This window comes from Hesperophylax consimilis, chromosome 19 (assembly GCF_061612785.1).
Source record: "Hesperophylax consimilis isolate HC1 chromosome 19, BYU_Hcon_1.0, whole genome shotgun sequence".
NCBI lineage: Eukaryota > Metazoa > Arthropoda > Insecta > Trichoptera > Limnephilidae > Hesperophylax > Hesperophylax consimilis.
The window spans coordinates 30,922,118-31,066,296 of record NC_142854.1 but is presented as its reverse complement, the minus strand read 5'-3'; the positions used below and the strand labels follow the sequence as shown (position 1 = coordinate 31,066,296).

The 144,179-nt window shown below is 34.4% G+C and overlaps 1 protein-coding gene and 1 long non-coding RNA gene across 2 annotated transcripts; both read left to right on the top strand.

Moving 5' to 3' along the window:
- The first annotated feature begins 61,568 nt into the window (after window positions 1-61,568).
- On the top strand, window positions 61,569-64,704 carry LOC149415135 (uncharacterized). The gene is made up of 3 exons (XR_016303911.1): window positions 61,569-61,734; window positions 63,389-63,514; window positions 63,642-64,704. It is a non-coding gene; the product is annotated as an uncharacterized LOC149415135 (long non-coding RNA).
- Window positions 64,705-77,231: 12,527 nt separating this feature from the next.
- Window positions 77,232-121,496, top strand: LOC149415134 (uncharacterized). Its single transcript, XM_089643281.1, has 5 exons — window positions 77,232-77,284; window positions 77,449-77,591; window positions 112,144-112,319; window positions 120,231-120,374; window positions 120,470-121,496. Exons 2-5 carry the CDS (start codon window positions 77,566-77,568, stop codon window positions 121,099-121,101), a joined length of 978 nt encoding a protein of 325 aa, XP_089499407.1. The 5' UTR covers window positions 77,232-77,284; window positions 77,449-77,565; the 3' UTR covers window positions 121,102-121,496.
- Window positions 121,497-144,179: the final 22,683 nt, after the last annotated feature.

The window sequence follows — 144,179 nt, the reverse complement described above, 5'->3', positions numbered from 1 at the left end:
AATCTTCCGAAGAAAAATCAGGTGATTTGTAATCTTTGCCTGAAATAATGGCTTCCCTGCCAAAATTTAAAAAGAAAGGGGTGTAACCCGTTACCTCATGTACAGCAGTGTTAATAGCAAGCTCTATTTCAGGTAAATGATTTGCCCAAGTTCGATGATCCGTTCCCACGTACGAACTTAAGGCTGTAACTAAAACTCTGTTAATTCTCTCTACAGGATTATTCTGTGGATGATATCTACAGTTAAAAAACATGTGACGTACATGATATCTGTCAACTAAATGTTTCAATTCTTTCGAAATTTATTGGGGACCATGTCTGCGATGATGCAATCAGGAACGCCAAATTTTAGGAAAATTTCATCCTCTATAATAGCAGAGACATTTTTCCCATTCGCACTTCTTAGCGGAAATTTTTTTGTAAATTTAGTGAAGAAATCAGCGACAACTAATAAATATTTATAACCTTTCTTGTAGGAGCTGGGAAGAGGTCCCAATAAATCTGTCGAGATAACCTGCCAAGGACGCTGGACCAACTTAGGATCTCCCATAAGACCGGGAGCAGCCTGATTTGAACTTTTCTGTCCTAAACAAGTGTGACATCTAGATACAAATTTCCTTACGTCTGAGGACATTCTAGGCCAGTAAAATTTCAAACAAATCCTATTCAGAGTTTTCATAATCCCAAAATGGGCAGATGTAGGAGGTACGTGATGTAACGCAATCAACTCTTGTCTTTGATCCTTAGGAACAACTTCCTTCCAATCATTAGGCTTATGCAGGGCTTCCATACTCTGCACATGCTTATATAAAACTCCCTCTACAAGTTTCCACTTAGAAAATAACTCAGGTTTAGCTAAAACGTCACGACACATTTTATTGTACCACCGATCAGTACTAATAATGGGAGATTGAACAATAGATGAAATAACTAAAGGATCGCGAGATAAAGCATCTGGCACAACATTTTCCTTCCCTTTCCTGTGTTCAATAATAAAGTTAAATAGCTGCAATCTGACAGCTCACCGAGCTAATCTTCCAGAAGGTGATTTTAAGTTTACTAGCCACTTCAGACTATAATGATCTGTAATTACCTTTACAGGAATGGGTGACCCTTCAATGTAACCCCTGAATTTCTCCAAAGCAAAAATTAACGCAAGTTCTTTCTCAGTAGTAGAGTGGTTCCTTTCCTGAGCCGATAACGATCTACTAATGAAGGAAATAGGATGTTCCCTGTTTTGTTCATCTAATTGAGAGAGTACTGCGCCTAAACCTTCGTTTGATGCATCACAAAAAATTGTAAACGGTTTATTAAAATCTGGGCATGCTAAAACCGGAGCCGCGACTAGAGTTTCCTTTAATTTAGAGAACGCCGCCTGCGTTTGATTATTCCAAGAAAATTTTTTACAAATGAACTCTTTTTTGGTTAAGTTGTGTAACGGAGCAGCGATAATAGAAAAATTCAAAATAAAACGCTTGTACCATGATATAATACCAATGAAACGTCTCAGACTCTTTTGTGAGGTAGGTGTAGGAAAATCAACCACAGCCTTAACTTTGTCTGGGTCAGTTCTCAGACCATTACTATCTATGACATAACCGAGATATTTAAGCGATTCTCTACAGAATACTGACTTTTCAATGTTAATTGTGAGACCCGCCTCGAACAGTTTACGTTTTACAAGTTTAAGTAATGCTAAATGCTCTTCAAAAGTACTGGAAATTACAATAATATCGTCTAAATAAAAGAAAACTTTACCATCAAATTCTGGGCCAAAGATTTTACTCATGAGCCGCATCATTCTCGAACTGGCTCCTTGAAGACCGAAAGGCATAGAAGTAAATTGAAAAAGACCCCTTTTAGGAATAGTAAAAGCCGTTTTTTCCCTTGAACTACGTTCTAGTGGAATTTGATAAAACGCATCTTTTAGATCAATAGTGGATAGAAAACGAGCTCCCCCCAAGCTGTCTAAAATATTTGAAATGTATGGTAATGGAAATGCGTCTCTCTTAGAGATCGAATTAATTCTTCTGGAATCTAAGCAAAGGCGGTAAGTGCCATTTTTCTTTGGTACTAGTAAGAAAGGACTGTTCCAAGCACTACTGCTCGGTTCAACGACACCCATCTCCAACATTCTATCAAGTTCCTTGTGCACAACCGGGAGCAGGTGAGGTGAAATCGGATAGTAACGCTGTTTTACAGGTATACTATTACCAGTGTCTATGACGTGTTCCTCCAAATGCGTACGACCAAGTTTGTCACCAGAAATTGAAATATAATCTTTAACTACATTATCAAGTAAATTTTGTTGATATTTGGATAAGTGATGTTTGTCCACAATACCTCTGACTTCAGAAGTAACCCGAGGAGCAGATTTTACTACCTTCGTATTCATAAAATTAGAAATGTCCGGACAAATGTTAAAAGATTTCCAAAAATCAATACCGAGAATTACATCCGTCTTTATATCTGGCATGACAACAAAAATAAACTCTTTTACAACATTATTACATGTTATAGGAAGCGAGATTTTCAAGTTACAGCAAACGGAATGACCCGTCGCAGAAGTTAAAGAAAATGAATTATTGAGCTTAGCCAACTTGGCACCAAGTTTTAAAAGTTTTAAATGAAAATTATTACCGAGAATGGAAACATGTGAGCCTGAGTCCAACAGGCCAGAAAAAACAGTTCCGAGTGTAGAAAAGGATACGAAAGGACGGCCGTCCCTGTCAGCCTTCCCTCCGTAACCTGATGCTCCTAAATTTCTGTAGAAATTCCTGACTACCGAAAGCCATTCTTGCCACGCCGGATCGAGAGCAGTGATACTGGTGGAGACGTCTTCCGCCAGCGGCACAGCTAACGTCCGGCTCTCGCGTTTTTTGACCTAACGCATGTGCAGTCAGGAGTCTTGACGCCTGGACGTCCACAGCGGAAGCAATGAATGTTCTCCCTGGAATTTACGTTATAACGTTTGAAAGACATGTTTTTATGAGAAGAATCCGCATGCCTGAAAGAATTAGGTTTAGAAGGTGTATTTGTATTTAGTGGCGCCTTTTCGCTAGCAGTTGAAGGGATTTGAGGGGACTTTGAACCTTTCCTCTGATCAGAACGACTGTCTGCCAATTCAATTAATTTACCCAATCTTTTGAGGGTAGCGATGTCCGGAATGGAGTTTAAGGCAAGTTTTTGAATATATCTGGGAAGCATATTGCACTGGAGAATTTCCAAAATTTCTACATCAGGCAATTTCTTGTTTAATCTTTTATTTAAGATGAGAACATTAGTGATAAAGGTACCAAGTGAATCATTAGGTGCTTGCATAGTTGACCTCAACTGTGCAATGAGTCTACGGTCATAATCGAGAATTTCATATTCCTCCTTGAGGCCTACCACAAGGTCATCCCATGATTCAAAAAGAGAGCGATTGACCCTCAGCCAATCAAGAGCAATACCATCAAAAAGTTCAAACGCGCCTAAAAAAAGATTGAGCTTACTTACAGAGCGAGACAGGGCGAGTTCTTCAACACGTTCGAGAAACTTCCTAATGCAAGTAGTGCCATCGTACTTGATATTCCATAAATGCAGTGGAACCAACGGAGATGAGGGAACAATAATGTCTGAGTCCTTGACGGAAGACATGGCGGATTCTTTTACTTGACTCCTTGTATCAGGCATTGTGACTAGATGTACCTAAAGATAAATTGGAAAAAAGAAAACAGCAAGGCAACATTAATCACGTCCGAAGACGGCAATAATAAAAAGTAAAATTCCCAAAAGAGGAAAAATGGGTGTAAAATTATTTGTACCTACACATCTAATGGACAAAAGTTCAGAAATGGACATACACCAATACTATAATTTCAGATGTGGGAATCTGGAACAACTTAAAATTGTCTTCAATTTCTAAAAGAAACTCAGCTAGGGGACGACGCAATCCAGGAAGACACACTCCAAACGACATTAAAAACACGAAAAACAGGCCAAATACTATGTCACACATGAAAAAAAAAAAACCATCCAAAATGCTAACCTAATTAAAATGTTAAAAATATCCGAGAAAAAACCACGTTGGTGCGCCATTATAACCGGATTTCAAGGTTAAGGGCACGTTGCGCGCCATTATGTCGGGATTTAATCCCACAATAGGGAACATGATGATAAAAATGTAGTAATAAAAAGAGTTATGAATTACAACATATTATTTATTTCTACAGCGTACAAAACCAGAGCAATCTAGAGATCTCTATAATTTCCATAATTGAATTTAATCTCAGGGCATGTGCGTCAGACCGAAGGTCTTGCGCATCGGACTTTTTAATAATAGGTAGCAATGTTAAATGGTGTGACTAGAAAAGTGAATAAGAATAAGTAACATAAGGAAACGTGTGTGTGACAAAGTATTCTAACCTGTTATAAATAGTAGAGGGCGCCAAACATCATTTTACATGATGTTAAATTTAGTAGAGAAAAGCAACGACCAGCAAAACGATTATAACATGTTGCGTCATTCTTCCCCAAAAGATCGATGTCTCGAGATGTTCGTCCAATGTCGTTTGTAGCGTTCGCTGTGTCTTCCGGGATAGCGACTCCAGCCGGCGGAAGCCGTATTGGAAATGAACCGTATTGGTACTGGCCCATAAATGAACCACTCACTACTGGCCGCTCGGGCCCGCTCGAGTTGCCGTCTCCTCTCTTCTTGCCGGAGTTCAGTGTTTACATACTCCGAATAATCTTGAAATGTAGCGGGTAGTAAAGAACTGCTACACCCTTACCTAAATAAAGGTACACCATATTGCCCCTGGTATGATGTACGTTTTCTTTATTAGATATTTTGATTTTTATGGAAATTCGTTCCCGCTAACCAATCGCATGCAGCTTATCAGCAGGAATTTTGTTAAAGAATGAAATAAATTCAACATTAAATCTAAGTAATGAGCATTTAATAGCACCGACCCACGACGAGTTTTTAATGTAAATTTAGCATGTCTTTACACGCATTATCAATGTATTGACGTTGTACCAGGTAGCATTAATGTGGAGACTGCACCCATCAAGGCAGAACCAGGACCCCGAGATGACGATAGAGGGGAAATTCCTTATACAGTGATAGACATAGATCTGCAGGACATTAAAAAGGAATCCTTGGAACGCTCTGAAAGAGCATCAGGTACGATCGATTTTTGTTTGTCCGAATTTGTTATAATAATTTTCTGATTTAATTATAGATATCTAAGTATTGAACTTCTTTTGACATTTTTTCAGAGATGATAACGGACCTAAAGACGCAACCTAAAGGAAAATCGCATTCATGTTCACATTGTAACTACTCTTGCTCAAGCAAGTCATACTTAACAGTGCACTTACGCAGCCACACAAAAGAAAAACCTTATTCATGTTCCCATTGTAACTTCTCCTGTTCACAAAAACAAAATTTAGCAAGGCACTTACGCACCCATAATGAACTAAAACCTTATTCATGTTCCTACTGTAGCTACTCTTGCTCAAGTAAGTCATACTTAACAAAGCACTTACGCACCCATACTGGTCTGAAACCTTATTCATGTTCCCATTGTAACTTCTCCTGTTCATTCAAATCAAGTTTAGCAAGGCACTTACGCACCCATACTGGACTAAAACCTTATTCATGTTCCTACTGTAGCTACTCTTGCTCAAGTAAGTCATACTTAACAAAGCACTTACGCACCCATACTGGTCTGAAACCTAATTCATGTTCCCATTGTAACTTCTCCTGTTCATTCAAATCAAGTTTAGCAAGGCACTTACGCACACGTACTGGTCAAAAACCTTATTCATGTTCTCGTTGTAACTACTCATGTCCAGACAAATCACGTTTAACAAGGCACTTACGCAGCCACACTAAAGAAAAATTTTATTCATGTTCCCATTGTAACTTCTCATCTTCCGCAAAACAAATTTCACAAGGCACTTACGCACCCATTCTGGACTAAAACCTTATTCATGTTCCTACTGCAGCTATTCATGTTCTCTAAGGGGACATTTAAAAACTTACATTCTTACCCATACTGGAGAAAAACCTCATTCATGTTCTCACTGTTACTACTCTTGTTCAGATAAATCAAATTTAACAGTGCACTTACGCATCCACACCAGAGAAAAACCTTATTTATGTTCATACTGTAGCTACTCTTGCTCAAACAAGTCACACTTAACAGTGCACTTACGCACCCATACTGGTATAAAACCTTATTGATGTTCCCATTGTAACTTCTCCTTTTCACAAAAAACACATTTAACAAGGCACTTACGCACTCATACTGAACTAAAATCTTAATCTTGTTTCTACTGTAGCTACTCTTGCTCAATCAAGTCAAGCTTAATAGTGCACCCATACTGGTCTAAAACTGTTAATATTCTGGCCGAGATTCACAGATATATGTATAAAGTACACGGATTGATTCTTATAATGTTATATTGTAACAACGAGTATTTTACAGAGTTTAGTTTCTAACTAGAGCTGTTGACAGAGAGAGCCAAACTATCTACAACAGCGTGTTATATAGGTGATTATATGTCCCTCATCTTCTGTCTCTGCCATATATACTACGGAAGTCAAAGCAGACTCTAAAACCTTTCTCACATCCTTCCCTACTTAATTTAACTTCCTTTCCCTAGCTACAAATTTCATGTACAAACTTATAAGATAAAATTATACCTACAATAAAACACACAATAACTTTTTCTCGAATGTCCCTTTCTTTTTTCTTATCTTCTCCTCTCCTTTCCCTTCACCCCTTCCGGTTCTATGGAGAGCCTATCACCTCGGCCGCAGACGTCCTTGCCATGGGTTGGATCTGAAACATGGAGAGCAAGAATCATAGATACTCCTATTGCGTAACATCCCTGAAAGGTTATATATATATATATATATATATTTTAGTTTAATTTAATAATAGGTTCGCATCTGTGTATAGAGTCATGATATCATTTTCTAACTAAGTTAATGACCATCACGCCGTTTCCCCGCAGGGGTAGGCAGAGAGGACGGATCGCCAAACAACTCGTCCTTGACACACACTCCTTGCCTCATTCACATTAATACTTCGTCTCATTATATCATTTTCCGTTTCTATTATTTCGATTTTCACCATTATTGTGTTATGCCTTGGTTAGTTCTTTGATTATTTCCCATATATGTTTTGGATCATTATTTGATTCAACTTTTTTATAATAATTTTGTTTGGAGGTTCTGTTTAATTAGAGCATAATTTCCTGTATATTTGGTGATTGCTATGTATTGCTATGTTGGCAGTCCAAATGCGTCGCTTGGGAGATAGTAACAAATCTGTAAGAATTTCAATAAACGTCATAGGTCTGAGTCAACAGTCTATTATTCTTTAATAATTCCCGATATAACAATTGGCGACGAGGGTAATCGAAAAAGGTTTGTCAAAGTTAAATGAGTTTAATATAAAAATTAATGTGTCAAAAAGTGAATTGTTTGTATCTTCTTTAGAATTTTTAGGTTTTACTTTGTCAGGTCAAGGCAAAAGTACGTCCTTGTCGAAAGTTGAGAAAATTAAGTCTACTGGGTGTCCAGAAAATGTTACTCAACTAAAATCGTATTTGTCGATGCTGAATTTTTATAGTAATTTTATTCCTATGTGTCCTACTGTGCTAGAACCACTCCATAATTTATTAAGAAAGAATGTAGAATGGTGTTGGTCTGATGAATGCGAAAAAGCATTTATAAATAATCAGTCTCTCTTGTCAGATAAACTATGTTAGTTTTATTTGATCCGTCAAAACCATTGTGTCTTACAGTCGACTCCAGTGCATACGGTGTCGGATGTGTTTTATGTCATATCGTAAAGAATCAAGAATTTCCTATAGCTTTTGAGTCTGCAACATTAAATTCAGCTCAAAGAAATTATAGCCAATTGCACAAGGAAGCCCTTGCATTATTTTTGGAATCAAGAAATTTCATAAATATTTAATTGGTCGTCATTTTACTATATATACTGATCATGCTTCATTGTTATTTGCCGAAAACAAAAAGTCCCCGTTTCAGCTGCATCACGTCTCATAAGATGGTCTATAATATTGTCCGCGTACAATTATAAATTAGTTTTTAAAAAAGGACTGAAAATTCCTCAAGCTGATGTAATGTCACGTTTGCCAAGTGAACAACAATTTAATGTAGAGGAATGTAATTTTAATACATGTCAACACCCTTAATTCCATTTTCAGAAGTTGAAAGTCATTCTGAAAAAGATGAAATATTATGTAAAGAGGTGATTTCTCACGAAAACGGCGCTATATAAATTAGCCAAATATTATTAAGTATGTTTCAATCGGTTGGATTGAAAATTTGTCAAGTCCAGAAATTAAAAAATATTTCAAGTTCAGAAATTTACCGTCGGTCAAGGGAAAATGTATTTTATTTGGTGACAGAATTGTAATACCAGAATCACTTAAGTCAAATTTAATACATTATGGTCATCCTGGTATGGTCAGATCAAAAAATTTTTCTGGTTCTTATGTTTGGTGGTTTTGTATGAATCAAGATATTGAAGATATTATTTCTAGATGTGAAATGTGTCAGTCGGTACAAAAAGCTAACAAAAATGTGCGTCATAATTACCTATTGCTGAAAGTCCACGGGAAAGAGTCCATTTGGATTTTTTTAACTTAAAAGGTTCCAAATACTTATTAGTTTTGCGATTCATATTCAAAGTGGATAGACTGTTTTTACATGAAAAATACTAAATATTCGGATATGTTATTAAAGTTAAGTTAAGTTTTTTTATAGATTAGCGTTTCCGAAAACTATTGTTTGTGATAACGGTCCTCCATTTTCATGCAAAGAATTTTCTATTTTTTGTAAAGAAAAATCTATTTAATTATATTTTTCTCCACCGTATAATCCCGAGTCAAATGGATTAGCAGAACGATCTGTTCAAACATTCAAAAAGCTTTTAATTAAATTTATGTTTTCAAAAAATTATAAATTTTTGTCACCAGCTCAACGTCTAATAGATTGTTTGTATAATTATCGTTCCACTCCTACTTCTGTCACGGGTTTGTCTCCTATGGCTAAAATATTTTCGTATGAGCCACGTTCACCTCTTCATATTTTGTTAGAAGAAAATAATGTAAATAAAAGTAAGCAATCAAGATTCATTTCAAAATGCACTGAAAGAGTATAAGGAAAATGATAATGTATTGGTATGCTTAAGGCATCTGAAAGGTCCAATGAAATGGGTTCAGGGAACTATTAAGTTAAAATTAAGTTCATGGGTGTATTTAATTCATTTAATCGGAGGAGAGGAAAAAAGGTCCATGTTAACCAAATAAAGAAAAGTTGTATAAAGTTAAAATCAAATTATGAAAATCGCGATAAATGGTATGACTTGGGAAGTCAAGAAAATAAAAAAGTTACCCAGCACTAGTGGGAAAAATGATGTAATAACTAGGGCTGGCAGATTGGTGAAGCCCCCTGTCAGATGAAGTCATAGTGATTATGTTTGGTGCTTAGATATTTGTATAGATTTATAGATAGATTAAATGGATTGTTTTTTAGTTGTTGGAAAAGAAATTTTCCCTTTCTTATGCATTTAAGTAGTCTAGGTGTGATCCAAGGTTTTAGGATATTGTTTTGTATGTGCGATGTTTTTACCGTTGTGCTAGTTTTTATCTTATTTTGTAAATGCTCAACAAAGAGTTTCCAACCATCTTCCAAGTTTTGAGTATCGTGTATAGTTTTCCAAGTCTCATTATTCAACGAGGTTCTCAATTTATCATACTCAATGTTTGTTTTAGTTTGAAATGTATTTTCTGCACTTGGAAACTTAATTTGTGATTGTACATTTAGAATCAGGGTGTAGTGGTCAGTTATAGTTGATTGGTGGGTAGTCTTTATAAGTTTCAATCATGATGTGGTCTATGCAAGTTTAAGTGGGGGGTAATTTTCAAGTATTGCATTCTCTTCTTGTAGAAGAAGCAAATAACCATGTGACTGCGGGCGCTGCTTCCCAGTGTCAAGGATGTTTATGTCTCCAATTATATACATGTTACTGATATCTCGTACTTGGGTAAGTAGGAGTCTAGTGATTCCGGAAAATGTGATATGTTGGAGGTCGCAGGAGATCTGTAGATTGCAAAAATGCAAGAATGATGATGTAATTTTATTTTGATACAATTTGCACCGTTCAATCTCTTGGACATCTCCTTCCAAATTATTTTGGGATTTGTGAATTTTAGTGTTTAATACTTTGTTTGTAGTTGTTCAATTTTTTAAAACGTAGATTTTTATATTTGTCTAACTTTCTTTGAGAATTATAATGTCGACATCAAAAGAAGGTTCAAATCGTAAATTCATCAAAAAATTTATTTTTAACAAAAAATTTAAAACTTCGGATATGTTGATGTATAATATTTAAATTGTTTTTTGTCCACATACTAGGCTGTTCAAGTCTATGATATTTTTTGTGATTTTTACTTCAGGATTGACGTTTTCTAAGATGTGTAAACTATGGTGGTAGAAACCATAGTAGATCGTAGGGTTCTGTGATATTTTGTCTGAATACATATATGTGGACGAAAGGCTTAAATCATTTGTGCGAGTCGTCGTGGAATCTAATGTAAATAATTTTATCATTTGCAGATTTTCTGGACATTATTTTGCCTTCCTTGTACCATGTATACACATAGCCCATTTTTTTTGCCGTCTCCATTGTCTTCCACAATAGTTCCTTGTAGTACAACCCTATAATTTCTCCAATCAAAATTGGTTGTTTCACTCAATCACTTATTTTAAGATAGTTTAGATTATTTTAGTTTTTAATCGAAAAGTTTCATTTTGAAGAATCTCTTATTTACCATTAATTTTAAATTTGAATGTGCGTTTAGTGTCTCGTCTGGATTTCTCCTTGCCTCTAACTATATACTAGTATATTCCTGCAGCATCAGCTACTCTTACTAATAAAACTGCTGGTTTATTGCGTTCTTCAACAGGAATTCTAGTTATTTCTTAGAGTTTGCCATCTTTCTCGAGGCTATGTGGGAACTGACACGGTCATCGAATGTCATGAAATATTATCAGCTTGTGTCTAAAATATTGGTTGTTAACCCCTCCGACTTTTCGCGAACTTGAAGCTAAGATGTCTTTATCGAAATGTCAATTTCACGAAAACGTTGTGTTATTACCGCCTCACAATCAAAGCTCTATAAATGAAACATTACTGAACGGAGCCGAATAGTAAAAACTGTTTTAGAAAGGTTACAAAATAGGCTTTCAAATTGTTGTATCATAAATAAATATTAACATTTGTAAATATTTAAATTTAGAATGGAAACATGAAAAAATTGTAAAAATGACTCACCTGTAATGTTTTATGTAAAAACGATACTAAAATCACGGATAATGTAAAAAAAAACACTTATTTCATCGTACAAATGTACAATAAACAATTCTGTCACTTCACTTTTTGACCATTTCATACAAAATATATTTTTAAAAAAACAATTAAACTTGCGAGGCGGGTCGGCACGTCAAACGGCTTTCTTGGCGTCGTTTTACGATTTGGCGGGTAAAATTTGCTTCCACTGAGTAGGTCTTTTTACGGGTTTCTATGGATAACTTTGAATAGAGATGTGAAGCTTCACTCAATACGAATATTCTACTTTTTTTTTTAGGGATGTCACTAGAAGAATAACGGAGTTATGACGATTTTTGTGGAAACACACGCGTTGACGTGTAAACACGCTTATTGTACTTGACTGCTATCGTTATTTTATCGTGTATATCTGCTAACGTTGCTGACCGGAAGCTCTTTGTGATAAAAATATAAAGCCAGTATAGCGTTAGTTAGAAACCTATATTCAACCTGCGCTAAATGTTCAAAAAAAGTTAAGATTAAAGTAAATTGACAGATTTTATTTGACCATTAAATTAGTAATGTAATAATAGTAATCAGTTTGTGTTATTTCGTAATCAGAAACGATGATGACTCGTTAAAAAGTGCTTCTCACCAAGCCCTTCTTGGCATATATTATGTCTACCTCCACAACGTATAAATGTTATGTATAACATCAACCAACTTATTCATATTATTGATGAATGACTTTCCTGTTTATCTTATTGTTTTGGTGAAGTCAAAAAAAAATTAAACACATTTTTTTATTTTTTTTTATTTAATTTAAAAAAAAACATTTTTTTACATAGATAAATACAGGATATTAACGAGATATAAAACAATAGAAATTATAGCCTTTCCTCACCATAAAGAGACAATGCTCTTGTTTTTGGTGATGAAATTCTAGTTCAATTATGTACATGTTAGTATTAAGGTAAATAAATTATTTAGAAACAACACAAGATTTAAACAATATTACTTCTAGGTGTAAGTAGTGAACGTATTTTGGACTTATAATAGTTTAAGGTAATTTTTTAATTTAAGTTGAAATTCCTGAATGTTTTCGATATTTTTTATATTTAATGGAAGGTTATTAAAATAAATTATTCCTAGATAAAGATAGGTATTTTGAATGAGCTTAGTGTTAAATGTTACATGTTACCATAAGTTTTTTTTCTATTCAAGATAAGCAGAAAAATGTCAGAATTCATCTGTTGTAGATAAGCATAATCATGTCTTTCAAATTTTCTTCGGTGTTCTTTGTTTTTCATTTATTCAAATTTCATGTTCCTTTTATGAAGAATTCAAGTTTCAAGTCGTTCTGGTATATTTTGTCTCAGATTAACAAGTTTCCATTGAAAAGGTTTCCTCTTGCTCACTCAAGAAACAATTCGATATTTTCTTGCTTCAAGGACAAGGACAAGGAGAATTGGCAGATGTCAATACATTTAGTATCCAATATTAGTGAGATGTTTTTGTGGCTCCCATTTCTCGATCTGAAGCAAAAAGCGAATGGATTAAAGAGTAATTACGTCTTGCCATCGTTCAGCCTTCCCGACATCGGTAAATATCCGGATTTCCAACATCGGAACCGTAATTGTAACGAAAATACAGTTGAGAATCTCCTTTGGTTTATTTGCACATTGTTTGTCTTCAGTATTCGGATCGCCGTCTTGTTACACATTGAAAGTCTTGTGCTAATAAATTTATTTGGGTTTCCTGTTTCTGTTATCTTGGTAAAATAAAAAAAATAATAATTGTATATGATCGCGCCATATTTATTTATGTAACGCCCAGAGGGCTTTTACATGGTTGGTAGTATAATTTTAATTTGACAAATACTTTGAAACATAAAAAATAAGAATAAAATTACATTTGATAAAAGCTAACCGAAACATCAAAAGAATCGAATGATCCATTCGAATGAATCGCTCGGAGTGCTGGAGCAATAGCTCCGTCGGGGGGGGGGGGGTAGGATTCGAAAATAGAAACTCGAATATCAAGACTATTCCTATCTTAAAAAAAATTGTTTGCATATTCCGGTTGTCATTTATTTTCATTAGTATGGCAATATTTTTGGTAAGCAGGTACTAGCGAAATTTCAATTACTAATTTTCATTCCTGGCAATGATTCCCTTGTTGTCTGCTAGCAACATTAGTATTATTCCTGTTAGCCACGAATTTCAAATATGTATACATATGCAAGTAACATTTTTATAAATAATTAATAAGATTCGAATATCTACATACGTACAATAAAAATAAATTATTATAGAAGTTTTTTAAGTACAAAGAACTACTTAGTGTAGCCAGTAGGTACAAATTCCCATTAATAATATTTATAATGTACCTCTTAATAATAAGATAATAATTATATGCCGTTTTGTTAAAAAATAACCTCTAAATCTCATGTACGTTGTAGGCGCCTACTAGAACCCAAAACAAACCATTCATTCATTTGTAATTTGTATGCAATTCACAAATTATTATTAAGTAAATAAAGTTATTTTACTACAGAAAGCGTTTCATTTTAATTACTAACTAAGAGACACCGATGTTAATTTCATTCATGTTAATTTCAAATAAATTAAATATATTTGTTCGTAGCATAGGTAGCAGATATATCATGTTTATATGAACGAACACATGTCACTTGATATATTATGTTTATATGAACGAACACATGTCAATGAAAAAATGTATTAAGTGGTCGGGATGATAAATATGATGTTTAGATTTATGGATTTATACCAAAGCCATCCCTGTTTCTGGGATCAGAGGCAAAAAGTTTAAAAAAAATAGGAATGCCGGTGACACTGCAATTAGTAATATTATTTTTGAAATGTTACTGTAACTTTTTAGTTATTATTATTAAACGTTCTGAATGTTTAAAAAAATAACATAGGTAGGTATTAAACCTTCAATTGTGAAAAACTATCACCATGAAAGTCTTTTACACATAAACTATACCTACTGGAAACGTAAATCGTCACGTATTAATTCATAATTTACAATTCACACACGAGGTTGATTATAACATCAACATGCTTCAGTAGGCAGCCAACAATGTACTTATAAAATATTTCATTTGTCAAGCAATCTGAGATATTTTGACATCTCGAAATATAACCTCTCAAATGTGAGAATCGATTTGCGTTTTCGAACGAATTCTGACAGTTTGAAAACGATTGTCTCGGACTGAACATTCGAATGATTCTAACATTTCAGAGCGATTGTCTCGATTCCACTTTCGATGACATTTGAAAACTATTATTTCGGACCGTGCATTCGAATTAATTCTGACCAATCACAACGCTTGGCTGGCATCGATTATTTCTGACCAATCACAGCGACGACTTTCGATGACGTTTCAAAACGATTGTCTGGGAGTTGCATTTGAATTAATTCTGACCAATCACAACGCTTGGCTGGCATCGATTATTTCTGACCAATCACAGCGATGACTTTCGATGACGTTTCAAAACGATTGTCTCGGAATTGCATTCGAATTAATTCTGACAATGAATCGAGATATTTCGAATGGTAAAAAAGATCGAGTAAACCATCGATGATTCATCTATTCCGCCCATCGCTAGTTTACATGATGTGTTTAGGAGTATTGTTGAAATTAATGTTTTAAATGATCCACAAAACTTGCCAAAATGGTATTGAATATGTCAACATCATATTGTTTTAATTCTTTCATCTGGACTTTAGAAATTACGTTGTCGAGGCTATATCTAAAATCTGTCTCAATATTTGCAGATCTATGGTTAAATAGTTACAACCTTTTTTCTCACAAAAAGCTCGGAGTTATCAATCTAGTGAGTGATTTTCTTTAAAACAGTACACGTCAGGGGGGTATAAAATTTAAAAAAATGTAATCAAATTCTGGTCTGACGGACGCCATTATCAGTTTATGTTATAACATTGTGTGAACATTCAATATTTTCAAATATCTGGTTGAATGAAACTAAAAATGCCTACCGATAAAGTTCTTAAAACGTGATAAGTAAAATGATGTACTGACAGAGAGTATATTCGATACGAGTTTCCAACCATAACCTCTGAGAATCGATTTCGGGAATGGTGTCGGAGATATTAGGAAAATTTGAATTCATTGATTTTCCAATCTTTGCTCACTATGCATCAGATTGAGGGTCTCATTTTAGTATATTAATAAAGTAATTAGACGCCAACACAGATAAAACAGTATGTTGAATCGTTGTTTGCATTATTGACATTAATTTTTCAATAGCGTTGAATGTTGAAAGAATATAACTATTATTTCCAACAGCTAGTTATATATTGTTACATTACTTCTTGGTTCGCCTTCTAAATGTGTTTTATGCTTATGTTATTGTATTTCGTGTTTATATTTAAAAAATAAATTTTTTGTATGCATGTAATTACGAGTTTGTTTTTCAGCTTCTGACAAAACGCTGTCCTGAAAAAATGAGCTGTAAAGAAAGACACTTTAAAGCTCATTTTCTTCCTTAGGACAACGCTATGTCTGATGGGACCTTGTGGTCTTGGGTGACATTTTACTTATGATTTAGGCTAATTGGGTTTTCAGTAGGTTCCGAATCAAAATTATAATGTCTATGGTTGCGCCTTTTTTTTAAATTTCGTCTATCTTTTGTCGATGGTGTGTTGTGACGTCATCGATGCGTGGTGTCTTAAAATTGGCCAGATCTAAGGTTAAAAGTTGACCAAACCAATGTATGGAAAGAGGGTAGAGTTATCAATCCATAGATAGTTGATTTATGTGTACACGCAAAGGAACCGGATTCTTGTAACTTCGACAGGAATATCGATCATCTCTTGTGCGTATGTCAAATTAATGTCACTCAATATTTGGCGCGATTTGGCGTCTTCGTCTCCTGTCGTTTATTGTCGCCGGTAATTATTGCCTCGTTTTACTAAAGTAATTTCGTGTAAACAAGACAATAACGGTGTCAAATTTATAGCACTTGAGATTATTTCAATAACCAACACATTTAAAGCAAAGTTTTTACTATTGGCGAGTTAAAAATTTTCTATTGACGTTTCTTCGACGCTTTGGAAGTGACCGCTGCACTTCACCTTTACGTAAGTAGGTTCTAGTTACATTGACGAAATATCCTCAACTCCTTAATTAGTACTTGTTTATTGAAGGAATATATCGCTTAAAATTTGATTGATCAGTTTTTACAGCATTCGTATTAAAACATATTGAGTTACCCAACACTAGCAGGTAAACACGTATCGACACGGAAGATAGTACATAAGCTTGTTTATTATTGACTTACATCCGCTGTCACACAGTAAAATCTAAACGATTAGTGATATTTAATTTTTATTCGCGTTATAAACAATCCTCACAGTCAAGTCTGAAATGATCGGTTAATTAATTCTTTCATCTCTTAATTTAAGGTTCCAATATACCCAGCTAAAGGTTTGTGGTTAATATACAGGTTATGATTTAAGATTTTCACGGCCAAAAGTATTTTTGTTATTTGTTTTTGGGGTGTTATGCCGTGTTGCGCTAACTCCTTCTTTAGCCAACGTTTCGGACAGCATTGCAGTGTCCATCATCAGGGCAGATGTGTTATTTGAGGTTGTGTTAAAATGTGAGTTTAAGTATGAGGTTGTGATACCGTGTTGCCAGCTCCAACCCTCTGAGCTAACATTAAAGTATCATTTTTTATTTAAAGTGGTTTTTCTTCGTTTAGCTCTGGTGTAGCCGTCAATTACCGGATACCAAGAACTATTGAGCTTAGCTCCATCGTCTCTATTAATGTTTACGGGATTTTTATGAATTTCAATGGCTTCCGTAATCAGCCGTGCTCTATAAGTTTTGGGTCTCCCCAGGATTTCAGGAACAAATCCAAAGTAATGCCCGGTGTCAATCAAATGCTCGGCAATTGCCGATTTGTCAGGGTGGCCGAGTTTACAAGCTCTGAAGTGTTCTGAAATCCTTTTGGATATAGTCCGCTCTGTCTGGCCTATATAGACTTTGTCACATCCGGAACAGCTGAGTTTATACACCCCATCTGTTTCCAGAGGAAACTTAGTCTTTGCAGACCTCAGTAAGTCCTGTATCTTTGTTGTTGTTCCGAAGACAGTCTTGATATTTTCCTTTCTCAATAGCCTGGCAATTCTGTCTGTCACATTGTGCACATAAGGCAGGAAGGCACAGCCTTTCGACTCTTGTTCAATTCTGTCTTCGTTTGGTGCAGATTTGGCTCTTATGATTTGCCTTGTCTGACTTGCTGGGTAACCGTTACGCTCCAGTGCATCGGTTGGCTAGTACTGGCGATAACGCCAATAGGCAAAATACAATGGGTCGCTTATGGACTCCATTAATGCATACCAGTTTTGCACAACACTATTACACGTACACTGGAGTGGTATGGTTTAATAAATTAACGACTGAGATGAGATTAGAACCGGACTTTAATAAATTTAAAAATAAAATTAATTTCACTACAATAAATAATTTAACGAATTAGAATGACGATGATATCTCACTATATTATTTTATAAATTATTGTATAAAAAAACTAAAATCTCTTCACTTTATATGTTGTTATGATTCTTTTTTTCTTCTATTTACATATGTATGTTAAGTTTTTATTATTTTCCCTTTACACACGAGTTTTAGACTCTTGTAAAGGTAAACATGTTAATTTTTATTGAAATATGTTCTTACTATGTAAATTTAAACATTATACTGTATTTTATAAAATAAATAAAAATATTAAAAAAAAAAAAAAAAACGGACTGCCCATCGCAACTCCCTCCAATTGCTCAAATAGTTCACCCTGAAACGCAAAGTATCCCGTTTTGAGGCAGTGTTCGTTATCGCCAGTACTAGCCAACTTTTTTATGGAGAAGTTTGAAGAAATGGCACTCGACACAGCTTTGGCTGTCCCTAAAGTATGGTGGCGCTACGTCGACGATGTCTTCGCTATTTGGCCTCATGGAACGGAGAAACTAAACGAATTCCTGGACCATCTTAATTCTCTCCACAGCAAAATTAAATTCACAATGGAACTGAAAAACGAAAATAAAATCCTGCCTTTTCTAGATGTGGAGGTGATGCGTAAACACGATGGTAGCCTAGGGCATACTGTATATAGGAAACCAACCCATACGAATCGGTACTTACACGCTGATTCGCACCACCACCCAGCGCAGAAGAGAGGACTTATCCATACATTGGTGACCCGAGCGACCAGAATATGTGAAGAACATAAAATCGGAGCGGAACTTACGAAGCTGACCGATGCACTGGAGCGTAACGGTTACCCAGCAAGTCAGACAAGGCAAATCATAAGAGCCAAATCTGCACCAAACGAAGACAGAATTGAACAAGAGTCGAAAGGCTGTGCCTTCCTGCCTTATGTGCACAATGTGACAGACAGAATTGCCAGGCTATTGAGAAAGGAAAATATCAAGACTGTCTTCGGAACAACAACAAAGATACAGGACTTACTGAGGTCTGCAAAGACTAAGTTTCCTCTGGAAACAGATGGGGTGTATAAACTCAGCTGTTCCGGATGTGACAAAGTCTATATAGGCCAGACAGAGCGGACTATATCCAAAAGGATTTCAGAACACTTCAGAGCTTGTAAACTCGGCCACCCTGACAAATCGGCAATTGCCGAGCATTTGATTGACACCGGGCATTACTTTGGATTTGTTCCTGAAATCCTGGGGAGACCCAAAACTTATAGAGCACGGCTGATTACGGAAGCCATTGAAATTCATAAAAATCCCGTAAACATTAATAGAGACGATGGAGCTAAGCTCAATAGTTCTTGGTATCCGGTAATTGACGGCTACACCAGAGCTAAACGAAGAAAAACCACTTTAAATAAAAAAATGATACTTTAATGTTAGCTCAGAGGGTTGGAGCTGGCAACACGGTATCACAACCTCATACTTAAACTCACATTTTAACACAACCTCAAATAACACATCTGCCCTGATGATGGACACTGCAATGCTGTCCGAAACGTTGGCTAAAGAAGGAGTTAGCGCAACACGGCATAACACCCCAAAAACAAATAACAAAAATATACAGGTTGTCTGGGAGTAAAGTTCAATAACTTCGCGGGTGATTCTACGTGATGGTACTAGTAAAAGAGATGTAAGACTTTTTTCGGAATTCCCACTTTTAATTCTTCTTTTCAGGCAAAAAAGGAAAATTGATCCGTATTGTGGGACTGGCATTATTATTTTGCGCTCTTGCTAAATCTACCGTCTTGGTCCCAATGGCTGTCGTTCTTTTTCACGGTCAAGCCGTCGTGCTTTGGGTCAATTACTTTTATTTTATTCGCAAATGATCTGATAATTTATTTAATCGGGCAGTGTTTAACTTTAAAAACTTGATTGTTTTAATCAAAACTTGTGTCTTTATCTAGTTTTCATTTTCATAAGACTTACTTAGAAAGAACATCTTTATTTAGTGCGTGTTTTTCCCAAGACTTCATAATTTTAATTAGTGTGAAAACACCTGGCTTTACCCACAAATAATGGGCAGACGTTCTTTAGGTTTACGGGTTACATGATGTAAATACACATCGAAAGTGGACATTTATAAAGTGATTAACAGTTAAATAATTTTACCGTTAAAAATTTTGGGTCGACTTACACTTTATTTTTATTTGAACATTATATAAAATGTAAGTGAAGAGATGTTTTTTTATAGGTCTTGTTTATTTTCAGCTGATAACAATTACCATCACAAAAGAGGACGTCCTCACAGCAGTGCCATGGATCTTCCCAACACAGAGAGTGTTTCCATCAAGACTGAACCATGGTCGCAGGAAGAAGGCTCATGTGAAATGGCGTATACAGATATACAAATAGACCTTCAAGATGTGAAGAACGAATGTTTGAAGAATGCCGAGAGTGTTCAGCCAACTAGTAAGTTGCATTACGTATATCACAAAGGTTTTTCAGATGGACGCAGTCAGGACAGCTGGCTAACAAACAGTTCAAAATTTAAATATGTTACATAATTTTACGGAATATTTAGAAATCATTTAACATGTACCATCATAATAAAGCTAGGCTTTTGTGTATGGTGTTATTTTAAGTTATATAAATGTTTATGTTAAGTCAAAGTATTCAGTTTATATTTTCAGTGGGTTTTTACAGATGAAGTAAAAAATATTGAATTGTTATTTATATTTATCATACAAATATAATGAATTAAACTATTTTACTACAAGTTTAAGTGCTCCATTGTTTTTTTTTTCATTTTCGAGTTTGGGGTATTGACGTTTCTACGAGTTTTCTATTATTTATAAATGGTTCTATTTTATCTTGATTATCTTTGAAAATTTGCTATGTTGCATGGTATAAGTATTATGCAATGACTTTTCTGACTTCACATTCTTTTTTGAGGAATTTTTCACACTATTTATATTTATAATATTAATGTAATTAATAATAATGAATTAAACTATTTTACTACAAGTTCAAGTGCTGCATTGTGATTTTCATTTTCGACTTTGAGGTATTGACATTTCTATGAGTTTTCTAATATTTATAAATGGTGCTAATTTATCTTGATTATCTTTGAAAATTTGATATATTGCATGGTAGAAATATAATGCATTTAGTTTTCTGACTTCACATCTTTTTTGAAGAATTGTACACACTATGCCTGGGTGGAACCCAAACGAGATATCAACTCAGCCACCGATCAATCATGTGTTTTTTTGTTAGTTTTAATAGTTAAAATTATTTTCAGATCTTTTTATCCACACACAAAAAGGTTCCTCTGGGTAATCAGTAATCAGTAATGAAGGAATTCCTTAGATTATACCTCTTTATAGAATTGTATTTAACTGATACTGAATAACCGTGTATTCCAGCAGTTTTAAATTTTTCACTTCCTTCTATATAAAAATACCTGATTTGTAATTTGGTCACCAATTATAAACCGAAGGTTTTCTTTCTTTTATTTTTTAACCGTTATTTTGTCTACGTTGGGAGGTGGGTCTAGCTGCCCCCTACCTAAATAAAGGTATATCATATCGCCCCTGGTATGATGTACCTTTTCTATATTAGATATTTTGATTTTTATGGAAATTTGTTCCCGCTTACCAATCGCAAGTAGCTTATCAGCAAGAATTTTGCTAAAGAATTCAATACTAAATCTAAATAATGATCATTTAACAGCACCGACCCACGACGAATTTTTAATGTAAATTTAGCATGTCTTTACTCGTATAATCGTTTTGTTATTTCAGGTAGCATTAATGTGGAGACTGCACCCATCAAGACAGAATCAGGACCCCGAGATGACGATGGAGGGGAAATTCCTTATACAGTGATAGACATAGATCTGCAGGACATTAAAAAGGAATCCTTGGAACGCTCTGAAAGAGCATCAGGTACGATCGATTTTGGTTTGTCCGAATTTGTTATAATAATTTTCTGATTTAATTATAGATATCTAAGTATTGAACTTCTTTTGACATTTTTTTCAGAGATGATAACGGACCTAAAGATGCAACCTGAAGGAAAATCGCATTCATGTTCACATTGTTACTACTCTTGCTCAAGCAAGTCATACTTAACAGTGCACTTACGCAGCCACACAAAAGAAAAACCTTATTCATGTTCCCATTGTAACTTCTCCTGTTCACAAAAACCAAATTTAGCAAGGCACTTACGCACCCATACTGGACTAAAACCTTATTCATGTTCCTACTGTAGCTTCTCTTGCTCAAGTAAATCATACTTAACAGAGCACGTACGCACTCATACTGGACTAAAACCTTATTCATGTTCCTACTGTAGCTACTCTTGCTCAAGTAAGTCATACTTAACAAAGCACTTACGCACCCATACTGATCTGAAACCTTATCCATGTTCCCATTGTAACTTCTCCTGTTCATTCAAATCGAGTTTAGCAAGGCACTTACGCACCCATACTGGTCTCAAACCTTATTTATGTTCCTACTGCAGCTATTCATCTTCTGAAAGGGGAAATTTAAAAATACACATTCTTACCCATACTGGCGAAAAACCTTATTCATGTTCTCATTGTAACTACTCATGTTCAGTCAAATCACGTTTAACAAGGCACTTACGCAGCCACACTAAAGAAAAACCTTATTCATGTTCCCATTGTAAATTCTCATCTTCACGCAAAACAAATTTAAAGGGGCACTTACGCACCCATTCTGGACTAAAACCTTATTTATGTTCCTACTGCAGCTATTCATGTTCTCTAAGGGGACATTTAAAAACTCACATTCTTACCCATACTGGAGAAAAACCTCATTCATGTTCTCACTGTTACTACTCTTGTTCATATAAATCAAATTTAACAAGGCACTTACGCATCCACACCGGAGAAAAACCTTATTCATGTTCCTACTGTAGCTACTCTTGCTCAAGCAAGTCACACTTAACAGTGCACTTACGAACCCATACTGGTCTAAAACCTTATCGATGTTCCCATTGTAACTTCTCCTTTTCACGAAAAACAAATTTAACAAGGCACTTACGCACTCATACTGAACTAAAATCTTAATCTTGTTTCTACTGTAGCTACTCTTGCTCAATCCAATCAAGCTTAACAGTGCACTTACGCACCCATACTGGTCTAAAACTGTTAATTTTCTGGCCGAGATTCACAGATATTTGTATTAAGCACACGGTTTGATTCTTATAATGTTATATTGTAACAACGAGTATATTACAGAGTTTAGTTTCTAACTAGAGCTGTTGACAGAGAGAGCAAAACTATCTACTACAGCGGGTTATATAGGTGATTATATCTCCCTCATCTTCTGTCTCTGCCATATATACTACGGAAGTCAAAGCAGACTCTAAAACCTTTCCCACAACCTTCCCTACTTAATTTAACTTCGTCTCCCTAGCTTCATATTTCATGTACAAACTTATAAGATATAATTATACAATAAAACACACAATAACTTTTTCTCGAATGTCTCTTTCTTTTTTCTTATCTTCTCCTCTCCTCTTCCTTCACCCCTTCCGGATCTATGGAGAGCCGATCACCTCGGCCGCAGACGTCCTTGCCATGGGTTGGATCTGAAACATGGAGAGCAAGAATCAGAGATACTCCTATTGCGTAACATCCCTGAAAGGTTATATAATATATTTTAGTTAAATTTAATAATAGGATCGCATCTGTGTATAGAGTCATGATATCATTTTCTAACTAAGTTTATGACCATCACGCCGTTTCCCCGCAGGGGTAGGCAGAGAGGACGGATCGCCAAACAACTCGGTCTTGACACACAATCCTTGCCTCATTCACATTAATACTTCGTCTCATTATATCATTTTCCGTTTCTATTATTCGACTTTTTACCATTATTGTGTTATGCCTTAGTTAGTTCTTTGATTATTTGCCATATTTGTTTTGGGTCATTATTTGATTCAACTTTTTTTTCTAATAATTTTGTTTGGAGGTTCTGTTGAATTAGAGCATAATTTCCTGTATGATTGGTGATATGGTGACGAGGATAATCGAAAAAGTTTTGTCAAAGTTAAATGAGTGTAATATTAAAATTAATGTATGTGTAAAATATATGTTTCAAAAAGTGAATTGTTTGTTTCTTCTTTTGAATTTTTAGATTTAACTTTGTCAGGTCAAGCCAAAAGTACGTCCTTGTCGAAAGTTGAGGAAATTAAGTCTACTGGGTGTCCAGAAAATGTTACTCAACTAAAACCGTATTTAATGAAAAAAACATACACTTAGTAAGACACCACTTTATTTTTGAATTAATAACAATAGCCAACCGGGTTTCGCTTGTCCCAAGCTTCATCAGGACTAAATATCAACTAAAGCAAATTAGATACAGGCACATATAAATATAGGTAAATGAAAACAATGAGTGAAAGAGATACAAAACAGATAGAAAGAGATGCAAATAGAAAATGTGGAGACAAATTATTAAGGATGATGAGGAGGGTGGGGGGGAAGGAAATAACAGTTTCAGCGGCGGAATAAATTTAATATGGGACTATCAGATAAATTAATTTGGTTATTTATTATATTTAAATTATTATTAACTGCTTTTTTTATTTCAAGGGCTTCTAAGTTGTTTAATCTAATTCCAGATCCATTTTTATGCAATATTTTAGTTCCCGAGATTTTATCGAATGAATGATTAGAGTCTATTAAATGATTCGCGAATTCTGAAAAGGCATTATTGTTTAAACATCGTAAATGTTCTTTTACTCTTAAGTTGACATTCCGGGCCGTTTTTCCGATATAAAAAGCAGAACAATCATTACAATTAAGTTTATATATGCCCGAGTGGCTTAGTTTGTCGTCTTTATCTTTAGTATTAATTAAGTATTTACTTAAATTATTATTAGTGTAAAAAGCGGGTTTTATTTCAGATGGGAATTTTTTAACGCTTAAAGAAGAAAAGTTATTTGTATACAGAACTCTACGCCATTGGAATGTTTGATTTATATTTATATTATTAGGGTTATAAGATTTGTTAAATAGGAATTTATTTGATGCTATTTGTTTCAATTTTTTATTAAGAATATTGTCTATTAGTTTTGTATCATACCCGTTGTTTAAAGCGATTTGTTTAATGATGGATAATTCGTTGCAAAAATTATTATTATTCAACGGAACGGTAACCAATCTATGAATCATGGAGTGAAATGCTGAATGTTTGTGGGATATAGGATGGTTGGATGAATTGTGAATTGTAATATCAGTATACGTGGGCTTACGATAGATATTAAATTCAAATTTATTGTTAATTATACTTAAAGTTAGGTCTAGAAAATTCAAGGTTAAGTTTGTACCTAATTCTACAGTGAATTGAATTTGTTTGTGAAAGGAGTTTAATATTTTAAGAAAAGAGTTTAATTGTCTTTCAGTGCCTGTCCAAATGCAAAAAACATCGTCAACATATCTTCTCCATAGTAAAATGTTCTTTAAGAGAGGTGAATTTGAAGCAAAAATATTGTTTTCTAAGTTATTCATAAAGATGTCAGCGATAAGGGGGCTTGTAGGAGCGCCAATTGCTAGTCCCTCTCTCTGCTGGTAAATAACATTATTGTATTGGAAGTAATTTTGATTCAAACAAATATTAAAAAGACGACGGGCATATATAAACTTAATTGTAATGATTGTTCTGCTTTTTATATCGGAAAAACGGCCCGGAATGTCAACTTAAGAGTAAAAGAACATTTACGATGTTTAAACAATAATGCCTTTTCAGAATTCGCGAATCATTTAATAGACTCTAATCATTCATTCGATAAAATCTCGGGAACTAAAATATTGCATAAAAATGGATCTGGAATTAGATTAAACAACTTAGAAGCCCTTGAAATAAAAAAGCAGTTAATAATAATTTAAATATAATAAATAACCAAATTAATTTATCTGATAGTCCCATATTAAATTTATTCCGCCGCTGAAACTGTTATTTCCTTCCCCCCCACCCTCCTCATCATCCTTAATAATTTGTCTCCACATTTTCTATTTGCATCTCTTTCTATCTGTTTTGTATCTATTTCACTCATTGTTTTCATTTACCTATATTTATATGTGCCTGTATCTAATTTGCTTTAGTTGATATTTAGTCCTGATGAAGCTTGGGACAAGCGAAACCCGGTTGGCTATTGTTATTAATTCAAAAATAAAGTGGTGTCTTACTAAGTGTATGTTTTTTTCATTCAATATGTCACACCCCAAAGTATTTGCTTCCTTCGAAAAAACCGTATTTGTCGATGTTGAATTTTTTTTTGTATTATGCAATTCACCCTAAAAAGAGTGCTATGTGCCGTTAAAGTTAAGGGAGATGATTTTAATTTTATGGGAAATCTATACGGGAATAGGAAATATCAAATATTGAAGTCATTCAAGTCTATGAACTTGTATAGAACTGAGAAAATGCGAGAATTGTTGAGAGAAAGTAAATAATGAATACTAAGGGGAGATTGGTGGGTGATTTTTATAAGTAAACGCCTTTGAAAGATGAATGATTTGTACAATTAAAGAAAACATGATCAAGAGTCTCATTTTCCATGCCGCACTGCCAGAGTGGACTATCTAGGACCCGGATTTTAAACAAATGGGATGCAATGGAGCAATGAACAATTCTCATTCTCGAGATACAGGATATAAATCTTTTGGATTTTTTCTTGCCATGGAACCAAGGTTTACTTGGAATATGATTTTGTATTCCAGCATAAAAAGCACAAATTCGGGTTTTCGTATTAGTCCAATTTTCTTCCCAGGAGCGAATCATGTTGGATTTAATAATTGGGATGACGTCAGAGATAGGAATTCTAAAATCTGAAGGATTAGAGCCAGAAATTATTCCAAGTTTAGCTAGAGAATCGGCTTTCTCGTTACCCCCAATTCCTAAATGGCCAGGGACCCAAACCAATATTGTCTCGAAATTTAATTATTTTAAAGATTTAAGGGTGTTTCTGATATTATAAATTATATATTCTCATTCTCAGATAGTGAATAAACAACTATGTACAAGTAGGCATGTGTATATGTGTGTATGCATGTATGCATACATATATATATATATATATATATGTGTATGTATGTATGTATACATATGTATTTGTATATATTTGTATATCTTTGTATGAATATGTATGCATCTATAAATATGAATAAGTGTGTGTGTGGATGTATGCGTGTACACGCGTATTTACGCGCTCATTCATGCATGCACACTTACACAACCAGAAAAGAGAGTTATGTATTTGATCTTTTCCTGCATAATAGCATGTCTTAGACTTCTAAAAAATTTTTGTTTTTCTTTTATTTTTATTTCTTCTTTATTCTTTTTATTTTTCTTTTTTTCTTTTTGTCTTCTGCTTTCTACTTTAACATTTTTATATTTTCTATTTCCATTATAATTCATTCTAATATAATCTTTCATACTTTAAACATGTATAAATATTTAGTTCATATGTTAACACTAGACCTCACATACTAACTATATACCATTGGTCGCCACGAGACAGGCAGTCGCCTAGTGTGGTGATTTACTGTATCACATGTAAGAAAATGTATTATTGTATTATCATGTATTCTATAAATAAAAAAATAAAATATAGTCTTCTGGTTTATGGATATTTGAGGAAATTTTCAACACTGCGCTTAGTGAGTCAGTGCACAGTAAGGCTCGTCGAATATTGAAAAGCTGGATTTGACTCAAAGCTTGTTCAATTGCGAAGCATTCTGCAGCAAATATAGAAATTTCTTTAGGCAATTTATAAGACAAAAAATCTAAATCAAATTCGGGAATGTATACCGCAGCTCCACAATCTTTGTTATCAGACATGTTCTGGTTATGGTTCTAAACCATCTGTGTAAATGAATGAAAATTCTGGAAACTTAGAAGATGTAATGTTTTTAAATTTTTCCTCAACATTTTGATTAGATGAGGTTAAAATATCAGTTCGGAAGACTGAAGTTATAACGTTGGGGATATAATTGATAGAATCAAATGGGATGGTGAAAACAGGAAGGATAGGATCTTTTGTAGATTTTGTAGGGAAGAAGACAGAGATTTGAATGAAAGAAAACTTTTTAGAAGGAGAGGAAGTCGATTTTTATTTGTCGATCTTTTTTCGTTGTTTAAGACGCGATGTCTTTTTTTATTTATTTATTTATTAAGTTAAAAGAAATACATATTTCGCTGTGTTAACTTAACTGTACATCGATTAAAACAGAATAATATATTTCACTTCTTCAAATTTTTCAAATTCACTTTGTGGCACCATTTTATTAATAAAATAATTAAAACATAGGGAAATAATAGGGAAAAAAATTCCTAATACAATACAGCCAGCTTTTTATACGAATAATAAATTGAAAAATTATATTCTAAATAACAAGGACAAAGACTTAAAAATGAAAAAATCCGGAGTTTACCAATTGAATTGCAATGATTGTAACCATTTTTACATAGGTAAAACTTGCAAAAATTTTGAAACAAGGATTAAGGAACATTTGAGATGTCTAAATAGCAATAATTATTCGGAATTTGCTAACCATCTAATTGAATTCAACCATTCATTTGACATAAATACTGGTTTTAAAATTTTACACACTAATGTTAGTGGTTTTCAGTTAGACCTTTTAGAAATATTAGAAATTAGGAAAAATGTCAACAGAAATTTAAATATTATTAATAATCAAACTAATTTTTTGAATAACCCTGTCTTAAACATATTTCCATTGTAATTTTTGTCTTTGATGTTCTAAGCACCTCCCCTTTCCACCTCTCATCCCTCCCCTAATCCCCCCCCCACACTATTTCCTTTTCTACCCACACCTGTCTCTATATACTTGACAATTTAGTTTTTAGTACATTACTTGTCCTGATGAAGAGAACATCGTTCTCGAAACATGTTGACTTTATATAAAAATTAAAGATTATCGTGGTCAAAACAAAGTGTTTTAATTATTTTATTAATAAAATGGTGCCACAAAGTGAATTTGAAAAATTTGAAGAAGTGATTGTAGCGAGTACGGCTAAAAAAGCAAAAGTGTATAAAAAACTAATGATCAAGTATAGACTTATTGGAATAAATTTATTTTTTCTACGGGAGTGCCAAAAACGTCAAGTTATTCCTAACTACATAAATTTGAAATTCAAAACAGTGTCTAACTCTACAAAAAAGGCTAAGATAGCCTGGTTAAAAGAAGATTTAAAAAGTGTTTTTAAAAAACGCAATAATATTAAACTCCAAATCAAAGTGTTACACATGGATCTCGCTAGTAACTTGCATCCGGTTGAATGGTGTTTATTCGATGATCACGTTACATTTATAGCTAGTATTAAAGCTTTCAAAAAGAAGGAAGAAATTATTAAAAAACTTGTTAAATTGTGTAATAATAATCGTGAAAAACGTAACAACATTCTGATTCCTACTAATAATAATTTAATAATAAACTCATCTGCTAATAATGATCAATACATTAATATAAGTGAACAAAATAAAAATAAATTCCATGACCGTGTCATCAACTTAACTCAACATAAGTTTAAAATAGAAGAACTAAATTTACTATCAAAAGGTTTAAACCATAATCTTCACATAAAAAATAATAGCAAACAACTAGAGTATTTGGCAGTAGACATTAACTGTGCATTATTTAACGAAGCAAAATCCTTTCAATACAAATGTGGTGAAGTGATAAAAAACATCGATCATAAATCTATCTGTAGAAAAATACAGTATACGTCAGAACAAATGCACGCAATAAATATATCTAAAGTTACAAGGGAAAAAAACCTCATCATTACAAAAGCGGACAAAGGAAACTCGGTGATTATTATCAACAAAAGTGATTACATTGATAAAACTATGGACTTTCTACAAGGTGATAACTTTGAAATAGTGAAAACAAACCCAATTAATAAATGTCAGGATTTGATAATGGACACTTTAAAAACTTGCAAAAGTGATAAAATCGTTAATTTATTTAGAAATAAAAGAATTACTGTAAAAAATCCTCAAGTTCCCAAATTATACAGTTTACTTAAGATTCACAAGAAGAATCAACCAATTAGACCTGTAGTTTCCAATTGCAATGCTCCTAGCTATAAATTAGCAACAACATTAAATAGTATTATAATTGAATCAAATATTTTTCAACCTAAGTATACAATTAAGAATTCCCTACAATTAGTAGACCATTTAAAATGTTTGGAAATCCCCGATAATGCATTATTAGTATCCTTTGATGTCGTCAACCTGTTCCCAAGTGTCCCAGTTGAAGAAAGCAAAACAATTCATCAGTATTGTCACATAGTTTGACCCGGAGTGACGTGCATTTTGTGCACGGCTGCTCAAGTTTTAACACATTATGGACGTGCTAAAATTAATCGAAAACATAAAAAGTGACCTAAAAAATATAACTACCGTAAAAGATTCGAAAGTGCGAAATAACCTCGAATTAACCATAAACCTATTAGAAGAAACCTGGAAACAAGAGAAGAACAATTTCCAGGAACAAATAATAGATCTTCAAAAAAAAGTTATCGCCAAACTCGAAAAAAATAATGAACCAAAATCGTACGCTATGGTACTAAAAGAACGAACGGTACAAATCGAAGAACCCAAATATGCCGTTATGATTGCTGCAGAAGGCAAAGAAACATCTGAGGACATAAAGAAAATTATTACTAAAACAATCAAAGCACCTAACCTAGGAATTGGTATAAATGGGATCAAAAAAGCATCAAACAATAAAATAATTATGACTTACTCGAAAAAAGAAGACGCAGACAAACTAAAAACGGAAATAAATAAAAATAAAAACGGAATATCTGCTACAGAATTAAAAAAAAAGAAGAGACCGTGCATGATGGGTGTGGGAGGGGAGTATAGTGAAGATAATTTTCTTAACGACCTACTGTTGCAAAACAATGAACTAAGTGATGCCCCAAATGATTCAATTAAAGTAACTAAAATATTAAAAAACAAGAAAAGTGACCAACTGCGCAATGTAATAATAGAAACAACAGGCCCAATCCGAAAGATATTACTTGATAAACAAAGGGTGAATATTGGCTTCGTCCGAGCGCACATAGAAGATTGCAATCCCTTAATGCAATGTTACCACTGCCTTGGTTTCGGACATACTTCCCTAAAATGTCTGAACAAAATGAACAAGCCCAGATGCATACACTGTGCAAAAGATCATTATTTTAGCGAATGCGAAAAAACCAAAGATATCGTAAAATGCTATAACTGTGAAAAAAACAATGCATCGTTTGGGACAAAAAATAATACTGAACATAGTGCAAATAGCGAAAAATGCCTTTACCGAAAAAGAATGTCGATCATAGTAGGTACAGCAGAGAATCGACTATGAATAAGTCATGGATGACTTTATAACAGAGGAAATTGACAAATTGACTGAAGTTTCACAGTATACTTTCGATGAATCAATACAATGTAATGCCTTATTAAATAAAGTCCCGACTGCATTCGTTGTTCTACATCAAAACATTCGAAGTTTACAAAAAAACCTGGAAGAGTTTCTACTAACTTTAAGCCTTCTTGAAATATTACCGGACATCATTGTGTTAACAGAGGCGCATTTAAATATATATAATGCTGACGCCCGATACGATATACCTAACTATACATATCACTCGTCTACAACTCATTTTAACAAATGCAGTGGTATTGCGGTGTTTATACTGAATAAACACAACAATGTTACAGTTACCGAAATGACTATGCAATTAGCGAACTGCTTAAAACTGAGTTTAAAAGTGAACAAAATCATTCACCATGTTATTGCTATCTATCGCACACATGGATCTGATCAACATAATTTTATAATAGAAATGGAACAATTATTACTTACTCTGAAGGATACTTGCAATATCGTCATTGGCGATATCAATATAAATATTGATGACAGTATATGTAGTAAAGTGAAAGAAGATTATATAAATGTAATGACATCACTAAATTACAAATCATATATAAATAATGCTACACGAAATGTGATCGGACAAACACCTTCCTGCATCGATCACATATGGTGCAACTCAAATAACATTGAAAAAACCATGTCAATATTATGGAAAACCAATATTACTGATCACTACACTTGTATATTTGTTTACAATATTGATAAAAGAAATATAAAATCTAATCAAATTGGTGAAAAAAAATATTTGAATTTGGAAATTTTAGGAGCAAATCTTAAAACGGAAAACTGGTCATCAGTATTTGAATCGGAAAATCCAGATACATGTTCAGAAAATTTCGAAACAATTTTTCAAGATCACATACAGTTATCTACAATAGTAACAGTTTATAAGCCAAAATCTAAACATAGATTAATAAAGCCATGGATAACAAAAAGATTAGTCATATCAATCAGAAAAAAAGAAAAATATTATCAGGACTCCAAAAAATTCCCAAATGACCAAAAGAAAGTTGATTTTTACAAGAAATATCGAAATAAACTTACGCTCCTAATTAGACTGACAAAAGAAAAGTACTTTGGTAACAAAATAAAAGACGCTGGTCAAGACAGCAAAAAATTCTGGAAGATCATCAGCACAATAACCAACAAAAACACAAATCGAAAAGTACCTAAGGAAATCTCTTATCAGGGAATCACCATTGACACCGAAAAAAACCCAAAACTATGTGGTAATGTTTTTAATAATTATTTTGCAAATGTTGGAACAAACCTTGCTCGTAATATTATCCTTGATAATACACAAACTAACCAACCAGAACAAAACACATTTTCTGGGGAAGGTTTCCAAACCTTTGTTTCAGTCACTGACAAAGATGTCGAAAATATTATAATAAGTTTAAGAGCATCAGCAAGTCCTGGATACGACGATATAACGGTTACAACATTGAAAGCCGTATATAAGGAAATCAGTAAACCAATTGCTCATATAATTAACACCAGTTTAAAAAACGGTGTATTCCCAAATAATTATAAGAAAACTATCGTTACCCCAATTTTTAAATCGGGTGACGAAGAAAATATTTCTAACTATCGTCCAATAGCTCTTACATCTAACATAGCAAAAATTTATGAAAAAATTGTTAAGAAACAACTTAACGACTACATAAAAGACAAAAAGATAATGAGTCCTCATCAATTTGGCTTTAGGGACAATCTCAGCACACAAGATGCAATTGCTAAACTAACATCGAAAATCATGCAAAAGTTAGATAATGGAGAAAAGTGCCTCGGTATCTTCATTGACCTCCGCAAGGCATTCGATAGCATATCACATTCCAAACTAATAGAAAAACTAAAGCAAATTGGAATAGATGGAATAGCGCTATCATGGTTTCAAAGTTATTTAAATGAGAGACTCCAATATGTTAAAATAAATAATACCTTAAGTGAACCCGAAACCACCTCTTTTGGCATTCCGCAAGGAACTGTCATCGGTCCAATCCTTTTTACTATTTATGTAAATAATATGTTCACACTCCCAATAGTTGGAGATATCATATCGTATGCAGACGACACTGTACTGATAACAAAGGGAAACACATGGGAGGAAACAACGAGGATAGCAAATTCTAACATAAACACTCTAAAAATATGGTTTGACCAAAATTGCCTGTCACTAAACACTGATAAAACATATTTTATCCCATTCTCATTGAAAGAAAAAAACGTCGAAAATAATGTTTGAATTAAAATCCACTCTGCCGAGTGTGAAAATAAAGAAGAATGTAATCATGTGAAATGTTCACCCATAACGGGAAAAAATAGCATTAAGTATCTGGGTGTTATAGTTGACAGTCAATTAAAATGGAGCGAGCAAATCAAAAATACTATAACTAGAGTAAGAAAACTAATATATATATTTATTAGATTAAGAACAATCCTATCATCCAGTATGATTAAAATAATATATTTTTCTCTTGCCCAATCCATATTACAATATGGTATAATCGGTTGGGGAGGGACTTTCAAAACTAACCTTTCACCTGTAGAAAAGGTTCAGAGGTTAATTTTGAAAGTCATCCTAAGAAAACCATCGATATTTCCAACCACGCAGCTGTTTGACTCGTTTAGGCATCTTAGCTTAAACAAAATTTAAAAAAAAAATGCACTGTTACAAATTCACAAAGACCATTTCAATTCAACAATTTCTACAAAAATAAGTAACCGATCTAGATCACGTGGTAACATAGAAATTCCTAAATGTAAAACTAGCGCTGGTCAACACCATTATACTTATCAAGGTATAAAATTGTTTAATGCCCTTCCGGATGAAATTAAAACTGAAAAAAATTACAAAAAATTCAAATCACAAATCAAACAACTTTTAGATAAACCCAACGGTAATCACAAGTTTTAATTTCATTGGATACATTTTTCAAATATTTTTTTATGTGAACTCATTTGTAATTTTTATTGATTAAATTTTCCTAAATTCACTTATGAATTTAGGAAAATTGATTAATGATTAATAAAAAAAATATAAAAACAAGATTTAATTTATAAAAAAAAAGCTACATATCCTCTAAAGTTATATTATGCGCTTCCTAATATGCGTTTATTGTTGTTGCATTTTATTAAGTACCCATTTCATACAAGATTGCCAGCTCGGTCTTTGAACAATTTACAACTAGTACTGTACCTACATTCTATTATTTCGTACCTAATAAGTACATTTTTATTTTTATATCTTATTTTTTCTAAGTTTAATAACTATTATATTATTTAAGTTATATTTTTTAGTTTGTAATTAAATTTCTTATTTTCTTAATTTTATTATGTTTATCAAATTTATCATCTAGTTTTATAACTATTTGTTAATTTTTAGCTACATCAACTAGTGAAATTTTACAACCTATAAACCACAATGAATCCCAACACTCCCCAACTCAAACACGAGAAATAATTTCTCAATTGAGTTGGGCATTTTTCGTTAAAAATTTCTAAATTTTTCGCAATCAGCCTCGAAATATCTACATTTGTAAATTATTGTAATGTGTTTGTATATTCAATAAATAAAAAAAAAATAAAAATTATAAATAACTTACTTAATTCCTCGAAATTGCCTAATGACTTAACCCAGGATTTACTTAAATGTCTTAATGTAGTCTTAAACCAAAACTTTTTTCAATTTGATAACAAAATTTTCAAACAAAAAGACGGCTTGGCAATGGGTTCAAGTACCAGTCCTTTAGTAGCTGATATATTTTTAAACCATGTAGAACATAAAATCTTTAATAGCTCTGCCTTATTACTAAAATATGTGTTCCTTTGGAAACGATACGTAGATGACATTTTTTGTATATGGACCGGTACCAAAAGACAACTTAAAATGTTCCTTAATTTTTTGAACAAACTTCATAAAAACATTAAATTTACATTAGAAATAGGAATTAATTGTAGCATAAATTTCTTGGATTTAAACCTAACTATAGTTAATAACAAGATTGAATTTAATATTTTCCGAAAAGAAACATATGCTGATATAATTATACATAACTCATCTAACCATCCATTTTCACAAAAACTCTTAGCTTTCCATCATTTGATCAATAGATTAATTAATATCCCGTTATCCCCAAATAATTTCAAAGCTGAACTTATCACCATTAAAATAATAGCATCTAATAATGGTTATAACTCCAAATTAATAGACGACATACTAAACAAAAAATATAAGAAAAAATTTCATTTGTCCTACATTTACCCATTGCTTAGGGATAATATTAAAAAGCAATGGAGAAAAATATTGTTTGTAAATCATTAAACCTCTAATTTAATAGGGAAAAAAATTCCTAATACAATACAGCCAGCTTTTTATACGAATAATAAATTGAAAAATTATATTCTAAATAACAAGGACAAAGACTTAAAAATGAAAAAATCCGGAGTTTACCAATTGAATTGCAATGATTGTAACCATTTTTACATAGGTAAAACTTGCAGAAATTTTGAAACAAGGATTAAGGAACATTTGAGATGTCTAAATAGCAATAATTATTCGGAATTTGCTAACCATCTAATTGAATTCAACCATTCATTTGACATAAATACTGGTTTTAAAATTTTACACACTAATGTTAGTGGTTTTCAGTTAGACCTTTTAGAAATATTAGAAATTAGGAAAAATGTCAACAGAAATTTAAATATTATTAATAATCAAACTAATTTTTTGAATAACCCTGTCTTAAACATATTTCCATTGTAATTTTTGTCTTTGATGTTCTAAGCACCTCCCCTTTCCACCTCTCATCCCTCCCCTAATCCCCCCCCCACACTATTTCCTTTTCTACCCACACCTGTCTCTATATACTTGACAATTTAGTTTTTAGTACATTACTTGTCCTGATGAAGAGAACATCGTTCTCGAAACATGTTGACTTTATATAAGAACTATATATATATATATATATATATATATTAGGGTGTCCCAGGACATAAGGAAGAATTTTTTTTTCATGAATTTAAATATGCATACCCTCTTATTTTGTTTCATTTGATCCCAATAACTCATATAATAAATATTATTTTGATTAAACACCGGCAACCCGTGCCGACTTGATGCCAATCATATGGTACAGAGTTAATATGGAAGGATTTTCAACTTTCATTTTTGTCGGATAAATAAAATTCAAAAATGTTCAATTATGTAGTATTTTATATTTAAAAATGGTTTATTGATTAAATTTTTTCTTCATAGTTTGTTTTTTACAGTCAGGATAAATTTTCCGGTGTTCCTGAACGCATCGAAACAAAAATTATTTTTGTTCCTCTTCGACCGTGAGATTAAGCCATGAAAAACTTGCATTAACTTAACAGCTCTTTCAGCTGTATCATTCACTACCCTCAGCGGCGACACTTTCTTTCTGACTTCTTGATAAGAAGCATTATTTGACCACATCGTTGGGAATTCGTAAAGAAAACTGGCATCTGTTTTCAGACGATCAAACAAATACTTGCTCTTGACGGAAATGAAGTCGTAAATATTTTTCTCCGAAACAAAAGTCACTAAATTATGATATAAACAAAAACCTCAACACAAAACATAATTTAAACTACTTAATAAACTTACCATACAATTTACCATCAAGATCTTCCTTCGATGGGATGTAATGTAAATAATGTAACGTTTGTCATGGGTTGATAAATTATTTTTTTTGATATTTCGAGCATTTTTATTTTAGTTGTGTGATCCACAGCATCGTCAAACAGCGATAAAATAGATCCTTCATCGGTCAAATACCATAACTGCTTACTGAACAGAAATAAAGCTGCCATTGAGATTTTTTCATCAATTTTTTCATAAGCCTTCATCGATTTCAAAAAGCACAAGTCCTGGTAAGGTGCTTTAACTGCTATAATACATTGTAACCATGGCTTGACATAGGATGTTACTATGAACAGGCAAACGTCTAAAAGTGCCGCCTTATCCTTACCGGTAATTTTAAATTGCGCACAAATTAATGATATTTTCAAGGAATAACGCGCCTTTGCCATCCATCGAGCAACTGGAGGCCGAATCTTAAATTTTCTCGCTGTATCTCCTCCTAAAACTATAACACAGAGCTCTAAAAACTCTCAATAGTCATCTCCAAGTATTTTTGTTGTCAATGCAGTACGGTAAAAGTTAAGCAAATCATAGATTTCAGAAGCGGTTAGGTGCAATGTGAGATTTTCCCTGTAGCATTGAATTTTATCGGGATCAACATTTTTACAGTGTTATCTCGAAACTTTTTGAAGAGTGGGATGTCAGGGCTTGTAGTCACTTGACTGATTTTTACTTCAAACACAGCTTTTAATACCAACTATGGCTATATTTGGTATATATTGACAGTCAAATTCACTTTCCGGATATTGTAGAACAAAACTTCAAAAACTTGTCCATTAGATGGCAGTTTAGAACCCGATATTTGGTGTTTTACGACTCCTATTAAAAATATACTCTTTTTAGAAGTGCGTAAATCTAACAAAATCTTGCCTGAACGAGTGATTTTCGTTTACTAACAAAATAGCAAGTTACTATAAGCTCATCAATACGTTTGCTCGCTGGCGTCTTAATGTACAAGTACTGACATCTTTCGATGCAAGTCGGCACGGGTTGCAGTTGTCCAAAATAAACAAAAAAAAAATTGTAAGTGTTTTGTCATTATTAAAACAAAATTAGAGGGTATGCGTTCAAAAATAACAACTTTAATTTTTTTGGGACACCCTAATATATATATATATTAATATATATTAATATATATATATTAATAATTATATCACATTTTTATTAAGTAAGAGCATTTTGGTTTTGCAAAATGTCGATGCGAGGGTGACGAGAAAAAGATTTAAAAATATATTTATCAGCCAGGAATGGTCTCCTCAAAATTAAGGGGGGATCAACACATTCTACCTGGAGAGAATTAATTGGAGAAGATTTCATAGCTCCAATAATTTATCTGAGCGCTTTGGACTGAATTCTTTCAAGTTTTTTGTCCAAATATTTAGGAAGAGGATCGAAAAGAAATGTTCCATAATCCAAATGGCTTCGCACTAGAGCACCATACATTAATTTAAGAGTAGTAGGATGAGATCCCCACCACACTCTGGAAACAGCACGCATAATATTTAGCCCATTTTCACACTTCGAAATGTTCTGAATATGCGGGAGCCAGGAAAGTTTATGATCCAAAAGTAGTCTAAGAAATTTAATTTGCTTAACGATTTGAAGAGGGGCATTATCAAAGCAGACAGAAAAGGGGGTATTTTTCTTTTGCGCGTAAAAGCCACTACTTTGGTTTTAGACGTAGCAAAATTCATCCCATTTGTCGACAACCAAATTTTAATATTATGTAAAGCCAAATTCAATTCCTTCGCAGCGCGCGATAGATTTTTGTGTGATAATATATAAGAAAATCATCAGCAAAATAAAGTCGCTTGATAGATGAAGGAATTACACTGTCTAAATCACTTATATATATTTTAAATAATAATGGACTGATTACGGACCTCTGAGGTAACCCCTTCCATAGTTTGCGATTTATCGTTTATGAGGAAAAGTGGATCTGTCTGTTAGTAAATCAATAATAAATTGAACTAGTTTTAAAGGAATTTTTATTTTTACTATTTTTTCTTTCAAAATGTTAATTAATACATCGTCGTAAGCGGACGAAAGATCAAGAAATGTGGCCAGAGTGCAAGAATTAAGGGACTGAGATATACGGATGTCTGTTGTTAACACACTTAAATTATCTATGGTTGATTTCTTTTTCCGGAAGCCATATTGATTAGGAAAGATAATTCTGTGATTTTCAACAAACCATTCCAATCTGTTCTTTATCAAGTGTTCTGCTACTTTCATTAAACATGACGAAAGAGCAATAGGACGATAGGATGAGATTTCAGATGGATTTTTGCCTGGTTTTAAAATCGGAAGGATTTTGGGAACTTTCCAGACTTCGGAATAAATTCTGTTTCGAACATGTAATTAATTAGGGATAAAAAATATTCAACCGACATGTCTGAGAATGCTTTAATGAAACTATATAAGATTCCATCAGGGCCAGGAGAAGAGTCTGGAAGGGAATTGATTACTAGATTTAATTCACTTACTGAGAAAGGAGAGTCCAGCCAGCTACAGTGAGATGGATAAGAAATAAAGGAAGGCATTTCCTCACATCTGGCAACTGACGTAGGAGCTATCTTATCAGCAAAACCTATAATAATTTCTTCTGGAATATGTTTGGAACGCTGCGGAGTATATGACGAACCGATTTTTTTTTTAATTGGACCATACGGATGACTGGGGAGATTCAGGAGACAAGCGTTCACAGAATTTTCGCCATCCAGACCGCTTTTTGTTTTTCAAAACGCGTTTCGGTTCTGCCTGGGCGCGTTTCACAGAAAGGTAATTTTCGAAAGACATACATTTACGGAAAATGGGAATTGCTTCTCTTCTGGATTTAACGACACTAGTGCATTCTTCATCCCACCATGCTGTGGAATGTTTTATAATGTTAACACGTAATGTTAACATTACGTTTTTTAAGTGTTTTTTCTGCAGCTTTTATTATGTTAGGAAATAATTGACATTTTAAACTAGTGTTGACAAGGGAAGACTTAGATGCTTGAACAGTGGAGTCTAATTCTGAAGAAAAATTTCTCCAATTCGCGTCTTTCGTTTTAAATTCAAAACTATTGTTTATCGAAAAGGAATGCGTGGAAGATAGATGATTGAAGGTAATTATTATAGGAAAATGGTCACTGGAAAGGGAATTATTTAAGAATGTTCCAAGAATATAATATATGGGAATCACCGAAGATGTGCAAAGAAATAAATCGACTGCACTTTTCCGATGTTGAGGGGCAGTGAAACGAGTTGGAGATCCGTCATTTAGAATACATAAATTATAGGTATCCATAAAATCTAATAGATTATGGCCAGAACGGTTTGTTAACTCACTGCCCCAAGAAGGAGAATGAGCATTGAAGTCCCCAAGTATCATATACGGGGGACGAATCTGGGATATAAATGTTGACAATTCGTACTCAACTAAAATTGTAGAGGGAGGGATATATATTGATAATAATGTAATATCAGATACAACAGCTGCTACTATCTGAAAATTATTGGAGAGAGTGTGGAAAATGATTTGTTTAAAAGGGATAGAATTATGTATAATAAGAGCAGTGCCACCTTTGCCATCCAGTCTATCATGTCTTAGACAATGATATCCAGGAATCTTGAATTGGTATAAGGGTTTTAACCACGTTTCGGAGATGGCAGCAACTGAAATATTATTTATTTATTTATTTATTTATTCATTTTTGGGAAATCAACAGTTTACATTTTTACAGATTGTACATAAGTAAAATAGCAAAAATAAAACCAATTACGGATTTCCTCCTTGTGACTTTACGTAAGACAGCATTAGAAGAAATAATTAAATTTATGAGAAATGTGAAGTTATAATTATATAAAATAAAAGAATTGTATAAAATAATAGAACAAAATAATACAACAAAAATAAAGGGGAAAAAAAACTAAAATTTATATAAAATAAAAGATTATCGATACATTGGTAACCATAAGAATACAAACAATATTGTACATATAAATCATATCATAACCATAAGAAGACAATGTTGTGCATATAAATCATACCATAACAGGATTATAGATATATAAATACTAGAAACATAAACATCAATTCAAGAAACATCAGTGAAATACTCTTTTAAGGTCATTTTATATTTAGTAAATTCGCTATTGAAGATGTCGATATTGAATAATATGATATTGTAATTATTACATATTCTGTTCAGGCAAGAATTTTGTCTACAGTTCGTTTTGCTTTGATCGATTTTAAACAGGATAGAAGACCGTGTTAAACGTGCAGGCACATTAAATTTAATATTATTTAGCAACTCTGGGCATTGAATATTATTATTAATTAATTTATATAGGAATAGAGCATCTACATGATGCCTTCGTACACTTAATGAATCAATTTTAAAGTACGAAGCTGCCTCTGCATAATTATTAAATCTTACAAATGACCTGTAACAGAGATATTTTAGTAATTTGTTTTGAATTGCTTCGATTTTGTTTATGTGGATTTTATAGAATGGAGACCAAACAATTGATGCAAACTCCAGATGACTTCGTACGTAGGCAAAGTAGAGTTGCTTAATGATATTGATGTTATTAAAAAGTTTTGTGTTTCTAATGATGAAACCTTACATTTTAGCAGCCTTATTTGTGATTTGTTGTATATGAAGGTTATATTGAAGTTTATTATCAAGAGTTATTCCAAGATCACGAATATTTGAGACTGTTGCAATGTTGATGTTATTTAAAGAATAATTAAATAATGTTTTATTTTTATTTCTGGAAAAGACAATGTGATGACATTTTGAAATATTTAGAAATAATTGATTTTGTTGGCAATAGGTAGCTACATTGTTTAAATCGTGTTGTAAATTAATACAATCGTTTAGACTTTTTATTGGCTTGTATAGCTTAGCATCATCAGCAAATAATTCTATTTCAGAGTTTTTTACAACATTGACCAAATCATTAATATATAAAATGAAAAATAATGGTCCGAGATGTGAACCCTGTTGGATCCCTGAGGAAATTTGATTGAAGTCTGATACAAAGCCCTTTATTGCTACTGCCTGTGATCTGTTAAGTATATAAGATGTAACCCAACGAAATAAATTACCACGTATACCTAATGCCCAAAGTTTTCTTAGTAGTAATTTTTGATTAATTTTATCAAATGCTTTGGCAAAGTCTGTATAAATGATATCTACTTGAGTGCGATTGTCCATGTGACCAACAATGAATTCGGTAAGAAGAACGAGATTACTTTCCACATTTCTGCCTTTTGTAAAACCATGTTGTTTTGTTGTTATGATGTGATTGAGTTGTGGACTTATTATGTTCATCAAGTAACTGTACAAGATCAATTTTGCTGGCGAATAGACTTCTACTATTCCATTGAAGTATTTTGCTCAGTTGCGGATACATCGGGAAGGCTAGAGAGTAAAGATTTCATATAATCGGCAGCGTTGGACGGTACTTTATTGTTATTTGAAAGGATCGAAATTAATAGGGTAATTAAAGTTTGAATAAAAGAAGAATTTTCAATCATGACTTTAGGGAAGGTATTGGAAGTGGAACAGTTTTTTAAGGCAGTCCCATTGGGAGCCTGGGATTTATTATTCCCATTCGGGTTAAGTAAAAGATCATTATGTAGTTTTTTATCGAAAGAAGGAATAAATTTTGGATTAGATTTTATCGGTTTGAAAATTGTTTCTTTGTGGGATGATAGAGGGGATTTAGGGGAAGAAAAATGAAAGAGAGAAGCGTTAAACGTTATCTCTGCAAAATATTTTTTTTGTAGGAGTGAATAATTTAGAGGCCTGAAAGTAGGAAATGTTGTCTGCAGCCATTGACTGTTTGATATTTCTCTGTCTAGATAACTCTGGACAGGCCACACTAACAGTAGTATGGTTGCCCTTACAATTAATACAAATAGGGTTATTCGTTGTATTTTGACACTGTTCAAAGGGATGATCCTCTCCGCAATGGAAGCAACGAGGAGGGGAACGACAAATAGGTTTTGAATGGCCAAAACGGCAACAGTTGAAACATTGGATAGTAGGGAATCTGTATACTTCAACGGGAAGAGCGTTTTAATAAATAAATACACGGGATGGTAATGTTTGACTTTCTAAAGTAATAACAACGTATTGGGAAGGTTTCCATATAGTGGTGCTGGTGGAAGTATCCTTGAAATTCAAACGACGTGCTTTTAAAACTTTTGGAGTTAATTGAGAGTCATTAAGACCGTCTACTATTTCTGTTTCTGATAGATCGGTTGGGATACCTCTTACTCTGCCCATTCTGGTTAAATTCTTCAGGGCCTCCTGTGTGGAGTTAATATAAAAAAAAATGAAAGTAGGTATGAAAGATTTAAATTATTATTTGAAAGAGAACCTATTTTTTTTTACAAAATCGTTAGCTAATGTGGCGGATTTAAATTCTATGGATAGTTTGTATCGACCTTCCGGTTTTATGATCCATTTATAATACCGAGGTTATTGAGTTTTGAGCTAAAAATAAATTTACCAAAATCCAGGGGATGAATTATTTTCCCCTGTTCAGTCCTTTGGACATTGTCAATAAATGGAGCTGAAGATGAAATAGAATAGTATATTATTGACAGTTAGGGCCGGGAGATTGGAATGACTTTTAAGGATTCCGATCCCTTCAAATATTGTTGGGGATAGGGTGACGTGACTATATTTTAATTTGTATAGGGGACGTAGATCATTTTGGATGATGTGAAGCTCTGAGAGAGACTTAAAATTTTTACAGATGTCAGGAAGAGGTTTAGTTGAAGCTCTGATTGTAGATGAATGGGTTGAGTCAATGAACAACGAGACGCTGGGGATAACCTGATGACATTTAGAATTTAAACATTTAAGAACAAATTTGTCAGCAAATAGTTGACGCCTTAAATAAAGAGGAGGATCAGAACATTCTACTTGAAGGGAATTGATGGGTGACGATTGCATCGCTCCAGTTATAATTCGCAAAGATTTAGATTGAATTTTGTCTAATTTATCAAGTACATTTTTGAGGCAGTACTAAAAAGTGGGCAGGCATAATCGAGATGGCTTCGAATAAGTGCGTTGTAAAGCAACTTAATGCAAGTAGAGTACCTATATTAACAGATCTAAAAATGTAATTTTTTAGGCAGGCATTATTGGATATTCAACATAGATAACCTCGAGTGGTTCGCTACGTTTGGTGACTTAGTAGGGGTGCCCAGGCTCATGGGGTGAGGTTGATCCAGATATTGGAGGCGGATGTATCTGCCCACCAACTGCGTGACAGGTGGGATCAGGTGAGGCCGGTTTGGGGAGACACATCCACAAAGATGACAGGGCCTGAAGAAAATTACATTTTTCAAGGCCTTTTTTTTACATTAACCCTGCACAGGAGGCATGCCTTCTTTGAGGATGCTGTGTGGAGGGTCTTTTTAAGAAAAGGAAATTCTGGGAAGTAAAAATATATGAGGGGTGGGTAAGAATCTAGGGATCATTGTGTCCAGCAGTGACGTGTGAATCCATCCCTCTAACTGCCATGGGTCTAGACAATCCTACTGAAGGTGTCAAAAAGTGTGTCCCTCAACCAGCCTCACCTGATCTCACCTGTCACGCAGTTGCTAGGCAGATGCATCCATCAAGACCTGGACAAACCTCACCCCATGAACCCAGGCACCCCTGCTAAATGACATGATGACAATCGCTCACGTGTTTCTAATGGCGCAAGACCTCTTGGGAATCCGTTCCGTGATGCAGATCCTGACAGCTGTTCAACCTCTCTAGAACTGGCTCGAAATCTATGATTATGTACTCGGCCGTCACTGTGTTCATAATTGCACGCTTGTTAAATTAATAAGTTCTTCTCAAGCGCTTGACACCGGGGCGAGTAGTTTCAAATCGTTACAACTTAAGCATATCCCTTTCTAACAAACAACAATATTAATGGAAGTGCAAGACAAAAGGCTGTCGTAAGTTTATACATAAAATATGCACCAATACACACAATTGTTGTTGCTCGTCTCAACTTTAATTGCATGCCTTATAATATTTTTCTATTTGTATAATTGGCACGTTATTTGTAATTTCATGTAAAGGTTAATAAAAATGTTTGTCTTTCTTTAAAAAAAATACTAGAACTCTCCAATCAGAGTTATATCATAATTTTAATGTTCAAGTTTCGGTACCTGTTCGTAATATCTTCAGAACAACCGAAATTATATTATTGGTTGATAATTAAAAATGGCAACACTTGCATTTCATCATAAGCTCAAAATTATTTTCTTTTTTGTATAATCTATGGATAAACTTTGACCAGTGAGTGGTATACCTATGCTTTCGCCGTATGCAGGGGCGTACAACTCCCGTCTGACCTTGTAACCCTGATGGGAGGAGTTATTCAATACCCAAATTCTTATAGACAAAGCTGTTGTGGCTGAAAGCTCAGATCTCATTGGCTCAGAGCAAAAATTGTAGTTTGATCTCTCGCTCTCTACCATAGCGACTTGTGTAACAGAAAGAGAAGCTAAGCATGTGTTATGCTGCGATAAAAAATTAACGGTAATTTCCAAGACGCCATTTCGAGGTTAAAGTCAGTTGAAGTTTTTAGCGTAAATATTTTGAATGTTGAAAATCGTCTAACCCATCTAAAAATAATGTTGCGTGCTAGAATTCTTCAAGGTGATAAATTAATGCCGTGTTGTGTTAAAGGTTGCTCAGACGGATTCGATAATCCAGTGCTAGCAAGAAGCAGCAAGAAATACGTTTGTTTGTGGGTGTCATTTCTCAATTGAAAGCAAAAATACGGTTCTTTTGGGATTAAAAAAGAATGCTTGGCAACGCTTAATCTTCCAGTCATCATATAATATCCTGTCTATCTCCACCAACTGAAAGAAGGACCCGAACACGTTGTTAAATACAGGTACTAACCTCTCGTTCTTTGATACAATATTCCTGATATTCCTGAATGTACTTCATTGGCTAATAATTTAATTAATTTTCCTTTTCAGACCTATCCGTATTCCGACGCGATACTATACCACGTATAAGAATGCTAAAACTGCTAAAAAAAGCCACGATTACATCAAACAAGGTCATTTAAACCTCTCCAGAATTGCATCATGTAAGTATTCAGATTTAACCAGCATTTTCCATGATGTTTGCTAACGACAAAGCTGTGGAAATTATATGAAACCCTTGCAGGAGAATTTGAATAACTTCTAGTGCTGTGGCAATAATAATTAACACTTAAATTTGTTGAATATGTATTTTGTGTATTTATTCTTGTATTTTTGTGCAAGGTCAAATTAAATCCTATTAAGTTGTTGCAGTAAGACTGGTGTACTGGACACCTACGCCAGTGACATCGACTGTAAATGCCGGTTTCCTCTCGGGGGTACCTTAGGTAAGGATTTTCAAAGAAACACAACTGGCGAATGTCGTCGGACAACTGACTGATTGTGGCAGTTGTTTGCATATTTATTGAGTTCGAATTGAACACGTGTTAATGTACATCAAATATTCTTATCTCTAAACAGGATGCATGAGAGCATTAAGGAACCAAGAAAAAATAACTAAATTTTAATTACTACGGTTAAATCCCATTTGAAACATGATACGTGTCCGGTGATAAGCTTCAAAAGGGGATTCGGCGTCGTTAGATACGTGATAACAGTAAATATTCATTTCCTTAATTATTTTAATGATTATGTCCATCCGCCTGCTGTCTGGTACACCCCCAACGTGAAAAAGTATTTTTCGCTTAATAGTTTCCTCGGACAGCAAGGTATCTTCTTAAGGTGTGAAGAACAATGGTTTTCATAGGTGTGTTGGTGTTTTCCAACTGTAGATATTCGTTGAAGTTTCTGTCGTTGAGAGGTACGTGTTGATGACGTATATGTTGTCTTCAGTGTCAATTAAAAATCCATATCTTTTCACAGCATAAAGCGATCGTTAAAGTAATCAGCTTTCATATTTCAGAAAAATGAATGAACGAATGTAACGGGCGGCCTTCAGGCCTTCTAACCCATTAACGAGTTATGTGACCCACATGTCAAGTGTTTACACGTGTGGTATTTGTTTATAATAAACAAATCTTTCGTTTGTAGTTCAAGTTCGTGAATCAGTGTTATTGTTTATCTGAACCTTATCTGGTACCTTATTATTTATTCCAATCTTTATTTCAATTACGCTCTGTGTAGTTTTATTCCTCGGCTCAGAGGATGAAGTTAGCAGCTTGTACAGCAACAACCTTTTTCTTAAACGATTTCCACTCTCGTGCCATTTGGATTACTTCAGCGGTAGATTTGGAGGGGGAGTACAGGAAAACACAAGTATTTGCAGTAGCGTCGGAAAATTCACTTTTTCCATCTGGCGTGCCGATGAACTTCGATTTCGTCATATTATATGTGCACGGTTCTTCCAGGTGTTTCTCCCCCGGCAGAAATAACCTTTTCTGGTATTCTGTTTTCATTTCCACCTGGAGAAATATTTCTTTCATGTTTGTAGCAACGGCAATTCTTTGTCCCGTATCTGGGAACCGAGTTGATTCTCTCCATTTGGGCGTCGTGATGGGCGCAACATAAACATTATCTTCATTGTTTTCTCGTCTAACAAAGCTGTCACCATTATCTCGTTCGATCAATATTTTTAGTGGATACACTTCTTGTGCCGCTAGTGTTCCGATTTCACATGGATTAATTTGCTGATAAGTATCACTCGGCAGATTTATAAATTTCACAATTTTCAAAGATGTCACAATTTTCACAGATTTCACTATTTTTACAAATCTTGAATCGTCCTCGTGAATGGTGTTTCCGGGGCTCCATACGCTTCCGAATGATAATGCGGCATCATTAATTTCACTTTCCATCAGCGCCATATTATGTGCCTGGTTGTCGACCCCTTTCCTTGCGAGTCGTTTCTTTTCGCCAACATTACTTAGCGACAATGTTTCGTAATATTCTTCATTTTTATGAAGATGCTGCACAAAGGTTGTCTCCGGTATATCCTCAGGCAGTAGTGTGAGGGTGGACTTCCAGCCACCCTGACGAGTTGCACCGTGTGCATTTTCATTTTCTTCATTTTTATGAAGATGCCGCTCAGGGGTAAACGGTAGCTGTGGTTTTTCTATCACAGCCGTGGAATCTTCTGGCGGATCCTGAGGCGGGAACGGTGTCTCCGGTATATCCTCAGGCAGTAGTGCGAGGGTGGACTTCCAGCCACCCTGACGAGTTGCACCGTGTGCATTTTCATTTTCTTCATTTTTATGAAGCAGCCGCACAGGGGTTAACGGTAGCTGTGGCTTTTCTATCACAGCCCCGGAATCCTCTGGCGGATCCTGAGGCGAGAACAATGTCTCCGGTATCTCCTCAGACAGTAGTGTGAGGGTGGACTTCCAGCCACCCTGACGAGTTGCACCGTGTGCATTTTCATTTTCTTCATTTTTATGAAGCATCTGCTCAGAAGATGACGGTAACTGTGGAATGTCCATCACAGCCGTGGATCCATCTGGCGTAATCTGCTGAGGTGAGAACAAAGTCTGCAGGTTATCCTCAGCCAATATTGTGAGGATGGACTTCCAGCCACCCTGGAAATCTGCAAACAGTGCATCCAAATACCGTGCAGTCTCCTCTTCTTGTAGACGCTGTGGGCGCCCATCTTCTTCTAGTTGACGTTGTAAGCGCCTATCCTCTTCTAATTGGCGTTGTAAGCGCCAATTCTCCTCCTGTAGTGCTCTAACTGTTTCCCAAGTAGAGCGTGAGTTGCCGCTGTCTTCGGGTGCCGGCACTAATCCTCTCCTGGAAGCAGGTGCTTCGGCGCCTTTCCAGGAGCGCAGTGACGGTGTCATGTTTCCTGATTTCTGAGGAAAATCCGGCTCGAAGGACCATAAATGTACTGGACATCTACGCCAGTGACATCGACTGTAAATGCCGGTTTTCCTCTGGGGGGTACCTTGGGTAATGGTTTACAAAGAAACACAACTTGCGAATGTCGTCGGACAACTGACTGATTGTGGCAGTTGTTTGCATATTTATTGAGTTCGAATTGAACACGTGTTAATGTACATCAAATATTCTTATCTCTAAACAGGATGCATGAGAGCATTAAGGAACCAAGAAAAAATAACTAAATTTTAATTACTACGGTTAAATCCCATTTGAAACATGATACGTGTCCGGTGATAAGCTTCAAAAAGGGATTCGGCGTCGTTAGATACGTGATAACAGTAAATATTCATTTCCTTAATTATTTTAATGATTATGTCCATCCGCCTGCTGTCCGGTACAACTGGGTTCGATTCCTAGTTGAGACCGTTACTTTTTATTTTTCTGTGTCTTGTTCTGTTTCATGTTTTGTTTTGATATATTAGTTTTATCTTCTACTTCAATGATAAATCAATGCTCAATACATCGGTTGTACTGACCCTGTTTTGTATTACTGTCCATTGTCTTTTTGAAAATAAAAAGTATTTTTATGTGTGCATAGCTGTGGGTTTTTTTTATTTTCCTTTTCCTGCATTCCATTATTTTTATTTTTAAAACATAATTTTTGTGGGCTAGTGAATGAACGATGTTAGCTGGGTGCAATTATATTGTCTATGTTTGCACTTTTTTAAATGGCCTTGAGATTTATTTATGGTCCACAATATATTTACCTGTCTGGACCAAACGACCGTTTTATCTGTGGTCGTCTGTGGTTAAGAGGGTGACAAAATGGGGCCATACAAAAAGCCCGAAGATATCGATCTAGAGAGTGGTTTATTTATGGCCGTATGCTTCCTGTCACTTTTTGTTGTTTATCTTATTTGGCTGTATTGGTTTCGTCAATTTGTGCATCTTGAACGTAAATAATCAACACTTCTTATCGAATTTCACTGCATAAAAAAGCTTTAAAAAAACAGCTTAAATATCTAATGCAGACAACTATTTAATTCGGAGGGTGAACTACCAGATCTTTCTGTCAAAGCATGGATCCCACCACTATCAAGTTAGAACCAGGCACAAGTGTGGAAGAAAGTGTTGCTGTGATATTAACTCCAATCGATATAGACTATCCTTTTATGAAAAAAGAAAGCCCGGAATCCAGTACCGAAAAGAATTCAGGTATTTTATTTTATTTTTTTGGTACATAACTGGTATACACAAGCAAAATTCAATCGAAAATAAAACTGCAGTTTTTTTAACATACATCGACCTCACGAAAGCGCCCCTTTATGTGCGGTATGCAAACGGGGGAGTTGTCTACCCTTAGTTGGGCAACGATCTGGGGGAGGGGAGTCTGGGACTCTACAATTCGGACCTCGAAAAGGCCTCATAGGGTTAGATGTTTTGTTTTGTTTTGCCAAGGAATGCAGCCCTATTGTTACCCTCTTAAACCACATTCCTCTATCCGACATTTTTCCATCCTCAAAGACAGATCTCGCAATGTTTGGTCAGAGTATTGGCACGTTGCTAGTCAATCCAAGGGAGCCTGCTCGTATTATTAAAAATATTTGAATGATTTGTACAGCGCCGTTTTTGTGCAAAACCACCTCAATCGCCTCAATACAAAGGATTATCCGATTGTTTCAAGAATTCCCCCCAATTCTCCAAAAATAATTTTGCTCACTTATTCGAATGAGGATTGGACATTGTTTCGTTCCTTCTCGTCTTTTTAAAATTCACGTTCTTGACTCCTCAGATTGTACATTCTGTGGTCTTGAAGTGGGAACTTTACATCACATATTTTTGTTGTCCCTCTCTAAACAAATGTCTTCTCTTCTATCAAGCCTTGTCTAAAATTGCCTCTCCTCCATTCAACATCTCATCTCTTCTCAAGTCTGAATTGGAGTCCAATCTTCCGTATAATGTTGAAATTTGCCTATTTAAACAAAATTGATTTATTAATTTACCTTCACTCATTCCATAATTTAAAATGATGGCCTAGATCACCCTTGAAGGGTGAAAGCCAGAACCAATTGAAAACAATAGGTCTGCATTAATTGATGTATTTTTATTTTACTAACACACTTACCGCGGGAAGGGTTCGAATTTGGGAGTCGGGTTTGGGTAACGCCGTCCCGGGAACCATTTATTAGATAACCAACATGTCATAGGTCACCCCAAGTTATTTGCTACGTAAGCAGGGGTTCTCCGGTTTCATGGAGTGAGGTTTGTCTGGGTCTTGGCGGCTGATACGTCAACCCATCGACTGCGTGGTGGGCCGGATCAGGAGAGACTGGATGAAGGAGACTTTTGACACCTCCAGCGAGACTCTCAAACCATAGCCTTGCACCGAAATGCGAGGGATGCATTCATACCCATCCCTCATATCCTTTTCCTTCCTAGAATTTCCTCTCCTTATTATAAAAATACTTTATTATTACCGTTTTCGCCCACTCATCGTGAACTGCGGCTAGGTTTTATAATAATTGTATTTATCTCTTTGTTATATCTGCGTTACTATGCAGATTTCGGTGTTGGTAACTCTTCGTAAAAGTAAAAGGTTCTTTATTATAATTGTCTTTATTTACGTAACAATTAATAGGTCTGGATTTAGCTACTCTGTTCATTACCCGAGGGTTGGTAATTCTCTCGTTCAAGAAGCTTTTTCCCTGTCACTATAACCTCACAAGTACCCGTTACACTTGTAAGCTTTATGACTACCGCCATCTATCGCTTAAATACTCAACCTTATTACCATACATCACACCCTTTATTTTTTATAGTTATATTTCTATATCATTTAATATTGCAGACTAGGATTGGACTACCCTTCCAGTCCTTCTGGATTAAAAACATTAATAAATAAAAATAATAAACTATGTGATTATCTTAGTGATTTGTTTTTGGGGTATTATGCCGCGTTGCGCTACCTCCTTCTTTAGCCAACGTTTTGGACAGCATTGCAGTGTCCATCATCAAGACATATGTGTAATCACGTTATTGCACATCTGCCCTGATGATGGACACTGCAATGCTGTCCGAAACGTTGGCTAAAGAAGGCGGTAGCGCAACACGGCATAATACCCCAAAAACAAATCACTATAATATAATTTTTGGCCGTGAAAATCTCAAATCATACTATGTATTTAACATCCATTTTCCCTTTAGAAAATAAATATCACATATATTTGTCGATATAATGTAAAGTTATGTGTATAAAACAGCTGTACGTCTCTGAAGCAGAACGAAGCTAACACGGCCAATGGCGTGACGAAGCAGCTGTCTTTATCATTTACTTTATTTCTTCTTGGGAACAATAATAAATGATTATTTATGGTTCAAATTTTTTTTATTTTTTTTTTTTATTAGTAAAAGAAGATACACGAATTACATAATATAACAATTACATCATATAATTACACAATATAGTACAGTTATTAATTACATAATATAAGTATTTGATGTACCCCCATAAATAAGCAGGGCTTGTGTGTATGGGGGTGTTGTTATATTGGTTTATATTTGGTACGATTCAGTTCAACTGTTCGGAATACTTTTTAAGGTGACTTTTGAATTCGTTTATATTTGCATTCATGTTTCTAATTTTTTCTGGTAATGAGTTAAAAAATTTAACTCCGAGGTATTCATGGTTGAACTGTCCTATTGTTTTTTTTACATTTAGGAGTAGGAAGTATTGATGTTTGTCTAAGATTTCTGTTATTTTTAAAAGGTGCAATTTTATTTTGAATATAGTTTTTATAAATTTGTAATGTTGCATGGTAGAAGTATAATGCACTTAATTTTCTGACCTTAAATTCTTTGAATAAAAGTTCGGACGAATATGAGTAGGGTTTTTTTAATATGGTTTTTATTATTAGTTTTTGTGATATGTAAATTGTTTGAGTTTGATTTTTATATGTACCGCCCCAGCCTATAATGCCGTATTGTATAATTGATTGACAGAAAGCGAAGTATGTGGTTCTAAGTAATTTTTCGTTTAAAATATCTCTTAAACATCTAAATACATATGTTAGTTTTCTTATTCTGTTGATCAGAATATTTATATGTGGGGACCATTTTAAACGCTGGTCTATTGTTATGCCTAGGTACTTAATATCGGTCTTGCTTTCTATGTTTGTGCATAACATATTGCATTTGTGGTTTTCTGTATTTTTTACACAGTGGATAATTATGTTTATTTCTTTAGGTGTTTCTTGTTTTTTAATGAAAAATGGTAACTAATAAGTTTTTTTAGAATTTAAAGTCAACAGGTTTTCATCAAACCATAATTTTAGTTCATTGATATCTGTATTTGCCATGTTATTTTATTCTGACCAGGTGTTTGCTTTTAGTAGTAGGACTGTATCGTCAGCGTAAGAGACAATGTCTCCATATTTGGAAATATTGAATATATCATTGACATATATAATAAATAACAATGGTCCCAAAACCGTGCCTTGGGGTAGTGAAAAGTCGCTATATTTTGAATCGCTGACTTGATTGAGTAATTTTACTTGTTGAGGTCTTTTATATAAATAACTAGTTATCCATGCTAAGACTTTTCCACTAATTCCTACTGATTTTAATTTACTTATTAATTTTTTATGTGATATGCTGTCGAAAGCTTTTTTGAGGTCTATAAATATGCCAAGACATTTTTTATCGGAATCTAGGGCCGTATATAAATAGTTTTTTTTAATCTGAATTGGTTATAATTAATTATTTTATTTTCTTCTAAGAATGTCCAAATTTTTTTTTTACAATTTTTTCATATATTTTTGATATATTCGAGAGAAGTGAAATCGGTATAAATATATAAATATTGTTCCAATTTACTAACAAAATACCCATCTGGTCACTCATGTAAATTTTTTTTAACTTACTTCAAGTAGCTTATCAGCAGGAGCTTTTTAAAACAATTAATTCAATCCTTCTATAAATACAAACAATAATCATATAAATTGCACCGATAAAAGACGAATTGTAATACTAGCATGTCTTTACACATACTATCAATGTATTGTTGTTTTATTGTTCCAGATAGCATTCATGTGGAGAGTGTTCATATCAAGGCAGAACCAGGATATCGGGAAGAAGATGGAGGGGGAATTCATTTTACGAAAATTAACATCGACCTCCCAGATGTTAAAAGGGAATGTTTAGAGCACTCTGAGAGTATTACCGAGACTGCTGCAGGTAAAATCGATTTTTGTTTGTCTGAATTCGTTTTCGTAATGTTCTATTTTCATTAAAGATACCTACTTATTGAGCTTTACCGCCATATTTTTCAGACTTGATAACGGACCTGAAAACGCAACCTGAAGAAAAGCCTCATTCATGTCCCCATTGCAACTACTCCTGCTCGGATAAATTTCGTTTAACAATGCACTTACGCACCCATACCGGAGAGAAACCTCATTCTTGTTCCTATTGTAACTACTCTTGCTCACGCAAGTCATCATTAACAGTGCACTTACGCACACACACTGGAGAAAAACCTTTTTCATGTTCCCATTGTACCTACACCTGCTCACACGGATCAGATTTAACAGTGCACTTACGCACACATACTGGAGAAAAACCTTATTCGTGTTCCTATTGTAACTACTCCTGCTCAGACAAATCACGTTTAACAGTGCACTTACGTACCCATACTGGTTTAAAACCTTATTCATGTTCCTACTGCGGCTATTCATGTTCTCAAAAGGTTAATTTAAAAAGTCACATTCTTATCCATTCTGGAGAAAAACCTCATTCATGTCCCCATTGTAAATACTCCTGCTCAGAAAAATCACGTTTAAAAAGTCACTTACGCACCCATACTGGAGAAAAACCTCACGCATGTCCCCATTGTAACTACTGCTGTTCAGACAAATCACATTTAAATCGGCACCTACGCACCCATACTAGAGAAAAATCTAATTCATATTGACGAAAGGGAAGTTTAAATATTGTACATGTAGACTCAATGTAAAAAAAATATTTCACGTAATGCGGTTGAAACCAAACCTTTTTATGTATCAACGTATATCGCAAAGTCTATCTGAAACAATGTTATTCAGATTGCTTAATATTGAAACGCTTTCGTGGTTATTCCAACAATCCGGTTCCTACCTAAATTGCCCTCTCTCTTATTTTTATTCCTTTCCCCAAAGGTTTTACTTTCTAAATTAAGCAAACAAGAAGATTTAGAAAAACAGATATCAATAATAGATTTTTAAAAAATAATAAAAAAATAAAACACATATTTTAACTCTCAGGACGGGTTGTTTCATAGAATTTGAACAATTCATCAGATTTCAACGTTAATGTATGAGTTCAGTGAATGTCCTATTCAATTTCTGTCACTATATCATTATGGTCCTGTTACTTGGCAGAAGTGAAATAATAGCAGAACTTAAATAAAACTTCTGTCTAAGATATTTTTTCAATTTTAGCTGAAATTCATGAACATTTTTGTGCATTTGAGTCAATATATATGTACGAGATTAAATATTTTCCCCTTTATTTGCAAGGAAGTTGTTAAATATATTTACAGCTTTTAAGAGGAAGCTACAAGCCAAACATGTGTATATTCTCAGTATACCTTATATTTTAGGTAATAAACATTAAAATCGCTTGACAAACGGATGATATGATGATTGATATTTGCTACAAAACATTAATGTCTCATCTAAAACTACCGCAACTTCTACCCGGAGAACTATATATGATATTTTTTTAAGTTGCTGAATATCTTCATTGAGTGCTTTGTATTATAATTTTATGTTTCCCTGTAAAATCGGCACCAGGATACTGTGATCGGCTAGCCAGGCTATATTTGAAAATTATGCGATCACCTCTCTTACCTACTTCATGAGAAGGGGTCAGAACAATTTACGGAGCGCCGTTTTTTCGCGCATTTTATATGTCAAAGTAACAACTCCCATGCAAAGAAATGATATTCTGCGGCAGTCCCACGATAGATCTGACCCCCTCTCCTGAAGAAGATTATAGCGTAGTGTGTCAGCCCAACATATAATACGTACATTCTACGCCCATAATATATGTGCACATAATATATCGCAATGTCTCTACGGCATTATGTTGAACACAATATCACAAGGCAAGCATTTTGATTCGAATTTGTTTTACAGCGGTTTTCATTAAAATTGAATGCACGAAAGTGCGTGCCGCGTAAGTACATTGAAATAAATTCTTTTTAATAATTCAGTATAATCAGTAATGTTTTTTTGCTATAAAGTAATGTTTAAGTCATATTGTAAAATTGTACCTGCCAATTCTTAACCTACACTCAATATACGTCTCAATTATGAGTAAATTGTTTTCTTTCGTTAAACATTTTGTGTACGCAGACTATACGGCACTCGTATTATCACACGAGGATTTGATTACTGCAATGAACCATATGCAGCTTGATTTTATTGCTCTCCTTAAATGGTCTCATGACGCGGGTCTCATAATAAATGCCAAAAAAACTAAAATTATGCACATAAGATCACCACACGCCAAATACAATTTAATCCCTTCGTTATATACAAATATTTTTGACTGCTTACATAGAAATGTTGCACAGCCCTGTTCATGTGAAACCATTGATTTTGTTAAAAATGTATATTTGGGTGTTACTATTGACTGCCACATGAAATGGGATGTACACATTACTAATGTTTGTAAACGTCTACGGTCTATTGCGGGTAGAATTTACAAAATAAAATATTTTGTGTCTTTAAGTACTTTAAAATTAATCTACCTATCTCTGGCTGAATCCACAATCCGTTATGGAATCACTTCTTGGGGACATTCTTGTAAAACTAATATGTTATATCCAAACAGTACAAAACTCCCTTACAAAATTGTTAATCCATAAATATACCAATGCACACAGAAGCGACACGAAATTTATATACAAGTCTCTGAATGTTTTACCTGTCAGAGGATTATTGTTTTATAATATTGTAAGTCAACATCTTATATTAGCTGATTCCTTGTATAGGGAAAGAGTTTTCCATAAACATAATACAAGATTCACCCAAAATGAAGGATTGGTGGTCCCGAAATGTACCAATAAATACGGTGAAAGAACCCTAAACTTTATTGTACCCAGAATATTTAATAAACTACCAATGACAATTAAAAATATAAACGTTTTTACAGCCAAATTCAAATATAATCTAAGGAAATGGCTATTAGATACTGAGGATTTATATTGATGCACTACTGAAAACCTTGTTTTCCTAATTGAAATTCACATTCTAGAGAAATGGAAAATCGTTATAAATTTGTATTACCTTATGTATATTAAAACCATAGAAGTATTTGTTGATTATATTCATTTGTTCATATTAAATTCATTTGTGCTTGTGTTGTTACATGAGGCTTATACTGCTTCTTACATATTTATATTTATACAATTCTGTAATTTAACCAACATTTATTGTTAATTTATCATCAACATTATACATACCTACATACTGTTTACCATTGTACCATGTTATTGCAAAAATGTTGTCATTATGTACCTGCTGACAAACTACATAAGTAGTTTAGCAGGTTTAAATGTTAATAAAAAAAATAAAAAATAGAATTATAAAATCGATTGTGCAATTTGTAAAAAATTTATTTCATGATTTTTTCGGAATCCATTCAATTTTGTTTATATATAAATAATGAATAAACTGATACCACATAGTCGACGCAAACTCTAAATGGATTCGTACGTATGCAATGTATACTTGAATGATAATGACATGCAACTTCGCATAGTAAAGTGTTAAAGTTATTAGCATTTTTAAAACTATATCTATGTAAAAAATGTAAAAAAATCATCCCTGTTGATACTTGAAGCATAAACGGGTCCGGCTGTCATTCTGCCCATGTGTCTCGGCCAAGCCAATCTCAAAATCTGCAAAGAAATTAAATATTTGGGGCATGTCATCACTGATGACCTAAATCATAAAAATGATACAGAACTCCAAAGAAGAGTACTGAGCGTGCGAGTCAACGTGCTCGCCAGGAGTTCAACAAGTGCAGTCGTTCGGTGAAGAAGCAACTTTTTTTTTTTTTTTTATAGTGAATACCTCACAAGAGTCCCAACTACTCCCGTCTGGAGCCAGTGAGACTATGGCATCCCCAATTGGGGGATGTTGTGAGGCTGAAGGTAAGTGGGGAAGGGAAAGAGGAAGGTGGGGAAGTACCTGGCTATTCAGATCTAGTCACTAAACACGGCTAAAGCCATTTGGAGCAACGTTTCAATTCTGAATGATGGTCTTGCACCAAGGCGATACTGGTAGTATCTTCCACTCTGGAACGTGCCGCAAATATACTATATATTATTTTAATTAATTAATTGTGAAATAACACAAATTAATCAAATAAAATTTATTTGCGCACGCCGGGTTCGAACCCGCGACCTTCGAAATGGCAGTCCAATGCGTTACCACTGGACTATGCCGGCCGTCAGACATACTGAATAAGTTTTTACACTAGCGAACTATGGACAAGGCATACACAAGGCGTCTTGAATACACTCCGAGTACAGTATAACCACGCATACAGGGCGCTGTCCGGCCTCCCTTGGCGATACAGCGCTTCAGATATGTTCGCTTAGGGAAGGGTGCATGGGTTTTCATGCGTCACAGAGTAGCCGGGATGAGTCAGCGCCACACACTCACACACGAAAACACTCTCGTCCAGGCTGTCGCCCAGTGGCAAGGCGCGCAAAGTAAATTTCCCTCAAGCCACCATAGTACAAGTGCTAAATATGTTTTATTTTATTATTTTTAAATGATAAACTAATGTTTATAAGACAAGGTTTTATGCATAGCATAAAGGATAACAAATAATTATAAGCAATAATTAGTCCCTTGAAATATCAATACAAATTGAAAATATTTCCCGAGTAAAAATGTTTTATTTTATTTCAACTTAAGGCGATGCACTACGTCGTGTGATATTTTAAATTGAGCCGCTTTTAAAAATAACCTCTACGTAGATGGCGATAAGGTTTAAATTCCCGCTTAACACCATCCGCCTGTTTTGATTTATGCAAGAAAAAAACATGGCCAAAAAGTGCCTTTTATTTTATTTTGTGGATTTTCAGGCATAAATATATATATATATATATTTATATATTTTTTATCATTTTATAAATAACTTAATTTTCCTCATTATACAGTAAAATCATAACCGAAAGTGGGTTCGTAAGTAGGAGATTTTGAACTTTAAAGCAGTTTTCGTAGGCCTTATACATTATTTTTTTCTGGGCTTATAAAAACACTTTTCTCAAAAATACTCAAATTATTTCAAAGGCTAAGATGTATTTCTACTCGCAGTATTTAATTTAAGCATTAAAAACAAAAACAGAAACATTTCTAGGCGACCAAATTTTCAAACCAAAAACACATGATTTTGCATTACTACATATGGCATCGCCTTAATATCATGTAATTTATTTAGATGTACGCTTTTATATCTCAGACAGAGTATTGTACTCATTGCTCTGTTCAGCTGAAATAAAAAAAAAACAGTATTATTATTTAAACATATTTAACAAATATGTATCCTCTAAATCAAGTATTAATAAAATAAAATCAATATATATATTTGCTTATTCATAAAACTATTCTGTCTTAAGAGCTCTAATCACATCTTTTAGAATTACGCGATTTCAGAATTCTTGCAGACTCCCTTGTATTAAGTCAGACCTTAGATCGAGAATCCGCCAGTTTTGAGCAAGTCTGTTCTTTGAATGAGTCCGCTTGTGTCTTAGCAAAGTAAACATTTGTGAAAATGAATACTGACTTGTTCAGGGCTAGAAGATTCTTAAAAGAATCCAGCAGTTAACTCTGTACAAATCTCAAGTACGCCTTTCAATCGAATTTGGGATCCATCTCAGGGCTGGAGCTCCACAAAACTTGATAAACCTACTTGATTCAGTGCAGTAGAGGGCGGTCCGTCAGATTGATAATCCATATCTAATGCACAGGGTGAAGGGTGTTCCTCTCACTGTCCGCGCTTTGACTACTACAGAATGTCTTACTATTAAATATCTACCCATTGACTTAATATCTACATATTAAATGTAACTGTTGTTAGTATCAATTGAACTGGTCGAAGCCCAACTACCGGAGAAAAACCCGTGAAGTGGGTTTTAAACTGCTATTTGATAAGTGATTAGGTATCCTGTTTTATATATATATATATATATTTTTTTTTTTCTTTTTTTTTAATTTAAGGAGAAAACACAGATACAGACAGTAATTAAAAGATAATTTTGTAAAACAATAACTTGAGAATTCGCCTGCATCCTAACTATTTCTCACTGATTGACTAAATTATCTTGATCTTATTGTTTTGGTGATATTTAAATTTCTGTTCAAAATTCATCTGTCGTATTATCGCATCATGTTTTGCAAATTTTTTTAGGGTTCTTTGTTTTTTCATTTATTCAAATTTCTTATTCCTTTAATAAAAAAAATTAAAGCCATTTTGAGATTTTCTTGTCATAATAAAGTTTCATCTTGAGAAAATAAGCTGTAAAAATTCATTTTCTTAGCCAGATGAACCTTGCCGTCAGGAAACATTTCGATATTTTTCTGCTTCAATGACATTTTAGTTTTTAAAATAGTTTTTGGGGCCATATAATGAATTGCTGAATGCAATTATATTGTCTATGGCCGCACCTTTTTTTGAATAGCCTTGAGTTTTTCTACCTTGTCCATCATCTCCGCTCCGTCAGCTATATCTGTGGTTAAGTAGTGTACAAACGTTTTCCATACAAATAGCGCGAAGATATCGATCTAGTGAGTTGTTTATTTATGAGTATAACCTAAAAATTATCACTGACGCATGCTTTTGTCGTTGCTAATCGTTGCATCCTGCTTTTAAACTCTAATTCTATATAATATTCGTTAGGAAAACAGTTCCTAACGCAGTTAAATTTATCATCCCTTGTGTTAGTTATTGGTAAGTTCTAATGCTGATATTTTCTGCAAATGCACATCTGCGATGTTTCTATTGACGCGGTTCAAATGTGAACCTGAACCTGTGTGAACACGTGAACCGCCGTTTTCAGTTGGTTTGTTCCTTTCCTACAGGAACACTGGTTGTATATACGCGCAATGCCAGGCGCGTGACACAATCCGACTTACTGAACCCGGATGGTGTGTAGGTAAAACCGCCGACCGAATTATTAATACACCGTTGTCGGAATAACAATAATTCTGTCGGCGGTTCAAAATGTTGGTGCGATCTAGCTCAACTTATGACGCCATTTAACTTTTTTTTGAGGAACGTTTGAACTATCAGTTTGAAGTCTACCTTTTTGATAATTGATTTACAAAGGCATTGATTGAAATTGTAACCAATTCAAAAATATTCCACGACATTTTATCAATAGCAAATTCATGATACACGGCTATATAGAGATATAGTGTAAGTCAGCATTAGATTACTGTATTCTAACGATTGACGACGATTCTCTCCACCGATTTCAATCGTCTTATCGTCAATGTCACAAGTATATCCTTATTTGAAAATATTTTTACAGTAAAATCCATTGCATGGCACAATATCAAAACCTAAGAACAATATTCGTAGCTCATAGAAATTGGAGTTCCGTTAAAACAACGTTCTTTTTTATGAAGTTTCAGATAAATGTTTTGTGCACAACAGAGCCATGGATCTACTTAATACAGAGAGTGTTTACATCAAGACGGAACCAGTGCCCCGGGAAGACAATGGAGGTGAAATTCCGTATACGGATATGGATTTCGACCTCCCAGATGTAAAGAAGGAATGTGTGCAGGATTCGGAAAGTACTACAGCAATCTTTTTATTTATTCTCACAAATCTCATGTTTTAACCTTACCTTAGTTGTAATATAATTATAGTTAAATTAATTACAGTGCACTGAAAACACAATATTGATACAATGAAGCATAATTCCATTGGTTGCATACAACAAAACGCCGTACTGAAGGTGCTCAAGAGTAAACATTTTATCCTTCTTAAAGGATCGGTCTTGAAGTAGACATCTGGGGTCATTCATATATCTGAAATTAACTTAAAGTCTCTCTTCCGATTTCCGGAAAACACACGGTTTTTATTACGGAAGATATTTTCTTAGAAACACTTTTTATACGTACAATTGTTTTTTGAAACATTCACAATTAGTCCTACATCATGTGCCCATTTAAGCAGTTGTTTAAATTATCTTTGTAATGAAATAACTAGTTCTAAATATACCAACGTTACAAAAATTGACGAGCTGAATATAAACAATGTCCCCAGGACATACGCTGATAATCCTGACCAATTTCTTGAATCTTTAATGCTTTTTTAATAAATGTATGGACTAATTTAGCAAAGCAAGGTATGCAATGTGATGAAACATCCCGAGCAGGGAAAGAAGCTTGACTTAGAGAAATCACAAATCGAAAACAGTATTTCTTCTCTAAAACAAAATGTATCTTCGGAGGACTTAATTACAACCAATGCAATGAAATATCTCTTTAAAGTACTTATCGTTCCTCTAACAAACCTAGTCAATCTGTCTTTAACTGAAAGCGTTTTCCCCACAGCTCTCACACAAGCTATTGTTTAACCAATATTATAAAAATGACATTAACAACTATTTACCAATAAGCCTACTCAATACGTTTTCAAAAATATTGGACAAATACTATAAAACAACTCCTATCCTACTTAGAAAGTAATACAATATTTTCTGAATCGATGTAATCCATCTATGTTTGTATTATGTACTTAACTTATTTGATTAAATATAATTTTAAAGCTGCTCATCTCGACGCAGGAATTCCCTAGTGAGATGAGCAGCGGAGGTATTTTATTTTATTTGCTGCGACTATTCATGCGCTTTGACATCGCATTATTCTAGCAAGGCTTATAGACTTACCTTGGTCTGGTTTTATTCCTTATTTTCATCAACGACATAACAAATTGATTAGACGATGTCGAGGTATTGCTCTTTGCTGATGATATCACACTTTACAAAAAATACTAATGAAAATCATTGTTAAACACTACCTATGCATACTGACTATTGGTGCTTACATGGACTGTAATTTTAACGAGCGAATACAAACAAATATATTCCATTCATATATTTATGTTGAAGTATCTCGCTTGAATACAAAAATTATCATTTCGTATAAATTATTATTTACCCCAAAAAATTCATACTTTACAAGACAGAGTCAAAATATCTGATTTAACTTTCTTATTAAAAATACTATATTTTTGTTTCTTGTATTTTTATTTCATTTCTGTATTTTTTTCTCTCTTGTAATTTTTTTTCACTATTTCTTTCTCACGTTTAAAATTAATTCTTATGTTAAAATTTGACGAACCATATTTTTTTCAAAGCCCCGCGTTAAATTATTATATAAATTTCACATTCATGTTGCTCTTTTGTCTTCACATGTAGCATTAATGTGAAAACTGTTTCAGACAAGGCGAAACCAGGAAAACAAGAAGAATATGGTGGGGGAATTCCTTTTATGGAAATTGACGTTGACCTGTCGGATGTTAAAAAGGAATGCCGAGATCACTTTGATGGAATTACCCAGACAGCAGGTAAAATCGACTTACTCTGTTAGAGTGAAGAATTCATGTTTTTTATTTTTTATTTTAACGTTGTATGATTTAACTGTGGTTAGACTTAACACCTTATATTATTAATCTTTTTCTGACTTATTGACAGATCTGAAGATGCAACCCATAAAAAAACGATTCTTCTGTTCTCGTTGCAACTACTCCTGCTTTTTCAAGTCAAACTTAGGACGTCACTTGCGCACCCACACTGGAGAAAAACCCTTTTCATGTGCCCATTGCAGTTATTTATGTTCTCAAAAAGGACATTTGACTGTACACATGATGACTCACAGCGGAGAAAAACCTTTTTCATGTCCCGAATGCAGTTTTTCATGTTCTCGAAAGGGATCTTTGACGTTACACGTAATGACTCATAGTGGAAAAAAAACATTTTTTTGTCCCGAATGCAGTTATTCAAGTTATAAAAAGGGATCTTTGAAGGTACACATGATGAATCATAGTGGAGAAAAACCCTTTTCATGCAACGACTGTAATTATTCATGTACTGAAAAAGGTAATTTGAGGCGACACATGCTGACTCATACTGGACCAAAACCTTTTTCATGTTCTGACTGCAACTATACATGTTCTCAAAAGGGATCTTTGACGGTTCACATGAAGACTCACATTGGCGAAAAACCTTTTTCATGCTCTGTCTGTAATTATTCATGTTCTGTTAAGACTAATTTGATACGACACATTCTGACTCATAGTGGAAAAAAACCTTTTTCATGTCCCGAATGCAATTATTCGTGTTCTCAAAAGAGATCTTTGACGGTACACATGATTACTCACAATGGAATAAAACCTTTTTCGTGCTCTGTCTGTAACTATTCATGTTCGCGAAAGGATATGTTGACAAGACACATGCTGATTCACACAAGAATAAAACCTTTTTCATGCTCTGACTGGAACTTTGAATAGACATTTGCTGACTCACTATGGAGACAATCCTTTTTTGTTTCGTTTGTAAGTGTAAGTGTAAGTGTTTCACGAAAGTGTACCTAAATAAGACTTATTCGGACTAATTCACAGAAAAACCTCACTTTAAACTAGCGATTATGAAACTTAGATCTGAGGTTGCCAATTTACTCATTGGAAAAAACTACCTTGTATGCACGAAAAAAATGAAGTATGGAATTATTTTATAGATCTCATCCAGCATTACGTTTTTCTACAACCATCAAAATTGTATAGAAAATATAATATAAACATGTTAACCATAATCCATAGATCACACAGAATTGTTATGTTATGAAATCCATATGATATATATTTTTTATTTTTTTTTAAAGAAAGACAAACCTTCCCGGGTTACAAATAACCTGACAATATTTGAAAACCTCCTACTACCACCACAGTAAGCTGAAAATGTTGCTTGTGTTGTGATGGAGGACTTAGCCAGCCGAGGAATTGAACACACTACGCCCGAGTGGGACCCCAGCGCGATGTCAACTCGGCCACCGACCGGTCGAAAATATATGTAAACATTTGCATGTGGTTATTGCAGATTCAAACGACACATACTTAAGAAAACAAAACGATAAATTTTGCTTACAATATCCATGAAAAATTTCGCAAATAATTATTTATTTATCCAGTTCTCTATTTACCGAAGTTTCATCAAGTGACCAACTGAGTAAAAACAATGTTTTTAAAAAATTCTTGAATATGTCAACGTTTTTTTTCATAAATATGTGATCATATGTAGTAAAGCAAGATACGCAATGTGATGAAGCAATACTAATAAATGAACCTCCTGAGCAACGGAAGAAGCTCAAGTTCAAACAAATTACAGTTGATGAAATCAAAACCACAATTACTTCTCTAAACTCAAATGTATCTTCGGATGCGAACTTAAATCACGAACAGTAGAATAAAATATCCCTGTAAAGAATTTATTGACCTCTAACAAACCTAGTCTATAACTTAAAGCATGTTCCGCACAACTCTCAAACAAAACTATAAGTATTAGGTATAAAGCAAAGACTTTGTTCGGATTTTGATTTTGCTCTATTAGTGGTGGTGAATAATTTTGGTAATAATAATCAATGATATTTCATTAGACCTAAGCAGTTTGAAAACATTGTCATAATTGTATTTGATTTGTCTTTATTGCTACCATTTTAATATTATTACTTTTTATGTGAAAATTTTGGTTTATCAATTATAATTGTTGTTATTGCTTAAAATGACATCGGAGGATTTTTTTTGCTTGTACGATTTGAGGTTATATTGCCAACTGAGTTATATGTGTGGAATTTTTATATTTTCTGTGGAAAATTTCAGACCGATGGCAATACTATCTTCACCGGCTAAATTGTTCGAATCGATTCTTCATAAATTCACACTACCACAAGTTGAACCGTTTCTAATTTCTGAACAGCATGGATTTAGAAAAGGTCGATCGACAGAAACCAACCTATTGGTGTTTACGGATTTCGTATCAAAATCATAAGACAAAGGCCATCAAGTAGATTGTTCATAAAATGATTTTTCAAATGCCTTCGATACTGTAAATCACGACGTTTTACTCAATAAACTGGCTACAATAAGATTCTCCATAAGACTACTTACTTTGTTTGCTAGCTATCTTGCAGACAGGAAGCAGTTTGTGACTCACTGACTATTCCAATCGATACATTTCTTTGTGCAATCGGGGGTAACCCAAGGCAGTAATTTTGGCCTACTCCTCTTTTCCATATTTATAAACGATATTTCAGAAGTAATTCTGTATTCTAGGTTTCTTCTATTTACTGATGACTTAAAACTTTTCTTAGAAATACTAACTTTGGAAGACTGCAATCAACTCCAGTCAGACATTGATAGAATTGTTGAATGGAGTAAAATAAATCGGATTGAGTTTAATGTTTCTTAATGTTTAATTTTGTCATTCACTAGGGTGAGTCCATACCTGGTATTACCGGTATACAATGTACGCCCGAAGTTTAAAACGTGTCTCGACAATGAAGGATCTTGGAATCATGTTTCATAGTAGGTTGACATTTCATGCTCACATTGAGACGGCATGTAGCACTTCACTGAGAATTCTGGGCAATTTTTTCTACGCAATGCAAAGAATTTTAGAGATAACCTGGTGCTTATAGTTTTTATTTAATTCCTTAGTAAGGAGTAGACTTGAAAGTGGGTCGGTAATGTCAGTGGAGTCCACACCAGGTAAAGTATTCTCTCATCTTGGAGAGAGTTCAGAAGAAATTCTTGAGATTTCTGTACATGAGGGAGTATGGCTACGTGGCTCTATCCCACTGACTTTCTTTTGGGTATGCTCGGAATGAACTATTTACGGGTCAGGAGGGATGTGCGCATTGCTACACATTTCTTTAGACTGATTCGTGGATGGTTTGAAAACTCGGTCATCATGGAGAGCATTCATTTTTATGTTCCCGATGGTTATCTACGTCACCGACAACATAGACTATTTTATCTCCCGACCTGCAGAACTAACTTGCCAATGGTCATGCCTGTTGGGAGAGCAATCTTGCTGTTGAACAGAAACAATTCGCATATCGACATTTTTAGCATCAATGAAGCTTCCTTTAAAAGGCAAACTCTATTTTTACTGGTATTACATATACTGTTAATATTAATCTAAGAATTCTTTTTGCAAAAATATTTTAAAAACGCATTGAAATTAACAATTTTGTAATGTTTTTGAAATGAATAAACAAAATTGAATTGAATTGAATACATTTTGTTGTTGATCCCTTAAAACATTTTTCATTTATTTTATATTATAAGTTTTCCTTATAATGTGAATTTTAATCATTTTTATTAAATATGTGGTAAATATAATCCCGGTAAGAACAGAGACGACCCGGGTTTGAATCCCACTTGCGACCTTTTTTATTTTCTGTGTCTGTTTAGTATTTTTTTGGACAGTTGTTGATATTATCTTCAGTCAAACGATTAAGTATAAATAACAACTTCCCTAATGTGTGTATTCGTCTCTATGTTCCTGCTATATTTTTCTTAGCTTTGTAAACTTTTTCTTATAATAATTTATTTATTTAATAAATAAATAAGGGAGACATTATTGTAACTTATACTATTATTATTACCGTCCATTTTTTGTGGATTGAATGCGTGGTCTTAAAGAGTGCTTTGTGCTGTTAAAGTTAAGATATAAGGTTTATATAACTTTTGTGGATTATTTTTAAGGGGAGAGAAAAAATCATACACTGAAGTCACTCCAGTCTATGAACTTATATAGAATTGAATATACGCGAGAGTTTTTAAGGAACATCAAATATGGAATACTAAGGGGAGACTGGTGGGTGATTTTAATAAGCAAACTATACCTTCATGCCTTTGAAAAAAGAATGGTTTTACAATTGAAGAAGACATGGTCTAGAGTCTCTCCCTCCACACCACCCTGGCAGAATGAACTTTCGAAATTATGATAAAAATAGAGAAGTGACCAATTTTCACTCTCGGGATACAGGAAATAAAACTGTTGGATTTTTTTTTGCCGTGGAACTAAGATTCCTTTAAAGAATTGAGGATATTTATTTTTTAATTTAAAAGCTATACCTATATTAAATAAAAATAAAATAAATAAATATCATGTCAAAAAATAGTTAAACTGCATCCATGATCTTTTATACTAACTTACTTTTATACTTCAATTTGAACGCTTTTCCGTAATATAAATTGGTGCATGAACATTTTAAGAAGAACAAGAATAAATAATTAATATAATGTATTACGATTGTACGCTAATTTTATTTAGATATTACTTACACGCTGTTAATAATAAATGACACAGTGTGGAAATTAGAAACGTTGAAGTCATAACAGAGCCTACCTAAGACACTACGTAGCCCTTCACAGTCAGATATAGATTTTTTTAAATTTGATATCATAAGCATACTATACAAATTTTCATTTATTATCGAATTGAGAACACCGGGGAACGCACGATGTTACTTTAATAAACTTTGTTAAATGCCTTAATAGAAGCAGTATGTAGAATCCACTTTGCTGCAAATATGAAAAACGTACATTCAAAAAAGGCTAATACTGTTATTTTTTAACTATGGTCTACATGATCATTTAAGGTCATACGAAGTACCTAATTCATTTGAAAAAATCAACTTAAAGACACTTAAAAATAGAAAGCAATTGATTGATCTGGAATATGTTAACGTAAAATAATTCATTGTCATCTCGATATATTATACGTCACTTTTGGGAGCATGAATAGATGCAGTCAGAATTGGTTACTCTTCACTATGCATAAGTTTGTGACGATTTAAACAGCCCTTTCGATAAAATGTAGAGTTGCAGTCGGAACATGAAAATGGTTTTATTCCAGTATGAGTAAAAAGGTGAGTTTTTAAATGTCCCTTTTGAGAGCACAAGTAACTGCAGTAAGAACATGAAAAAGGTTTTTCTCCAGTATGGGTAAACATGTGAAGTTTTAAACTTCTTTTATAAGAACATGAGTAACTGCAGTATGAACATAATAATGGTATTTTTCCAGCATGAGTAAATCTGTGAAGTTTTAAACTATCTTTTTTAGAACATGAATAGTTGCAGTCGGAACAAGAAAAACGTTTTTCTCGGGTATGGGTACGCATGTGATTATTTAAATTTCCCTTTTGAGAACTTGAGTAACTGCAATACGAACATGAAAAAGGTTTTTCTAAACGTTTTTCTCTGGTATGGGTACGCATGTGATTATTTAAATTTCCCTTTTGAGAACATGAGTAACTGCAATACGAACATGAAAAAGGTTTTTCTCCAGTATGGGTAAGCATGTGAAGTTTCAAGAATCCATTACGAGAACATGAAAAGTTACAGTCGGAACATAAAAAAGGTTTTTCTCCAGTATGGGTAAGAATGTGGTTTTTTAAAATCTCCCTTTGAGAAAATGAATTACTGCAATATGAACATGAAAAGGGTTTTTCTCCAGTATGGGTGCGTAAGTGCCTTGTTAAAGTCTAAATTCTTGAGCTGGAGTAGTTACAATGGGAACACGAAAAAGGTTTTTTCCCAGGATTCGTCTTCGGGTCCGTTAGCACGTCTGAAAAAGATGACGGAATCAGCTCAATAATTACGTAACCATATGAAAACAGAAAATTATTAGAACGAATTCCTGTAACAAAAAACCGACTTTACCTGCACTCTCAGTATTTCTTTTGCAAGTAAAAAAAACATTTCACTGAAAAATCAACAAGAAGGAAAATTTGGACTAACTAGCTATCCCGTAAAAGTAGGCACATACGATTGACCAAGCATTTATTTATTTTTATAATACTCATTACATTATCTGCAAGGAAGCTTTTGACTGTCCAACTAGGAAGGTTTCCCGTTTAAGGACAGTCAAATTAACAGGTTTGAAAATAATCCTAGAGGAATACAGGATTCAAGAATAGAGAAAATAAGTTTGTAAAAGCGAAGATCTAACTAGGTAGTCGTTCGTGATAAATAATTATCAGATTACATTTTTTAGTAATATTTCGGAATCAGAAAGATTAGATCTAATAACCATTTTGTTATTTTTGGACTGAAGGAAGACAATTCACACAGTTTCAGCTGTGAGGGGATTTTGTTATATATTATAGGACCGAGATATGAGAATATTTTTTGATAAGCCGCTCTGTTGCTTGTTGGAAAGGAAATGTCATTTCTTCCCTTACTTCTGGTTTGATGTTTGTGTTCGGCTGTTTTCATTTTGTTTTTTTTTATTTTTATGAACATTATGACCGCCACACAACTTTATCTAGGTAAATACTGCCTGCTTCATTCAATTTCATACATCGTGTCATACGTCTACATTACGTACAAGATTTAAAAAAATATATTAATTCAATTATAAAAATAAAAAAATTCTGCTGAGTATTTATTTATATATATATATTTTTACATTATCCTATGTCATCTCTGGGGATGCTGTGGTCTTTAAAAAAAAAGGTTGGAGAAGAAGTTTTGGGAAGGAAAGGGGTATGAGTGATGGGTAGGAATCTTTCAGTGGATCCAGAAGGGACGGACGTAAGATTCGTGTATCGCGCTGCGGTGCAAGGCGATGGGTCAAGAGAGACAGTTGGAGAGGTCAGAAGGTCTCCCCTCCCGATGTGGCACGCCAAGCAGCTGGTGGGCAGGCGCATCCTGAACACACATCACCCGATGAACTCGAGCAACACTGCCAAATCACCAAACGTAGCGGACTACTTGGCAGAGGTGTTGGTTGTACAATAAATGGGTCCCGGGCGGCGGTACCCAAGCCCACCTCCCAAACTATTATTATTACAGGTGACAGCTGTTTCATCTTCCGAAGGTATTATCAAACTGTGGTGAAGCCACTAAAAGACGATCCCTGTTCTATACAGAAAGTAACCTAACCTAGAAAACCTAGAAAAAAAACCTAACAAAAATAAAAATAAATATTATATCCACCCAGTTTTAAGGTACACCAGAATTCACAACCTCAAAACTTTAATCCAAACGATTCACAAACCTTTTTACAAAGTTCTTTCCTGAGATTTTACACTTTTTTAAAACACGCAAAACTTTTAATTGCATTTGCCAATAATCGATAGTTTTGTAATTACATATTACAGCATTCCGTAGCAGACCTCATTATAATCGAGAAGAATTTTTGAATGAGAGAACGTGAGATGATTTATTTTAGTGATGAAGTATGGTGAGGCAACAGCTTAAGGAATTAGAAACTGTTTGCGGGAATCATTAGTTAAACGTTTTCGTAATTAAAGCAAAATTAGAAAGGCAAAATCAAAAGCACCGATAGACTACAAGAGGGGAAGTAAAAAACACGCAGCTGTTCTGACTGCGTCCATCTGAAACACCTTTGTGATATACGCAATGCAACTTACTAGTTAGCTGAACACCCTCGGCGTACTGCAAACATTCATTTTTCACATCCTGAAGGTTGATTTTTATATCCGTATACGTCATTTCACCCGAGCCCCCTTCCTGTGACCATGGTTCACTCTTGATGGAAACACTCTCTGGAATGGGAAGATCCATGGCCCTTCTGTGATAGTCCTGTTTGTGGTGGTTATCTCAACTAAAAACAATGTCACGTGTCATTGTTGGTATTAGTTAGCTCAATATATTATATCACGAATGCTGTTAAAACTGATCAATCGAGTGCTAAGCGATATCTTCTAACATTATACAAGCACAAATTAAGTAGCGATATAAGATTCTAACACGGGAGTTTACTCGACGCTCACATTTCAATTATTTCTGATGAACTTATTACCAATATCTTACATTTTTCTAGAGGGGTCCTTACGAATGCAAGTTATTTATATTTGAGATTAATAAAAACAGGACCCTACAAATAAATATGTTTTGTAAAACGGTTTGAAAATTTTATAAAACGTTTATTAACTATAAAATTAGAGGTGAGCTCAAGATTTCATTTTTCTAGACGATGAATTCGAATCTTCCCGACGGATCCTTATATAAACTTTCGAGATTTGATAAATTTTTCGCTACGACTACCGTTTTTAATACGCATTTAAAAAAAAAGAAAACAAAAATTTGATTCAACTTAATGACAATAAACAACAATTTTTGTTTTTATTTAAAAAAAATAGTACTAAACCTTTAAATACTAAGAAACTAAATTCATATGATGTTTGGGACTAAATTTGGTCGCATAATAATGAAGGGGTGCGTGGCCAGCGATCTCGAATAATTGACTACTGTGCCGATTATGTCTTTCATGTTTTCTACACTATCTACAAACAAACGCGAATTATGCGCGATGTTCATTTCGGTGTTCTATCAAAATGGTGTGTCGTATGCACAGACATAGGAATTAATAGACGAGAAGATAATGGCGAGGGGTAAAATCAACTGTTGAAGAACGAAGGGGGTTAAGCTGACTGTGATTCGTCAATAAATCAATCTGACAGTAAATAGGCATCTCGCATTATAATATCACCATTTAGTTCTTAAAAGTAAAATCTGCTTTTAAATGAATATACATTTTTACATGGGAGCGCAAATTACTCGCCACGTTATGAACTAATTTGCGAAGTCCAAATTCGGCAAAGTAAATTTCTTCTGTTTGCAGAGTCGTAGTTAGTTTCAGAGTATTTAGTTAAGACACTTTTACAAATGTTTCATAATTTACTTACCCCAGTAAACAACGATGAGCACACTTGAGAATCGCTACATTGTGATGTGATAATATATGTTTCTAAAACTGATCCATATAATACGGTGTGAATAAGCTTAAAATAAAGTAAAATAATGCTTACTTATGGAATGTAATACGACAATTGGGTTTATTCTCTTTTTCACATCTATTTTTACAAGTTTTCATATCACAAGTCAACATTTTGCCTTGTTATTTCGTAAAATGAACCGATGATGCCTCGACCATAGTTCGCACAAGAATGATGACGTCACGTTTTCAAATTTCACTAGAGGCCATACGCGAGCCCAGCCGGCTCCAATGGAACCGGTATGGGGAGTGGGGATAATACGCTTTTAATCACTTAGGGCAGGTCTACTAATATTCATATGTCTATGGTCGTATGGCAAATTTTTTCGTAAATTTTTATTTACGTAAATAATATTAAATAACAACATTTTTCAACATCGTAAATGCAAAAAGTTGTTGTTTATTGTTGTTTATTAAGTTGATCAAATGATTATTTTTTTTGAAATGCGTATAAAAACGGTAGTTTTAGGTAAATAATTACATTAGATTTTAGAAATACCTTCATCAGAAATAATTAAAATAAACCCAATGGAAAGGTTGATTTTCTAAGCCTGCTAGGGCAAAGTCGACTGTAAATCCATCCCTTACGCTGGGCCGCGCGCCGAATATTGTTTTTACACGATTTCATCACTTATGTCGTTAAGATTCCCTCATCATTTAAAAGATTTAATACGGCAAATTCAACCGCAGGCCTATCCAATACACCAGGGCCGCGAGTCGCGAATTTTTGTGCACGGCTGCTTTACTTACTTCGTTAAGTTCTGGCTTTATTTTAGGGTATTGTCTCGTTTAAGGTGTTGTTTAGTCAATTTAACAGGTACTAACTCACGAAGAAGGTAAAGCGTAGCGAAACTTCAAAAGCTTTAAAGAAACGTCACTTCAAAAGAAGAAGCGCTTGAATTTAAAAAAAATATTATTAAAAGGTGACTGTTTTTGGAATAATCTGTATTCGTTTAATTTAACACAACTCGCTGCCTTAGTTCTTGTATGTTCAATAGACCATTTAGCAAATTTTACAGGAGACGTTTTTTTTGGTTTTACAGGCAAATTCTAAACTATTCTCGATTTTGGTCATTTCGTTTAATACATGTGTGTAACAGGAAATTATTAAAGATCATTTTTCGAAGATTGAAGCTATTATATGCCCATATTATGACTTTAAAGGTGGACGTTGAACATGGCTTGAAAATAATTAATGATTATTTTGGATAATGAACATATCGTCTGGAGATTGAACAATTCGGCTCCCATAAGTTTGAGGTATTTTTTGTTCAATTAGCCAATTAGTGGTAAATTGTAGATACAGGGAGATATTGAGATTTCAAATACTTCACTTTTATCTTAGTTAGTAGTTGACTTAAAGTATTACTTTAAAATATACAAACAGAGTCCTTGAGTTGATTTTTCACAAAAACTGTTCTATATAAATCATCCAATATTTTTGAAGTTTGAAAACAATTCACAAGTACAAATGTACCTACCGATAATATACTACTATCGGTTGTCGGTGCATGCGTGATGTGAAATATTCTTACATCGTACATATTACGGCCTCCGTGGTGTAGGGGTACTCTTGACTAGAAATCCGGAGGTCGCGGATTCAAATCCCGGCGTGCGCAAGTAAATTTTATTTGATTCACAAATTATTAATTTAAAATAACATATAGTCTATTTGCGGCATGTTCCAGAGAGGAAGATATGGTGTAAAGACCACCATAAGAATTGAAATGGCTTTAGCCGTGTTTGGTGATCAGATCTGAATAGATACTCACATACCATCTCTCTTCTCCTTCATCCTCCTTCCTCTCTTTCTTCTCTCCATCTCCTTCCCCTCCACACTACCTTCAGCCTCACAATATACTAATATACCCCAATTGGGGATTCCATAGTCTCACTGGCTCCAGATGGTTGGGAGCAGTTGAGACTGTGTGCGGTATTCCATAAAAAAAAATCCCGGGTGATGCGTAAAATTACTATTGAAGTTCAATTTTCAGTTGAAAATTTGTTTTTTTTTTATTGTTTCGTTACCTACATTTGACAAATGTAATTTTTTAAGTTTACTTACTTTAGAAAGGTTTTTTTTTCTTTCGGAAGGTCTTATTTGCCGTGAGCTTATTATTTATGTTGATTATCGTGAGTAAAATATTATTTTTTTAAATACTTTCAGCTCTTAAAATCCTAAAATTATAATATCCCGCGATTTGGGTTATGGGTGTGCGCTATTTAACATAACATTTATTGTTGCTAGTCGTTTGCCTAGTTGGTTTTATTGTAGTTCCTACATAAGAATATGTTTATTGTTTTTTATGTGACTAAAAAAAACAAAAATGAGAATCTTTTAATTGAATGAATTTAAAATTGAAATATTTGGACTTCGTTTTCATCAGCGATCTCAGCAGTGATAACGGACTAAATATGTGTCGTAGATGTCTTTCAATCAGTCTATGAGGACAGTCGACTTTTTGCACATTTCCATGTTCTGGCTCTTTTGTTGTATTTCTTGAATAAAAATAAGTTTTAATGCACTAATATAATTTACTAATACTCATTTTAGGTAAAAGTCCTAAGTTTGAAAATAAATAATTGAATAAATAATAAATGAAGCATCCTGTATATTTGCCTAGCAAATTCAAGAAGTACATGTAAAATATGGTGAAAAAGCCTATAAATGACATAATTTTAAGACTTGCCTTTCTATTTGAGCTACTGTTCTAAGGTTTATTGATTCTGGAGTTGGAGAAGTCATTTTTTAGTTCAATAACAGTATATATTCGCAATTAAACGTATTTTTAGTGGAACAATTTTGTTGTTAGAAAACAACTAAAAATCAACATGGCCGCACATTTTAACTAGCCGGATACTGATTGGTTGACAGTGGAGATTGAACATTCAAGACCTCAACCTTCTGCGGGATGTTGAACAAATATCTATGAACTTTAAAAAATATATTATATCATAGACATATGAATATTAGTAGACCTGCCCTAAGTGATTAAAAGCGTATTATCCCCACTCCCCATACCGGTTCCATTGAGCCGGCTGGGCTCGCATATGGCCTAAAGTGAAATTTGAAAACGTGACGTCATCATTCTTGTGCGAACTATGGTCGAGGCATCATCGGTTCATTTTACGAAATAACACGGCAAAATGTTGACTTGTACTATGAAAACTTGTAAAAATAGATGTGAAAAAGAGAATAAACCCAATTGTCGTATTACATTCCATAAGTAAGCATTATTTTACTTTATTTTAAGCTTATTCACACCGTATTATATGGATCAGTTTTAGAAACATATACTATCACATCACAATGTAGCGATTCTCAAGTGTGCTCATCGTTGTTTACTGGAGTAAGTAAATTATGAGACATTTGTAAAAGTGTCTTAACTAAATACTCTGAAACTAACTACGACTCTGAAAATAGAAGCTGCCTTACTTTGCCGAATTTGGACTTCGCAAATTAGTTCATAACGTGGCGAGTAATTTGCGCTCCCATGTAGAAATGTCTATTCATTCAAAAGCAGATTTTACTTTTAAGAAGTAAATGGTGATATTATAATGCGAGATGCCTATTTACTGTCAGATTGATTTATTGACGAATCACAGTCAGCCTTACTCCCTTCGTTCTTCAACAGTTGATTTTACCCCTCGCCATTATCTTCTCGTCTATTAATTCCTATGTCTGTGTATTATATTCATAACTTTGAGTGTTTGAATGTTCAATATCCAGGAGATTGAACAAATAAGAACTGAAACATTATTCCGTGACTGGATACTGGCACTCGAAAAATGCTTAAAATGTCACTTAAAAACCAAAAAATATGTTTTTTTTGAGCTTCATTAATGCGCAATAGGATAATGAACATATTCGCATTCATAACTCAGTTTTGCAAAAAAAGGTCTATTGAACATACAAGAACTAAGACAGCGAACTGTTATTATTATTAGTGTGTAAACCACACGATACTCCTTTAGAAAGTCGAAGCAATAATTAATCGTTATTAATTATGCAATATAAGAAAATAATAAACAGAACACATCCATAGAAAATGGAAATATAAAGAAAATAAACATCAGTCAACACTAAGTAAGCACCAGCATTCCAACCTTACCTAAACTATATCCTAACCTAACTTAACCTTACATATAACAACCCAAACTCACCTAACCTAACCAGCAATAATCCAACCTAATCTAACCTATAATAACCCAACCTTTATACTAACCTAACCTACAATAATAAAACCTAAACTATATCCTAACCTTACCTTTAATTACCCAACCTAACCTATAATAACCTTAACTTTTTAATTTTTCTTATTTATAAAAAATAACTAAATATCTTTATTTCATTTTTCGAGTTTGGCCAAAATAGTACCTACCTAGTATTTGCATAGAGTATATGGTAAAAAATCTAGCCACTCGTATCATGAATACCAACAAAATAAAATGTTATCAACAGAATTCTCTCCAGCTGTCATCCCATACAACGAAAGTGAATTTTCAAGATATAAAACTACTACTTAAAGGTACAAAAAGTGTGTTTTTTTAAATTTTCTATGTTAACATTTAAAGTGGAGTGGATATCAAAAATAACAATGTGAGAAAGTGATGTTAATTAATTCAAGTTGCTGTTATTCCACTGTGCTGTTATTCTGCTATTATTTAATCATATTTTTTCCTACTCAAACAGAAAGCAGAATAGGAATGCAGTTTATCTAATCTTGAACCTGTGTGGAAGAGTTTACGGATTCCATTTAGTGAAAATCATCATTACAACATCGTTTGTCTTTGTCTTCATTTACACTCAATGTCAATTATTATTGGCGTCAACAAGTATGTTTTATTTTTAACCCTTAATTCAAAAACCAATATTGTTTTCTTTAACTTTAGGGATACATTTGCAATATTAGGACATGCAATGCAACTAGTCCATGTAAACCGGAGCTTTCAATAAAATCATTAACAAATAAATGTATGTTGAAGGTCAAGTCGGAAATGAGTCTTCTATCTGTTAAATAATTCTTTCATCTCTTAATTTATGGTTCCAATAGTTGATATACAGGGTTTCCGTGGGTAAATTGGAATTACTTCGCGAGGTAATTCTACGTGATGGTACAAGTAAAAAAGATGTAAGACTTCTTTAGAAATTCCAACGTTTAATGGTTTTTTCCGGTAAAAACGTAAAATTTGTCTTCCGTGTGGGACTGGCATTACTATTTTGCGCTCTTGCTAAATCTAATCGAAGACTGCCGTACCGACAGTCTATTTACTGCCGCACTTCTTGTCAATTACTTTTATTTTATTTTCAAAGGATCTGATAATTTAATAAATCTAGCAGTGTTTAACTTTAAAAACTTGATTGTTTTAATCAAAACTTGTTATTGAAGTGTAACTTGAAACCACATTTTTATTCAGTGCGTGTTTTTCCAATGACTTAATTTTAACATTGTGTTATTTTTTGCATAATCTTAATTAGTGTGACGTAGTTACGAGATGGTACTAGCAAAAGAGATGTGAGACTTTTTTCGAAATTCCCACTTTTAATTGTTTTTTCAAGCAAAAAAGGAAAATTGGTCCGTCTTGTAGGACTGGCATTATTATTTTGCGCTCTTCCTAAATCTACCGTCTTGGTCCCAAAAGCTGTCGTTCTGTCAGTCTATTTATTGCCGTGCTTTGGGTCAATTACTTTTATTTTAATCGCAAATGATCTGATAATTTATTTAATCGGGCAGTGTTTAACTTTAAAAACTTGATTGTTTTAATCAAAACTTATTAACCTAGTGTGTCTTTATCTAGTTTTCATTTAATAAGACTTAATTAGAAAGAACATTTTTATTCAGTGCGTGTTTTTCCCAAGACTTACTTTTAACATTGTGTTAATTTTTTCATAATTTTAATTAGTGTGAAAAAACCTGGCTTTACCCACAAATAACCAGCAGAAATTCATAGGTTTACGAGCTACATGATGTAAATACACATCGATAGTGGACATTTTGAAAATTTGTGATAATAGTCAAAAGCAATGGCATTAGTTAAGTGATTAATAGTTAAATAATGTTATCGTTCAAAGTGCAACTACATTTTGATAATTTTAGTACAGTTCTCTTTTTGAATTTGGTTTAAAACATCAGATATTGTAGTGTAATCGTTAACGTCAAACTCATATCGAAGCTCAAAGCGAATTTATCGGGTAAGTTTGTACCTTCACTAAGGATTTTTAGCAGGTCTTTTTGTATAGGAAAAAAAGTTGGAAATTCTGAAAAACTTCGCAAATTACCGAAGTTAGTGCACTTAATTTTTTTCCAAAAAATGCTTTTACAATATTAGTACTATAGTTTGGGTCGACTTATATCTATTTTCATATGAACAAATTTTTGTGTAGAAAGATTTTTTTACATTTCCTGTTTATTTTCAGCTGATAAAAATCACAAAACAGGACGCTCTCACAGCAGTGCCATGGATCTTCCCAACACAGAGAGTGTTTCCATCAAGACTGAACCATGGTCGCAGGAAGAAGGTGAATGTGAAATGGCGTATACAGATATACAAAACGACCTCCAAGATGTGAAGAAGGAATGTTTGCAGTTTGCCGAGAGTGTTCAGCCAACTAGTAAGTTGCGTTGCGTATATCACAAAGGTGTTTCAGATGGACGCAGTCAGAACAGCTGCTTGTTTTCTACTTCCCCTCTTGTCGCCAAGAAGGGAAGTAGAAAGGTACTTTTTATTTGACCTTTGAAATTTCGCTTTACATGATTCTGACGAACTCACAAATTTGTATACTTGTTATGCCCTCAAAAAGTTTAAAGTTTCTAAATATGTTACGAGTACATAATTTTACAGAAAATATAGTAATAACTTCATATGTACCATCTAGTCATATTTATGAGTTTTCTATGATTTATAAATGGTGCTTTTTTATCTTGATTATTATCTTTGCAGTCGCCCATCGTATTATGTACCTTTTCTAAACTAGTTATTTTGATTTTTATGGAAATTTGTATCCGCTAACCAATCGCAATAGCTTATCAGCAGAAACTTTTTTAAATAATGTAATTTAATTCAACACTAATCGAAATAATAATCATTTAATAATACCGACCCACGTATTATCAATGTATTGTCGTTTCGTTATTCGAGGAAGCATTAATGTGGAGACTGTACCCATCAAGGCAGAGCCAGGACCCCGAGAAGAAGACGGAGAGGGAATTCTTTATACGGTGATAGACATAGATCTGTTGGACGTTAAAAAGGAATCCTTGGAACGCTCTGAAAGAGCATCAGGTACAATCGATTTTTGTTTGTCCGAATATGTTTGAATAATTTTCTGGTTTAATAGAATAGATGTCTAAGTATTAAGCTTCATTTGACATTTTTTCAGAGATGATAAGGGATCTAAAGATGCAACCTGAAGGAAAACCGCATTCGTGTTCATATTGTAACTACTCTTGCTCACGCAAGTCAAACTTAACATTGCACTTACGCACCCATACTGGAGAAAAACCTTATTTATGTTCCTACTGTAGCTATTCTTGCACAACCAAGTCATACTTAACAGTGCACTTACGCACCCATACTGGTCTAAAACCTTATCGATGTTCCCATTGTAACTTCTCCTGTTCATATAAATCAAGTTTAGCAATTCACTTACGCACTCATACTGGACTAAAACCTTATTCATGTTCCTACTGTAGCCAATCTTGCTCAAGCAGGCCTAACTTAACTGTGCACTTACGCACCCATACTGGTCTAAAACCTTATTTATGTTCCTACTGCAGCTATTCATGCTCTCAAAGGGGACATTTAAAAATTCACATTCTTACCCATACTGGTGAAAAACCTTATTCATGTTCTCATTGTAACTACTCATGTTCAGGCAAATCATGTTTAACAAGGCACTTACGCAGCCACACTAAAGAAAAACCTTATTCATGTTCCCATTGTAACTTCTCATCTTCACGCAAAACAAATTTAACAAGGCACTTACGCACCCATTCTGGACTAAAACCTAATTCATGTGCCTACTGTAGCTACTCTTGCTCAAGCAAGTCAAACTTAACAGATCACTTACGCACCCATACTGGTCCTAAACCTTATTTATGTTCCTACTGCAGCTATTCATGTTCTCGAAGGGGACATTTAAAACGTCATATTCTTACCCACACTGGAGAAAAAGCTTATTCATGTCACCATTGTAACTACTCCTGTTCATGGAAGTCAAATTTAGCGGTACATTTACGCACACATACTAGACTAATTTAAATTTTTTATTTATTTTTTAATTTCATAATAAATAATGTATGTTTTATAATTAAGCACCTCTGTAAGCACATTCTTACCCATACTGGAGAAAAAAAAACTAAAACACAAAAATACCAGATTTAACAAGGCACTTTCACACCCATACTGAAGAAAAACCTTAACTATTTATTCTCTCATTGTAAATATTTCAGCTCACACAAATCACACTTAACATAGCACTTACGCACCCGAACAGGAGGAAAATTTTATTCCTGTACCTAATGCAGTTATTCTCATTAACGAAATGGATATTTAAAACGTCACGCACTTTATAATCGTAGAGAAAAACTATTGTATTTTTGTGCTGTAAATATTGTAAACAACACAAGGATTCACAGTTTACTGATATCCCTTTCATGTTTCGACTGCAACAGTTCACATTTTCAATGGTTGTTTAAAAATTTCAGATGCTGACTTAAAGATTACATGTTAAAATATGTTAGATTTTTCTGTGCAGTCCATAGCTATCCCTCGAGAAGCTGCAATGATTTTAGGCTTCTTTAGAGAAATTTTTCGCCAACACAAAACAAAACATTTTATGAAAGTTTCAAAATGTTCAATAAGCTCCCTTTAAATGTTACAAAAGTTTAAAGTCATGCAGTTTTTTTGTGTTCTGTGTCTTAATATTCTGAAGTCCAAATATAAGTACGTAAAGAATATAATATTAGATACTAAAGTAGTTTTAGAATACATATAGACTAGATATCCAATATCAAGTTTTGTAACTAAATAGAATATTCTTAAACATATATATTATATTACGTTCACGTGCATTTTTTCAAATTATAATTTACTAGACTTAATTGTAAAGATGCATATCTCGACGCGGAAATTCTTTAGCGAGATGAGAACATATAAGGTTTTCAATTGACTGCATTATTCGAGAAATAAGAACTTTATAGACACCATGGATATTGAAAACCCATCAATTTATGAAAATGATGCTTTTCAAATTGTACGCCATTTTTGACAGTCATGCAATATCTTTTTCTGTAATCTGAATTTATTTTGTTCGAGTAATAAAGTGTTTAAATCCAAATAGGGCATGAAAAATAAATATCTTCAGTAAATCGCAATTGGTGTTGTTTTTTAAGATATTAATTTTTGGGGTTTTCGTAGTAATTTTTTTATTTTTTTTTATTATTTTAATATAGATCATAGTTACATTAATACATACATATTTTGCAAAATATAATATTTAGGTACATAATTGGTCATGTATACCTTATCAGAAAAGAGGAGCTCTTGTGCCTGATAAGGGAGCCACGATTCTTACTTAGATTCAATGTTATGTGTAAAATATAAATAAAATATATATATATATATTTTTTTTTAATATAAGTTTTTTTGAAAAAAAGTTTGATTTTATTTATTTGTTCTTGTTGGTTCGTAATACAGCGCAATTCGGAAGGGAGATTATTGTAGTTTTTTATGGCTTGGTAAATATAATGGTTTTGCATTTGAGTTGTTTTAAAGATTGGCGTAATAAATTGATTTCCATTTCTCATCAGTTTGTAAAATTCTTGATATTCTGTGTTATTTTTTTCTTTACACATTATTATAATTGAAGTTTGCTTAAATATATCATCAATATTTAGTACTGGAAATAATTTAAAAAGCAATTTTGTTGGGAAAGTAGAGTTTTTTTAAGTATTACCTTTATAATAATTTTTTGCGAGACTTTTACTGAGTTTAGGTTGTTTTTATAAGATCCTCCCCAACCTATGATTCTGTAAATAAGCAGGGAGTGGACAAGAGCATAATATACATTTTTTAGTATTTTCACATTTAAAATATTTCTTAACCTAACATATATATACATTTCCTTATTCTCTTTACTAACTCCGTAATACGGCTTTTCCATTTCAAATTTTCACCGATGATCACACCAAGATATTTAATTTCAGAAGAAGAGTTGATTACAGTACAAACAGGATTAAGTAGTTTACAGTTGACATTGTCACAATTTTCATTATGGATTATGATATTTACTTTGTGTTTAGGTATTTTTTGTAGTGAAAATAATACATATGTTGTTTTTTGGCATTAAGTGTGAGTAGGTTATTATCAAACCATGATTTTAAGATATTAATACATTCATTTGCAAGTTTGTTAACTAGTTCCCATGTTTGACCTTTTATTAATAAAACAGTATCATCAGCATAAGAGATTAATTCACCTTTGATTTTCTGTTGGAAAATGTCATTTACATACATTAGAAATAGTAATGGTCCGAGGACCGTGCCTTGAGGAATGCCAAATGTACTTGTTAGTGGTGTACTAAAGGTTTGGTTTAATTTTACAATTTGAGGTCTCTCTGTTAAGTAGCTTTCTATCCATTTAAGAGCTAAGTGGTCAATGCCATTTTCTTTTAATTTTAATATAAGTCTTTCATGGGAAATGCTGTCAAATGCTTTCTTTAAGTCAATAAAAATTCCTATACATTTATTTGATTTGTCCAGGACACTCTGAATACTAGATGAAATTTTTGCAATGGCATCTTGGGTACTTATTCCCTCTGTGAAACCGAATTGATTTTCATTTATAATCGAGTTTTTTTTAAGAATGCAGTTAGTCTTTTTTTAACAATTTTTTCAAAAATTTTCGATATATTAGATAAGAGTAAAATGGGTCTATTATTAGAAATGTCCTCCGGGCTACGGGACTTATGTAAGACAGAGATTTTTTGTAGGTCACTCTCACATTAAGGACACATGAATTTCATAAGACGGTTTTTCAGCTCTTGACATCTGTCTTGAGTTGTTGATAAGCCTGAAAATTTGGTACTTATAAATATACCTCGATTACGACCATTACATGTGACTCCTTCTCCTGGCATAGAAACATCACCAGACAGATTGACATGTTATTTTTACGATGTAATATTGTCTAATGGTTTTTGGTTACGAGTGATCTTATATTCTACGACTGTTTGTTACACTTCGAATAGCCTTGAAACCCATTTGAAACCGTCACGTCCAACTTCGTTTTCTCATAGAAAAAAATGTTGTGGTTGAACGCTCAGATCTCATTTAGTAAAATTTAATAATAGGTTCGCATCTGTGTATAGAGACATGATATCATTTTCTAAATAAGTAACTGACCATCACGCCCTTTTTCTCTGCAGGGGTAGGCAGAGAAGACGGATCGCTAAACAACTCGGTCATACTCAATGTTTGTTTAAGTTTGAAATGTATTTTCTGCATTTGTGATTGTACATTTTGAATCAGGGTGTAGTGGTCATTGATATTTGGTTGGTGTACGATCGGTGGGTAGTTTTTGTTAGTTTCAATCATGATGTGGTCTATGCAAGTCTAAGTGGGTGTTAATTTTTTAGTATTGCATTCTCTTCTAGTAGAAGAAGCAAATAATCATGTGACTGCGGGTGCTGCTTCCCAATGTCAAGGATGCTTATGTTTCCAATTATATACAGGTTACTGATATCTCGTACTTGGCTAAGTAGGAGTCTAGTGATTCCGGAAAAGGTGATATGTTGGAGGTCGCAGGAGATCTGTAGATTGCAAAAATGCAAGAATGATAATGTAATTTTATTTTGATACAATTTGCATCGTGCAAGTCAATCCAACATTGAAACCGTAATTGTAACGAAAATATAGTTGCAAATCTTCTTTGGTTTGTCTTCAATATTCGGCTGGCCGTCTTGTTGCACATTTAAAATATGTCTTGTGCTAATAAATTTATTTGGGTTTCTTGTTTCTGTTATCTTGGTGAAATAATAATAATTGTCTATGTTCGCGCCATATCGTCTCAATTCTTTCCTCTGTACTTGTAGAAATTACGTTGTCAATGTTATATCTAATGGGACTGGGACACGGTCAAGCGGCTTGATCGCAAGCACGTAGTTTATTGTCTATGGCACTTTGTGACAAGCATTTTGACCGTGTACCGAAGCTGGCTTGCAAGCATTGCTCAATTCTACGTGCTTGCGGCGGGGCTTGATGCGAATTTAAGAGACTGGGACACGGTCAAGCGGCTTGATCGCAAGCACGTAGTTTTTTTTGTCTATTGTTGTCTATTATTGTCTATGCTTAGCGGCTTGACAGCCCGCATCAAGCCTCTCCGTCAAGCATGGCCACGCCTTCCTGTGATTTCGTGGTGGTCTATGTATATGTACTTCTATGCCTTCCTGTCATTTCGTGACTCGCGGCAAAATGGAATCTGTCAAAGACAAAGCGTTCTTGGCTCTTACGTTAGCTTTATGTTTGAATAAAATAATAAAAAGAAACGAATTTGGTGTCAAGAATGGTACAAGTTAAGGTACCGCTTTACCCATGAGCATTTGCAAAGTGTATTACAGGCTACAGCTATTTTTTGTATGAATATCTTGTGCGGTATTCATACAAAAAATATGTTTTCTCCATTGAAAATTCAGAAAATTATTTATTCTACAGTTTGATTATTAATGACCTTGAAAACCGCTGTCATAATTATTAAAAAATACTAAAATACTTCCAGAATTTTTAAATTAGATGGATTTCTACAAATTGAACACAAAAACAATAACTAAGTACCTATTTTATAACAATTTTATTCAATTTATATCATGGTTTATGATACGTGATATTTATTTGTCTATTGTCGTTTGTCTATTCCCACAAAAATATAAATTCGCATCAAGCCTCGCCGCAAGCACGTAGAATTGCGCAATGCTTGCAAGCCAGCTTCGGTACACGGTCAAAATGCTTGACACAAAGTGCCATAGACAATAAACTACGTGCTTGCGATCAAGCCGCTTGACCGTGTCCACGTCCCATTATATTTTTGTGGGAATAGACAAACGACAATAGACAAATAAATATCAAGTATCATAAACAATGATATAAATTGAATAAAATTGTTATAAAATAGGTACTTAGTTATTGTTTTTGTGTTCAATTTGTAGAAATCCATCTAATTTAAAAATTCTGGAAGTATTTTAGTATTTTTTAATAATTATGACAGCGGTTTTCAATGTCGTCAATAATCAAACTGTAGAATAAATAATTTTCTGAATTTTCAATGGAGAAAACATATTTTTTGTATGAATACCGCACAAGATATTCATACAAAAAATAGCTGTAGCCTGTAATACACTTTGCAAATGCTCATGGGTAAAGCGGTACCTTAACTTGTACCATTCTTGACACCAAATTCGTTTCTTTTTATTATTTTATTCAAACATAAAGCTAACGTAAGAGCCAAGAACTCTTTGTCTTTGACAGATTCCGTTTTGCCGCGAGTCACGAAATGACAGGAAGGCATAGAAGTACATATACATAGATCACCACGAAATCACAGGAAGGCGTGGCCATGCTTGACGGAGAGGCTTGATGCGGGCTGTCAAGCCGCTAAGCATAGACAATAATAGACAACAATAGACAAAAAAACTACGTGCTTGCGATCAAGCCGCTTGACCGTGTCCCAGTCCCTTAAGAACTGTCTCAATATTTGCAGATCTATGGTTAAATAGTTGACAAACTTTTCTCTCACAAAAAGCTCGGAGTTATAAATCTAGTGAGTGATTTTCTTAACAGTACACGTCAGGGGGGTATAACTCCGCTTCAAAACGTCAACACAAACCGTAGACATGGTAAAAATCTATGTTTGTGACGTCACCGATGCAAATTTATTTTGTTTCTCGCTCACTATCATAAGTCCCAGAAAGAGAGACTTCGCAAACCTTGTAATGCGTGTTCTTGCCGTTAGGTGGCCGACGCGTACTCTCTGATATTTCCGCTTCCTGAAAAAAAATGTAAGCAAATTCTGGTCTGACGGACGCCATTATCAGTTTCTGTTATAACATTGTGCAAACATTTAATATTTTCAAATATCTGGTTGTATGAAACTAAAAATGCCTACTGATAAACTTCTTGTCACGTGTCGTTTAAAAGTATGTACTGACAGAGAGTATATTCGATACGAGTTTCCAACCTCTGAGAATCGATTTCGGGAATGGTGTCGGAGATATTAGGAAAATTTGAATTCATTGATTTTCCAATCCTAGCTCACTATGCATCAGTTTGTGGGTCTCATTTCAGTATAATAATAAAGTAATTAGACGCCAATACAGCTAAACAGTAGGTTGAATCGTTGTTTGCATTATGGACACTAATTTTACAATAGGATGGATGTTTAAAGAATATTACTATTATTTAAAACATCTAGTTATATATTGTAACATTACTTCTTGATCAGTGGCGGTTCGTGGTATTTTTAACAGGGGGTTCAGAAATTCAAGAGAAGATAAACATATCTAATTAAAATTTACTTACTGTTTTCCTTCGTCAAATAGTCGAATACGGCAGCAGTCACACAACTTAAATAAAGTTAGTGGGAGGGGTACCTACATATTATTGTTTTTAAATCACTTTACACTAGACACAATTATTAGATAATGAGAAAAGTTTTATATGAATTAAATTGTTTAATGTTTTTTATAGCACTCAATGTATGTTGCTAATTATTATTATTTTTTCGAGAAGAATAATTTCGTAGAATATATAATAGATATTTTAAAACATAAAAAAAAAAAAACAAATAAAGGTGGCACGAAATAAATTTAGTTTTTTTTTCACTTATACAAAAAATCCATGCGCCGACTTTTTGCATTTGAAAACACTTCAATTACGCGGGTATTAAACTCAGGTATAGAGGTTATCAGTTCCTTCTCTATACTAATCATACACAGGGCATTTAAACGGTCTTGAATCATTGTATTTGTAGAAAATGTCTTTACTTTGCTGAGTGAATTTTTGATGTTAAATGCGAAAGATCGTTTACTCCAATTTTACACCACGATGGTTCGCCTCCAAAAACTAAACAGGGGAAGCAAAATAACCGATTGGTTTCCTCGCAACCACATAACCAAGTACACCTCGCGTACCACTCACGTTTAAAAACTCGAGTAAATTTCTCGGTTTTCGCGGCACAAACCTGGTTTAATGAGAGGTCAGGACGCAGAGGCCCTTTATTTTTAATTTCCAACCTTTTTTCATAAGTATTGGCATTATTTTTTTATATAGACAACACTGTATTCCGCCATTGTATAAAAAAATTATGACAAAATTTTCGCGACAATCAATAAACGCAAACGCATAAATAAACATATACGCAAACGCTTTCAATTTGAAATCCGAAAGAATACTGGAGAACTGGAGAAGACAAAACACAAAATTGCATAACTAGCGACGACAATGGGGCGTTTGCCGAAACTTTCGCAAATATAATTAAGGAATATAACGACTTATCTAAAAAAAAAAAAATACGAAAACAGAAATCAAAATCGGTCTACTTCAATAGGTAGTAGATTTACAAATGACATAAGCAAACGGTTGGAGAAATGCAGCAACAATAAAACAAAAATATGTACAAAAATGACTACAAAGTTAAATTCCATAATTTAACATAAAAAATAACACTTAACATGCATCCCTATGGTTCAAAGGTCAAACGTCGGCCGGTCAGTCCGCGAAGTTCTCAGGTTTCTTCGGTTACATTCGTCAATGTTCGGAGGTCACGTGATATCATAACGCGTGTTCAACGCACACACTTTGTCTTAATTTTGCAAAGAAAGAGCAAATTTTGTATATGTCACAGTCATAGGGTCAGTACCGGCTAAGATTCTTTTGTATGAAGAGTTTGGCGCGGATTTCAACTCGCACAAACTTGGAATAGGTATCGTATTTTTCGGTGGCGCGGGTTTTGAAGGCGAAATTTTAATAGCGTGCTATCTATAATGTGCTTATATTATTATAAAACAAGTTTGTTTTATTTTCTCACCTTTTTAATGGGGGTTCGCCGCACAAACGCACTTTAGAGAAAACCGCCACTGTTCTTGATTCACCTTCTAAATGTGTTTTGTGCTTATGTTATTGTATTTCGTGTTTATATTTTAAAAATAATTTTTTTGTATGCATGTAATTACGAGTTTGTTTTTCAGCTTCTGACAAAACGCTGTCCTGAAAAAAAAAGCTGTAAAGAAAGACACTTTAAAGATCATTTTCTTCCTTAGGACAACGCTATGTCTGATGGGACCTTGTGGTCTTGGGTGACATTTTACTTATGATTTAGGCTAATGAATCGGGTTTTCAGTAGGTTCCGAAGCAAAATTATATTGTCTATGGTTGCGCCTTTTTTTTAATTTCGTTTATCCTTTGTCGATGGTGTGTTGTGACGTCATCGATGCGTGGTGTCTTAAAATTGGCCAGATCTAAGATTAAAAGTTGACCAAACCAATGTATGGAAAGAGGGTAGAGTTATCAATCTGTAGATAGTTGATTTATGTGAACACGCAAAGGAACCGGATTCTTGTAACTTCGTCAGGAATATCGATCATCTCTTGTGCGTATGTCAAATATATTGTCAGTCAATATTTGGCGCGATTTGGCGTCTCCGTCTCCTGTAGTTGATTGTCGCCGGTAATTATTACCCCTTCTTACTCGTTTAAACGTGTTTCGTGTGAACAAGACAATAACGGTGTCAAATTTATAGCACTTGAGATTATTTCAATAACCAACACATTTTAAGCAAATTTGTTATTATTGGCGAGTTTATAATTTTCTATTGACGTTTCTTCAACGCTTTGGAGGTGACCGCCGCACTTAGTGATATTTAATTTTTATTTGCTTTGTAAACCATCTTTACAGTCAAGTCGGAAACGATCTTGATTAATTAATTCTTTCATCTCTTAATTTAAGGTTCCAATAGAACTAGATAAAGGTTTGTGGTTAATATACAGGTTGTCTGGGGGTAAAGTTCAATAACTTCGCGGGATGATTTTACGAGATGGTACTAGCAAAAGAGATGCAAGACTTTTTTCGAAATTCACCCTTTTAATTGTTCTTTTCAGGCAAAAACGTAAAATTGGTGCGTCTTGTGGGACTGGCATTATTATTTTGCTCTCTTGCTAAATCTACCGTCTTGGTCCCAAAGGCTGCCGTTCTGTCAGTCTATTTATTGCCGCGCTTCGTGTCAATTACTTTTATTTTAATCGCAAATGATCTGACAATTTATTAAATCGGGCAGTGTTTAACATTAAAAACTTGATTGTTTTAATCAAAACTTGTTAACCTAGTGTGTCTTTATCTAGTTTTCATTTAATAAAACTTACTTAGAAAGAACATCTTTATTCAGTGCGTGTTTTTCCCAAGACTTACTTTTAACATTGTGTTAATTTTTTCATAATTTTAATTAGTGTGAAAAAACCTGGCTTTACCCACAAATAACGGGCAGACGTTCTTTAGGTTTACGGGCTACATTATGTAAATACACATCGAAAGTGGACACTTATAAAAAAATGTTAAAATAGACAAAAGCTATAACATTAGTTAAGTGATAAACAGTTAAATAAATTTACCGTTAAAAATTTTGGGTCGACTTACACTTTATTTTTATTTGAACGTTATATAAAATCAGTATTGTCGCATGTCTTGCGGCGAGCGGTCGCCTAACGAGACGGACTCTGTAAAACTGTCTACAAATATAACATTAACACCTTCGGGACAATGTTCCAACATGGAACTCAAAATACATATTGAAAAAATACTTTCAGAACTCAACAAAATTGGCAGTACAAAAGCTGCCAAAGAAGCTAAAACTGAAATTGAAGCAATATTAATCAACATAGAAGATTCATGGAAGCTTGAGATAAAGTCACTACAAAATACAATAATTTGTCTACAAAATAAAGTGATTCAAGATCAAGATGATTACATCAGAAAATTAGAAATATTAATAAAAAAAGGAACAAATGAAGAAAATAAAAATGAAGTTAAAAGCTATGCAATGGTGGTACGGGAAAAATTTCACCCAATACCGAAAGCAAATTTTGCTTTACTAATTACTTCAAAAGAAGACAAACCTGCAGATGAAATCGAAAAAATATTAAAAGACAAAATAAAAGTATCCAAACTAGGAATAGGAATTTCTGGACTAAAAAAACATATCAAAACAAAATAATACTAACATGTGAGAAACAAAATGACACCGAAAAATTAATAAACGAAATCAACAAAAACCCGGATATTGGAATACACGCTAATGAAATAAAGAAGAAAAAACCATGCATTATCATTAAGGGTGTTGATGCTGGCTACAAGGAAGAAGAACTCCTAACAGATTTGATAAATCAAAATGAAGACCTAAAAAATGCCATGACCTCGGAAACAGACAATGAACCAATCATTGTTAAAAAAAAGCTGAAGAATAAAAAATCGGAAAAATTAGCTAATTTCATCATTCAAACAACTGCAAAACTGAGAAAAATAATAATATCTAAAGAAAGAATTAATATTGGATATACAAGAGCACACGTAGAAGACTGTGATCCACTGATGCAATGCTATCATTGCCTTGGATACGGACACACCTCACTGAGATGCCTCGAAATCATGAAGAATCCCAGATGCCTCCACTGTGCAGAAGAGCACAAAATACAAAACTGCACCAAAAAACAAGAACCTGCCAAATGCCACAACTGCACTAACAGAAAGGGCTATCAAAATGATCACGCAGCCAACAGTCACTTATGTGAATTCCGCAAAAAAATGATACAAAATGCCCAAATGCGGATTGAATATGAGTGAGTTGTATTTCATATACTTATTCTTTAAAAATGAATAATTTCTTCACTGAGGAATTAGATAAAACCCTTAATATTTCGGAATATATTTGTCACACTTTAAATGATTGTAATAAAATCGTGGATAAAATATCAAATTCATTCTCAGTACTCCATTTAAATATCAGATCGATGAAACAAAATTTTAATGAATTTTTACTCTCAATTAATTTACTAAATCATAAACCGGACGTCATAGTGTTGACTGAAGCATTCACCAACGTATACAATAAATTTTGCATACCAGAATATAGCTACTTCGTAACATCTTGTGCTATCAATAGAAATAGTGGTATTGTTGTATTTGTTAAATCTTGCTATTCAAACATCGCAGTGGAAGAAGTACCTATGCAGCGAGTTAATTGCTTAGATATTAATCTATATGTAAATAAAATATGTTTTAATATTATTGCAATTTACCGAACACACGGATCAAACGAGTATACATTTATGGATGAATTAAGAAGCATTATATTATCAAAAAAAAATAAACAGAACATAACAATTATCGGCGATTTCAACATAGATGTTTCAAACGAAAATAGTAACAAAATAAAAACTGAATTTATCAATTTTATGTCGGAAATGAATTTTATATTGTGTATAAAAAAATATACTAGAGAAATTACGGGTCAACGTCCATCTTGTATCGATCACATATGGAGTAACACTAAAGATACCGACAAATTACACACGATAATATTAAAAAAATAATATTACTGATCATCACACTTGCATATATATACAAAACTTAATATTTAATCATATTGATTCAAAATGCAATACTTTTACAAAAAAATCACTAAACCATCATAAATTAAGCCTAAAAATAAAAACAGAAACATGGCATTCCGTATTAGAATCAACCTGTGCTGAAACATGCGCAAATATTTTTGATAATATTCTATGCAATTATATTACAGCATCAACAGATGTTAAAACTATAAAAATTAAATCAAAATTCAAAAAAATAAAACCATGGATTTCACATGGCTTAATCGTGTCTATTAGAAAAAAAGAAGAGCTATATCGCTTGACAAAGAAATTTCCCTTAGATAAAAAAATATACACATATTATAAAAAATTTAGGAACAAATTAACCTGTTTACTAAAAACAACAAAAGAAAACTTTTACAAAAATGAAATTGATGTGGCTAAACAAAATGTAAAACATATATGGAAAACAATAAATGAAATAAATAGTAGAAAAAACAAAAAAACTCAAATTAAAAAAATTAATTACGGAAAAAATTCTATTAATGCCTTAATGGAACCGACAAAATGTGCTAATGCCTTTAATGAATATTTCGCTAACGTCGGTCAAAATTTAGCTACACGGATCGATGAAAATTAAAAAATAGATAATTTCGAAAAGGACTGTCTTAAACAAAATAATCTGTCAGTTTTCAAACCGGTAACAACAGATGACATAAAAAATATTATTAGTGATTTAAAAGGTGCATCTGCACCAGGGTTTGATGGAGTCACAGTAGAAATATTGAAAAATTATAATGAATTATTAAGCATTCCAATTACACACATTGTAAATATTAGTTTAAATAGTGGAATATTCCCCTCCGTTTATAAAAAATCTATTGTAACACCTGTTTTTAAATCTGGCAACCCTGAAGAAATATCAAATTATCGACCAATATCTCTTGTCTCAAACATTGCAAAAATTTTCGAAAAGATCGTAAAAAAGCAACTTTTGTACTATATTGAAAATAATAAAATAATTAGTCCTAGCCAATTTGGGTTTAGAGAGAAACTAGGCACTCATGATGCCATTGCAGAACTAACTTCAACTGTATACCGTGCATTAGATAAAAAAAAAAAAATGCCTTGGCATTTTCATTGATTTACGTAAGGCTTTTGATAGTATCTCCCATACAAAACTAATAAATAAATTAAATGATATCTGTATTATTGGTAAGGTAAAGGTATTGGCTGCAAAGCTATCTAACTCAAAGAAACCAAAAAGTAAAATTAAATAACTCACTAAGCGTGGATGAAACTTTAGAATTTGGAATTCCCCAAGGGACTGTTATTGGACCAATTTTATTTATAATTTACGTTAACCATATGTTTAAATTATCACTTAATGGTAAACTTATATCCTTTGCTGACGACACTGCAATAATTATCGAAAAAAAGACATGGAACGAAATTACCAATGCAGCCAATCAAGATATGAAGGTTATAAAAAATTGGTTCGATGAAAATTTATTATCACTCAACACAGAAAAAACATATTGTATTCCTTTCACTCTACAAGAAGATGTGCCAAATAACCTAATTAACATAACAATTCATTCTAAAAATTGTGTAAATGAAGGTACATGTAATACGGACTGCGCGAAACTAAATCATAAATCTAATATAAAATATCTTGGGATCTTAATAGATAAAAATGCTAAATGGAAAGACCATATTAATCTCACTGTTGAAAGAATTAGAAAACTTATCTATATTTTCTATAATATACGAAATATTTTAAATAAGAAAACTATCAAAATTGTCTATTATGCATTAATTCAGTCCATATTGCAGTACGGGATTATTGGGTGGGGAGGGGCTTTTAAAGCTTCTTTACAGCCCATAATTACAATTCAAAGAATAATTATAAAAATCATCCTTAGGAAACCATATGACTCCCCAACTTTAGAGATATTTCGGGAAATTAATGTACCATCTATCACAGAATTGTATAAGAGAATCGCCTTATATCAAATTTATAAAGAATATTTTATGTATAAAATTCACCCCTCAGATAGCATAAGCAATAGATTTAAAACTAATGGTTTAATAGCCATTCCTATGCTTAGAACGACCACGGCTCAGCACCACTATTCGTATTTAGGTGTGAGATGGTACAATATATTATTGTCCAAAAATAAAATTAGTGTAACCGAAACTGTGAATTATGAACAATTCAAAAAGTTAATTAAGTCCCTAAAGTTGGATACTGATATATTGTACCCCTAATTTTTTTACACTTACTCAATTTGTAATGAAATATTTATAAATTAATTTAATTGTCTTTAAAAAACTATTTTTCTAATTTGTTTACCTGATATATTACCCTTAATTTCATCACGCTTACTTAATCTGTAAGAAGATATATTATTTTTAAAAACACACTTTTCTAATTTATGTACCTATGTTAATATTATGTTTGTATTTATATCAAAAGTTTTTGATTATTGTTTAAAAAACCATTAGAACTAAATGTAAATACTCCTCCCATAAACACGAGCTCCTGAGCTCAACTTATGGGTAGTAGAATAAAAAAACTAAAAAAATTATATGTATAAGTCTGCATATTGTTATCATTTATAATGTTAAATAATTTACAAGAAATAAAAAAATAAAAAAAATAAAAATAAAAAATGTTAGTGAAGAGATGGTTTTTTTATAGGTCTTGTTTATTTTCAGCTGATAACAATTACCATCACAAAACAGGACGCTCTCACAGCAGTGCCATGGATCTTCCCAACACAGAGAGTGTTTCCGTCAAGACTGAACCATGGTCGCAAGAAGAAGGTGAATGTGAAATGGCGTATACAGATATACAAATATACCTTCAAGATGTGAAGAAGGAATGTTTGCAGGGTGCCGAGAGTGTTCAGCCAACTAGTAAGTTGCATCGCGTATATTACAAAAGTGTTTCAGATGGACGCAGTCAGAACAGCTGCTTGTTTTCTACTTCCATTCTTGTCGTCAATCGGTACTTTTGATATTTTGCTTTACATGAATCTAACGAACTCAGAAATTTGTTAACTTGTTATGACCTCAAACAGTTCAAAATTAAAACAAATTTACATAATTTTACAGATAATTAAGTAATCATTTAACATGTACCATCATAATAAAGCTAGGCTTTTGTGTATGGGGGATATGTTATTTTGTTCGTTATTTTAAGTCAATGTATTCAGATTATAATTTCAGTGGGTTTTTAAAGATAAAGAAAAAAATCTTTATTTTTATTTATATTTATAATATTAATGTAATTTAATTTTAATTTTTTAATTTCAGTCAACCTCAAATATTTCCAAATTTTCTAACTAAGGGCATTATTATATGTTGCCCAAAAGCGAAAATATTAATAATCCCTCTCAATACAGACCCATTACATGTTTACCGACAATATACAAAATTTGTACCTCTTACTTGACAGATTTAATATATACTCATTTAGATGAAAAAAATATTTTATCTGAACAACAAAAAGGTTGTCGCAGAACACATATGGGATGTAAAGAATAATTAGTTATTGATTCTGTAATTCTAAAACAGATTCAAACTCGAAAACTTAATTTACATACTTGCTACATAGACTACCAAAAGGCTTAAATATAGTAAGTAAGTAAGTATAGTAATAAGTATTAAATAGATTAGTCATCGAACTACGGTAGTGGATAGTCGTGCTCTGTGTTTGACGAATTGCCTACCTGCTGTCGCGGACTTCGTACAGATAAGAAATTATTGTTACATTTTTGTTTTCTATTATTTGTTTGTTATATTTAGGTTTTGATAAATAAGTGTGTACAGTCAATCAAATAGACTGTATTATTATTTTTTTGTTAATTAATTAATTATAAATATGGAGGAAGATGAAAATCGACCTCCTGACCCCGAGTCCATATTTAATATTGGAGATGAGTATGAATCGGATGTTTCTATAATACTCCCTTCCAGAAAACGAAGACCATCGCTCTGTCTTAATGTACCACCCAAAATTAAACCTTCGCAATCCGATGAAACCTCAAACCCTAAGGAAAGTCGTAAGGATACCATATTATCAGAATCTAAAAATACTGAACTAAGTTATTCCCCATCTTCCTCGGCTCCATTCATTGTCAATGTCCAAAGTACTGAACAAGGAAAAATCATTCATCCTCTGGATTTCGGGAAATTCATTTTTAGTTCAAAAAACAGTAACCTTGGCATAGTTAACGGATCTATTAAGCCGGAAGGCCGCTATAAGTTATCCCTAGAATTTAAATCCGCAAACTTTGCAAATGAATTTGTCCAAAAAATAGATACGCTTTCACACCACAAATTTAAATCTTATATTCCAACTTACAACCTTACTAGAATGGGCCGAGTGAGAGGTATACCAACCGATCTCTCAGAATCTGAAATTGTTGATGCACTTAATGATTCTCAAGTGACCCCCAAGGTTTTAAAAGCACGTAGATTAAATTACAAAGATACATCTAATGGAACCACTACATGGAAACCCTCACAATCGGTTGTTATTACTTTTGAAGGCCAAACTTTGCCATCTCGGGTATTTATTTATTACAACGCACTCTCTGTGGAAGTATATAAATTCCCGACGATCCAGTGTTTTAACTGCTGCCGTTTCGGACACTCAAAACCCATATGTCGTTCCCCTCCACGTTGTTTTCATTGCGGAGAAGACCACCCCTTTGATCTTTGCCAAAAATCATCGAATGATCCACGTTGCATTAACTGCAAGGGAAATCATACAGCAGTTAGTGTGGCCTGTCCAGAATTGACTAGACAAAGGAATATTAAACAATCAATGGCTTCAGACAACATTTCATATTTCCAGGCATCAAAATTATTCCCACCTGCAATAAAATCGTTTGCAGAGGTAACATCTACCTCAATTCCTAGCAATCTATCTTACTCTAAATCTCCTCCATCATCTTCTCACAGGGAAACAATTTTTATACCACTAAAACCAAAACCAAAATTTATTGCTTCTATTGATAAAAATCAACATAATGATATTTTGTTTAACCCAAATGGGAATTATAAATCTCAGACACTCAATGGGAGTGCTTTAAATAGTTTCCAATCTTCCACTAATTTAGGGAAAGTGGTGAATGAAAATTCTGCTTTCATTCAGACTTTAATTACCCTCTTAATTTCTATTCTTTCAAACAACAATAATATACCGTCCAACGCTGCCGATTGCATTAAATCATTATTATCCTGTCTTCCTAATGTCTCCGAAACTGAACAGAATTCTTCAGTGGAATATCAGAAGTCTAATCTGTAATAAATTTGAACTTGTAAAATTACTCGATGAACATGAAATTTCAGTTGCCGCTATTTCTGAAACGTGGTTTAAACCCTCGTATCTATTTAAGATTTCTGGATATAATTGTCTTAGACATGATAGACTGGATGGTAAAGGTGGCGCTGCCTTAATCATCCATGACTCTATCCCTTTCAAACCAATCATGTTTCATACTCTCTCTAACAATTTTCAGATAGTAGCAGCTGTTGTATGTGATATTACAATACCATCAATATATGTCCCTCCCTCCACTATTTTTGATGAAAACGAATGGTCATCATTTATGTCTCAGATCCGTCCCCCGTATATGTTACTGGGCGACTTTAACGCTCATTCTACCTCTTGGGGTAGTGAATTAACGAATCGTTCGGGCCGTAATCTTTTAGATTTTATTGATTCCCATAATTTATGTATTTTAAACGACGGATCTCCAACCCGATTCACCCCCCCTCAACAAAGGAAAAGTGTTGTTGATTTATCTCTCTGTTCATCTTCGGTGATTCGTAAATGTTCTTGGAACATACTTAAAGACCCCCTTTCCAGTGATCATTTCCCTATTATAATCCTCTTTCACTATCTAACCACCTCGCATTCCTTTACAATTAACAATAATTTTAAATTTAAAACGAAAGATGCGAACTGGAGATTTTTTTCTTCTGTATTAGACTCTCTTGTTCACTCTGTAAAATCTTCTCTTGGGAACATCAGAACACAATGTGAATTATTTCCTAGTATAGTTATAAAAGCAGCAGAAAAATCCATTCCAAAGCGTAAAGTTAACATTAAAACTAAACATTCGACTCCGTGGTGGGACGAAGAATGCACTCGTGCTGTTAACTCTAGAAAAGAAGCAGTTTCCATTTACCGCAAATGCATGTCTTTTGAAAATTTCTTATCAGTGAAACGCGTCCAATCAGAAACTAAACGTATTTTGAAAAATAAAAAGCGGTCTGGATGGCGAAAATTTTGTGAAAACTTGTCTCCTGAAACTCCCCAGTCATCTGTTTGGACTAATTTAAAAAAATTCGGTTCGTCATATGCTCCGGAGCGTACCAAACATATTCCGGAGGAAATTATTATGGGTTTTGCTGATAAGATTGCCCCTCCTTCAGTTGCCAGATGTGAAGAAATGCCCTCTTTTATTTCATATCCATCTCACTCTAACTGGCTAGACTCTCCTTTCTTAGTTAGTGAACTAAAACGAGTAATCAAATCTCTTTCTGACTGTTCTCCGGGTCCTGATGGAATATTATATAGCTTCTTTAAAGCATTCTCCGACATGTCGGTTGAATATTTCTTATCCTTAATTAATAACATGTTTGAAACAGGATTTATTCCGGATGTCTGGAAAGTTCAAAAAATCCTCCCGGTTTTAAAACCAGGGAAAAATCCGTCCGAAGTCTCATCCTATCGTCCTATTGCTCTTTCGTCGTGTTTAATTAAAGTAGTGGAACATGTGATAAAGAACAGATTAGAATGGTTTGTTGAAAATCACAGTATTATCCCTCCTAATCAATACGGCTTTCGTAAAAAAAAATCTACTATGGATAATTTAAGTTTGTTAACAACAGATATCCGTATTTCTCAATCCCTTAACTCTTGTACATTGGCCACATTTCTAGATCTTTCTTCAGCTTACGACGATGTATTAATTGATGTTTTGAAGGAAAAATTAATTAAAATAAAAATCCCCATAAAATTAGTTCAATTTATTATCAACTTGCTAACAGACAGAACCATTATTATCCACTCTTCCTCAAACATATTGAAGCGCAAACTTTGGAAAGGGCTACCCCAGGGGTCTGTAATCAGTCCATTATTATTTAATATTTATATAAGTGATTTAGACATTGTAATCCCTTCGTCTATTAAGCGACTTTATTTTGCGGACGATTTTCTCATATATTTATTTCACAAAAATTTATCGCATGCTGCGAAGGAATTAAATTTGGCCTTACATAATATTAAAGTTTGGATGTTGACAAATGGAATGAATTTAGCTACCTCTAAAACCAAGGTAGTGGCTTTTACTCGCAAAAGAAAACTGCCTAACTTTACAGTCTCTTTTGATAATTTCCCCCTTCAAATCGTTAAGCAAATAAAATTTCTTGGCCTGCTTTTGGACCATAAGCTTTCCTGGCTCCCGCATATTCAGAACGTTTCTGCTAAGTGTGAAAAGGGGCTTAATATGATGCGAGCTGTTTCCAGAGTATGGTGGGGATCCCATCCTACTACTCTTAAACTAATGTATAATTCCCTCGTTCGAAGTCACTTGGATTATGGCACATTTCTTTTCGACCCACTTCCTAAATATCTGGATAAAAAACTTGAAAGAATCCAATCAAAAGGGCTTAGAATGATTATTGGGGCAATGAAATCTTCTCCAATTAATGCTCTTCAGATAGAATGTGTAGATCCTCCCTTATTTTTGAGAAGACAATACCTCGCGGATAGATATATCTTCAAAGCGTTATCTTTATCGCGTCACCCATTGGAACAGAGTCTCGATCGTTTGTTCAGTATTTTAAATAGCAGAAGGAGGGTAATAGATAGAGATCGATTCCCTCTCTTATTAAAAAGTTTTCTATCATTTAGACATATGTCTTCTTACCTTCAAAATCTACAAGATGATCCAATCCTTCCTATTTACAGTACCCCGTTTAATGCTATTAATTTTATCCCAAACGTAATAATTTCTGACTTCCGGACGAACATTTTATCATCAGCTAATAACTTTCAAAATGTTGAAGAACATTTTAAAAACTTTATATTTTCAAAGTTTCCTGGATTTTCCCTCATATACACAGATGGTTCCAAATCCGACCACAAAGAATGTGGCGCATCGGTATATATTCCTGAATTCAATGTTAATCTGTCTTATAAATTGCCTAAAGAAATTTCCATATTTACTGCAGAATGCTTCGCAATTGAACAAGCTTTAATTCAAATCCAACTCCTCAATATTCGTCGAGCCTTGGTGTGTACTGACTCTCTAAGTGCAGTATTAAAAATTTCCTCTAATATCGTTCGATGTCCAGAAGACTATGTTATTTGTAATATTAAAAAAATCCTCGATTCTTTAAATGAATCTATGTTTGAGACAATACTGGTTTGGGTGCCTGGCCATCTAGGAATTGAGGGTAACGAGAAAGCTGATTCTCTCGCTAAACTTGGAACTGTATCTGGTTCTATTCCTTTAGATTTTAAAATTCCTGTCTCTGACGTCTTCTCTATTCTTAAATCCAACATGTCTCGTTCCTGGGAAGAAAATTGGACAGTCACGAAAACTCAAACTGGATCTTTCTATGCTGGAATACAAAATCATATTCCAAGTAAACCCTGGTTCCACGGCAAAAAAAAGTCCAAAAGATTTATTTCCTGTATCTCGAGAATGAGAATTGGCCACTGCTCTATTGCAACTCATTTGTTTAAAATTCGGGTGCTCGAAAGTTCATTATGCCAGTGTGGTGTGGAGGATGAGACTCTTGACCATGTCTTCTTTAATTGTAAAAACCATTCTTCTTTCAAAGGCATGTATCGATTGCTTATTAAAATCACCCACCAGTCTCCCCTTAGTATTCCATATTTGCTGTCTCTCAACAACTCTCGCGTATATTCTATTCTTTATAAGTTTATAGATTTGAATGACTTTAATATATGATATGTCCAGTCCCCTTATAGATAATTCACATCAGTTTAACCATATATCTTAACCCAATCGGCACAAAGCACTCTCTTTAGGGTGAATTGCCTAATACAAAAAAAAAAAAAAAAAAAGTATTAAATATATAAAAAATTAACCCCATTATTATTAGCTTTTTGGAAAATATTATGTCCTTTTGAAATACCAATTTACTTATAAATTTAAAAGGTAAGAAAATAGTAATACCGTGCATTTCAATTAAAAGAGGGATTTTTCAAGGAGACTCATTGAGTCTTCTTTGGTTTTGCTTAGCATGAAATCTTCTATCTAAAATGTTAATTAAATGCAAGTTTGGAATAAAAGTTAAGGGTAATACAAGGGAGAGTAGTGCAATTTCGCATTTATTATTTATGGATGATATAAAATTATTTTCGAATTCTGAACAAAATTTAGAGAAAATGATCGAGGTAGTTAAAAACTTTTCAGATGATATCAAAATGACTTTTTGTTTAGATAAATGTAGAACGATCCATATAGAGAAAGGAAAAATTGTAGATGGGGACGAGAGTATATTTAGAAATTTCCAAATTACTAGTATGAAAAGGGATGAGGTTTATAAGTATTTAGGATACCCACAATCAAATAGATTAGACCATACTAGTATTAAAAATGATATTAGGATTAAATTTAAAACTAGGATCAGGAAAATTTTAAAATGCAATCAATCTGCTAAAAATTTAGTAAAAGCAATAAATACTTGGGCAATACCTCTATTAACGTGCTCAATTGGCATAATTAAATGGTCCAATACAGATTTAGATAAATTATAAAGATTAATTAGAACTACGCTAACAAAATTTAATTACCATCATCTAAATTCAGCTATAGAACGAATTAATTTACCTAGAAATTTAGGAGGTAGAGGTATAGTCAAAATAACTTCTTTGAAACATTATGTTTATAATCAGGTAGTAATGCCAAGAACTTTTTTCCATAGGAAAACTGGTAGCTCAGAAATGCACAAAATAATTTGCAAGGCAGATAGAAATATTACACCTTTAAATTTAAACGATGAGAATGCCAACATTTTTATAAATCCCAACCAGGAATTATTAGATTCCTGGTCAAATAAAATTTTACACGAAAAACACTTCAATTATCTCAACCAAACCTATGTTGACAAATTTTCGTCAAACAAATGGTTGAGTATTGGAAAGTTGAGTTCAGAAATATAAGAATTTATACTTGCCATTCGGATAGACTCATTAATACTAAAAATTATCGGAAGTATATAATCAAAGATACAAATCAAATTGATGATTTATGTAGAAAATGTTTGGCTTTTCCGGAAACTATAGAACATATTGTATCGGGATGTTCTATATTAGCACCGTCCGAGTATACATTTAGGCACAATCAAGTTTTAAAAATAATTCACCAAAGTTTGGTAACTAAACATAACTTGATTGACTGCCGTAATATAATACCGTATTACAGGGGTGTCAAACTGGATATTCTTAAGGGCCGTTTATAACATTTGGCGTGTGTAAGCGGGCCGGACTCAATATTTAAAAAATAAAACCCATACTTAATTGTTAAAATCTTTATTTAGTTAGATACCTATTTATTATAAACTCAGTAAGTTAAAAAAAAAGGGTAACAAGGTAAATTATCTTGAGTCGGACACCTGACTTCTCTTGTTTTTGACAAATTCATTGATGTCGGGTGTCATATTCGTCGTAGTTACTTTTAGAATCGATTGGAGATTTTCATCCGTAAGCCGTGAGCGATGTTTGTTTTTATTTATTTTCATAACGGAAAACATCTGCTCGCATAAATACGTACTACCAAACATACACAGGATACGTGCCGCATGATTTCTTATACTTGGATAGTTATTCAAACTCTTGAAATATTGTGTATAAAATGTAGTAACATTAACTTCCTTAAATTTATCCTTTACAATGCTATCTCATTGGAGATCTATCAATTCCATTTGCAAATGAATTGGTGCCAGTAGAGCATCAAAAGTAAATGGATTGTTGAAAAGTGGGAATTTCATTTTATACATTTTGCGAAAATCTTCAAAACGACTGTTAAATTCTGTGATCAGATTCAGCAAAAGTTGAGAATACTCATCCAATTTTGTCTGGTTCACTGTACCAAATGATTTCACGTGAGGGAAATGATCGAGTGTTTGATTTTTTATGTGAATTTCCCACAGTCTTAATTTTGTTTCGAAGGCTTGTAAATGCGAATACATTTGAGTGACGATCAAGTCTTTACCCTGTAACTTTATATTGAGGTCATTCATGTGTTTTGTCATATCTACCAAAAATGCACAATCAAGCCACCAGTCGTTGTCATAATCAATTGGCTTGCCTTTTTCTAACATGAAAGCTTGAATAGGGTCACGTAACTCAAAAAATCTTTCCAAAACTGCCCCTCGACTGAGCCAACGAACTTCCGTGAAATAAGGTACATCGGAATACTTTTCGTCCAAATCTTGTAAAAATTGCCTGAACTGCCTGTGATTTAGATCTCTGCTCCTTATAAAATTTACTATTTTAATTACCGGTTGCATGACATGGTCCATTTTTAAATATTTGGATGCGAGTGATTCCTGGTGAATGATGCAGTGAATTCCCACAAAATTTTCTGATATTTTCTGTTTTAATTTAGTCACAACACCTGAATGTTTGCCAACCATGGCAAGAGCGCCATCCGTAGTTATGCTGCAAAATTTATTCCAGCCGAGTTCATATTCTACTATTAAATGCTCAATAGCAGAATAAATATCATTTGCTGTAGTGGTGCCTGTCAATGGAACGCACTTCAATAGTTATTCACATATTTCAAAGTTACTATTAATACCTCGTATAAAGACAGCAAGTTGAGCAGTATCAATAATATCAGTGCTCTCGTCAATAGCCAGCAAAAAGTGTGTAAATTCCTTAATTTTTTCCTTCAGCTGGGAATCCAAATTTTGAGATAAATCACTTATTCTTGAAGCAACAGTGTTTCTTGACAGCGGAATATTTTGAATGGTTGATTTTTGTGATGGGAATGAAACATTAGCCACTTTTAACATACATTCTTTAATAAAATCACCATCAGTGAAAGGTTTTGATCTCTTGGCGATTTCTAATGCAATAATGAAACTGGATTTTAAGGCGTCTTCGCTTTCAGTTTTAGCTTTAGTGAATATCGACTGTTGGCCGTGAAGGTTAGATTTTAAAGATTATAGTTTGTCCATTCTTATCTTTTCAGTGTAACCTTCAAATTTTCCTTTATGATTCGAATCAAAATGTCTCTTTAAATTAAACTCCTTACAAACAGCAATTGTTTGATTGCAAATCAAACAAAGTGATTTACCTTTCCATTCCATGAAAAAATATATATACGAGCCGTAATGATGGGACCTGAGTGCCGCATACGGCTCGCGGGCCGTATTGATAGGGTCCGAGGGCCGCATGCGGCCCGCGGGCCGTATCTTTGACACCCCTGCCGTATTATGAATACAAACCAAATTCATTTTTAGAAAACGAATTTAAAAAAATATATTATGATAAAACTATTCAAACAGACCGAACGATTAGTCATAATAGACCGGATATAGTTTTACATGACAAAATTAAAAAAAATAACTTAAACCATTGATGTCGCCATTCCAAATTCCTGTAATATTAAAAAATCTGTTAGTAAAAAAATTAGAAAATGCACATATCTAGGAAATGAAATAAAAAGAATTTGGCATTCTCTAACTATAAAAATATTACCATTTGTTATTTCGGCCGCTTACACCTAGCACTCTCATTCAAAATTTAGGCGTATTAGATCAATCAAAAAATTTATATATAAAGATGCAAAAGTCGGTCATTTTGAAGACATGTAGGATAACGAAAGATTTTTTTAAATATTTATGTTGAGGGATCAGTAGGATTTATAGGCCCTTTTAGGAGTTCTACCGAGCCTAACCCTCTGATATAAAAATATCTGGAGTCGTTGAATTATTTTCCCATTTGATCTCTGGTGAGTTGACGTGTTGTTCTTGTATTGTTTTGTATTTATTTTGCTTATATAATGCACTTGTATAATGTTGATTGACTAGATGATCATTTGTGGAAAGTGTGTGGAAGGGTTTAGTTTTTCCTGTGGGGAAGATTTAACCCGGACATAAAATCCGAAATTATAAAAAAATAATGAATTCAACTATTTTACTACAAGTTAAAGTGCTGCATTGTGATTTTCATTTTCGAGTTTGAGGTATTGACATTTTTATGAGTTTTGTAATATTTATAAATTGTGTTAATTTATCTTGATTATCTTTGAAAATTTGATACATTGCTTGGCAGAAGTATAATGCATTTAGTTATCTGACTTCACATTCTTTTTTGAAGAATTGTACACACTATGCCTGTTGCACTATGTCAACTCAGCCACTGACCGCTCATGTTTATTCCAATAGTTAGTTTTAATAGTTAAAATTAATTTCAGATCTTTTTATCCACACATGAAAAGGTTCCTCTGGGTAATCATTAATCAGTAATGAAGGAATTCTTTAGATTATACCTATTTATGTATTAAACAAAAATATTAAAAATAACTGATTTGTAATTTGGTCGTCAATTATAAACCGAATGTTTTCTTTCTTTTATTTTTTAACTTTTAATTTGTGTACGTTGGGAATAGGTATATCATATCGCCCCTGGTATGATGTACCTTTTCTTTATTAGATATTTTGATTTTTATGGAAGTTGGTTCCCGCTAACCAATCGCAAGTATCTTATCAGCAGTTACTTTGTTAAAGAATGTAATAAATTCAACACTAAATCTATGTAATGATCATTTAATAGCACCGACCCATGACGAATTTTTAATGTAAATTTAGCATGTCTTAACAGGCATTATCAATGTATTGTCGTTGTGTTATTCCAGGTAGCATTAATGTGGAGACTGCACCCATCAAGACAGAACCAGGATCCCGAGATGACGATGGAGGGGAAATTCCTTATACAGTGATAGACATAGATCTGCAGGACATTAAAAAGGAATCCCTGGAACACTCTGAAAGAGCATCAGGTACGATCGATTTTTGTTTGTCCGAATTTGTTATAATAATTTTCTGATATAATTATAGATATCTAAGTATTGAGCTTCTTTTGACATTTTTTCAGAGATGATAACGGACCTAAAGATGCAACCTGAAGGAAAATCGCATTCATGTTCATATTGTAACTACTATTGCTCAAGCAAGTCATACTTAACAGTGCACTTACGCAGCCACACAAAAGAAAAACCTTATTCATGTTCCCATTGTAACTTCTCATGTTCACAAAAACCAAATTTAGCAAGGCACTTACGCACCCATACTGGACTAAAACCTTATTCATGTTCCTACTGTAGCTACTCTTGCTCAAGTAAGTCACACTTAACAGAGCACTTATGCACCCATACTGGTCTAAAACCTTATCCATGTTCCCATTGTAACTTCTCCTGTTCATTCAAATCAAGTTTAGCAAGGCACTTACGCATTCATACTCGACCAAAACCTTATTCATGTTCCTACTGCACCTATTCATGTTCTCGTAAGGGAAATTTAAAAACTCACATTCTTACCCATACTGGAGAAAAACCTCATTTATGTTCCCACTGTAACTACTCCTGTACAGACAAATCATATTTAACAAAACACTTACGCAGCCACACTAAAGAAAAACCTTTTTCATGTTCCCATTGTAACTTCTCCTCTTCACAAAAAACAAATTTAACAAGGCACTTACGCACCCATTCTGGACTAAAACCTTATTCATGTTCCTACTGTAGCTACTCTTGCTCAAGCAAGTCAAGCTTAACAGATCACTTACACACTCATACTGGTCTAAAACCTTATTTATGTTCTTACTGCAGCTATTCATGTTCTCGAAGGGGACATTTAAAAACTCACATTCTTACCCATACTGGAGAAAAACCTCATTCATGTTCCCACTGTTACTACTCTTGTTCAGAGAAATCAAATTTAACAAGGCACTTACGCATCCACACCAGAGAAAAACCTTATTCATGTTCCTACTGTAGCTACTCTTGCTCAAGCAAGTCACACTTATCAGTGCACTTACGCACCCATACTGGTCTAAAACCTTATCGATGTTCCCATTGTAACTACTCCTTTTCACAAAAAACAAATTTAGCAAGGCACTTACGCACTCACACTGAACTAAAACCTTAATCATGTTGCTATTGTAGCTACTCTTGCTCCATCTCGTCAAGCTTAACAGTGCTCTTACGCACCCATACTGGTCTAAAATTGTTAATATTCTGGCCGAGATTCACAGATATTTGTATTAAGTACACGGTTTGATTCTTATAATATTATATTGTAACAACGAGTATTTTACAGAGTTTAGTTTCTAACTAGAGCTGTCGACGGAGAGAGCCAAACTATCTACTACAGCGGATTATATAGGTGATTCTATCTCCCTCATCTTCTGTCTCTGTCATATATACTACGGAAGTCAAAGCAGACTCTAAAAAAATCAGGAGAAACGCACATATTAGACAACTACAGACCTATTTCCTTGGTCTCAAACCTCTCAAAAATATTTGAAAAATGTATCAAAAATAGAATAGTGAATTACCTAGAACAAAACAAAATTCTGTCCCAAAATCATTATGGCTTCAGAACAAAACTAAGCACTGAAGATGCAATATTCGATCTGACTAAAAAATTATACACATTTGTTGATCAAAATAAAAAGAGTTTAGCTATATTCCTAGTCTTAAGAAAAGCTTTTGATACGGTAAATCACAATCTACTTATAAAAAAATGAATCAAATAGGTTTAAAAAATGATACGCTAAAAATTCTTACTAGCTATCTCAAAGACAGAAAACAAAAAACAAAAATAGGGGATTTTTATAGTACTGAAACAGGAATAAAAAATGGAGTACCACAGGGAACTGTGCTTGGCCCAATTCTCTTTCTAATATACATAAACGATTTGTGTGATGTTATAATCCCTGGTAAAATTTTATGTTACGCTGATGATACAGTAATAATAGTGAATGGAAAATCCTGGCCTGAAACTTTTTTGAAGGCAACAAAATGCATTACATATGTCTCATCATGGCTAAAAAGTAATAGACTCTTCTTAAACTATAATAAAACATTTTACCTAACCTTTTCTAAAAATAGTAAAAATAAACCCCCCAATAACTATTATAATAAATATTAAATATTTAGGTATTGTTATTGATACAAAATTAAATTGGCAATCACAAATTAATAATACCGTCTGTAAATTAAGATATCTTACATACACATTTTACAGACTAAAAGAAGTGCTCAATGTTGAAAAACTGAAAATTATTTATTTTTCTTTGGTGCAATCTTCACTCATATACGGAATAATAGGATAGGGCGGTGCGCTTCGTGCACATATCAAACCTTTACAAATAATTCAAAATTATATCATTAAAGTTATGTATAGTCGGAAAAGAACATTTTCAACAGATGAGTTATACAAAGAATCTAAAGTATTCTGTCTCCGTAAAGTATTTATTTTGCAAACTATGAAATACATCTCAAAAATAAATGAAAACAGAACCAACATTAGAAGTAATAATGTATTTTATACCCCCCAAACGAACACGAAACAAATGCAAACACACTGCAGTTTCATTGGACCTCGTACTTTCAATTTTTTACCGAAAAATATTCAAGTGATTAATAAACTTCCTCAATATTTAAAAGAATTAAAATTATGGCTTTTCGATACAGCAGTTGAAACTTTTTTTATTTAATTTGTATCAATTTATGTTTCTCATAAAATATTCACCATATATTACACTAAACACTTATAACTTCACTATACACTATTATAAACACTTTTTATACAAACCGCTTAGACAAAATGTAATCTTGTTTTTATTATAATTATTGTTTATTTCTAGGTACAATAAAATAATATCTTAAATATATTACCCACGCACAGGCTGCGCCTTAGTGGGTTCCCATTATTCGTATTGATTTATATAATATTGTATGTAATTAATGTAAAAATTGGGAAAAATAAAGGAATTAAAAAAAAAAAAAAAAAAAAAACATAAAGAAATGTCAGTTCTTTAATTTTAACAGAATAAATAATCCAATATTTTTTCAATATAGGGTAGGAGGGGGCACAGTGGAACGAAAAACGTATTTAGATTTTAAGAAAAATAAACCTCTATTCAATTAATACAAAATCTTTAATAAAATCTTAAGTAGTCTTTGATTTATCATTTCAAAACAAAAAATATGAAAAAATGTTCATAGTAAAATAATTACAGGCATTTTTCCGAGATCAGAATTTTGTTCCACTGTGCCCCAGGTCTGGGGTAAAGTGGAACACCCCTAGGGGCACAGTGGAACATACCTACATAATTATTCAGAAGAATTATCCAGGAAATTATACATTCTTAAGATGCGTTGTGGAAAGTACAAAATGTTGGCCTGTCGTTTTGTTGATGTTTGTCTTATCCGTGGCAATAATTTGAGAAATATGTCATTTTAGGACACACCCGCCATGTCAGGTTCAAGAGGAAAGTAAAATCCGTCAAATTTGCCACTTTTCCTGAGGTAGCTGATATCATATTCATCATTTTCTTTGTCACAGTCAGTTAGCAGTTGTCCAATAAAATATTTGATATGTTTCCCTCGAAATTGGACCACCACAAAATCATCTTTTTTCGGTGCCTCGTAACAGGATAGTGGGATGTCCTGGTCTGTTGAATCATTTGATTCAGAAGATTTCATATTTTCTGCAGAGTCATCAAAAATATTCTTTGTGATTTGTTGCACTTTGTCAAGGTATTTTCTTTCCTTATTTCCAATGAGTTGTATTTGTCGCTCCCATTTCTCGATCTGAAGCAAAAAGGCGGATGGATTACGAAGTAATTACGCCCTGCCAACGTTCAATCTTCCCGACATCGGTAAATATCCGGATTTCCAACAACATCGGAACCGTAATTGTAACGAAAATACAGGTGCAAATCTACTTTTGTTTGTCTTCAATGTTCGGCTCGCCGCGCCGTCTTGTTTCACATTTAAAATGTGTTTTGTGCAAATTAATATATTTGGATTTCCTCTTTCTGTTATCTCGGTGAACTAAAAAATAATAACTGTCTATGGCCCTGCCATTTCGTTTTAATTTGTTCCTCTATCCTTGTAAAAATTACGGTGTCTAGGTTATATGTTAAATGTGTCTAAATATTTGCAGATCTATGGTAAAAAGGTAGACAATTTTTTTTCTCACAAAATGCTCGGAGTTACCAATCTAGTGAGTGATTTTCTTTAAAACTGTATACGCAAAGGAACCGGATCCTTGTAATTGCGACAGGAATTAGCGATCATCACAATATTTCAGTCAGTCAATATTTTGCGCGATTTGGCGTCTCTGTCTCCTGAGGTTTATTGTCGCCAGTAATTATTGCCTCGTCTTACTAAAGTAATTGCGTGTGAACAAGACGATAACGGTGTCAAATTTATAGCACTTGAGATTATTTCAGTAACCAACACATTTTAATCATTTTTTTTTTATTATTGGCGAGTTTATAATTTTCTATTGACGTTTCTTCAACGCTTTGGAAGTGACCGCCGCACTTAAGCCGAACCTACTTACGCCTTGGCGTAAGTAGGTTCGGCGTAAGTAGGTTCTTCTAGTAACATTGACGAAGTATCGTCAACTCCTTAATTAGTACTTGTTTATTGTAGGAATAAATCGCTTAACATTTGATTGATCATTTTTTACATCATTCGTATTATAACATATTGAGTTACCCAACACTGGCAACACTAACACGTGTCGTGACGGACGAGGGTACATAAGTTTGTTTATTGTTAACTTACAGCCGCTGTCACATGCGTGATAAGTGATATTATTATTTTTATTCGCGTTATAAACAATCTTCACAGTCAAGTCTGAAATTATCGGTTAATTAATACTTTCATCTCTTAATTTAAGGTTCCTATAGACCTAGCTAAAGGTTTGTGGTTGATATACAGGTTGTCTGGGGGTAAAGTTCAATAACTTCGCGAGGTGATTCTACGTGATGGTACTAGTAAAAGAGATGTAAAGCTTTTTTCGAAATTCACACTACTAATTGTTCTTTTCAGTCAAAAACGTAAAATTGGTCCGTCGTGTGGGACTGGGATCATTATTTTGCGCTCTTGCTAAATCTACCGTCTTGGTCCCAAAGGCTGCCGTTCTGTCAGTCTATTTATTGCCGCGCTTTGTGTCAATTACTTTTATTTTATTCGCAAAGGATCTGAAAATGTATTAAATCTAGCAGTGTTTAACATTAAATGTTTCATTAATCAGAACTTGTTAACGTAGTGTGTCTTCTAGTGTGCATTTAATAAGACTTACTTCAAAAGAACATCTTTATTCAGTGCGTATTTTTCCCAAGACTTCCTTTTAACATTGTGTTAATTTATTCATAATTTTAATTAGTGTCACAAAACCTGGCTTTACCCACAAATAACGGGCAGAAATTCATTAGGTTTACGAGCTACATGATGTAAATACACATCGAGAGTGGACATTTTAAAAAAATTGTTAAGATAGTCAAAAGCAATAACATTAGTTAGGTAATTAACAGTTAAATAATTTTACGTTAAAAAATTAGTATTTTATTTTGGGTCGAATACGTTTTATTTTATATAAAATGTTTGTGTATAAATGTTTTTTCAGGTCTTGTTTATTTTCAGCTGATAACAATTACCATCACAAAAGAGGACGCTATCACAGCAGTGCCATGGATCTTCCCAACACAGAGAGTGTTTCCATCAAGACTGAACCATGGTCGCAGGAAGAAGGCGAATGCGAAATGGCGTATACAGATATACCAATAGACCTTCAAGATGTGAAGAAGAAATGTTTGCAGTTTGCCGAGAGTGTTCAGCCAACTAGTAAGTTGAATTGCGTATATCACAAAGGTGTTTCAGATGGACGCAGTCAGAACAGCTGCTTGTTTTCTACTTCCATTCTTGTCGTTCGTCGGTATTTTTGATTTTACCTTTTAATTGAAATATTGCTTCACATGGCACTGACAAAATAAGAACTTTGTACAAGCGTGTAAGTACAACCGATGGTAAATCACTTATTAATCATTCTTAACCATTAACCATTAACCACTTAACCACTTAACCATTCTTTTCGTCAATCGGTACTTTCGCTATTTTGCTTTACATGAATTTAACGAACTCAGAAATTTGTTAACTTGTTATGACCTCAAACAGTTCAAAATTTAAATATGTTACAAAATTTAACAGAAAATTAAGTAATCATTTAACATGTACCATCATAATAAACCCAGGCTTTTGTGTATAGGGAATATGTTATTTTGTTCGTTATTTTAAGTCAATGTGTTGCGGCGTGAATGGACTGTAATTTGCGGTTTTTTGTGATATTGTTTGATTGACTTACCAATATCTGCTGTCGGCACCTTCCACTTTGCTCTGCTTTAATCACCGGTAGGGGTAATTGTTAGTATTGGAGGAGGTCAAGGAAAAGGAATAGTGATATTGGATTTGTTTACAGCGCGGCGCGGTGGTTTTTATAATTCAATATAGGTTATGCGGAAGCGATAAGGTCGGTTGAACCTTGCGGGCGGCGCGATACTTTAACAACTGACTTGATGTAGGTAAAAGGCGCGGAACGCGGGTGGGAAACAACAGAACCAAATACTTTGCAACAATAACTGGCCCGAGCATGCCCCCCGCCTTGACCAATGGTCAAAGTCACTAATACAACAAAAGAAACACGTTATGAAAGGATTCAATAAACAACACTGAACCCGCGGTAGAACTAAATTATAAATTAACTAAATCTAAGATAACAATATTAAACTTGTGGTAGATCTAAATTAACTAACTAAATCTTAGATAACGTTAAAGTTATTGTGTAGGCAGGGGACAGAGTTTAACGACTGCCCTGCGATATGTTCCGGAGTTAGTCTTAACGTCCGCAACGCGGATCACCATATCTACGCCGGGGTGGACGTTTACCACTACGCCAATAGGCCATTGTAGTGGTGCGATATTGTCACTCTTAATTATTACCACGGTGCCTTTCGTTATTGGATTCGAATTTGTATTCCATTTCTGACGCGATTGCAGCGTGTTCAGATACTCCATTCGCCATCGATTCCAGAAAGTCTGGACGAGACGATCGACAAGATGTTTTCGTTGCAGCAAATTTACTGGCGCATCTGACAAATCAGCAGCGGGTAAAGATTGTAATGGAGTGAGCGTTAAAAAATGCGCGGGTGTTAAAGGCAATGGAGCCGAAACATCGGTAACGCTGAGCACTGATAATGGGCGTGAATTTAGAATAGCTTCAATCTGATGAAGAACCGTTTGCATCTCTTCGTATGTGAGAAGAGATGTACCCACAACTTTATTTAAGTAACATTTAATGCACTTAATGTTACTCTCCCAGATCCCACCGAAGTGGGGTGCTTGTGGAGGATTCATCTTCCACTCGATACGGTTTTCCAACAAATTTTCTGAGAATTCTTTCTTGTAGTCCGGTGACTCTAAAAGTTCGAATAAAGCCTTCAAATGCGATTTAGCTCCTACGAAATCTGTCCCATTATCAGAATACATTACATTTACAGGCCCTCGACGGGATAGAAAACGTTTGAACGCGTTGAGAAAGACTTCGGTCGAGAGGTCTGAAGCGAGTTCAATGTGAACCGCGCGGGTCACCAGACAGATAAATAAGCAAATGTATGCCTTTTGGCTTCTAACACCCCGACGTCTATGCGGGATTATTTGAAGCGGCCCAGCGTAGTCGACCCCCGTGTGCAGAAAGGCCTTAGCTTCGCGGACGCGGCAAGCGGGTAAATCTCCCATTATTGGGAATTGCGGTTTGGGATTGACTCTAAAGCATGTATTGCACTGATGCACGCGTTTCCGAATCAAATTGCGCGAAGAAAGTATCCAAAACCTTTGCCTCAACAGAGACATAAGTAAGGTGGGTCCCGTATGCAAGTTCTTAGTGTGGTAATAATCTACTATTAAATCAACTATATGATCATGAGCGGGTAATAAAATAGGATGACGACTATCAAAATTCGAGTTCGGCGTTTCTCAATCTGCCTCCTACTCTTAGGAGACCGTCCTGAATAAATGGATTTAATTTAGCAAGAACTTGCCGTACTTTCTTGCCATCGTTCACTGACTTCATATCATCGGAAAAATGTACTTGCTGAACTGCCTTTATAATAGCGGTTTCTGCAATGTCAATATGGCTTAACTCAAATTTACGCGGCAATTTCCTAATGAAGCGAAACACGTAAATGACAATTCGAATTAATTTCGACCACGAATGAATGCGAGAAGCCAATGTGCATAATAAAGGTGACACGATTGTCTTGAGGCGATTATCGGTTTTAGGTTTCATTTCGGGTGGATCAGCTACACGAGAGCACAAGCCAAAAGTAGTTGGCTGTTCATACTGATTGGGTTTCAATTCCGGTAACTGTTCTGAATTTGCGTGCTTAAATGGTGAAATAGGCCACTCGAAATGCGGCTGGCAAAGCCATTTTGGACCATTCCACCAAATGTCATTTGCTATCAATTGCGATGGTAGCATACCTCTTGACAGGCAGTCGCTAGGGTTATCAGCACCTGCGACATGATAAAAATGACTACTGTTTAAATTTTCGTGTATTTTTGCTACGCGATTGGCAACAAAGGTTTGCCAGCGGTGAGGTGATGAATGAATCCAACTTAAAGTTACAGTCGAATCAGAAAAGGCAAATGTTGAATGAATAGTAAACCTCGCGGAGTAATTATCAATTACCCTTTTTAACAGGTGCGATAACAATAATGCAGCGCATAATTCTAGGCGTGCTAGGGAGACAATTTTTAGCGGTGCTACCTTTGATTTTGCGCAAACTAATTGAACCTTAATTCGGTTATCAGGAGTGGTCACATGAGCGTATACCACTCCTCCATATGCCTTTTCGCTTGCATCCGCAAATCCAACAAGTATTAACGTGCATCCTTCCGTGACTCCTATATGACGTGGAATACGAATCGACGATATTGACGGCAATTCCGCGTTGAACTGCTGCCACTGATGTGATATCCTTGCGGGTGGGATCTCGTCCCAATCGATTTTTAAATTCCACAGCTCCTTTATTAGAAGCTTGGCTTGTACAATTATAGGTGCTACTAGACCCATCACGTCAAAGAGTCTAGCGACAGATGATAAAATATTGCGTTTCGTACAAGTTCGATTATCTGGAGTAACTTCAAATGCGAAAATGTCATCCGAAGGATGCCATCGTAGCCCAAGGATTTTTAACGATGCATCACTATCGAAAGTTACACTTTGCGACAGGCGAAGTTCCAATGGAACGTTTCCTAAAACTGTGCTGGAATTGGATGCCCACTTGAGTTGAAAACCTCCTGACTGGAAAAGCTCAATCAACTCTTCAGCCGCGCGGATAGCTTCTTGCTCATTTAAAGCAGAGCTAGCGATGTCGTCTACATAAACATCTCTATTAATAATATCCCTTGCAAGAGGGAAGCGAGCGCCTTCATCTAACATTAATTGTTTGATTGCTCGAAGGGCTAAGAACGGACTACATTTAAGACCGAATGTTACGCGATTGTATTGGTAAGCCTGAAGCGGCTTTTGCGGATCGAATCTATATAAAATTCGTTGATAACGACGATCTTCTTTGCGAACATTTATACATAAATACATTTGACGAACGTCTGCGGATATTGCGATAGGAAAAAGGCGTAAATTCAGAAGAATGCAAAATAAATCATTCTGTAGGCTTGGTCCCGTGTGTAAAATATCGTTCAAAGATAAACCAGTTTTTGTCTTTGCGCTTGCGTCCAGAACCACTCTCACCTTTGTTGTCATTTTATCTTCACGCCTAACTGCGTGATGCGGGATGTAGTATGCGTTTTCTGACGGTAAGGCTTCCACCTGGGACAGATAACCTTTATGAATATGTTCTCTTATTACTTCATCATAAAGCGGTTTTAGTTCTGGCAGATGGTTAAATTTTCTTTCTAGTGCGTAAAACCGATTTTGCGCAGCTTGCAATGAATCACCTAAGTCACAAGGGTTGCTTTTGAATGGCAAAGCCACTTCATAAGAACCGTCCTCGAGGCGAGTTGTGGTGCCTTTAAAAATGTCTTCAGCTTCTTTTTCTTCGAGGCTGTGAACTGGTTCCGAACCAATATCTTCGATTTCCCAGAATTTTTGCATTAAGTTCTCAATTTCGTGCGTAGCGCAGAAAGTGAATGCGGTGTTTGGTTGAGAATTTACTGGGGCGTCACCCATAAAAACATAACCTAATGTGGTTTGAATCGCGACTGGAAAACCGGGGGTGATTATCTTATTTGGTAGCAACAGTTGAGAGAACAGACTGACGCCAATTAGCAAATCGATTGGGCCTGGCATTGCCCAGGTGTCGTCTGCCAGCGGAACATTTATAAATTTATATGACGTCAAGTCCACCTTGCAAGTAGGTAAATGAGCGGTAATTTTTTCTAAAACTAGAGCGGTTATGGAGTATTTGAAGTAGGGATCAATCCTAGATTGAATTGTCAATGTGACACTTCCTCTTATTGATTGCGTTTTGCCACCTAAACCCTGGACTGCGAAGCGCGTTCCTGAACTGACTGTCAGGCCTAATTTTTCACAACATTGTGAAGTTATGTAATGCTTTTGTGAGCCTGGGTCTAGAAGACAGCGGACGGTATTCTCTTCACCGTTTCGATCAACAGTGTTAACTTTGGCGGTAGCAAGAACTTCAGTGGTTGCCCCTTGTCGCGTGGTTGCTGACATAGTACATATCGGCGGTTCTGCATCGTTAGGTTGAGTTTCTCCATTGGATGTGGAGGCGTTTGCTTGACTGGGTTTATCAAAATGAAGAAAAGTATGGTGCTTGCCATGACACTTATGACAAGTGCCTTTTGATTTACATTTTGTAGATGTATGTTGCGGGCTCAAGCAATTAAAACACAAAGATTTTTCCTTTGCGAAGGAAAACCTTTCCTTTGGTGATAATTTTAAAAATTGTGTACAAGTGTACAGTTGCGTGTGGTTCTCATTTTGACAATAAAGGCATTTTGATTGCGTACTCGTGTAAGTATGATGTGTGCGGGTTTGAGCTGTGCGTCCAGTTCCACCGGAACTGGTTGAATGTGTGTTGGCGGTGTTAGGTCCACGAGTTGTTGAAGTTCGTTGCAGAATTTTGACCTGATCTTGCACAAACGACACCAATTGCTTGCCGGTGGGAACCTCAATTTCTCGAACTGAGAGCTCAATAGCTTGTGCAGTTTGCGACTCTAATTTCTGCAAAGCGCATTGTAGTAATATAAAATCCGAAAGGTCTTCTATTCCCAATTGTTTTAGTGCGGCGATAGATGCTGAATATTTTTCTATAAAAACTGTCAAACTGTTTGCGTTGTGAGCTACGGTTTTTGAATGAAATATGTTATTCAGGTAATAAGTGGCAAGAGATCGCTTATCTTGATATTTATTGACTAGCGTATCCCAGATTATTTTATATGTGTCTCCAGTTGGCACTAAACCTGACGTAACATTTTTCGCGGTTCCAGTTAATTTTCCAATTAAATATTGTACGCGTTGCGAATCAGATAGTTGTGAATTTAAATGAACATTTGTTTTGAATGTTTCATAAAATAGGTGCCAATTTTCCATCCGTCCATCAAACGTAGGTAATTCTATAGCGGGTAACTTAATAAAATTATTATTATTACTCGTAGCAGCACACGCAGATGTAGATGTTTGCGGTTTTGTAGCTAAATTTGGTTTTAAATTATGTCGTGCGCGAATAATACGTGTGTATAATTCTTCAAACTGTTCCCAGCTTGAATAATCTGGTTCAGAATTCGGGTCTGACGTAAGAATATTCTCGTTAATTTGATCAATAATTAATTCAAATTTATTTTTAATTTCTAAAATACTTTCAGATTCGGACATAAACGCTTCACCTGAGCGTGACGCTTCGAAATTGATTGGCAAATTATTTGCAAGCGAAACTAAATTTTGGACCCTTTTTAGAATAATATCTCTTTTACCTTTTAGTAAAACTAATTGTCTTTTTTGTTTGTCTTCCATTTTTAGAATTATTTGCAAACTAAAAGTTTAATTATTTATAAAATAATGCACAAGAACCACAAGTGTACTGGGCGACAATTTGTAGCGACGAATTATAGTGGAGAAGTAATTTATCAAATAATTAAATATATTGGCCGATACCTCAAAGCGATGTTTACGTACGTACTTAGGTTGGCATTAATACACATAGACGAATATATATTACGCTGTAATATCTTTGCGATTTGCACTGAATAAATTTGCTACAACAACATCGATAAATAATCTAATTACCCAAAATATCAAAGAGTACCTATACCTAGGCATGTAATTTCAAATAGCGGACGAGTGTTGCTAACTGAATCCTTGCACAAATGAATGCGATTGAATAGGAACAAAACTACATTTAAATAATGCGGCTCAAATGACCAAATGTAATTGTCTATTTAAATAATGCGGCTCGAAGTGACCAAATGTTGCGGCGTGAATGGACTGTAATTTGCGGTTTTTTGTGATATTGTTTGATTGACTTACCAATATCTGCTGTCGGCACCTTCCACTTTGCTCTGCTTTAATCACCGGTAGGGGTAATTGTTAGTATTGGAGGAGGTCAAGGAAAGGGAATAGTGATATTGGATTTGTTTACAGCGCGGCGCGGTGGTTTTAATAATTCAATATACGTTATGCGGAAGCGATAAGGTCGGTTGAACCTTGCGGGCGGCGCGATACTTTAACAACTGACTTGATGTAGGTAAAAGGCGCGGAACGCGGGTGGGAAACAACAGAACCAAATACTTTGCAACAATAACTGGCCCGAGCACAATGTATTCAGATTATATTTTCTGTGGGTTTTTAAAGATAACGATAAAAAAATCCGTATTTTTATTTATATTTTTAATATTAATGTAATTAATAATAATGAATTTAACTATTTTACTACAAGTTCAAGTGCTGCATTGTGATTTTCATTTTCGAGTTTGAGGGATTGAAATTTCTATGAGTTTTCTAATATTTATAAATGGTGCTAATTTATCTTGATTATCTTTGAAAATTTCATATATTGCATGGTAGAAGTATAATGCATTTAGTTTTCTGACTTCACATTCTTTTTTGAGGGAATTGTACACACTATGCCTGGGTGAAACCCAAACGAGATATCAACTAAGCCACCGACCGCTCATGTGTTCTATTGTTATAGTTAGTTTTAATAGTTAAAATTATTTTCAGATCTTTTTATCCACCCTCAAAAAGGATCTTCTGGGTAATCATTAATCAGTAATGAAGGAATTCCTAAGAATATACCTTTTTACAGAATTGTTTTTAACTGATACTGAATAACAGTGTATTCCAGCAGTTTTAAAATTTTCACTTCCTTCGAAATAAAAATACCTGATTTGTAATTTGGTCACCAATTCTTAACCGAAGGATTTATTTTTTAACCGTTAATTTGACTACTTTGGGGGGCGGGGATAGCTGTCCCGCACCTAAAGGTATATCATATCGCCCCTGGTATGATGTACCTTTTCTATATTAGATATTTTGATTTTATGGAAATTTGTTCCCGCTAACCAATCGCATGTAGCTTATCAGCAGGAATTTTGTTAAAGAATTTAACAAATTCACCACTAAATCTAAATAATATTCATTTAATAGCACCGACCCACGACGAATTTTTAATGTAAATTTATCATTTTTTTACTCGCATAAACGTTTTATTATTTCAGGTAGCATTAATGTGGAGACTGCACCCATCAAGGCAGAACCAGGATCCCGAGATGACGATGGAGGAGAAATTCCTTATACAGTGATAGACATAGATCTACAGGACATTAAAAAGGAATCCTTGGAACGCTCTGAAAGAGCATCAGGTACGATCGATTTGTGTTTGTCCGAATTTTTTTTAATAATTTTCTGGTATAATTATAGATATCTAAGTATTGAGCTTCATTTGATATTTTTTCAGATATGATAACGGACCTAAAGATGCAACCTGAAGGAAGATCGTATTCATGTTCACATTGTAACTACTCTTGCTCAAGCAAGTCTTACTTAACAGTGCACTTACGCACCCATACTGGTCTAAAACGTTATCCTTGTTCCCATTGTAACTTCTCCTTGTCATTCAAATCAAGTTTAGCAAGGCACCTACGCACTCATTCTGGACTAAAACCTTATTCATGTTCCTACTGCAGCTATTCATGTTCTCGAAGGGGAAGTTTAAAAACTCACATTCTTACCCATACTGGAGAAAAACCTTATTCATGTTCCCACTGTGTTTACTCCTGTTCAGATCAATCATATTTAACAAAACACTTACGCAGCCACACTAAAGAAAAACCTTATTCATGTTCCCATTGTAACTTCTCCTGTTCACAAAAAACAAATTTAGCAAAGCACTTATCCACCCATACTGGACTAAAGCCTTATTCATGTTCCTACTGTAGCTACTCTTGCTCAAGTAAGTCATACTTAACAGAGCACGTACGCACCCATACTGGTCTAAAACCTTATCCATGTTCCCATTGTAACTTCTCCTGTTCATTCAAATCAAGTTTAGCAAGGCACTTACGCACTCATACTCGACTTAAACCTTAATCATGTTGCTACTGTAGCTAATCTTGCTCAAGCAAGTCAAGCTTAACAGTGCACTTACGCACCCATACTGGTCTAAAACTGTTAATCTTCTGGCCGAGATTCACAGATATATTTGTATTAATGGTACACGGTTTGATTCTGTTAATGTTATATTGTAACAACGAGTATTTTACTGAGTTTAGTATCTAACTAGAGCTGTCGACAGAGAGAGCTAAACTACCTACTACAGGGTTTTATATAGGTACTTCTATCTCCCTCATCTTCTGTCTCTATCACATATATTACGGAAGTCAAAGCGGACTCTAAAACCTTTCTCACATCCTCCCCTACTTAATTTAACTTCCTCTCCCTAGCTACATATTTCATGTACAAACTAATAAGATAAAATTATACAATAAAACACACAATAACTTTTTCTTGGATGTCCCTTTCTTTTTTCTTATCTTCTCCTCTCCTCTCCCTTCACCTCTTCCGGATCTATGGACAGCCGATCACCTCGGCCGCAGACGTCCTTGCCACGGGTTGGATATGAAACATGGGGAGCAAGAATTAGAGACACTCCTATTGCGTAACATCCCTGAAAGGTTCAACTCGTCCGCTGACAGTGTACCTGTATCAGACGCGTTTGAACTCGGGCATTTTTCTTCCTGCCAAGAAACATGCAATTTCTTTATTTGGTCTAAGTGTCTTTTCCAAACTATATTAATCTTAATAAAATATATTTTTTTGCCCAATCAACAATTTTGCCAGGGACCCATAACCTATTCCCTTGAGATCTAAAATCTCTACTCATAACCTTCTGACCTTGTGATGAAAGGCTTAAATCACAGTGAAAAACAGATAAACCATAGCTGCTAAAAATATGCAATTTATTTATGAAAACCGTCATTCTAGCTACATCTGTTGATTTAAAAATTGATTCAGTTTGTTTGCAGTAGGCACCTGTAATAGTCGGAATTAAATCGAGGTTCTGGGACGAAAGCAGAGAGGTCGTAAAATCGTCTAGCACGAGAAAGGAATCCCCTGTCTAGGCCTAAAAATAAACATTGAATTTTGTCAACCAATAGATCTGAACAAAAAGCTATAAAATTTTGAGTAACCAATCAGTGAACGGAAAGGCGTGTGTCTACGAAAGACAAAGGAATGAACTTTGGACCCGACATTAAAATAGATAATTAATTACATTTCCATTCCCACAGAAATTAGAGGCGAACGCACTATAGTATAAACAATCGACGTTCAAGGGAACGAATCCTGGGAATGTTTACAATAACTGAGACATTTATGAGATAGCGAACCATAGGAATCGAGTGCTTTGAAGTTTTTACATGTTGTAAAGCACACACACGAAAATGCGATGGAAAAAATTATAAACGTGATAGTATAAAAGAATGACGGTAAAACGAAAGAAAGTTGCTGGCAGAATTTTCAACTGTAGTGCAATTATTTATGATAGAGATAGGGTGTCAAGTTCGATAAAAATCGTACTAAAGAGAGGTGAGAGTGTTGGAAACAATGGAAACTAATCGTTATCAATTTAAGATGAAGCGGACATATTGGTAAATCAATTTTGAATGAAAATCTCGCGAAAAAAATAGACATTTTAGAAAAGTGCAGCGACTGAACGGAGGGAAAATACAGAGATTTTGAGCTGCTACAAAGGTCCTAGGGACATGAAAATAGGGTACCATAAGAAGGCAATAAAGCTAAACATATAGCGATAGATTAAATTCAGGAAACGTAGGCATTTTACATGATTATCAGGGTAGATAGATATTAGAGTTACACAAGACTGCAGGAGAAGTGACATGAGATAAAAGGTTGACAGTCTCATGTGTATTTTAAAGGATAAACAATCGAAATTCGAACAAGATTCTTATTTACGTTAAGGTAATAAACGATTAGAAAACCAATAAAATTTAACGTAGGGCTTATGGGATGTTTAGATAAAGCAAAAGAGATTAAAACTAATGGCTCTAAAATTAAATTAAATTTACGGCCGTAGTACATAAATTGGAGACGTAAACAGATGTCCAGACGTATGACTTATGTGATATTTTGTATGACAAAGATAGAAAATTGGGCGGAGATTGAATAAAACAATAAAAATGACAGATATCCCAGAGTCTAATTAGGTATATCTCCCATAGAAGTGTGGAAAATTATATATTAATTAATAATAAATGAAGTATGAAAGTTTCCTGGGGACCACACACATCGGGAAAAGTGAGGAAAAGATAAAAGGAAGGGTTAAGAACGGTGATAAGGAATGATCCAAGTGGAGAAAAGCGATACAATTCTAATTTATCCGTGAAATAAATAAATACGACTTGGAAAATAATTAGTTATAGAGTTATGAGAAATAACATAAGAATAAAGAAGAAATTTGTGTAGAAAAACGTCTGAATAAAGAAAATTCAAGAAGAATAAGGGAAAACTCAAGTCTGCGGCATAAAGAGAGAAAGTACTGGTGAAAATGGAAAAGCTCACATAGGTGACAATAAAATTAAGTAGAATTTAGACAAATCGAAATTCAAAAATGCATAGTAAAGATTTCGACATGGATTTAATCATTTTTCGCACGAGATGAATAAAATTGAGATCTATATATATGTTATTGAGGACGGACCTATCGCGAATTGAGAAAAAAAAAGGAACGCAAAATCATGAGATTTTAACTACATTTTGTATGAATAGAGGACAAAGGAAGCTTGGGCGATTAACGCAGACTTACCCGATTCGGACCCTAGCGAATTATAGACGTGAGAAAAAAACTAACCGCCACCCAGAGACGGACAACAGAAGATCCTATGGAGGCACAATCGAAATTAGGGGAAGGTGTGTTCGGATTTGCGAGTTGATAAAAGATAGAATTGTTTATCAAAGGAAATTCAGATACGTCTTTTGGAACCTGAGAGGGGTATAAAATACGATGCACACCAGTTTTGGGACAGTCAGTCGAGGTTTTGAAGAGGTGAATACGCCGCAGTACTACGTTTCTTGGTAAAAATTAACAGTGAAAAATCTTTAAGTGTTAAATTTTAAATAAGTCCCTGGACTTAGAGAATTTGTGAATAGTACAAGTACTAAAATCAGTGAAATTTTAATAAGTCAGTTTAATTTAATCAAACAGTGTTAATAAAAAAATAAATAGGGTTAAACTCAGTGCTTAAAAGTGTTACGTGAATAGTGCAAAAAGTGTTTAGTGAATTATTAAAATTTAAAAATAATTATTTCATTCAAAGAGAAAACATTCAAATTTAACTGAGAGTTTTATCGTTAATCTAGAGTGAACGTGTTCGCGAATTGATATTTAAAAATAGATTATAATTTAGCATCAATTTTGTTTAAAAATAATTAATAGTAAATACTTACATCTTAATTTAAAAGAAACACAAAAACAAAAAAAAAAGGGATTCAATAATAATAAACGCTCAAACCTTTGTTCTAAAAGTAACAGTTCGAAAAAAAAAATAATTGTGGATAGGTTAAAATATTAGTAAAACCAGTGCAATTTAGAAAAAAGTTTTAACAGATATTTAATTTATTCAGAATCGAAATAATTAAAAGTTTGCGCAATTCGGAATGAATTTTCTTATAAATTTATATAAAAAAATTAAAAAGGAGTGAAAATAACAAAAATAGTTCGACCTAAATAATTTATAATTTTCCGGCACATCTATATCACAAAATATTAAATATCAGCTAATTTATATGAATTAAGCAAGAATAAAATATTAAAATAGGAATAAATAGTCGAAAAGACTAATTTTGAAATTAGTTGAAAAATACAGTTAATTAGGTAGGATTTCTTTGACAAGATTTGTTGTGTACATCCCAACCGGAAAAATCTTGAAGGGGGTGAGTTTTCCTTTTATAAACAATTTTCAGGCCCTTGGAGTGAGGAGATACAGCTGATTATGGTATCCCAATTAAATTATTAAAACAACAAGAGGAATTACGCATTAAAATATGTATATTGTGTATTTATATATATATATATGAATATAAAATAATATATTGTATATAAAGAATATATATATGAGTAATGTATTTATATATATGTATTTTATTTATTAATCGAAGCATCGAAATGGTAGCGATTTTTAATACCTACCCGAGGACATATCTATATTATTGAAAAAGAAAATATGTATTTATTAATATTCAAGACTATGTAGAATCATATATTTTATAATTATTTATTAATATATGTAAACTTATTTAACATATTTTGACAATCGAGATATGTGTACTTATATATATATATATATATATATATATATATATATATATATATATATATATATATATATATATTTATCCCCTCTCGTACTATGTTGATCTCGCGCGACGGTACGCCAGGTATATGTTGATCCGTTTGCATTTGTTGATCCACCCCGGATATGTTGATCCATTACCCAAGCTGGCATACATATGTAAATCCTTACAGATCAACTTGTGTCATCGAGATTTAGCTGTAAGCCACGCCCATTTTTCGGTCGCATATACATTTTACACGATTTATTTTGTTGATCTATATATTTCAGACAAACTTGACCGCTTGTATGTGTTGTAACTTGTAACCGCCAATTTCGCGCGCGTTGTGGTACTTTTTAGATTCCGTTAGAACATCCATATTCTATGAAAATGACTCTGTACTTAAAGAGGATAGACTGCCTCACGCGTATTTATATTGAAATGGAACTTTCGCAAACGTCAAATCCATGCTTAAAAAACCTTTTGAACTTGATTAAACAAAAATGTAACTTTAATGCATCATTTACTACGTTTCGTGACTTAGCAGGGGTGCCCGGGTTCATGGGGTGAGATTTGTGTAAGTCATTTTATAAGAGAAGTTTTGAACATTGATTAAATCAAATTTTATCATAATGTATCTTTTACCATCTCTCCCGACGTAAGTTTCTTGTAATGATTAAGTTGAAACAAAGCGTAATATCCATAATATGTGCCTATTAAAATTGCGGCGATTAGATTGGTGAGAATTTAATCTTTCAAATTTTAAATTGAAATTGCTGAAAAATTAATTCCAATTTGTTTTTTACTAAACATGGCTAAAGTCATTTCAAGCACCGATTCCAACCAACGATGTTTTAGTATATGTTCGTCAATCAACAGGAGCCATAATGTCTGTACATCAGAGCCCTCGAGAACTATTACAATTATGTGTACCGCCGCCCCGGGAACCATTTATTAGATAACCAATACCCCTACCATTAGTCACCGCCAACGATTTAGCGAGAAAGTTGTTTATTTTTTGTATTTTTTTACATCGTCTCCACACAGGAGGCCCTAAGGAAAATCGTAACCCTCAAGGCCTATGTCATCTTTGTGAATGCTGTGTTGGGGGTATTTTGAAAGAAAGGAATGAGAGTGAGTTCTGGGAAGGAAATAGGTATGATGGGTGGGTAGTAATCTGGGGGTCAGTGTGTTCGAGTGATAAACATAAGAATCCAAGTCTCCTACTGCGTTGCAAGGCGATGCGTTGAAAGAGGATTAATCGATCCGGCCCACCACGCATTTGGTAGGCAAGCGCATCCGCCGCCAAGAACCGAACAAACCTCACCCCATAAACCCGGGCACTCCTGCTAAGTCACCAAACATATCAAACTACTTGAGGTGGCTCTCGACTAGCAATCCGAAGGTCGCGGGTTCAAATAAATTTTACTAAAATTAATTTGCACTATTTTACAATTAGTTTTTGGTTATATCTGAATAGCTAGGTACTCTCCCACCTTCCTCCTCGTCATCTCCTTTGAGGTCTCCTTTGAGGATGCCATAGTCTCACTGGCTCCAGACGGGAGCGGTTAGGACTGTATGACTCTGGTGCGGTATTCACACAAGTTTTTATTTGTAAAAAATGAAAAAAGAAATATTGACAATATTATAATCAGATATCATATTTCCTACAAAAAGCTACAGCTTGCTTCGAGAAGTTGAATAAAGTATTTTTAGCACAAACATGGCAGAAGATGAACTAACACGTGCAGTTTATAGTAATACCAACTAAAAGCACTTCAATATATTTTATTTAAATTTTGTAATTCCTTCATGCCTCATATTAGTGTTTCATAAAAAAATACAAATCATATCACACCACATCTTAACCAAAAAGCCGATATGTTTTTATACACAAAAAAGGGTTATTTGGATATTCTCTGTATGAAAACTAATTTCATACAGAGAATTTCATATATTTAATTGTTTTGTCTTTGATAATCAACGGCTATGGAATTCTACGTCTTGCCACCGCGTTTCCCGATACTATTGATTACTAAACACGGCGAAATATTTCAAAATGACTTATTAACGATTCCAGAATGTACTTTATTCATAATTGTTTTCAAAATTTATCTGTTTCTTTAGACATTTTTTTTATAAAGTGCCTATAAACTTCGTTTTATTACTTATCCACTGGAGCGATTTCTGCCATATTTTGCCAATATTGTGCAATATCTTAGTTTTACCTCTAGGTACACAATAGAGTGGGTACTTATGGAATCTAGAAATATGGGATTATTGATTAAATCTAGGTGGATTCGTTAGCTTTAAACCGCATTTAGTAGTTTATATGGTTTCTGTGTTAATGTTTTTGGGGGATGATTATACCGGTACAATTGACCCCGTATTACAACTAAACTCCAGTTTCTGTGAGTACAGCTCCCAAGTTTTATAAACTCAAGTGCATGTCCGTCCGTAACACTTAGTCAATGTACTTATTTGTTCGTTGTCCTCTCTTTTCTAATGTGAAGTTGCTATTTTAATTTAAAGGAATATATATATACACATTGTTTGGGAATTAAATGACAAAATTGATTTAATATAATAGTATTTGTAACCACCTTGTAGCTGTTTTTTTAGTTCAGCTGATTTCCGGTCATATTGTTTTATAATATTAAATATGGGATGATTTTAAAAGAATCATCTTTAGAGCTATTCGAAACATTCGCAAAAATCAAATCCATAAAAAAATCATAACTTAGCAGGGGTACACTGTTGCGTTTGCTCAGCTACTACGTGGCGGGCCGGATCGAAAGAGACTGGTTGAGGGATACCTTTTGGCCATAAAAATCTAAAATGGCGGCAAAAGGAAATTATTCCATATTCAAATTCGGCGGTATGATTTTTTTATGTGACACCTCTCGATAGAGCGCCCCTATCTTTACACGTTAAATACAGAGAAACTATGTCACCAACCGGTTGGGCAGCGTTATGAGGCGGGTTAAGGTAGGGGCTGTAGGAATGAATTTATTAATGCTGGTCTTAAATAGGCGCGAATTATATGGAGGAGGAAAAACAGATGCTGATAGCTCGTTCCACATGCGAGCCGACTTACGGTAAAACGAGTCGGAGAAACGACCCGTTCATATATGTATAGATAACATCAACTTAACTGTGAACGTGTATTCCGCTCGGATCGTCGAGTATCAAGCACGTGCACAGTGCAACGGGGATCAATGCTGCTAGCTCCTTTTAACAGGCTCTAATAAAATATCTGTAGAATAGACACAGCATACGCACATTTCGTCATACATGATTTTACTGCACATATGCCTCAGGGATTTCATTTCTACAGTATTCTGTCTACTTTCAGCCTTCTTCTGCCAATTCCATGCCTCATTTCCATATATTAGGGTATGTACCAGCACTACATTGTGGACTGCTAGCTTCGCTTCTTTTGACAGTTTTTAGTTAGCTCCATCCGCGTCCAATCATCCATTAATTACCCATTATAATCAAGAACCCGGCCTCCCCTACTAAGTCACGAAGCGTAATCAGGGGAGATGGTAAAAGATACAGGTTCAAAATTTCCTACATAACATTATTCCTTTTGCCGCCATTTCGGATTTTTATGGTCGAAAGGTATCCCTCAACCAGTTTCTTTCGATCCGGCCCGCCACGCAGTAGATGGGCAAACGCATCCGCCGCCAGGACCTAGACAAACCTCACCCTATGAACCCGTGTACCCCTGCTAAGTTATGATTTTTTTATGGATTTTGTTTTTGCGAAATTTTCGTTTCAATCGAAATACGCATACATTTCTTATAAACAATTGATCGAAGTTAGGGTTACCATCCGTCCGGGTTTCCCCGGATTTGTCCTAGTTTAGAAGGCGTCCGGGGAGCGTCCGGGCGGGGTTTCATTTGTAGTCCGGGTTTAAAAATTTAAAGTCTTGGGCCGCCCGCCACACACCGCCACATCGTAGAAACAATCTCGTCAGTAATTAAAATTAAATTCAATTTCCAAGAATACAGCTGCATTGATTTTTACAAATTCCTTTTAAAAAGGGAAGATATTCTAAAAGCTATCGGAAAGAGTAATCAATACAAAAAAAACTGAAAAGTAAAAAGGCGGCTGAGGAAAAATCTTTAATAGCTAGATAATCAAATAATGTACTTACAAGTGCTATAATTTCTATTCATTTTTGTAGTTAAAGTCATGATTGTTTTTATTACGTAAAAGAAACGAAGAATTTTTTTTTTTTATTTCATAGATTTCTTGAAATTAAAATTGTTATGTTTTTTTTACAACCATACTAGGCTTAATGCCCGTGTTAAGGTTATATGGCTGTTGATTAAAATTTAAGGTGATATAAATGAGAATAGTTTTGGATATTTTATGTTTTAAAAAATTAATAATGTAACCTACATTCCAGTAAGTCTAAACTTTAAAAAGGGTCAGTTTTGTTGCTTAAGATTTAAGAAGACTGAATTTAGTTCATATTATGTTAAGAGGTATTTTGTTGTGTAAATGACTGCTGATACAAATTTAAAGAAGATAATTATTATTCAGTTAAAAGAGTTACCTCAAAAATTTGTAAGACTGAATACTTAAATGGTCTCAGTATTTTAAAGATTTTTGTTTAAAAATTTAATTGAATTTTGAACAATTTGAAGTTTAATATTTTAATAAGGTTTAGTTTTCATAACAGAGTATATTAATATTTTTTGTTTTATTTTAAGAATGAAAAAATTCTAACTGATTATGAAAACAATGTGTAACAAACTGTAATAAGATTCTGTTTTGTTAGGTACATTTAAAATGATGATAAAAGATGACAAAATTCAATTTTAAGGTCTGAAAATAAAGAAAAAGGTGATTTATGACATTTTAAACTGTTTTTATTACACTGACTGTGTTTAAAAAAACCTGTTGACATGTCCGGGTTATGGGCTCTAAAATCCGGGGTTTTCACGCCTCTTGTCCTGGTTGCCAAATTTTAGAGATGGCAACCCTAATCGAAGTTGACCTAATACGATAGTGTGGGCACGAACTTCGCTTCGCTTCGGGCATCTTCGCTTCGCGTCGCCCGACTTCCGATTGTTGTCGGTAAATGCGCCCGAGTCAAAGGACTCGAAGCGTCCGTCTCTAGCCGCCGGCCGGGATATAACGACACCCTGATTAGAATACATTTAATTGTTTTGTCTTTGATATCATAAATATTTTTAATAAATTAAAAACGGCTATGGAATTCCACGTTTTGCCACCGCGATACTATTGATTACTTAACACAGCTAAATATTTCATAACGACTTATTAACGATTCCAGAATGTATTTTATTTATTACTGTTTTAAAAAATTTTCTGTTTCTTTAGACGATTTTTTTTTATAAAGTGCCTATAAACTACATTTTATTATTTATCCACTGGAGGATTTCTGCCATATTTTAGACCGGTCGGTGGCCGAGTTGACATCGCGTTTGGGTCCCACCCAGGCATAGTGTGTTCAATTCCTGGGCTGGCTAAGTCCCCCATCACAACACAAGCAACATTTTCAGCTGACTGTGGTGGTAGTAGGAGATTTTCAAATATTGCCAGGTTATTCTTAACCCGGGAATGTTTGTCTTTCTTTTCAAAAATTAGTTTATATTGTTTATGTTTTTATGTTTTCGGGGGATACCAGAACAATTGACCCAGTACTACAACTAAACGTCAGTTATTTTTTTAAAGTTTCTGTGAATACAGCTCCCAAGTCTTGCTCAAGTGCATGTCCGTCCGTAACACTTAGTCAATGTACTTATTTGTTCGTTCCTAATGTGAAGTTGCTATTTTAATTTTAATTCATATTTATGAAATGAGATGAGATGAGATCCCTGAGGCGTATGTGTGGTTAAGATTAAGAAAGGGACGCTTAGATGGTTTGGGCATGTAGAGCGAATGAGCGAAGATAGGAGTGTGTAAAGAGGATATATGATGCAAATGTGAATGGTAGCAGAAGTCGGGGAAGCCCGAGGAAGACATGGCACGATCAAGTGAATCAGATACTCGAGTCGGGTCATGTCAAGAGTCAGAATAATAGAAGAGTATGTATGAGACGATGTATGAATGTGAATGAGGCAAGAAGTGTGTGCCAAGACCGAGTTGTTTGGCGGTCCGTCCTCTCTGTCTACCCCTGCGGGGAAACGGCGTGATCGTTAATTAGTTAGTTTGTTAAATATACACGTTGTTTGGGGGAAAGTTTTATCTCATTCATAAAAAAAAAACTTTTTTCCTTCTTTTTTATTGAGATTAAAGCAAACTATGATATAAACATAATTTTATTTTTTTATTTTATTACACTAAATAGTTACGGTTCGTGACTAGACTGATTTTTTTGATGCCAGATAGTGTATTACGTTAAACATAATTGAAATTTTGAAAAATTATTATTCAACTAATTAAAAAACTTCTTTTCCTCGTCGAAGTTATTAAAATTGGACAACTTTGGTTGAATTGGTTCAATTGGCCACATATAGAATTCATTTGGCCCACTGTAAAAAAAACTTCATATAAAATATAATCGAACAAATTGATTAAATATAATTGCATTTGTAACCACCTTGTAGCTGTTTTTTAGTTTATGATTTATTTATTTCAAAGAAAGATGCCGACTTCCGGTCATATTGTTGTATAATATTAAATATGAGATGTTTCTTTTAAGAGCATTTCATTTTATTTAGAGAACTTTAAAATATAAACATTTCCGGTAAGGGTTCCATGATAACTCAACACAGTGACAATTCAACACACCTTTAAAAAGTGATGTAAAGTCATTAGAAACGATGAATAAAAAATTTAAACCTAACCGAACCTAACCTACTTAACCCAGTTAATAATGTTTTTGTTTCATCACTTTCCATGACTTTACATAACTTTTTAAAGATGTGATGAATTATCATTTTGATGATTTATCTGGTCATCTCCGGTAAGATGTAACAATCGTTTATACAGAATATTAATATTTGAAGTTGAGTTGAGTTCTGCGATTATTAAGCTTACGAGTTTTTTTAAATTCTAAAATAATGTGATAATCGATAAAAGATGGGTGGATTCATTGCTTATAATATAGATCATTTTGTATGTCTCTATATTCAAATTCGGAGGTATGACTTTTTTATGTGACACCTCTCACAAGAGTGCCCTTGTCTTTATACGTTAAATACATAGAAACTATGTCTCCACCCAGTTGGGCAGCGTTATGGGGCGGATTAAGATAGGGTCTGTAGGAATGAATTTATTAATGCGGGTCTTAAAGAGGCCCGGATTATATTGAGGAAGAAAAACAGATGCCGATAGCTCGTTCCACATACGAGCCGACTTACGATAAAACGAGTCGGAGAAACGACCCGTTCATATATGTATCGATAACATCAATCCGCTCGTGTCCGTCGAGTTGTCGAGTATCAAGCAGTTGTCGAGTATCAAGCACGTGCACGGTGCACTGGGGATCAATGCTGCTAGCTCCTTTTAACAGGCTCTAATAAAATATCTGTAGAATAGACACAGCATACGCACATTTCGTCATACATGATTTTACCGTACATATGCCTCAGGGATCTCATTTCTACAGTATTCAGTCTACTTTCAGCCTTCTTCTGCCAGTTCCATGCCTCACTTCCATATATTAGGGTAGGTACCAGCACTCCATTGTGGACTGCTAGCTTCGCTTCTTTGGACAGTTTTTTCTTAGCTCCAACCTCGTCCAATCATCCATTAATTACCCATTATAACCAAGAACCCGGCCACCCCTACTAAGTCACGAAGCGTAATCAGGAGAGATGGTAATAGATGCAAGTTCAATATTTCCCATATAACATTATGCCTTTTGCCGCCATTTTGGATTTTGATGGTCAAAAGGTATCCCTCAACCAGTCTCTTTCGATCCGGCCCGCCACGCAGTAGGTATTTTTTTAATGGATTTGATTTTTGCGAAAGTTTCGTTTCAATCTAAATACGCATACATTTCTTATAAACAATTCAAGCAACAAACAGTCGAATGAACACGTCATTTTGATTTGAAACGGTACCATCTCACAGTCATTTCATGCGATATCCGACTCTAGAGACTAATACTTTGAGTTCAATATCACAAAAGATTACGGAATCAGATAAAACCTTGTGATGAACAGTCCACCCATTGCTCTTGATTGGTTCATTTAGTAAAACCATATATAGGGACACAGATCAACTTTGTCCAATAACTTCTTACCTGGATCAACATACTGCGGGAATAGATCAATATATATGAGATCAACATAAGTATGCCAATTTAGGTAGATCAACATAAATTATGCATCCGATTTCCATACAAATTTAGAAAATTTTATGAACAGTATATCAAATGGTTTTTCTGGCAAACTGGCAACATTGATAATTATTGTACCACTGTTGTCAATTCATTCAGATGTATTCCACAATAGCCAAGTTATATGGTGTTAAAGGTGGATCAACATAGTCTAACAACTTCTTACTGGATCAACATACTACGGGAAGAGGTCAATATATATATATATATATATATATATATATATATATTTATGTTTATTCTTCACTAAACCTCTAGTAAATTTACTAAATTCGGAGAATGAAATAAATAGTTTAACAAAAAAAAATCAAAGGAATTAAAAATATTTTACTTAACTATGCACAATAAAAGGTAACATAACTGAATTGTGAGAGAGCGGGATATTTTAAAATAAACAATCTCACATCTGGGTTAGTGTGTCAAAGGAGATGTTTACGTTATCAATTTGTTTACAAATAAAGAGCTCACTGGAGAATTGGGTCAACTGCATAGTTTGGAAACGACCTTGGCCGTAACTAGATAGTTTATCAGAGTTATAAAGATAATCATCAGGATGTCATTGTGCAATGTGCAGCGATTTGGGTCATTCACAAATACCTATCAATCACAAACGACAATTGAAAAATCACGGGTTAGCAAGATTTATATCGAATAATTACATGAAAGGATTGGGAAAAAATGAACAAGGTATGATTGCCCCAATAAAAGCAGAAAGGAATGTGAGAAGACGAAAGGATGGAGCGGAAGAAACGAGAACGGAAGCGGAAATAGATGTGGAAGTATGTGTCAATTCTTTACAACAAATAACGGATGAATGGAATCAATTGGAAATGAACGAAGAGAAAACAAGAAGGGAAATTAGGGGGTTCAACAACATTTTCGAAGTCAGAGATTATGAGGAAGTAGAAAAGGGTAGCACTTTACCGTTATTACCGGAAGCCAAGAGAGAAGAAAATTTTATATTGTTTTAATATAGTAAAAAGGATGGCGAAAAAACGAGAATATCACAACCTATGACAATACCTTATTTGTTTCTACATTTATACTGTTTTTTTCTGATTGACTTGACTTTTATTGACATTTTTCATGATTACCTTTTGTTGAGAACGCTCTAAAGGCCCGTTTATAATAGGAATAAGCGGTAAGAATTAAGCTGTAAAGCCCTAGGCCGTAGAAGTTGGAAGATAGGAAACCTGTGTTTCCGTTTATAATAGATGGCAATAATCTCTTATTTTTTTCCATAACCGAAAAGATGGTCCAACTTTATCTTTTGCGGTTACGGATTACAGAAAGCTGAGATATATACCGAGATTTATGTATTTTCGATCGATACTCTATGGTATCTACTATTTGACAAGAGTGGTTTATTTATGTATTTGACAATCGAACAATAATATTTGTGTTGTAGAAGTCCTAACAATTTATAGAAATTGGTCTGCGACATTCTTGTATATTTCTTAAGTTGATCGTTGTCTACTGTCGCCATGTCTTTAAACAAATTATGGAAATGTCCTGTTTTCTTCCTTTTATGATTAATGGGACGCACACTCCAATGTCGTTTTTTCCTTATTTTTTTCGTCAACTGTGTGTCTCCTATTGCAGCGTATACTAGCCCCAGAATTGACAAAAACATTCCACATGCCACCTTATCTGATGAATCCATCGTTTCAATATTTATTTATATAAAACAATATTACTTTTATAAGATGGAAGAAGAATATACTCTCGGTTGACAGATGGTTGATAGTTGACATAGACAAGTGACAGCGGCATAGTCACTTCTATGGACGTATTCTTTTCTATTCCTATTTCAATTATAAACGACGATCTAAAATATTACGGATTACGGATTACGGCACCGGCCTATTCTTACCGCTTATTCCTATTATAAACGGGCCTTAAATCCTCATTAATTTTCGGCCACCAAATGATACTTTTCTCTATGCCTTTGGTTTTAAAAACCACTAAATGAGATCTACATAACATCTTTAAAATTTCTTCTTTTAAAGACTCTGGCACAACAACTCTATGTTGATATAATATACATCCATGTAATAATGATAATTCAAAAATCTTGGCCCTAAAAATCTTAATACAATTTCTGTTTTGTGCATTCCTTGCTGATTCTGGTAAACCTTCGATAAGATTTTTCTTAATCTGTCCTAACAATTTGTCCTTTTCAGTCTCACTTTTTATTAATTCTAACGACAAATTAAATCCATATTTTCGAAATAATTTATATATACTACTCTATCTACATTTAATCTCTACTTAAATAATCTGAACAATTGTTTTTAGACTTAACATATTCGATCTTAAAATTGAACGAACCTAAAATAACTGCGTAACGTTGTAATCTTGATTCTTGAATTTTAGGAATTTCTTTAGTATTACCAAAAATTCTTACTAAGGCCAGCGCCACACTTGACGGAAATTCCTTCGCGGATCTTTCGCGACGGAACGCCAATACATGTAATTGCATATAAATTACAAATAGCGGGTACACTACGCGGAAGATCGGTCGTTCCGTCGCGGACGATCGGTCCCTCCGTGGCAGACCGCCGACTCTCGCGTCTGCTTCCGATTCCGGTTATAATGGCGGGCGGTGATACCGTCTCTGTAACATTCATATCCGCGGGATATTTAAGTCATCCGACCATGTTCGAGCTGCACAGCGGAGGAATAAACGTCACATCGCATTACCGTATCTTCGTGTCGGCTTATTTGTGGAATTTGGCGATTCCACCGACCTCTTGTCGAGGGTCCACGCGCACGCCAGGCGGAGGGGGGAAAGAGCTACAAGACCAGACGCTGATGCCATGAGGAGGGAGATGGAGGGCTCCTCAGGCCCGTGGAGTCTCCATCCCGTTTCCAGGAACGCGATTCGTCGCATCGAGTGATCTTAGGTTCTTGATAGATAGCTCAGGTGTAGAATTGGTCCACAGGTATGTGTTTAAACCCAGGTATATTAATTAATAAATCTTTAATATCAATCAACATCTATTTTATTTAGTACGATTCCAAAGCTCTAAGTTATGTAAAAAACAGTGCCCATCCCTGATGATGATGATTCTCAGACTCTACCACTGCTCGGGCCAGTTATTGTTGCATAGTATTTGGTTCGAGTTGTTTCCCGCCCGCGTTCCGCGCGTTTACCTACATCAAGTCAGTTGTTAAAGTAACCGCGCCGCAAGTGCAACCGCTTTCCGCATAACCTATCTTGAGTTATTAAAAACCACCGCGCCGCGCTGTTATACCGCAAAGAACGCCGTGAAATAGTGCATAAAAATAGCAATCTATAACGCATTGAACCATTTCGCAATACCAATATCACTATTCCTTTTCCTTGACCTCCTCCAATACTAACAATTACCCCCACCGGTGATTACCGCAGTGCAGGGTGGAAAGGTGCCGACAGCTTGGAGATATTGGTAAGTCGATCAAACAATATCACAAAATACCGCAAATTACAGTCCATTCACGCCGCAACATTTGGTCCTATTCGAGCCGCATTATTTAAATTGAGAATTACATTTTGGTAATTCTAGAACCATTTATTCCTATTCAATCGCAAATCGCATTCATTTTGTGTAAGAATTCAGTTAGCAATACTCGCCCGCTATTTGAAATTACATGCCTAGGTATAGGTACTCTTTGATATTTTGGGTAATTAAATTATTTATCGATGTTGTTGTAGCAAATTTATTCGGTGCAAATCGCAAAGATATTCCAGCGTAATATATTCGTCTATGTATTAATGCCAACCTAAGTACGTACGTAAACATCGCTTGAGTTTATGGCACAATATATTTAATTATTTGGAAAATAACTTCTCCACTATAATTCGTCAGTACAAATTGTCGCCCAGTACACTTGTGTTTCTTGCGCATTATTTTATAAATAATTAAACTTTTAGTTTGCAAATAATTCTAAAAATGGAAGACAAACTAAAAAGACAATTAGTTTTACTAAAAGGGAAAAGAGATATTATTCTAAAAAGGGTTCAAAATTTAGTTTTGCTTGCAAATAATTTGCCAATCAATTTCGACGCGTCACGCTCAGGTGAAGCATTTATGTCCGAATCTGAAAGTATTTTAGAAATTAAAAATAAATTTGAATTAATTATTGATCAAATTAACGAGAATACTCTTACGTCAGACCCGAATTCTGAACCAGATTATTCAAGCTGGGAACAGTTTGAAGAATTATACACACGTATTATTCGCGCACGAAATAATTTTAAACCAAATTTAGCTACAAAACCGCAAACATCTACATCTGCGTGTGCTGCTACGACTAATAATAATAATTTTATTAAGTTACCCGCTATAGAATTACCTACGTTTGATGGACGGATGGAAAATTGGCACCTATTTTATGAAACATTCAAAACAAATGTTCATTTAAATTCACAACTATCTGATTCGCAACGCGTACAATATTTAATTGGAAAATTAACTGGAACCGCGAAAAATGTTACGTCAGGTTTAGTGCCAACTGGAGACACATATAAAATAATCTGGGATACGCTAGTCAATAAATATCAAGATAAGCGATCTCTTGCCACTTATTACCTGAATAACATATTTCATTCAAAAACCGTAGCTCACAACGCAAACAATCTGACAGTTTTTATAGAAAAATATTCAGCATCTATCGCCGCACTAAAACAATTGGGAATAGAAGACCTTTCGGATTTTATATTACTACAATGCGCTTTGCAGAAGTTAGAGTCGCAAACTGCACAAGCATTTGAGCTCTCAGTTCGAGAAATTGAGATTCCCACCTGCAAGCAATTGGTGTCGTTTGTGCAAGATCAGGTCAAAATTCTGCAACGAACTTCAACAACTCGTGGACCTAACACCGCCAACACACATTCAACCAGTTCCGGTGGAACTGGTCGCACAGCTCAACTCCGCACACATCATACTTACACAAGTACGCAATCAAAATGCCTTTATTGTCAAAATGAGAACCACACGCAACTGTACACTTGTACACAATTTTTAAAATTATCACCAAAGGAAAGGTTTTCCTTCGCAAAGGAAAAATCTTTGTGTTTTAATTGCTTGAGCCCGCAACATACATCTACAAAATGTAAATCAAAAGGCACTTGTCATAAGTGTCATGGCAAGCACCATACTTTTCTTCATTTTGATAAACCCAGTCAAGCAAACGCCTCCACATCCAATGGAGAAACTCAACCTAACGATGCAGAACCGCCGATATGTACTATGTCAGCAACCACGCGACAAGGGGCAACCACTGAAGTTCTTGCTACCGCCAAAGTTAACACTGTTGATCGAAACGGTGAAGAGAATACCGTCCGCTGTCTTCTAGACCCAGGCTCACAAAAGCATTATATAACTTCACAATGTTGTGAAAAATTAGGCCTGGCAGTCAGTTCAGGAACGCGCTTCGCAGTCCAGGGTTTAGGTGGCAAAACGCAATCAATAAGAGGAAGTGTCACATTGACAATTCAATCTAGGATTGATCCCTACTTCAAATACTCCATAACCGCTCTAGTTTTAGAAAAAATTACCGCTCATTTACCTACTTGCAAGGTGGACTTGACGTCATATAAATTTATAAATGTTCCGCTGGCAGACGACACCTGGGCAATACCAGGCCCAATCGATTTGCTAATTGGCGTCAGTCTGTTCTCTCAACTGTTGCTACCAAATAAGATAATCACCCCCGGTTTTCCAGTCGCGATTCAAACCACATTAGGTTATGTTTTTATGGGTGACGCCCCAGTAAATTCTCAACCAAACACCGCATTCACTTTCTGCGCTACGCACGAAATTGAGAACTTAATGCAAAAATTCTGGGAAATCGAAGATATTGGTTCGGAACCAGTTCACAGCCTCGAAGAAAAAGAAGCTGAAGACATTTTTAAAGGCACCACAACTCGCCTCGAGGACGGTTCTTATGAAGTGGCTTTGCCATTCAAAAGCAACCCTTGTGACTTAGGTGATTCATTGCAAGCTGCGCAAAATCGGTTTTACTCACTAGAAAGAAAATTTAATCATCTGCCAGAACTAAAACCGCTTTATGATGAAGTAATAAGAGAACATATTCATAAAGGTTATCTGTCCCAGGTGGAAGCCTTACCGTCAGAAAACGCATACTACATCCCGCATCACGCAGTTAGGCGTGAAGATAAAATGACAACAAAGGTGAGAGTGGTTCTGGACGCAAGCGCAAAGACAAAAACTGGTTTATCTTTGAACGATATTTTACACACGGGACCAAGCCTACAGAATGATTTATTTTGCATTCTTCTGAATTTACGCCTTTTTCCTATCGCAATATCCGCAGACGTTCGTCAAATGTATTTATGTATAAATACATTTGACGAACTTGCTACTTATATTTTTATTATATATAAAAAAATAATTCTTCATGCATCCAAATTGTAACAACTGATAAGTATGTATAGTACTGTCAATTTGATAGTGCTCCCTCCCTAAACACGAGAATTTCTCAATTAGGGAGGTATTGTTACCACTAATATTATATATTATATATATTGTTTAATTATGTATTATATGTATATTGGTTAATAAATAAATAAATATAATTTTAAAGGCACAGGTAAAGCATCCAGTGAGGCGCACATTAAAAAAAAAAAAAAAAAAAAAAAAAAAAAATGTTCGCAAAGAAGATCGTCGTTATCAACGAATTTTATATAGATTCGATCCGCAAAAGCCGCTTCAGGCTTACCAATACAATCGCGTAACATTCGGTCTTAAATGTAGTCCGTTCTTAGCCCTTCGAGCAATCAAACAATTAATGTTAGATGAAGGCGCTCGCTTCCCTCTTGCAAGGGATATTATTAATAGAGATGTTTATGTAGACGACATCGCTAGCTCTGCTTTAAATGAGCAAGAAGCTATCCGCGCGGCTGAAGAGTTGATTGAGCTCTTCCAGTCAGGAGGTTTTCAACTCGCTAAGTGGGCATCCAATTCCAGCACAGTTTTAGAAAACGTTCCATTGGAACTTCGCCTGTCGCAAAGTGTAACTTTCGATAATGATGCATCGCTAAAAATCCTTGGGCTACGATGGCATCCTTCGGATGACATTTTCGCATTTGAAGTTACTCCAGACAATCGAACTTGTACGAAACGCAATATTTTATCATCTGTCGCTAGACTCTTTGACGTGATGGGTCTGGTAGCACCTATAATTGTACAAGCCAAACTTCTAATAAAGGAGCTGTGGAATTTGAAAATCGATTGGGACGAAATCCCACCCGCAAGGATATCACAACAGTGGCAGCAGTTCAACGTGGAATTGCCGTCAATATCGTCGATTCGTATTCCACGTCATATAGGAGTCACTGAAGGATGCACGTTAATACTTGTTGGATTTGCGGATGCAAGCGAAAAGGCATATGGAGGAGTGGTATACGCTCATGTGACCACTCCTGATAACCGAATTAAGGTTCAATTAGTTTGCGCAAAATCAAAGGTAGCACCGCTAAAAATCGTCTCCTTAGCACGCCTAGAATTATGCGCTGCATTATTGTTATCGCACCTGTTAAAAAAGGTAATTGATAATTACTCCGCTAGGTTTACTATTCATTCAACATTTACCTTTTCTGATTCGACTGTAACTTTAAGTTGGATTCATTCATCACCTCACCGCTGGCAAACCTTTGTTGCCAATCGCGTAGCAAAAATACACGAAAATTTAAACAGTAGTCATTTTTATCATGTCGCAGGTGCTGATAACCCTAGCGACTGCCTGTCAAGAGGTATGCTACCATCGCAATTGATAGCAAATGACATTTGGTGGAATGGTCCAAAATGGCTTTGCCAGCCGCATTTCGAGTGGCCTATTTCACCATTTAAGCACGCAAATTCAGAACAGTTACCGGAATTGAAACCCAATCAGTATGAACAGCCAACCACTTTTGGCTTGTGCTCTCGTGTAGCTGATCCACCCGAAATGAAACCTAAAACCGATAATCGCCTCAAGACAATCGTGTCACCTTTATTATGCACATTGGCTTCTCGCATTCATTCGTGGTCGAAATTGATTCGAATTGTCATTTACGTGTTTCGCTTCATTAGGAAATTGCCGCGTAAATTTGAGTTAAGCCATATTGACATTGCAGAAACCGCTATTATAAAGGCAGTTCAGCAAGTACATTTTTCCGATGATATGAAGTCAGTGAACGATGGCAAGAAAGTACGGCAAGTTCTTGCTAAATTAAATCCATTTATTCAGGACGGTCTCCTAAGAGTAGGAGGCAGATTGAGAAACGCCGAACTCGAATTTGATAGTCGTCATCCTATTTTATTACCCGCTCATGGTCATATAGTTGATTTAATAGTAGATTATTACCACACTAAGAACTTGCATACGGGACCCACCTTACTTATGTCTCTGTTGAGGCAAAGGTTTTGGATACTTTCTTCGCGCAATTTGATTCGGAAACGCGTGCATCAGTGCAATACATGCTTTAGAGTCAATCCCAAACCGCAATTCCCAATAATGGGAGATTTACCCGCTTGCCGCGTCCGCGAAGCTAAGGCCTTTCTGCACACGGGGGTCGACTACGCTGGGCCGCTTCAAATAATCCCGCATAGACGTCGGGGTGTTAGAAGCCAAAAGGCATACATTTGCTTATTTATCTGTCTGGTGACCCGCGCGGTTCACATTGAACTCGCTTCAGACCTCTCGACCGAAGTCTTTCTCAACGCGTTCAAACGTTTTCTATCCCGTCGAGGGCCTGTAAATGTAATGTATTCTGATAATGGGACAAATTTCGTAGGAGCTAAATCGCATTTGAAGGCTTTATTCGAACTTTTAGAGTCACCGGACTACAAGAAAGAATTCTCAGAAAATTTGTTGGAAAACCGTATCGAGTGGAAGATGAATCCTCCACAAGCACCCCACTTCGGTGGGATCTGGGAGAGTAACATTAAGTGCATTAAATGTTAATTAAATAAAGTTGTGGGTACATCTCTTCTCACATACGAAGAGATGCAAACGGTTCTTCATCAGATTGAAGCTATTCTAAATTCACGCCCATTATCAGTGCTCAGCGTTACCGATGTTTCGGCTCCATTGCCTTTGACACCCGCGCATTTTTTAACGCTCACTCCATTAAAATCTTTACCCGCTGCTGATTTGTCAGATGCGCCAGTAAATTTGCTGCAACGAAAACATCTTGTCGATCGTCTCGTCCAGACTTTCTGGAATCGATGGCGAATGGAGTATCTGAACACGCTGCAATCGCGTCAGAAATGGAATACAAATTCGAATCCAATAACGAAAGGCACCGTGGTAATAATTAAGAGTGACAATATCGCACCACTACAATGGCCTATTGGCGTAGTGGTAAACGTCCACCCCGGCGTAGATGGGGTGATCCGCGTTGCGGACGTTAAGACTAACTCCGGAACATATCGCAGGGCAGTCGTTAAACTCTGTCCCCTGCCTACACAATAACTTTAACGTTATCTTAGATTTAGTTAATTTAGAATTTAGTTCTACCGCGGGTTCAGTATTGTTTATTGAATCCTTTCATAACGTGTTTTTGTTTTTCATTTTTTTTCTTTGTTGTATTAGTTACTTTGACCATTGGTCAAGGCGGGGGGCATGCTCGGGCCAGTTATTGTTGCATAGTATTTGGTTCGAGTTGTTTCCCGCCCGCGTTCCGCGCGTTTACCTACATCAAGTCAGTTGTTAAAGTAACCGCGCCGCAAGTGCAACCGCTTTCCGCATAACCTATCTTGAGTTATTAAAAACCACCGCGCCGCGCTGTTATACCGCAAAGAACGCCGTGAAATAGTGCATAAAAATAGCAATCTATAACGCATTGAACCATTTCGCAATACCAATATCACTATTCCTTTTCCTTGACCTCCTCCAATACTAACAATTACCCCCACCGGTGATTACCGCAGTGCAGGGTGGAAAGGTGCCGACAGCTTGGAGATATTGGTAAGTCGATCAAACAATATCACAAAATACCGCAAATTACAGTCCATTCACGCCGCAACAACCACACTGTTCAGCATACTTTGTCTTCACTGGCATAGTTTGGCGTCCAAGTTTCCGTCAAAGGAAATGAAGCTGTTCACTGTTCAAATTGATTTCATCTATATTACCATACCATATATTACCTACCCCACAATAGTAAAAATTGCGTAACAACCTTTCCCCCATAACAACCATTCCATTGCGCGTAGCAATAAATTTACCAAAATCCAGGGGATGAATTATTTTCCCCTGTTCAGTCCTTTGGACATTGACAATAAATGGAGCTGAAGATGAAATAGAATACATAAGCTCAATGGCTTTTGCTTCTGGAAGAATGGTATCATGATAACTTCCATGAGAGATTGGGGCTTCGTTTGATTGTGAAAGAGATTTAATTTTAGGAGGTACATTAAGGCAAAGCGGAGGTCGTCGTTTTCGGGAAGGAATGGTTACAGAAGTCTGGGTATCATCAGAATCGTAGTCGTCTACAATATTA

What these genes read in the sequence shown, in the direction of transcription:
- LOC149415134 (XM_089643281.1), top strand. Translation starts at nt 77,566, where the DNA reads ATGTCAATTATTATTGGCGTCAACAA. An exon ending in CGAGAGTGTTCAGCCAACTA is followed by an intron (nt 112,320 to 120,230) that starts GTAAGTTGAATT and finishes TTATTATTTCAG; the next exon opens with GTAGCATTAATGTGGAGACT. An exon ending in ACGCTCTGAAAGAGCATCAG is followed by an intron (nt 120,375 to 120,469) that starts GTACGATCGATT and finishes ATATTTTTTCAG; the next exon opens with ATATGATAACGGACCTAAAG.